The 144,179-nt window shown below is 40.2% G+C and overlaps 4 protein-coding genes across 4 annotated transcripts; all 4 read left to right on the top strand.

The window, feature by feature from the left end:
• Nucleotides 1-7,211: 7,211 nt before the first annotated feature.
• Nucleotides 7,212-18,578, top strand: LOC139166309 (interstitial collagenase-like). The gene is made up of 10 exons (XM_070749674.1): nt 7,212-7,417; nt 7,946-8,190; nt 8,895-9,043; nt 9,150-9,278; nt 10,075-10,236; nt 13,044-13,161; nt 13,323-13,456; nt 14,680-14,836; nt 16,842-16,945; nt 18,275-18,578. Exons 1-10 carry the CDS (start codon nt 7,238-7,240, stop codon nt 18,376-18,378), a joined length of 1,482 nt encoding a protein of 493 aa, XP_070605775.1. The 5' UTR covers nt 7,212-7,237; the 3' UTR covers nt 18,379-18,578.
• Nucleotides 18,579-31,077: 12,499 nt separating this feature from the next.
• LOC139166308 (matrix metalloproteinase-27-like) lies at nt 31,078-47,085 on the top strand. The gene is made up of 11 exons (XM_070749673.1): nt 31,078-31,244; nt 33,199-33,437; nt 34,995-35,143; nt 35,239-35,367; nt 36,492-36,608; nt 36,974-37,135; nt 38,534-38,654; nt 40,815-40,945; nt 44,265-44,424; nt 45,590-45,693; nt 46,725-47,085. The coding sequence occupies exons 1-11, from the start codon at nt 31,143-31,145 to the stop codon at nt 46,823-46,825; spliced, it is 1,515 nt and encodes a 504-aa protein (XP_070605774.1). The 5' UTR covers nt 31,078-31,142; the 3' UTR covers nt 46,826-47,085.
• A 13,217-nt stretch (nt 47,086-60,302) lies between these two features.
• On the top strand, nt 60,303-91,969 carry LOC139167222 (matrix metalloproteinase-20-like). Its single transcript, XM_070751663.1, has 10 exons — nt 60,303-60,428; nt 64,126-64,370; nt 72,174-72,322; nt 76,168-76,293; nt 77,590-77,751; nt 80,609-80,759; nt 85,475-85,611; nt 88,683-88,839; nt 90,353-90,456; nt 91,869-91,969. Exons 1-10 carry the CDS (start codon nt 60,303-60,305, stop codon nt 91,967-91,969), a joined length of 1,458 nt encoding a protein of 485 aa, XP_070607764.1.
• A 35,915-nt stretch (nt 91,970-127,884) lies between these two features.
• Nucleotides 127,885-135,231, top strand: LOC139167221 (macrophage metalloelastase-like). The gene is made up of 6 exons (XM_070751661.1): nt 127,885-128,058; nt 129,643-129,860; nt 130,733-130,878; nt 132,660-132,785; nt 133,380-133,541; nt 134,611-135,231. The coding sequence occupies exons 1-6, from the start codon at nt 127,945-127,947 to the stop codon at nt 134,622-134,624; spliced, it is 780 nt and encodes a 259-aa protein (XP_070607762.1). The 5' UTR covers nt 127,885-127,944; the 3' UTR covers nt 134,625-135,231.
• Nucleotides 135,232-144,179: the final 8,948 nt, after the last annotated feature.

Genomic DNA, 144,179 nt, shown 5'->3' with positions numbered 1-144,179 from the left:
AGGGGTCAAATAAGCAATAAAGAAACAATCAATATTAATAAAAATCTTAGGGTACAAGCAACAAGTTACAGTCATACAGTCCTAAGTGGGAGGAAAAGGATGAGAGGAATTGTTCTGTCGGGCTCTCTGGTAGACTTCTCCCAAAAATTCACAGATACAAATTTCAGACACACACACGTTTGAAAAGTCAAAACAATGTTCTTTATAATGAAAATTCACTTAAACCAAGCCCTCTTTTGGTATAGCAAAGAGCACTTGTCTCCAAACAAACTGGTAATTTGTACAAGTCCCTTATCAGCTCTGTGATACTTAGCTTGCAGCTGTGAGGCAATTCACAGTCCTTCTTCTTTCACAAAGTGAAACACACTTTGCTCTGGTTTAGTTTCAAAGCGGGGAAAAATCAGCACACAAAAGGTTAAAGTCAGTAAAGCAGTCACGAAACACAACAATCAGATAATCCTCCACAATGGCCAAACCCACAGGCTGCTATTTATAGCAGCCTCACTAATTACCACAGCCCCACCCAACCACAGGTGGCCTCATTTTCTTTGATAATAATCTCTCAGTTGTTGTTGCCTATGCATTGCTCTCCGCATGCGTGGCTGTATCATTGACTCTTGTTCTGAATCCAAGGAGGAGCTAGATAATTGATCTCCTTCTGAGCTGTCTGCCAAACTCTCCTCCTCCCTGTCACTCATGTCTTCTTGGTCAGAGGAGCCTTCATCATCAGATTCCACCGGAGGCAAAACAGGCCTGCAGCATGTGGATGTCTCCCCCACATCCACAGTCCTTGGGGCAGGAGCTGGGCCAGAGCTAACCACAACAGGAATGATGAGAAAAACCAGTAGAAATAGAAGTGCAGATTTAATAAAAAATATAAACTCTGATTTAATTTCATAAAAAATAAAAAATGCAAATCCACATGAATCATTGTAATACCAGGAGGAAATAAGTTTACCATACTTTGTTGTGAAGGAAGTAGAAGCCCCTTTCAGGAAGAGCCATAAAAATAATTACATAAGTCACATCCTCCACACCGGTCAATGGGTTCAATTACAGCTGCGATGGGTATACTATTGGCAGACCCGAGTTGAGGTAGATCATCCAAGAGAAAATCAATCCATGTGATCACTAAGAGCCAAAGGCAACTTGATGACACGTATGAATCATATCAATTTAATTTTTTTTAAATAGAAACATAGAAGACTGATGGCAGAAAAAGACCTCATGGCCCATCTAGTTTGCCCTTATACAATTTTCTGTATTTTATCTTAGGATGGATATATGTTTATCCCAGGCATGTTTCAATTCAGTTACTGTGGATGTACCAACCACGTCTGCTAGAAGTTTGTTCCAAGGATCTACTACTCTTTCAGTAAAATAATATTTTCTCACGTTGCTTTTGATCTTTCCCCCAACTAACTTCAGATTGTGTCCCCATAAACAAAATGTGAATGTAGTTTATGTAGATCTGCCTTGAGATCTGAATAAACTTTCCTGATTTGGAGTAAAATATAAAAGTTCCATACTTAATGGAAACTAAAGAACTAAAGTCATGGAGTCTCTGAGCTTGGGTGTTTTCCTGCAGACATTTCCTTACCATACTGGGTAACCAGTGAAGTGCTGCACCTACCTTTGTATGCTGGGACGCCTCCGGGTGGGCGGAGACGTGGGTGGGCGGGCTTGGGTTGGGCGCATGCAACCGGTGTGAAATTTGCTTCCTGCACATGTGCAGAAAGCAAAATCTCATACGAGGACATGCCCAACTTTGAGATTTCTGCATTTTTTGTCACTTTTTTGCTTCTGCGCATGTGCAGCAAAAAATGCCAAAATTTCACTGTCGTGCACACCCTTGCATGAGATTTTGTTTCCTGTGCATGCACAGGAAGAAAAGCTTGCTTATTTATTTATTTATTTATTTATTTATTTATTTATTTATTTATTCATTCATTCATTCATTCATTCATTCACTCATGCATTTATTTATTTATTTATTTATTTGTTTGTCAAACAAGTATAGTATTACAGTACATATTAACATAACATAACATAACATAACATAACATAACATAACATGCTGATCAGTTTCCGGTCACAATTCAAAGTGTTGGTTATGACCTTTAAAGGCCTACATGGCATTGGACCAGAATACCTCCGGAACCGCCTTCTACCGCACGAATCCCAGCAGCCGATAAGGTCCCACAGAGTTGGCCTTCTCCGGGTCCCGTCGACCAAACAATGTCGTTTGGCGGGCTACAGGGGAAGAGCCTTCTCTGTGGCGGCCCCGGCCCTCTGGAACCAACTCCCCCCAGAGATTAGAACGGCCCCCACCCTCCTTGTCTTTCGCATATTACTTAAGACCCACCTTTGTCATCAGGCATGGGGGAGTTAAGTTATCCTTTCCCCCTAGGCTGTTACAAGTTATGCATGGTATGTTTGTGTGTATGTTTGTTTTTTTTGTTTTTTTTAATAATAAGGGGTTTTTTAGTTGTTTTTATTAATTGGATTGTTCATGTTGTTTTACCACTGTTGTTAGCCGCCCCGAGTCTGTGGAGAGGGGTGGCATACAAATCCAGTAAATAATAATAATAATAATAATAATAATAATAATAATAATAATAATAATAACAACATAACATAACATAACATAAGTAGAACAAAGTAATAGAAAGGATAATAAGGCAGTAGGACAGAGACATTAGGCACATAAGTGCACTTATGCACGCCCCTTACAGACCTCTTAGAAAAGAGGAGAGGTCAATTGTAGATAATGTAAGGTTGAAGATCTTGGGGTTGGGGGAAGAAACAACAGAGTCAGGTAATGAGTTCCAGGTGTTGACCACTCTATTACTGAAATCGTATTTTCTGCAGTCAGGTTTGGAGCGATTTACATTCAGTTTGTATCTTTTACGTGCTCTTGTGTTGTTGTTGTTGTTAAAGGCGAAGTAGTCACTGACAGGGAGTACATTATGATGTATGATTTTATGAACAACATTTAAATCGGTTCGGAGACGACGTAGTTGTAAATTTTCTAGATTTAGTATTGCACCAGGCATGTGCGCCCAGCCACTGATCAGCTGAAGATGCACGTGCAGCTCCATTTGCACTATCCGGATGGTGCAGCTGCCCCCAATGCACTGCAATTGTCTGCAAGAAAACAATTAACCTTGGAGAGCACCAAGGACCTTGTTGTGTATCCCCGAGCTACAAATATTCTCTCCTAGCAGATCTGAAACTGTTGAGAGAATTTATCAGACAAATTATTCCGACAAAGCTTTCTTTACTCTGACAACATCATCATCAACCCAGAGTCACTGAGAGTCAGGTAGCATATACAGCGTTCCCTCGATTTTCGCAGGTTCAAACTTTGCGAATAGCCTATACCATGGTTTTTAAAAAAATATTAATTAAAAAATACTTCGTGGGTTTTTTCTTACACATGGCTTTCTCCGCCCGATGACGTCCTACGTCATCGCCAAACTAATAATTTTTGAGAATAAATAACCAAAAAAAATTGTTAATAAATAATTATGTTTATAAATATCAGAATCGCTAAGTGCCTTATTCAATGTTGAGTACCAGTAATAATGGTGAGTAAAGGGTTGTTAAGGGAATGGGAAATGGTAATTTAGGGATTTAAAGTGTTAAGGGATGGCTTATGATACTGTTCATAGCCAAAAATGTTATATTTACTTCCGCATCTCTACTTTGTGGAAATTCGACTTTCGCGGGCGGTCTCGGAATGCATCTCCCGCGAAAATCGAGGGAACACTGTATACTGAAATCAAATAGAGGTGCGGGCCAATTGCTTGGTCACTCCACTCCTCTTCTCCCAAGCATCTGTTGTAATGTCCTTGGTTCCCACAGGAAAACTTTTCGTTTTACTACAAACGCCCAACTATCTGTTTCCATCCTATGCTGGGTGGAGAATTCTGGAAGCTGAACTCCACAAGTCTTAAAGTTGTCAAGTTTGAAGACCTCTGGTCTGCAGTCTCTCTGGCTTCCCATGTGTCAGCTAAATACCAAGCAACTTCTTCCAGTAAATAAAAATATGAACCACTACAGAGAAAACAGAAGAGGGGAAAAAAGCTCAACTGTGCCACCTTGCAGAAATACTGGTCAAAAGCACCAAATGGTTATTAGTGGAAAAATTAAAGCATTCCACCAACGAGGTGCCAAAAGAAGGAAGGAAATTAAAAGGCAGATTTCAACATATTGTGTAAAAATATTTCCTTAAATATGATTTTGCCTTGTTCCTTGGAATACTAGATTTACATCTCTCCCCACAAAACAAAACAAAACAAAACAAAACAAGGAATCACACACTATATGTTTGTTTGTTTATTTATTTATTTATTAATCAGATTTGTATGCCGCCCCTCTCCGTAGACTCGGGGCGGCTAACAACAATAATAATACAATGTAAACAAATCTAATATTTAAGTTAATTTAAAAAAACCCAATTTAAGAAACCAATCATACATACTGACATACCATGCATAAATTTTATAAGCCTAGGGGGAAGGGAAAGTCGCAATTCCCCCTTGCCTGACAACAGAGGTGGGTTTTAAGGAGCTTACGAAAGGCAAGGAGGGTGGAGGCAACTCTGATATCTGGGGGGAGTTGGTTCCAAAGTGTCGGGGCTGCCACAGAGAAGGCTCTTCCCCTGGGTCCCGCCAAAGGACATTGTTTAGTTGACGGGACTGGAGAAGGCCAACTCTGTGAGACTTAACTGGTCGCTGGGATTCGTGCGGCAGAAGGCAGTCCCGGAGATATTCTGGTCCGGTGCCATGAAGGGCTTTTTAGGTCATAACCAACACTTTGAATTGTGACCGAAAACTGATCAGCAGCCAATGCAGACTGCGGAGAGTTGGTGTGACATGGGCATACCTAGGGAAGCCCATGATTGTTCTCGCAGCTGCATTTTGCACGATCTGTAGTTTCCAAACACTCTTCAAAGGTAGCCCATGTAGAGAGCGTTACAGTAGTCGAGCATCGAGGTGATGAGGGCATGAGTGACTGTGAGCAGTGACTCCTGGTCCAAATAGGGCCGCAACTGGTGCACCAGGCGAACCTGGGCAAACGCCCCCCTCGCCACAGCTGAAAGATGTTTCTCTAATGTGAGCTGTGGGTCGAGGAGGACGCCCAAGTTGCAGACCCTCTCTGAGGGGGTTAGTGATTCCCCCCCCAGGGTAATGGACAGACAGATGGAATTGTACTTGGGAGGCAAAACCCACAACCACTCCGTCTTATCAGGGTTGAGTTTGAGTCTGTTGACACCCATCCAGACCCCAACAGCCTCCAGGCACCGGCACATCACTTCCACTGCTTCACTGACTGGACAAGGGGTGGAGATGTAGAGTTGGGTATCATCTGCATACTGGTGATACCTCACCCCATGCCCTTGGATGATCTCACCCAGCGGTTTCATGTAGATATTAAATAGTAGGGGGGAGAGGACCGACCCCTGAGGCACCCCACAAGGGAGTAACCTAGAGGTGGACCTCTGACGCCCCACTAACACCGACTGTGACCGACCGGAGAGGTAGGAGGGGAACCACTGGAGAACAGTGCCTCCCACTCCCAACCCCTCCTGCCGGTGCAGAAGGATACCATGGTCGATGGTATCGAAAACCGCTGAGAGGTCAAGAAGCACCAGGACAGAGGATAAACCCCTGTCCCAGGCCCGCCAGAGATCATCCATCAGTGCAACCAAAGCAGTTTTCATGCTGTAGCCGGGCCTGAATCCTGACTGCTGAGGGCCTAGATAATCGACTTCTTCCAAGGACCGCTGGAGCTGAAGCGCCACCACTTTCTCAACAACCTTCCCCATAAAGAAAAGTCAGTCGTGACTCCAAACAAATGACCAGGCAAGTTCCTTCATGGTTGTTGTTGTTTTTTGACAAAGTTTTAGAAGTTGTTTGCTCTTGCCTTCTGTTTTATTTTATTAATTAAATGTATATGCCACCCATCTCACTCAGAAAAGCAGCTCTTCATAGGTTGGAGAGAGGAGCTCATCCAAACTGGCAGCTGGTAGCTAAGGTGGGACTACAATCCATGGTCTCCCAGTTTCAGGACCAATGCTTTAAAATCAGTGGTGGGTTTCTACTGGTTCGCCCTGGTTTGCTTGCTTGTTTGTTTGTTTGTTTGTTCGTTCATTCATTCATTCATTCCAAAACACAATAATACACAATGAATGTTATAGAGGATACACTCGAAGTAAAATTTATCAAAGAAAGAATAGAAGAGAAAATATAGGAATAAAATACGTCAATGAGAGAATAGAAGAAAAGATACAGTATAGGGATAAAAGAGAAGATACAAGAGAGACAATAAGACAGGGGATGGAAGGCACGCTAGTGCGCTTATGCACGCCCCTTACTGATCTCTTAGGAATCTGGAGAGGTCAACCGTGGATAGTCTAAGGGTAAAACATTGGGGGTTAGGGGATGACACTACAGAGTAATGAGTTCCATGCTTCGACAACTCGATTACTAAAGTGGTATTTTTAGAGTCAAGTTTGGAGCTGTTAATATTAAACTTGAATCTGTTGTGTGTTCTTGTGTTGTTGTGGTTGAAGCTGAAGTAGTCAGTTTGGGTGAACCAGTAGCAGTGGTGCACATGCTCCCATTCCCGAAGCGATAGCTGCAAAAAGAGGAATCTTCTTGGAAGATTTTTAAAAGTTCCTAACCTAAAGGATAGAATAATATTGCCCTGAAAAAAGTAGTAGATTCAAGCAAAGCTTAGTAAACCATCTGTCTCAAATATTTTAGATGTTTTGTATTGAGTGAAGGACTAGACTCTGTGGCCTCAATGACCTATTTCAACTCCAGGATTCTCTGATTAGTTATGAGGTCTTGTATGTATCTTCCTCCTGTTTAAACTCAACCTGACTATCAGTAAAATAAGTGTTTCCTGCGAGTGCATAGATAAAATATCTTTGAAAGACCAACAAACTAAATTATATGCAGGAATAGCCTTCTTTCTTGCAAATTCTCTCTTTATTTTGACTTTTAAACTTCAATGGTGAGATCTGTGTAAGGTGGAGATAATGCTAAGCATTACTATTTTAGTATGTTCTCATAACTGGGTTTGGGGAACTTTTCCTTTATTTTTTTCATTAGCCCAAGGAGTTGTGAAAATGTTATTGCTCATGGATGACTCTTCCTCTGATTGCCAATCGCAGCATAATGAGTCAGGACAGAGATAAGTGTTTCAAGTCCTATATAAACTGAGGATGGTTGAAAGTGAGACATTCAAAGGAGATAAAGATTTTGTAGGAAGGAAAGTGTCTGCAGTGATTTTAACCATGATAGGACTCTCAGTTTGGGTGTTCCTGCTTCTCACCTGCAACTTATCTGCTTTTGCCGCTCCGGCGAATTCACCAATCAATGATGGTGACATGGATTTAGTGAAGGTAAATATACTTTCAAAAATTGCTGAAATTTCAGCTGAACTCTAACTTTACCAAACTCTAATTTTACCTTTTCTCTCATGGAGTAGTTTTCCCCCTATTGATATCTGATTTACCTTTGTGTCTCGTGAGATGTGTCTCATCTTTTTACTATACTTCATAGTAAAAGTGTAGTTACTTAAAGTACTGGGTTAACTTCCATTTCTGGAAAACAGTCTGTCCCCCTTAAGCTTTCACCATCATTAAAAAAGCTAAAGCTCTTTAGGAGTTCATTTTGTTTAGAAAAATGGTAAACTCTATTTTTCAGAAACTTTGACTTTTGAATTAATGGGAAGAATCTTTTCCAAAGATATAGAATGACTTTTGGATATGCTGGATATTGTTTTATGTTATGTCACATGAATAACAAGGAAGGATCTGAGAATCACGGAATTCCATCCGCATTTCCCTTGCTTGGTTTCTTTTAGTTTTAATATACAGTATATATATTTTAAAAAACATCAGAGTAACTTTACTTTTGTTTCCTATCAGAAATACTTAAAGACCTTCTACCACACCAACGATGAGAGAAGCCCTAAGATCCGTATGGATGAAAATGAAATCTTGACTAAAGATCTCAAAAAAATGCAAAAGTTTTTTGGCCTGAATGTGACTGGAAAGCCTGATTTGAAAACTATGGCAGTGATGAAGAAGCCCAGATGTGGCGTACCTGACTTGGAGTCATTTATTCTTACAGATGGGAATCCTAAATGGGAGAAAACCAGTATTACCTACAGGTAAAAGTTTTTTTTTAACAGGTATCAGCTAAGCATACAGGTAGGGGTATTGGGGGGAGGGAGAGAAAAAGTCAAAATTGTAATCACATGATCGAATCCCCACTCCCTTCATGTGTATGTCACGTGATTGTGAATGCCATCTTATTTATTTATTTTATGTATTAATTAGATTTCTATGCCTCCCTTCTTGAAGTGACTTAGGGCGGCATACAACATTGTATGGTTGGTAAATCCACAGTAACTGAATTTAAACATGCCTGGGATAAACATATATCCATTGTAAGATAAAATACAGGAAATAGTATAAGGGCAGACTAGATGGACCATGAGGTCTTTTTCTGCTGTCAGTCTTCTATGTTTCTATGTAAATACAAACAATATATGTGAGAAATCTAATTATATGTGAGAAATCTAATTATTTTTCCTTTTTTGACTCTCCTTACAACAGAATCAAAAGGCATCCAAACAAAACATGAGCTTTGATTGGTCTTAACATCCAGTCCACTTAGTGACGATGAGTTTCTATTAATGTTTTCCTAACATTCTTATTTTATAGCATATTTTGCCTATTTAAGACTCAGGCAGAATTGAAATACGGTAACTCTGGATTCCTGGAAAGCTGCTGTGACTCAGCATCTCCAACACTGGTTTAGATAGACCATTCTTGCGGCTGCCTAATAATTTACTCATCTTTCATTTTATAGGATTGTAAGCTACACTTCAGATATGCCTGAATACGATACAGATGAAGCCATCAGAAAAGCCTTTGAAGTCTGGAGCAATGTGTCACCTCTAATTTTCACAAGAATCTATGAGGATGAAGCTGATATTATGATCTCTTTCGATACTAGAGGTAACCACATAGGTTTAGCCCTGTGCTTCAGGGATCACTGTTTAAGCAAAATAAAAATAAAATAAAATAATTGCCTAATTGAACTTCTTGCATCTTCTACATTTAGACCATGATGATAATTCTCCTTTTGATGGCCCCGATGGAATACTAGCACATGCTTTTCAACCAGGGCAAGGCATTGGTGGAGATGCCCATTTTGATGAAGATGAATTTTGGACCAAAGATGGCCCAAGAGGTATGTCTCAATCAATCTTGAACTGTAAATATACAGACTATGCAAGGATTTATCTACAGATACAGCCAGATGAGATGGTAGATCTGGAAATATCTGACAGTTTCCCCAATATAGGCTACAATCTCCAAGAACCTGGATGAACTTAACTAGGAATTTACTTTATTCACTTAAACTGTAAACCAGTAATTATCGCAAGTAGCTGGCAGTCACTAAGCAGGCTGAATGGTACAGAGATTAGACCCAATTCTATTTCAAATCCTGCATGGCTTCCTCTCCATAAAGTAAGGTTTTAGCCTTTCCTTTCCCAACTTTACAGATAAATGGAGTTGGAAGGGACCTTGCAGATCATCTACTCCAACTTCCTGCCTAAGCAGGAGACCCTACATCTGCTTTTACTTAGGATCAAATTCACAACCTCCTGATTGTAAGGCAAGAGCTCCATCTCTAGGCCACAGCAGCTGGACTAAGTCTTCAAGTCTTCAATAATAAGTCCCCAAGTCTACAGATTTATCTCCCAGCCCACACTGCCTTCTCCATTGCAGCAACTTTGTTCTGTTGCAAGCAATGGAAATGAAGTTTACAAACAAAAAGATTGAATTTACAGATGAATGAAACATGCTTTAATTACCTATACTCATGGGAGGGAACCAAGCCCTTCTCCTTCCCTGTCAACTATGATTACTAAACCTAGATGGGACTATTCCTTTTTCTTTCCATGCTAAATGCTGAATTTTGAGTTATGAATTTCTTACTGTTTTCTACAAAAAATGATTTTCTGGTTTCTTTTTCCCCCCAGGGCGCAATCTATTTCTTGTTGCTGCTCATGAGTTAGGCCATTCGTTGGGTCTGTCTCATTCCACAGATGTTGGGGCCTTGATGTTTCCTACCTACTCCTACACATCGCCAAAAGCATTTCATCTCCCGCAGGATGATATCAATGGCATTCAAGCCATCTATGGTAAGGCCAAGATAAAATCAAATCCTAAATTCAATGGGATGTTCTTAGACTAGAAAGCACACCTTGGTGAGCATCAGTGGTGCAGTAGTTATTATTATTATTATTATTATTATTATTATTATTATTATTATTATTTAGATTTGTATGCCGCCCCTCTCCGTAGACTCGGGACGGCTCACAACAATAACAAAGACAATATAAGAACAAATCTAATAATTTAAAAAACACTAAAAAACCCATTATTAAAAGCAAACAATTCAAAGTGTTGGTTATGACCTTTAAAGCCCTTCATGGCATCGGACCAGAATATCTCCGGGACCATCTTCTGCCGCACGAATCCCAGCGACCGGTTAGGTCCCACAGAGTTGGCCTTCTCCGGGTCCCGTCGACTAAACAATGTCGTCTTGCGGGAACCAGTGGAAGAGACTTCTCTGTGGTGGCCCCGACCCCCTGGAACCAACTCCCCCCAGATATTAGAGTTGCCCCCACCCTCCTTGCCTTTTGTAAGCTCCTTAAAACCCACCTCTGTCATCAGGCATGGGGGAATTGAGACTTTCCCTTCCCCCTAGGCTTATAAAATTTATGCATGGTATGTTTGTATGTATGATTGGTTTCTTAAATTGGGGTTTTTAAACTACTTTTAATATTAGATTTGTTTATATTGTTTTTTACTGTTGTTAGCCACCCCGAGTCTACGGAGAGGGGCAGCATACAAATCTAATTAATAATAATAATAATAATAATAATAATAATAATAAATTCAATGGGATGTTCTTAGACTAGAAAGCACGCCTTGGTGAGCATCAGTGGTGCAGTGATTATAATGCAGTATTGCAGTATTACAGTATTGAAGACTCGTTGCCAGGAGTATGATCATCACTAGATCAAGGTTAACTCAGCTTTCCATCCTTCTGAGGTCAAATGGAGACCCAGATGATTGGGGCTGACTGTAAACCGCTTAGAGAGGGCTGGAAGCACTGTGAAGCGGTATGTAAGTCTAAATGCTATTCCTAATTTGCAACTTGATTACCAAATGTAAATAAATATTTGCCAAGCAGTACAGCAGGCCTGTCAAATTGGCAGCCCGTGGGCCAAATGCGTTAGGTCAGGTTATGACCAATCGTAGGCTATGAGCCAGAACGCTAAATTGCGCTCGTAAGTTCTTGCGGGGCCAGCGCGATTTTGCTGCTGCACCTGTGAAGGTAGAAAAATCGTGCACGGAGTTGCAGGTGCACCCATGTTTCAGCGAGGTTTTATCTGCAGTTCTGTGCACAATTTTTCTATCTCCACAGGTGCAGCAGCAAAATCGTGCTGGCCCCGCAAACGAACTGCGGCGGCGGGTGCAATTTAGCGTTCCGGGTCGTAGCCCACTGCTGGTTACACCTACCCTGGCTCCACAAAGACAAAAAAAACCCCCAAGATACATCACATGACTTGATCGAGTTTGATATCTGTGCAGTACAAACATTACTAACTGCAAGCTCCTATTCATTTAATTAAGATTTCCAAAAGAAAAGAATTCTCATACTTTGCAACTAGCATGTTCCTGTCAGTTAAGGAAGTCAAGGTTGACTCAGCCTTCCATCCTTCCGAAGTGGGTAAAATGAAGACCCAGGTTGTTGGGGGCAATAAGCTGATTCTATAAACCACTTAGAAAGAGCTGTAAAGCACTGTGAAGCAGTATATAAGTCTAAATGTTAATGCTATTGCTATTATATCCCTTAAAATAGTGTCGTAATTCATTTCATTAAAGCTAGAATCCCCAACTACCAGCAAAGGCACATTGGAATTTGTACTGCTCCAAACACAAATCAAATCTTGACAGCAGTGAGAATTGTATTTGCACAGCACTGGAAGAATGAGGAAATTCCTACAGATGGAAAATATAATTAGAAAAATACTAGACTGTGCAGAAAAGAATAGGTTAACATTAATGATAAAGAACAAAAATGACACAGAATATTTTTTGACCTGGGAATTGTTTTATTGATGGATAGACAATAGAGGTAGAAATTAGAAGTTGGAAGATTATTACTAGGTACAAGTGACTATTATTATTATTATTATTATTATTGTTGTTGTTGTTGTTTTTGTTGTTGTTGTTGTTGTTGTTATTATTATTATATTACTACCATAGTTCCCTCTAAGCTGAGCAGTGAGCAATCGCTCACTTAAAAATCATCATCAACTCAGAGTTTTTCAAACCTGCCCAGAAGCCGAGAGGGAAAGAGTGAGAGGGAAGGAGAGAGAGAGGAAGAGAGGAAGAGAGAGAAACAGATAGAAAAAAGAGAGGAAGGAAAAGAGAAAGAAAAAGAATGGGAGTAAGGAAGAGAGAAAGAAAATCAAAATCTAGTTTGAAACTAGCTCAACTATTTAAGTGGCATTTTGATATTGATAGAGTTGCCCTATTATGAGCTCATTGTTATAGACACACAGTACAGTATTTTATTTTGAAATTCTCTGAGGCAAAACAGGGTGGGTTTTTTATTTGTTTGTTTGTTTGTTTGTTTGTTTGTTTGTTTATTTAATATTTCTGTGCCGCCCAGTCCCGAAGGGACTGCAGCTCAGACACTATACTTTTCCGCCCACCCCCCAAAAAAATTAGAGGGAACACTGATTACTACTACTATTATGTACAAGTAAACTGACCCAGACTTAATAAACTTTTTATTAAGCACTTGTGTATGTTAAAGAAAAATGTATAAATGAAATATTTTTAAAAACAAAAACAAAAAAAGCAAATCTTGATGACTACAATTGTTTTTAGTATCTATTTAATAGCTTCAATTTTTTAAATTATTATTTAGGGAAACCAGATACCTCAATACAACCAACAGGACCCACTACACCAGAAGGATGTTCTCCTAAGACTACTTTTGATGCTGTTGCCACCATGCGTGGAGAATATTTGTTCTTTAAGGACAGGTAAGTTGCATTTAAAAAAAATACTTATTATAGTTTGAGTAATATTTTCCCGATAAACAGGATATGACCCTTATATTATTATGATATGGAACTCCATTTAAATTTCCACTCTTTGAAAAGATGCCACATTTGGTAATGTGCCACTTCTGTTTTACTATTAGGCATTTCTGGCGTAAACACCCTCAGTTGTCCAATGTGGAACTGTATTTCATTTCTCTTTTCTGGCCAACTCTGCCTTCCAGTATCGATGCTGCTTATGAGAACGTTGAGCAAGATAAATTTTTAATCTTTAAAGGTAAGTAATGAAAACGCTTTGATTTCCTTATGTTCTGTCGGGCTCTCTGGTAGAATCCTCCCAAAAATTCACAGGTACAAATTTCAGACACACACACATTTGAAAAGTCAAAACAATATTCTTTATAATGAAAAGTCACTTAAACTAAGCCCCCTTTTGGTATAGCAAAGAGCACTGGTCTCCAAACAAACTGGTAATTTATACAAGTCCCTTATCAGTTCTGTGATACTTAGCTTGCAGCTGTGAGGCAATTCACAGTCCTTCTTCTTTCACAAAGTGAAACACACTTTGCCCTGGTTTAGTTTCAAAGCGGGGAAAAATCAGCACACAAAAGGTCAAAGTCAGTAAAGCAGTCACAAAACACCACAGTCAGATAATCCTCCACAATGGCCAAACCCACAGGCTGCTATTTATAGCAGCCTCACTAATTACCACAGCCCCACCCAACCACAGGTGGCCTCATTTTCTTTGATAATAATCTCTCAGTTGTTGTTGCCTATGCATCGCTCTGCGCATGCGTGGCTGTATCATTTACTCTTGTTCTGAATCCAAGGAGGAGCTAGATAATTGATCTCCTTCTGAGCTGTCTGCCACACTCTCCCGGGGTATCAAAAAATATAATTACCCAAGAGCAAGAAAATATTGGGGGGGGGGGGAATACACAGGAAAAAATGATAAAACAACGTATAGACCTGAAATCAGAGATATTTTTGTTGGGCATTCTGTTAGAAAAAATATGATAAAAAGACCACATATTTGATCCTGCATATACTAACTACAACAAGAATTGTATTTGTGCAACAATGGAATAGCTATGGGATCCTGGTTGAGGGTAATGTAATTTTAAAAATACTAGATGGTGCAGAAATTGATAAATTAACACTTGCTATTAAGGATAAAGAAGAAACTGAATATTTTTTGATATGGGACATGTTCTATCAATGGGTAGATACTATAAACAGAAGTTAGAAAGGAGGAGATATAAATGGAGGAAATGGTATAGAGGAGAGTTGTTAAAGAAGATGATGTTAAATGTTAAGTATTAACGTTATTATATTATTATGTTATTATATTATTAATATCATGGTGATGACCTATAAATGTGACTATTTAAACATAATTGTACCCAGGAGACATACTGTTTAATGAAAATTGAATGTTAAACTAATAAAACATGGTGGGCGGGGAAAAATATAATTTCATATTACTTCTTCTCTTAATAGGAAACCAATATTGGGTTCTAAATGGATATGATGTAATTGCCCAGGCTCAAAGTATTTACAGATTGGGATTACCAAGAAATGTGAAGAAAATTGATGCTGCATTCAGCCATCCAGAAACTGGGAAGACCTATTTTTTCAGTGGGAATAAGTATTGGAGGTATCGATTGGTGTTCTGCAATCTTAATACAATTTTCTTACAATGTTGTTAGTCTTAAACTGGTATTAATCCTTAATAAGCAATATATAACTGAAATGTACTATATAATAGTGTATCGGTAAGATGGTAATCAAAAGAGGTCAAAATCTTCAAGATGGTGGGTATGCATTGTGATCAGTAGTGGGTTCTAAAGCCCTTTGCAACTGGTTCGTGTGTGCGATTGCACACGTGCACGCAACACTTCTGTGCATGCACAGAAGACTCCAAGGCAGGTGGGTGGATCCTCCTGTCACCAACACTACCGGTTCTAACTGCTGATTGTGATCCAAACCCAAGGCTCATGAATAGAGCATGAAAGTATAACATAGATTTTCTTTGACTAGCTGTTCCTGGACGAACACAACCAAGGAGAACATGCTAGAGATTGTCATGTTTCAGTTCTGCTGACATTGATTGGATCATATAAAGCAAAGCATATTTCCCATAAGGATCTTTTAATGCCTGATATAAATATGTGAATATTCTGCTTGAATATTTGATTCAAAGGAAAAGTAGTTGAATTTAGTAAGGTTTTTTAAAAAAATAATAATAATACCCAAATAGAATAAAATCATGAGGTTTCAAATCATCTGAATAAAAAAATATACCAGATTGGAGTTAAGACTGTTAAATGAATTTATTTTCTACTGAGATCCACTGAAATCCACTGAGCTTTAAGCATGATTAACTTTTTCAATGGGAACTAAATCCAGTCATTTTTAAATGGTCCTGCTACATTTCTTTATGGCAGGCTGCCTTTTTTTTGGATTTGGCTTGTGGCTGTCCTCACAATTCAGAGATTGGGTTTCAGGAATCAGAAGCTGGCTGATTCTCTGTACCTCCTTTAAAAGTACAGTGATACCTCGTCTTACAAATGCCTCGTCATACAAACTTTTCGAGATACAAACCCGGGATTTAAGATTTTTTTGCCTCTTCTTACACACTATTTTCACCTTACAAACCCACCACCGCCGCTGGGATGCCCCGCCTCCGGACTTCCGTTGCCAGCGAAGCACCCGTTTTTGCACTGCTGGGATTTCCCTGAGGCTCCCCTCCATGGGAAACCCCACCTCTGGACTTCCATGTTTTTGTTATGATGCAGGGGAATCCCAGCAGCACAAAAACGAATGCTTCACTGGCAACACAAGTCTGGAGGTGGGGTTTCCCAGCAAGGGGAGCCTCAGTGAAATTGCAAAAACACAGAGGTCCAGAGGTGGTGTTTCGAGGACTTCGGTGTTTTTGCAATGCTGCGATTTCACTGATGCTCCCTTCGCTGGGAAACCCCACCTTCTGACTTCTGTTGCCAGCAAAGCGCTCATTTTTTCAATGCTGGGATTCCCCTGCTGGGATTCCCCTGCAGCATCACAAAAACGCGGAAGTATGGAGGTGGGGTTTCCTATGGAGGGGAACCTCAGGGGAATCCCAGCAGCACAAAAACGGTCGCTTCGGCTGGCAAAAGGGGTGAATTTTGGGCTTGCACGCATTAATCACTTTTCCATTGATTCTTATGGGAAACATTGTTTCATCTTACAAACTTTTCACCTTAAGAACCTCATCCCAGAACCAATTAAGTTTGTAAGACAAGGTACCACTGTACTACAAAAACAAAACATCCAAAATTTGCAAGTGATTTTTGAGAACACCTGAGTGAACCGATCCAGCATGGGAACTTTTCAGGGTGAGGTCTGCCTTTGAGATGCTCAGGCAATATCAGCACTAGTCTGTAAGATAAACTGCAGAGTTTAAAAAACAAAACAAAAACGAAAGATGGTAGTGGAAAATCTCCATGGATATCCCCATAAAATCATTTTCTCCTTAGAGAGAAAAGTATGTTGAGCAAATTTTCATTTTCTGTATTTGGCTTGGCTTCTTCAATTGATCATTATCAACTTGAATCCCTTTTTTCCTTTAATTAAAGGGTTTTCTGTAATGCATTTCAATAATGACATTTGTAATCTCCATTCAGATACAATGAACTGGAAAAAAGCATGGAAAAAGGATACCCTAGAAATATAGCCCAAGATTTTAAAGGAATTAAACCCAGAATTGATGCTGCTTTGTATGACAATGGTAAGTAAAGGACCCAGTTGCTATGGTAGAGAAGGAAAGTTTACCTAGGATCCCGCTTGACTTTAACTTTTACTTGTATTTATATTATCATCAGCATTATTAAATGCTTTCTTCCCAGGATAATAATGCATGGGTTAATACAAGATATCAAGCCACATAACACCCAACCATGTGAATCCATAAATATACACACCGGTAATGGGTTTACACACTGCACTGAGCACTATAACTTTTAAACCTTCTGCATTTAGGAGGCCCTTCATTTTAGACTGTGTTTTTTGTAACAGTCCTTTAGTCATTTTGAATTTTTTACTTTATCTTCATTTTTTTTAATCATCTGAGACTTATAGCACCCTAAAGACTAGAAAATGTTAAGTGTACAAAAGCGTCTATCCTCTATTAATTCAGCAAAAAAAATTAATTTGCTGTAACTATCTTCATGCATGTTGCTGAATCATAGTTTGTGAAATAAAATATGAACAGCCATAACCTAAGGACTAAATCACAATTGATTGGATTCATATGGTTGGTTGTCATGTGGCTTAATACCTTGTATTGAACCCAGGCACTAATACAGTGGTACCTCTATTTATGAACTTAATTATTTCTGTGATCAGGTTCTTAAGTAGAAAAGTTTATAGGAAGAAGCAATTTTTCCCATAGGAATCAATGTAAAAGCAAATAATATGTACAATTTGGGAAACCACAGGGAGGGTAGAGGCCCTGTTTCCTCCCAGGAGATTCCTAGAGAGGCCCCACGGAGGCTTTTCCCCACCTTTTCCAGCCCTGTTTCCTCCCAGGAGATTCCTAGAGAGGCCCCATGGAGGCTTCTCCCCGCCTTTTCTGGTTACAGTTTCGGAGGCTTGGGTTTGTAAGTGGAAAATGGTTCTTGAGAAGAGGGGGAAAAATCTTGAACACCAGGTTCTTATCTAGAAAAGTTCATAAGTAGAGACATTCTTAGGTAGTGGTACCACTTTATCTGTAAATCATGATGTAGGACTTATATGTTTGTGTGTTGTACAAGCCCAATCAATCTTTGTTTCATAAACTATGCTTAAACAAATTTTAGAAAATTTGTTATCCAAATCTCAAAAATAAACAAGATATATCTTTTTGATTTTTTTCCCTATTGAATTTTATTATTGGCTTAGTTACAGAATTTCAGCCTATCTTAAGAAAAAAGTATGTTCTGATTTATATTGTCAAGAATGTTCTTGCAGACCTAGCTCAAATTTTCTTAAATTGACATTAGGAATCTGTAAAGAGGAAGTTATCTTTAGGTCTGAAAGAAACCATATTTTTATTTATGTTTCTTTTTTCCCCTTCCAGGATATATCTATTTCTTCAGAGGAACAAAAGTGTTTCAGTTTGACCCTAAGAATCAAAGTATTGTTCGGCCCATTCGAAGAAGCAATTCATGGCTGAACTGTTAAAGCATTTAATCAAAGCTGTCTATTGGTTATAATTAATTCTGATTTACAGGCATCACAAAATTTAACAAGCTTGACTGAGAATGCATTAATAACCTGTGGCATTGTTTTTCATATAAATGCAAAGCAAGTTCAGTTATTTAACTACATTAAACTCTAATATGTAAAAATGCTGCTCATTGAATAAACTATTTATTGTGAAAGGTATGGTGATTGGTTCTTTTGTTTGAACACATGCAAATATTATTACAGTATTACACAAGAATTATATTGCTTCACTCTGGAGTAACTAATTTAAGAAATTGGTAAGGTGCTGGCTAAATTAGACAAAAACACACACAAAAAGAGAAATAATATTTAACCACATTAACTTCCACATATAAAATACTTCATTTACCGACTCTCTACTCCAGTGATGGTGAACCTTTTTTCCCTCGGGTGCCGAAAGAGCATGTGCCTGTGCTATCGCGCATGCCTGAGTGCCCACACCCGTAATTCAATGCCTGGGGACGGCGAAAACAGCTTTTCCCATCCCCCAGAGGCCCTCTGGAGGCTGGAAATGGCCTGTTTCCCAACTTTTGGTGGGCCCAATAGGTTCATGTTTCACCCTCCCCAGTCTCTAAAGGTTTCCCTGGAACTGGGGGTGGGTGGGTAAAAACGCCCTCTCCCATCCTCCCGAAGACTCTCTGGAAGCTAAAAACACCCTCCCAGAGCCTCTGTGCAAGCCAAAAATCAGCTGGTTGGCACACGCATGCACGTTGGAGTTGAGCTAGGGCAACAGCTAGTGTGCCAGCAGATATGGCTCTGTGTGCCACCTGTAGCACCATGCCATAGGTTCACCATCACTGCTCTACTCCATAGAAAATATGTAATATCTGACAAGCCTGATTTTCAATCTTAGGTTTATGTCGTGACTAAAGAGGACTTTTTTCATTTTGAAGAATGCTGTTTGAGCTTTCTCTATCCTTGATGCTGTTTGAGCTTTCTCTGATCCTGTCCCAACATTCATATAAATTAAAACCGACGTACATGATCCTTTCAACTTTTTCTAGTGGCATTCCTTCCGAATTTATGGGTGGTAAATTAATGGGTTGTTTGCTGACAACCATGATCTTGGTTTTCGAGGTGTTAAACTTCAAGCCATATTTTTCAGATATTTCTGTGACTCTGTTGGTGAAAAAGTGAAGGTCTTCGTGCTTACTAGCAAGCAGAATTGTATCATCAACATATCTTAAAACTGTTGATCCAAACAGTGTTTACTTTGAGCCTAGCATCTGTTTTCCAGTGCTTTCTTGAAAATTGACTCCTATAAACAGCTACAAAATAAAATTCCCATCCATTCAGGCAGGATTTCTAGTTTACATATAATCTCAGAGTTTCCTTGGTACCATATGAAAACAGTTTTCCAAAACTGATCACATTCTCTTGATATTTTCTGAATACTTTCTCCCCTTTGGGAAGGCCTTTCTGTTTTTCTACCTAATTCTCATTTGAGGGGACGGGGCATTTGAGAGCTTCATATTATGATGACTCCATGTTTAAACACCTTAATTGAAGCAATGTTCAGTATGGCTGAGCTTCACATATTACATCAAACCCAGAGGCTACAGCTGCCCCTAATTAAGAAAGCATAACCTATCAGCGCCAAAAGTTATTGTGTTTACCAATTTGTTTATAACTGCAGAGACAATTACATCGGCAGAACTGATAAGTGTTTGGCTTTCAGAATAAAAGAGCATCTTCCGAAATGAGTCCAGACAGTCTTGAGTAATCCAACAACAGCAGCAAATCATTACTGCGCCACAGGAACTCTCGTTTCCTGTGATTTGCTGAAGCGATTGCCATTAACCGTTCAAAGCCTTCTTTGTATGTGCAAAAACAGCTTTCTATATGCCTTCTTTACACCTTCCACGGATATAAAGCTTATAATTGGTTGCTTTCCCGCATACATTATGGGCTTAATTAATACTCTTGCTAGGTCTTTTTTATTTTTTATTGATTTTAAAATATATAACAGACACACAACATACAACAAGTGCTCTGTGAATAGTGCCCATCACCAGACAACATTCGTACACCTACACCAGAATGGGGGCATATTTTATATATATCATTTTAACTCAAGAGCAATATATCTATCTATCTATCTATCTATCTATCTATCTATCTATCTATCTATCTATCTATCTATCTATTTATTAGATTTGTATGCCGCCCCTCTCCGATTTGTATGCCGCCCCTCTCCGAAGACTTGGGGCGGCTAACAACGATAAAGAAAACAATGTAACAAATCTAATATTAAAAAATAATCTAAAAAACCCCAATTTAAGAAACCAATCATACAAACAAGCATACCATGTATAAATTCTATAAGCCTAGGGGGAAGGGAAAAATTTCAATTCCCCCATGCCTGATGACAGAGGTGGGTTTTAAGGAGCTTGTGAAAGGCAAGGAGGGTGGGGGCAACTCTGATATCTGGGGGGAGTTGGTTCCAGAGGGTTGGGGCCGCCACAGAGAAGGATCTTCTCCTGGGTCCCGCCAAATGACATTGTTTAGTTGACAGGACCTGGAGAAGGCCAACTCTGTGGGACCTAACTATTTACATATTATAAAGTGAGTCCAATTTATTCCTTGTAGCTTGGTCTCGAATTCTACTGACCATATATCCTCTTACCTTGTCCTATCATCCCATCAGTTCCCGCAAATCAGTTTCATTGGCCGAATTCATCCTCTTGTCCATAATTGCTTCTTTCCAAACCAAAACTATTACTGCCTGAGCACTTTCTATCACTACTTGCTAGATCTTATACTGTATTTTTCGGAGTATAAGACGCACTGGAGTATAAGTTTAGTATAACCTTAGTATAACCTTAGTTTTTTGGGAGGAAAATAATTCATCTGGCTAACATCCTTAGTCTAGTCAGCTTGAGCACATTATTTTATCCCCTGGTTAGGGCTTTAAAAAAAAACCTTATTCAGAGAGAGTAACAATGAAAGAGCTTGCAAGGGGGTAAGAGCTGGGAACATCGTTAGCACCTGGTTAGGGCTGGAAAGAATCATTTGAAGCAAGTTAGAGCAATGAAAAAAACCCTACAAAGACTTAAGGCTTGGAAAACATTATTCGCAAAGAGTAACAATGAAAGAACCTGCAAGGTAAGAGCTGGGAACATCGTTAGCACCTGGTTAGGGCTGGAAAGAAACATTTGAAGCAAGTTAGAGCAATGAAAAACACCCTACAAAAACTTAAGGCTTGGAAAACATTATTCGCAAAGAGTAACAATGAAAGAACCTGCAAGGTAAGAGCTGGGAACATCGTTAGCACCTGGTTAGGGCTGGAAAGAATCATTTGAAGCAAGTTAGAGCAATGAAAAACACCCTACAAAGACTTAAGGCTTGGAAAACATTATTCGCAAAGAGTAACAATGAAAGAACCTGCAAGGTAAGAGCTGGGAACATCGTTAGCACCTGGTTAGGGCTGGAAAGAAACATTTGAAGCAAGTTAGAGCAATGAAAAACACCCTACAAAGACTTAAGGCTTGGAAAACATTATTCGCAAAGAGTAACAATGAAAGAACCTGCAAGGTAAGAGCTGGGAACATCGTTAGCACCTGGTTAGGGCTGGAAAGAATCATTTGAAGCAAGTTAGAGCAATGAAAAAAACCCTACAAAGACTTAAGGCTTGGAAAACATTATTCGCAAAGAGTAACAATGAAAGAACCTGCAAGGTAAGAGCTGGGAACATCGTTAGCACCTGGTTAGGGCTGGAAAGAAACATTTGAAGCAAGTTAGAGCAATGAAAAAAACCCTACAAAGACTTAAGGCTTGGAAAACATTATTCGCAAAGAGTAACAATGAAAGAACCTGCAAGGTAAGAGCTGGGAAAATCGTTAGTACCTAGTTAGGTCTGGGGGGGAGGAGGCTTTAAAAAAACCTACATTCAGAGTATAAAACACACCTGAATTTTCAGCCTCTTTTAGGGAGGAAAAAGGTGCATCTCATACTCCAAAAAATACGGTATTACAGGCTGGTTTTAACTGTTATTGTAATGTAGGTACTAGTGAGTCAATATGAAATGCTTGCATCTATCTCTGCTTATCTTTTGATTGCATTCTTTATATTATGGTTATATGGAGAAAAAGGTTGTTGTTTGACCTTATATCAGTGATGGGCTCCTATGGGTATGGTCAGGTACGGAGAACTGGTAGAATAAATTAGCATTTTTTTTCTTTTTTCCCCTTCTGGGTTCTGGGTATGTTTTTCCTATCACAGTAAATGAGGTTGAATGTGTATAATTTTAGAAGAGCTGTGCGTGAGTGTGTGAGGGGTGTGTACATACAGTTTATATAGCAGATAATGTATATTTTTGTGTGCCTGTGTGTAATATGTATGTACACATAAGGCATATATACATAGAATTAAATAGTATATTTTGGATGTTCAGTAATAGTAAATAGATAGGGAAATTGTATCTTTGAGGCGAGGAAAGGCCAGGCATCCTAACCCTAACCAAAACCCTTGACGTGAGTGGCGTCAAGTTGACCACCTTTAAGCCAGTCACATGACTTTAAGCCACCCTGTCACATGATTGTCAAGCCATGCCCACCTGGTCACATGGCTGGCAAGCCACACCCACAAAATAAGCCACGCCCACAGTGTAGTAGTAAGAAAATGTGCAGCCCTTCACTGCCTTATATATCCATCAATCTGTAGCTTCCTGGACAATTCATATTTCCTGCCTTGAAAAAGTCCCATGACATGAGTTGCTTCATGTTGTCCTCCCTTTCTGTAGAACTAGTTCTCATACCAGTGAAGAAACATTGGACCAAATATGACTATTGCAAAAACCAGCAACAGAAACAAACAGGCCTATCCCATCAAAAGCAGGGTAGACAAGCCATTTGTCACACAGAACAGGAAGGAAAAGGAAATACAAGAAGTTAGGACTGCAAAAAACAAACTGAGGGCAGTACTTGAGTTGCAAGAGGGGCAGAAATTATTTTCGTTATGTTCTGTCCAGCCTCCTGGTGGAATCCTCCCAAAAATGCACAGATACAATTTCAGACACACACACGTTTGAAAATTCAAAACAATGTTCTTTGTACCGAAAAATGCAAATAAACGAAGCACTCTTTTTGTATAGCAAAGAGCACTTGTCTCCAAACAAATTGGTAATTTGTTACAAGTCCCTTATCAGTTCTGTGATACTTAGCTTGCAGCTGTGAGGCAATTCACAGTCCTTCTTCTTTTACAAAGTGAAACACACTTTGCTCTGGTTTAGTTTCAAAGCGGGGAAAAATCAGCACACAAAAGGTCAAAGTCAGCAAAGCAGTCATGAAATACAACAATCAGATAATCCTCCACCATGGCCAAACCCACAGGCTGCTATTTATAGCAGCCTCACTAATTACCACAGCCCCACCCAACCACAGGTGGCCTCATTTTCTTTGATAATAATCTCTCAGTTGTTGTTGCCTATGCATCGCTCTCCGCATGCATGGCTGTATCCTTAACTCTTGTTCTGAATCCAAGGAGGAGCTAGATAATTGATCTCCTTCTGAGCTGTCTGCCTCACTCTCCTCCTCCCTGTCACTCATGTCTTCTTGGTCAGAGGAGCCTTCATCAGCAGATTCCAGCAGGGGCAAAACAGGCCTGCAGCATGTGGATGTCTCCCCCACATCCACAGTCCTTGGGGCAGGAGCTGGGCCAGAGCTAACGACAACACTTCGGTTTTTCAAAAAATATTAATTAAAAAATACTTTGCGAGTTTTTTTCTACACCACATCATATGCCATCGCCAAATTATTGTTAATAAATAATTATGTTAATAAATATCAGGATCATTAAATATCTTCTTCAATGATAATAGCCAGTAATAATGGTGAGTAATAATCTAAAAGTTATTAGGGAAATGGGAAATTGTAATTTAGGGGTTTAAAGTGTTAGGGGATGTCCTGCGATACTGTTCATAGCCAAAAATAGTGTAATTACTTCTGCATCTCTACTTCGTGGAAATTTAACTTTTGCGGGCGGTCTTGGAACGCATCCCTCGCAAAAGTCAAGGGAACACTGTATATATATTTCTAAGTATTGATATAATAGAGTATTACAGTATATTCATTTGTCCTTGTAATCCTGATATTGATATTAATGCTAATGTTTACAGTAGTCCCTCACCTATCGCTGGTGTTACGTTCCAGACCTGGCCGCGATAGGTGAAATCCGCAATGGGGAATTTATCAACTGATAGTACTTATTTAAGTATTTATATTGTAATTGTTTGGTAAGTTTTCATTGTTTTAAGTGTTTATAAACCCTTCCCACACAGTATTTATTTTAGATACAGTATTTAAATACAGTATTTACAATTTTAGCTATTTTTTTTTTTTAAACCTGCCGATTGAGTTTGGCGGGCTGTTTAAATCTGCCGATCGACTTCCTCAGAAACCCGCAATGAAGTGAAGCCGCAGTAGGTGAAGCGCGGTATAGCGAGGGACTACTGTATAATATTATTTTATTTTCTTCTGTCAAGCCACTCATGCAACAAATACCATGTTTTATAATATTCCGAATCTTGTTATCTGCTACAATAATTATTATTTATTACTTCTGGCTATCTGGGCTCATACAAATAATTTACAAATGAAGGATTCCATCATCTTGAATATTCATTAGGTCAAACTCTATTCCTATTTCTTGGAGGGAGGATTAGTGATCCTGGAAGAGTGAATAAGTGCATTAATGTTAGGAAATAGACAGCTAGGATAGAAAGAGGGGTCAAGCGAGGGCCTAGCTTGGAGTCATTGCATAGCGGTGAGTGGAATAAAACTTTACCTCCCTCAAGAGACATGAAGCCTTATCTACTTGCTCCCAGGGGAAGGCTGGTGAAACTCTTGTAGCAAAAGTGGTAGGCATAAAGTTACTGATTTCAGCTATCCATGTGTGACACTAGCTGCTTGCAATCTGGCAATTAATTAATAAGGTTAAAGTATCTTTTTTCCCCTTCTATACACCCTCACCACATTTCCAAAATGCTAGAACACGTCTCAATTTTTTAGACTTATCACTTTGAGGAAGGTCTGCAGAATGGGAAATGTACATTGGCTATAGCTTCCAAGACATTTTTGGATTCTTACTGTAGGACATGCTTTAAAACCAAAACGACTGTGCTTATATCACATTCTTGGCAACAGTGTGATTTGTTGGGTTCTGCTGAGTGTGTGTTGTGTGAAACTTTGTGATCGTGGTTTATTCAGCACGCCAAAGTTAATTGAGAATGATCACAAATGGGAATCTCATTTTGAACAAAGGTATACAGGTTTCTACTACAAAGCACCATGCTTTCAATTATTTTGTCCCCAAGCTTTATTTATAAGCACTGGAAAACAAACAGTTGAAAGAAGACTTTCTTAGTAGTCAGACATACTTCTGTAAAAAAACAAAAAGTGTGTGAGTGTGGGGAAAACCAACAACAAAAATCTGTGGCTTAATTTAATCTCCAGATACTTTTTCACCAGCAAAGAAATACAATTTTATTTATGTAGGACTTGGCCCTAAACTAATTCTAAATATGTCATACTTGTATAGAAATTATGGTTTTATTGATTGACATTTTTCTCTTCTGGATTTTTTTTTATTTTGTACCCTTTGTTGTTCACATAACATGTTTTAATCAGGACATAATAAATTTTGCTAATGCTTAGCTTCTTTCAGTTTTTTAAAACCTAGTGTATGTTATGTAAATAAAACTGTTCTGTTAGTTGTAAACCTGCAAGTTAATCAACAGTTATTTTCTTTATTTGTTATTGCCATTGTATGCGGAGAGGGGCGGCATACAAATCTAATAAATAAATAAATAAATAAATAAATAAATAAATAAATAAATGAATGAATGAATGAATGAATGAATAAACAAACAAACAAACAAACAAACAAACAAACAAATATACCCAGTACACCCATACAACATCTTGGTCTTGCTAGGGATGGTCCAGTTATGGGGAAGGTTGCTGAGAAGGTGGTGTTGCTCCAGCTCTAATGGTCCTTGGATGAAGCCGATTATCTAGGCCCTCAACAGTCAGGATTCAGGCCTGGCTACAGCATGGAAACTGCTTTAGGCGTGCTGATGGATGATCTCTACCGGGCCCGGGATATGGGTTTATCCTCTTTCCTGGTGCTCCTTGGCCTCTCAGTGGCTTTCAATACCATCGACCATGGTATCCTTCTGCACTGACTAAAGGGGTTGGGAGTGAGAGGCACCGTTTTACGGTGGTTCTCCTCCTACCTCTCTGGTCGGTCGCAGTCGGTGTTAGCAGGGGGACAGAGGTCGACTCCAAGGTCCCTCCCTTTTGGAGTTCCTCAGGAGTTGGTCCTCTCCCCCCAGTGATCAGGTGGGAGTGGCTTGAACTATTAATTCCTTGACTTACAACCTTACCAGTGTCGCTCGCTGGGATGACAATTTAAATCACATTTCTCAGGCACTTCTTCCTGGGTCACTCCCCCTGCTTCAAGTTGGATACCTAGGCGAACGGGTGCAGCCAGAGGCATAAATGCTGCCAGCTCCGCTTCCACCCATGCCTTCTGCTTGCACCTCAGGTGGGAGGTGGCTGCGTGAGGCTAGAGGGGAGCCGGGCAGGAGAGAGGGAAGCTCGTCTGAGACCAGGAAGGAGGAAAGAGGAAAAAAGCAAGGAGAGCTGAGCCGAGACCATTAATCCAGGAAATGACAGCCACCAATCAGCTGGAGCTGCGCATATGTCTTCATTTCCACCGGTGGAACTGCGTTCCACCCCGTCCAGCCTGCTGCCCACTTCTGGGTGTACCAAGTTACACCCATGACAGCTCACATGGCTGCATTCTGGACTATCTGCAGTCTCCGAACATTCTTTGGAGTGTTGGTTTGCCTCAGGATATTTTTGTAGCAGCCATCTTATGACTGACTTACAACTCCTATTTCCAAAATGTCAAGGTCCTCTTCGAAAATGATAGACGATGATCATTTCCAAAAAGAAAGGATGCAGAACACAATATAATTTCTTATCCAAATGTTTTATCCATATTTGTGGAGTTTGGTTCTTCTATAGCCCAAAAACATTTTAAAAAATATACCGTATGCCTAATCAGAAAATGGCAAACTAATTTTTGAGTGCATTTACGGTAAGAACGAAGTATGGGCCCTGTTCTGGTTCTTTGGAGGTTCTAATGTGTTTACTAATCAGCATGGCATATTACGCCATTAACCAGATGCTGAGCTGTAGGGGTACGAGCTGTTGGTTAGGCAAGAATTCTACATAAAACAAAACAAATAGAAGTATTGCCTCAGTGTGATGAAACACAGGGAGACAGGAAAATTGGTAAACAGTGCAACCTTCTACATTTAGAAAGAAACAAATCCCATATGGTTTTGCTTTAGTCATGCCATTAGTTTAGCATTTTCCACACACATTTCAAATTTTTGAAGAATGTTATCATTTTGAAGACTTTCCTGGGACATGTGTCTTATTTGACCTTAGATACACAATATTTTTCTTTATATCATTCTCTGTTTTTTAAGGATATCTTTATGACGTTTTTTTGCTAAACTATAAGTTTACTACTGCTTAAAGAAGGCCAAAATACTATAAAAGGATATCATGGTTTCATCTAGGTAAAAAAACATCACCAACATAGCAAAACAATAATTAACAGGTCTGTCTCAACCATACAGATGGATTTGAAATTTGCACACTAGCTAAAATTTCCCTTCTATGTTATTTTCTAATCTTATGACCTTGGCTGATCTCAGATTTGGCTAATACTTGGACATAAGTCGATCAAAAAAATTGCTAAGGCTAAGTCAGAGTGAGAAATTGTGGAGGAAACCCTACAGAAAACTACTTCTGGATTATTGATTTAACCCTGCTGCCCTGTTTGATAAAACTCCCTAATGTTATGTTCCCGGGTCTATTTGACCCGGACCGCAAATTGTTCATTTTAGGTACTTATATTTGGTCTTTTTGAAAGCTTTTTTCACTTGGAAACAAGTTTGAACATTTCTGTACACATTGAAATGAAAATTGAAATGAAAAAAGTAATGCTTATTGGTTTATTTTGCTGATAAAATGCCCCCCCCCCATTTTTGTGAAATTGGGAGACCGCCGAGAATCGCCCCGGCTGTTTCTGAAGGTGACAGCTGGGTGGCGACGCTTCCCGGCGCTCTCCCAAATGCCAAACTTGGAAGTTTGGCAAAAGTTCAGGTTTGGGTTTGGGATCCGGAGAACGCCAGGAAACACCCACGCCCGGCAGTCACTTTCTGAAACACCTGGGGAGCTGTCGGCTGGTCGGGAGGCAAAAAAGGAGGTGGGGAATCCCACGAGGGGATTCCAGGGGTGGAGCTTTGACGTCACTGAGATGTCCTTCGTAGCTGGCTGAAACGGGGACTCCAGGAAGGACATTTCAGTGACATCAAAGCTCCACCCCTGGAATCCCCTTGTGGGATTCCCCACCTCCTTTTGCGCCTCCCCACCAACTGACAACTCCCCGGCTGTTCTGGGAAGTGCCACCGCCCAGTTGTCATCTTCAGAAACAGCTGGGGCACTTCTCGGTGGTCTCCCGAACGCCGAACTTGGAAGTTTGGCAAAAGTTCGGGTTTGGGAGAGCGCCGTGAACCACCCTGGCTGTTCTGGAAGGTGACAGCTGGGCGGCGGCACTTTCCAGTGCTTTCCCGAGCGCCAAACTCGAAAGTTCAGCAAAAGTTCATGTTCAGGTTTGGGTGCCGAACCCGAACTTCGTTGGGTTCACCCAACACTATTTGCAACCCTCTCTAAGAAGTTTACAGAGTCAGCACACTTCCCCCAACAATCTGGGTCCTCATTTTACTGACATCAGAAGGATGGAAGTCCGAGTCAACCTTGAGCTGCTCAGAGCTGAACTCCTGGAGTGAACAGTGAGTTAGACCTGCAGTGCTGCCTTCTAACCACAGCGCCAGCATGGCTCCATCACTTTAGATGGCTTCTGCCAAGTTTAGTATTACTAACTTGCCCAAAGCTGTTTCTGTATATGAATATATGATATTTCATTGGAAATTATACATGTTTGATTCACTATTATTCTCTTCCAAATCAGACAATAAGGCTTCTATTACTACATGAGGAATTCTGTCCTTTTTCCCATAAAAAAGCCCATTCAGGGTTTTCTTTCATTAACATCTTGCTATCTAAATGCTGAATCATCAGTACCACCCAATTAAAAATCAATTGTCATGCATTGTGTGAGTTTTGAAACATACCATGCTAAATTACTCAACAGAGGAAATACTACACTGTGAGTAACAGCTTCTGGGGAGCAAGATTAAAAGTGTTATTTCGCCATCATGTACCCAAGGATACATTTGAGTAGTGGAAGTTTATAGTATCAAAATATATAGAAAGACATTTTATTGCCTCTGTCTCATTCACTCTTTCCTTCCTTTGCTTGCTTATTGATTGATTGATTGATTGATTGATTGATTGATTGATTGATTGATTGGATTTGTATGCCGTCCCTCTCCAAGGACTCGGGGTGGCTCACAACATATCAAAAGAACATAGCAAATACATCTGAAAATCCAATTAATATGATTAAAAAGACTTTTAAAACTCCAATATAGTTTAAAAGCATTCATCATCATTCATTCAACAAAGTGCTAAGTGCTAAAGCCCACTGCAACAATATCGCCAAAAACGCTTCCAGAGTTGTTAACCTGATCCTATGTAGCTTCTGCTCTGGCAATCTCTCACTACTGACTAGAGCCTACAAAACCTATGCCAGACCCATTCTCGAATACAGCTCATCTGTCTGGAACCCACACCACATCTCAGACATCAACACTCTCGAAAATGTCCAAAGGTATTTCACCAGAAGAGCCCTTCACTCCTCCACTCGAAACAGAATACCTTGCGAAAATAGACGAACTATCCTGGATCTTGAAAGCTTAGAACTGCGGCGCCTAAAACACGATTTAAGTATTGCCCACAAGATCATATGCTGCAACGTCCTTCTGGTCAACGACTACTTCAGCTTCAACAGCAACAACACAAGAGCACGCAACAGATTCAAACTTAATATTAACCGCTCCAAACTTGACTGTAAAAAATATGACTTTAACAATCGAGTTGTCGAAGCGTGGAACTCATTGCCAGACTCAGTGGTGTCAGCCCCCAGCCCCAACATTTCTCCCTTAGACTCTCCACGATTGACCTCTCCAGGCCAGTAAGGGGCGTACATAAGTGCACTGATGTGCCTATCGCCCCCTGTCCAATTGTCTTTCCTTATCTCATATCTCATATATTTTCTCTCCTTTCCTTCTACTTCTCTTCTTTCTTACTTTCTATCTTCATATATATTACTTAATGTCTATTCTCTTTCATATGTATTGTATATTGGACAAAGAATAAATAAATAAATAAATAAATAAAATAAAATAAAACATACTAAAGCACTCGTTGGTCAGGCAGCATAAATAGATCTTTAAACTTTTACGGAAGGCTGGGTAGTGAAAGTTACGTGGTTTCCCTCACATAGATGAAGTTTCATGCTATGAAGTTTTATATAATCAAGATTTTAAATCTACTTGCATTATGACACCTTCTCCTGGTTTGTGTTCTTTTTGTTGCTAATCAGAACATGATGAAATGTTGAGTCAGTCCACAGCTGGCTTTATGAAACATAAAGCACAAAACTTTGAAAGCCAGATGAACGGCGATAGCAGAGACAGAAACTTTGCTTCTCTTTAAACAAGGCAGCCCAATTTTAAAATGAAGCCTATTTTGCTTTTATTTTGGTGTATTTCACTTTCCTATGGACTCCCCATCCTTTCAGAGAATAGAAGCGAAGAACAAAACCAACAGTTTGCACAGGTAATAATACCACTAGGCTCTGAGAAACTTGGAATCAATGATACCTTAGGTTGAAAGGTGGGGTTCTTAATATTTTTTGAGCTTGCTTTTTTCCTGCAGATGTTTACTTACCTGTCTATGTAACAACCTCAGTGCATAGGAGAAGGAAGTTTGCTGCTTTTTTATATATAGGAATTTGCCTTGCCAGTCTTGTTTGGGGTATGGGGTTTTTTTTGTTCCTTAATTAAAGTGTAGTTTTTCCCTAATTATTTATCCACTGCAGTGTTATCTGAATTCTGGTGCTGTGGCTCTGCTTAAGACATTTTAGAGTAATTTGTGTGCTACAAAAATTGTGGTGAGAAATTTGTGGTGTATGGGTGAGTTATCATTTTTCATAGATTGTAATGGTTATGTTATGCAACTCCAAAGATCCAGTAATCCTAAACTCACACAGACACAAAAACCCCATAGATCAGGGGTAGATTCCTCCTGGTTCAGATCAGATCGCCTGAATTGTTAGCAACCCGCTGGTAATGTAATTTTGGCATCACAGATCTGGTTCTGTCTGTTGTGAGTGGTCCAGCTCAGTTGGTCATGAATTTCAAGGATCAGGAGACACATGAGTACTGGCATTGCAGGCCAGTGTTCTTGCCATCTGAAAGTGAAGGGGAATTGGAGATTGAGGAACCACCAGAGACTATAGCATCCCCAGTTATGATATAGAGTGAGTCAGAGGATGATGAAGAATTAGAGCAGGAACACACTCTGTTAGATGCAAGAGTCAGGAGAATGGTATCTAGATAAGAGCATCTGAAAAGGAGGGGTTCTTGGCATTAATAGATCTATGGAACACTTGGCCACACCTTGCCAGTATATAAGGGACTTTCTAAGGGGAAGTGGGCGTGGTGAACAATGTTCTTTATCATAGCTGCTGGAAAATCGGAGCTTAGAGGACTTTCTGAGTTCCAATCTTTTCCCTTCATGCCTGTGCTAAGCTTTGCACCTTTTTATTGAACTGTAAGTTTTGTCCAAGCTGCCAGAGAAACTTCAAGGACTAATATTTACAGTGTTCCCTCGATTTTCGTGGGTTCGAACTTCGCGGAAAGTCTATACTATGGTTTTTCAAAAATATTAATTAAAAAATACTTCGCAGTTTTCCCCCTATACCATGGTTTTTCCCACCCAATGACATCATATGTCATTGCCAAACTTTCGTCTACCTTTAAAAAACATTTTTTAATAAACTTAAATAAACATGGTGAGTAATAATCTAAATGGTTGCTAAGGGAATGGGAAATTATAATTAAGGGGTTTAAAGTGTTAGGGGAAGGCTTGGGATACTGTTCATAGCCAAAAATAATGTATTTACTTCCGCATCTCTACTTTGCGGAAATTCGACTTTCGCGGGTGGTCTCGGAATGCATCCCCCATGAAAATCAAGGGAACACTGTATAGCCTTCTGGCTCGCAGCCTGGGTTTTCTTATCTACAGCTCATTAGAGAGAAGCTGCCAACATGAAATTTCTTAGAATTAACCACTGGATTGCATGATTTTGCCTTGAGAAGCCAAAAAATCACCAAAAACTCACACGTGTATGTCTCCTCACAAGATCTCGCTCAGATGCACATGTAGCCAAGGTTGCAGAGCTCTGCGGAAAGTGCATCAGTAGCGGCGGTAAGTCGCAACCTCCGCCTGCTTAACGGCCATGTGATTTGCTTAATGACCATGGCCAAAAATGTCATAAAATCAGGTGCAACTCACTGACCTACCAAATCTCTTAGTAGTGGAAGTTCTGTTCCCAATTGTGGTCGCAAGCCGAGGATTTACCTGTAACAATGTTCCTCTGAAAACGCAAAAATAAAAACACCTTTGCTATTCTACCAACCAAACATTTAATAGATTACAGCGTAGGGCAAATGAATGCGAAAATGATGTATTCGTTTTTAGACTTAAAGCACTTTTCTGTTTTTGTCAGGCATATATCAATCAGTTTTATGAGCAAAAGGCGGATCCAAGGCAGCGAGGATGGAAGATCAATAATTTATCCTTTGTCGATAAAATCAAACAAATGCAAGACTTTTTTCACTTGAATGTAACAGGAAAAGTTGATGCTGAAACCTTGGAAGTCATGGAGCAGCCACGATGTGGTCTCCCTGATATTGGACAATATGTCTTGGCTCTCCCTGGATGGAGAAAAACTAAGCTTACATACAGGTAAAAAAAAAATCATTTGATGATAGACCAAATGAATGAGTTGATATTAAGAAATTCTTTGTGACAGCGCCTAAATTTAAGTCAACATGCCTCAGATAAGGTATTATTTACAGGATAAGGTACTATTTACAGGACCGTCACTTGCTGCATATCTCCCAGAGACCTATAAGAGCACACAGAGCTGGCCTCCTCCAGGTCCTATCGACTAAACAATGAAGGTTGGAAGGGCTGTGGGGGAGGGCCTCCCTGTAAGGTGAATTAGGCCTGGTTCAGGGTCACCCAGCCAACTTTCATGCCTAAAATGCAACTAGAATTTACAATCTCCTGATAGAATGGAATGGAATTATTTATCTATTTATCTATTTATTTATCTATTTATCTATTTATTTATCTATTTATCTATTTATTTATCTATTTATTTATCTATTTATCTATTTATCTATCTATTTATCTATTTATCTATTTATCTATTTATCTATTTATCTATTTATCTATTTATCTATTTATCTATTATTTATCTATTTATCTATTTATCTATTTATCTATTTATCTATTTATCTATCTAGATTTTGATTTGATTTGATTTGATTTGATTTGATTTGATTTGATTTGATTTGATTCGATTTGTATGCCGCCCCTCTCCGTAGACTCGGGGCGGTTCACAGCAATAATAAAAACAATGTACAACAAATCTAAAAAACCCTTATTTAAAAAGCAAGACATACACACAAACATACCATGCATAAACTATATAGGCCTGGGGGAGATGTCTCAATTCCCCCATGCGTGATGGCAGAGGTGGGTTTTAAGGAGTTTACGAAAGGCAAGGAGGGTGGGGGCAATCCAGAGGGAGCTGGCTACAGAGGGTCGCGGACACCGAATAGAATAGAATAGAATAAAATAGAATAGAATGTTTTATATGTTTTAGCTTCAATTTCCTAATCAACTTTGTTGCTCTTCTCTGCACTCTTTCTAGAAACTCAACATCCTTTTTACATGGCCTTATCAAGGCATTATAAAGTGGTATTAACACTTCATGTGATCTTGAATCTATCCCTCTGGTTAATACAACCTAGAACTGTGTTGGCTTTTTTGGCAGCTGCTGCACAGTGCTGGCTCATATTTAAATGATTGTCCACTAGGACTCCAAGATCCCTCTCACAGTTCATTTCTTTCTTTTTAAATGTTTTTTATTAATTTTCCACTTTTAAAACAGAAAACACAATAGTAAATACAGAAAAAAAATCAAAGAAAATTAAATTAATAGTAGTATATACAGATATTAGCATTGTATTAGCATTAGTCACTATATTTATATTATATTACTTATACACCAGACTATAATTTGTCTCAAGTATATGAATTAGTACATGCTTTTTTTCCATTAACAAATTAATTTCATATATATTTCAATGATTTATTATGCAGACTATATTCCCCCCTCCAAATTGTAAAGTCTAGATTTTATTTATTTCACAGCTCATTTCTAGCCTGGTGCTTTAACAATATGAGCAAACTGTTTCAGTGAGAAAACATTCTGCATTTTAATTTTCTTAGAATTATGAATTACACCCCTGACATGAGAAGAGCCGATGTGGATGCCTCCATCAAGAAGGCGTTTGAAGTTTGGAGCAAAGTGACTCCTTTGACTTTCGTCCGGATTTCTAAAGGGAGAGCAGACATCAGGATTGAGTTTGCAACAAGAGGTAGCACCTAAAATCCTACAGCAGCTTTAAGTTTCTTTAAGCTCTTTTTTTTAATGTAGGAATCTACAGTAATCTCATATTATGTTGTCTTTCAGTGCATGGTCGCTGTCCACGGCAATTTGATGGACCTCTAGGTGTCCTTGGGCATGCTTTCCCTCCTGGTCATTACTTCGGTGGAAATGTCCATTTTGATGAGGATGAAACCTGGATAGGCAATTTGTATGGTAAGTAGTAATAAATCTTTCAGTTTTGAAGTGCAAGAGTTATTTTCATTGTAGCTGTAGACAATCCTCCAAAGAGGACAAGAACAAGGAAGGGAAATATTTATTTATTTATCTATCTATCTATCTGTCTGTCTGTCTGTCTGTCTGTCCGTCCGTCCGTCCGTCCGACTATTTATTTATTTATTTATTTATTTATTTATCTATCTATCTATCTATCTATCTATCTATCTATCTATCTATCTATCTATCCATTCATTCATTCATTTATTTATTTATTTATTTATCTGTCTGTTTGTTTGTTTATTTATTCATTTATTTATTCATTCATTCATTCATCTATCTATCTATTTATTCATTCATTCATTCATTCATTTATTTGTCTGTTTGTTTGTTTATTTATTTATTTATTCGTTCGTTCATTCATTCATTTATTTATTTATATATCTCTCTGTCTGTCTGTCTGTCTATTTAGTTAGTTAGTTAGTTAGTTAGTTAGTTAGTTAGTTAGTTAGTTAGTTAGTCCAATACACAATGAGGGTTTTTGTGGGTATATATCTATATACTCATAGTAAAATACATGATGAAGGTTATAGAGGAGATACTCATAGTAAAATATATCTAAGAAAGAATAGAAAAGAAGATATAGTAATAGAACATATCAAGGAAAGAATAGAAGAAGAGATATAGGAATAGAAGAAAGGTATAGGAGATATAGGAGAGCAATAGGACAGGGGACGGAAGGCACTCTAGTGCACTTGTACTCACCTCTTACTGACCTCTTAGGAATCTGGATAGGTCAACCGTAGATAATCTAAGGTTAAAGTGTTGGGGGTTTGGGGATGACACTATGGAGTCCAGTAATGAGTTCCACGCTTCGACAACTCGGTTACTGAAGTCATATTTTTTACAGTCAAGTTTGGAGCAGTTAATATTAAGTTTAAATCTGTTGTGTGCTCTTGTGTTGTTGTGGTTGAAGCTGAAGTAGTCGGCAACAGGCAGGACATTGCAGCATATGGTCTTGTGGGCAATATCACCTGTAATTATTCCAAGTATTTTCTGGCTTGCTTCTATCACTCAGAACTAAATTTACTCGAAAGTGTCATTATTTCTTCATTTATTTACAGAGCAAAGAAGATCTAGAAATTACCCTGTTGCTCCAGCAGAGGATGTCAGGACTCCTGTTTTGAAAAAAGCCCCAAAGTTGAAATCTTCCTCTGTTCCTCTTCCTTACTCCACCATTAGTAAGTTTAAAGACTCTCCACTTTAATCGTAGGAACTATTCCTTGTAGAAATGGGGGAATATAATGACATTTTATCCATAGTTACTATGGCAGTGGGAACAATCTAAATCAATGTCACTTATTTTTATATATAATTATACACCATCTACGGGAGGGAGGATCTTCTTGTCTTTAAAAAAATAAACACCTATGGAGTTTGTATGGAGTTCTTCAATATAAATAGATAGTAGATGTTTGGATAGGGCATTTTTTTTTCAGGTAAGCCTCAAATAAGGCAATCATATGTGCATAGCTTTGAGACTAAATCCCAGTGAACTCATGTATAACCATGTGTTCTGTTGACTTATTTTTTATTATTTCTTTAGAATTCAACTTGTTCCTTGTTGCTGCACATGAGATTGGGCATGTACTTGGCCTCGCACACTCTAATGATCCAAGAGCACTGATGTTCCCGAATTATAAACCCATTGACCCTGATGAGTCTCCACTTTCTGAAGATGATATTAATGGCATTCAGGCCATTTATGGTAATAAAGCATGACTGAAGAGTTCAATCAAGAAACCATGATTCAGTTTTTAATCTATCTTTCTTTAAGGAGTTTGAAAACATGTCCAATATTTTTCCAGGTCCTTTTGAATACAAGTAGTCAGAATAACAGATTAACAGAGTTGGAAGGGACCTTAGAGGTCTTCTAGTCCAACCCCCTGCTCAGGCAGGAAACCATATACACTTTCAGACAAATAGTTGTCCAATCTCTTCTTAAAAGCTTCTAGTGTTAGAGCACTCACAACTTCTAGAGGCAAGTTGTTCCACTGATTAATTGTTCTAACTCTCAGAAAATTTCTCCTTAATTTCTAAGTTACTTCTCTCCTTGTTTAGTTTCCACCCATTGCTTCTTGTCCTACCCTCAGGTGCATTGGAAAATATCCTGATAGAAACATAGAAACATAGAAGTCTGACGGCAGAGAAAGACCTCATGGTCCATCTAGTCTGCCCTTATACCTACTATTTTCTGTATTTTATCTTAAGATGGATATATGTTTATCCCAGGCATGTTTAAATTCAGTTACTGTGGATTTATCTACCATGTCTGCTGGAAGTTTGTTCCAAGGATCTACTACTCTTTCAGTGAAATAATATTTTCTCACGTTGCTTTTGATCTTTCCCCCAACTAACTTCAGATTGTGCCCCCTTGTTCTTGTGTTCACTTTCCTATTAAAAACAGTTCCTTCCTGAACCTTATTTAACCCTTTAACATATTTAAATGTTTTGATCATGTCTCCTGGTGCATCAGGAGAACCTGGGCAAAGTTATTGCAGTGTTTTCTGAGAACCCAGTGCAACAATTCCATTGTGTCATTTAAGTGTCATTTTCATAGCTACCACAACTGTTCAGTCGTGGGAATAATGATTCTGGATACCAACTCTTGAACACTGTTTGACAATCGACCCTTTTATAGGGAGGTGTCAGACACTTTAACTAATAGCATTTGAGCATTCTTCCTGCTCAAACGCTGGATCTCAGTGGAACCATTCTAACTGTTAGTACATAACAGCAACAAATTTGGAAGAGTTGCTTTGAAAGTAAAAGATTTAGGTTGCAGGTTATGCTCCAGGATCTCTTGAATCACTCCAAGATCTCTTGGATCACTCCATCATCACTTCTGCAACAGGCCAGACCTATTTTATTGCTTGCAAAATTTTATGGAAAAAATAAAACAAAAATTTTATGCAAAAAAACCCCTATTTTATACCTGCCTATTTTATTGCTTGCAAAAGCAACAGAAATATGTTTAATTCAAATTTCCCCTGCAAGATGCAATTGCACATATTGCATAGTTCACTTCATGTGTCCACAATCTTCAAGTAGATCCCTTTTCCACTCTAAGTGTTATGATTAATCATATTCCATCTTATTATTGTAGGACCATCACAAAATCCTTCAAATGAACCCGTGAAGCCAACGCTACCAAAAGTTTGTGATCCTAAGCTAAATTTTGATGCCATAACTACCTTCCGGAGAGAAGTGATATTTTTTAAGGGGAGGTAAGCAGGATTTGCTTGCTATAAAAGGAGAAAGACAGAACAGCTGCGTAGTACATACAGTATGTGGCATGTTTGGTAGCCTGACATTGAAAACAAAATACTGTATTTTCTACTCTCTACTGCCACCTTGTGTTCATTTCAAACTTGGCAACATAGTTGGCTGGAGAATTCTGGGAGTTGAAGTCCACAAGTCTTAAAGTTTATTTATTAGATTTATTATTTATTCATTAGATTTCTAGGCCGCCCTTCTCCTCAAGGAATCAGGGCAGCCATGTTCCCAAGTTTGGGGGGGCCTGATTTTTTTTCCCCATCGTTCTTCCAAAAGTGTTTTTCCTTTTTCTTCTGGGTTTTTCCTTGAAGACATTTGGCTTCCCATCTAAGAAGCTTCTTTAGTTCTGAAGTGAAGAAGCTTGGAAGAGAAGTAAAACATCTTCAAGGAAATTCTTTGTATTTGTAAGTCCAATTATATTTGGGAAAAGTACCTCTGGGACATCCAAACGACCTGGATTATTGAGAATCTCCATAGAAATATTGCCTCTTCCCACTTTTTCTGACCCCATTGCAGAAAGTTGGTAATTTTGATCCATTAAAACTTAACTGTAAGTATGTATACTTCACGATTCATTTGTTCACTCTAAACCTTAGAATAGCATCGGGGGTTATTTTTCTCCAAATTGCACAAGGATTGGAATCCAATCAAGGTAGGATTTGTGTCAAATAATACATGCCTGAACCACTAGATTGCAGAACTATAGGGTTCTAACTGAAAAGGATTCTTATTTAATAATAATAATAATAATAATAATAATAATAACAACAACAACAACAACAACAACAACAACAACAAAAGAGTTGGAAGGGACCTTGGAGGTCTTCTAGTCCAACCCCCTGCTTAGGCAGGAAACCGTACACTACTTCAGACAAATGGTTAAAAACTTCTCAAAAACTTCCAGTGTTAGAACATTCACAGCTTCTGGAGGCAAGCTGTTCCACCGATTAATTGTTCTGTCAGGAACTTTCTCCTTAGTTCTAAGTTACTTCTCTCCTTGTTTAGTTTCCACCCATTGCTTCTTGTTCTAATCTCAGGTGCTTTGGAGAATAGTTTGACTCCCTCTTGTTTCTGGCAATCCACAAATTTTCTTAAACCTTAAGCCGGAAATCTTACTCCAGAAACCATAGTGGATCTTACTTGTGAGTCAATATATAAGCCATTGTCCCAAAGGTACTTTTTCAAAAAGCAACTGGGCTTTCTGATTTTTCTTTGAAGACATTTCACTTCTCATCCCAAAAGCTTCTTCAACTCGGACTGAATGGTGCGGAATGGAAGGGTTTGTATTCTTTGCAAGGGGGTGCAATGTTAAAGACACTGAGCTTAATGACTGAAGAGTTGATAGCCCAGGTTTAATACCTGAGTGTCGCTCTGAATGAGTGGTGGAGAATGGAAAGACCTACCACCCAGTCAGAACTGAAGAAGCTTATTGGATGAGAAGCGAAATGTCTTCAAAGAAAAAACAGAAGGTCCAACTGCCTCTTGAAAAAGCACCTTTGGGATAACCATGACCTGGAGAACGGAGAATCTCCATAGACATATACAAACCATTGCACAAAAATGGTCTCATGTTCAGCTTTTACTCCTAATTATATTCTTTTGATTATACAGCAGTACCTCTAGATACAAGTTTAATTCGTTCCAGACCCAAGCTCGTAAGTCGATTAACTCGCATCTCGAACGAATGCCTTTAGACTTTGTTTTTCGCACCGAGATAACCAGAAGCAAGGATTCTTGCGCCACCTAGTGAAAGCTCGGCTCGTATCCCGAATTTGAGCTCGGGTGTCGAACAGAAATTTCGCTCGCGTCATGGCTCGTAACTTGGAATACTCGCATGTGGAGCAGCTCGTATCTAGAGGTACTACTGTATTACACTGATTTCTAAGCTTTCCTACCCACTTTCCCTCAAAATAAGACATCCCCTGATAATAAACCCAATTCGACTTTTGAGTGTATGGCAGTAAGGCCAAGTGTTTATTTCAGGGTTCAAAAAAACATAAACATAAGGGAAACATGGTAGTAAACTGATTTAAAATATAACCAGTTGTCTGTTTTAATTCACAAAATGATTGTTTTTAGTAACAGGAAATGTGCCATCACATTTATTGCAGGCACATCTGGAGAGTATATCCTACTGGCTCTGAAGTGGATATGGAACCAATTTCTACTTTGTCACCTCTCCTGCCATCTGGAATCCAGGCAGCTTATGAAAATATGAACGATCAGGTTTTTTTCTTTAAAGGTAAGATATTAGGCCTTGCGTTATTTGAATTAGAAGTTTAGGAATGGGTAACCTGCAGTTCTAGAGTGATATATATATATACACTGCTCAAAAAAATAAAGGGAACACTTATTCAACACAACATAACTCCAAATAAATCAAACTTCTGTGAAATCAAACTGTCCACTTAGGAAGCAACACTGATTGACAATCAATTTCACATGCTATTGTGCACGCTTAACTTTGTACAGAACAAAGTATTCAATGAGAATATTTCATTCATTTCAGATATAGGATGTGTTATTTGAGTGTTCCCTTTATTTTTTTGAGCAGTATTTATATCCTGGACTAATTTCAAAAGCTCTCTGCAAACATTCCATTTGGAGAATAGCAACTTCTCTGGCCATCATCTGTTGGGAAAGAGGAGACAAGATGTAAATAAGAAAAGAGAATGGGGAGAAGAGAAGTGGGGATTGGACAAAAGCAGAGATGGCACTGAATTTCCAAGGCTAATAACCAAGTTTGTGAGGAAGGAGCAAACTTCTGCATGATGATGGACATGGTGTCATGATGAAAGTCCTTGCTCCTCAGTGTCCATTATCTTGCCAAGTTTCATATACAATTTTCCTGCGGAAGCCTTACTAACAGCTCTTGAGGGGTCTGTGTTCTCTAGGAATTCGTCTCCTTTTTAAAGCCAGGTGATTAAGAACAGCAGCCAAATTCCACTGGCAAGAGAAAGAGAAGAGAGATTTTCAACCAGATTTGACATAGCCCCCCTAGCTAACAGCCTGCCTGGCTGTAGGAACTAAAGGGAGATTTAAGACAGGGAGATTCACATTGAAAGGATTACTGTAGAATAGAATAGAATAGAATTTTTTATTGGCCAAGTGTGATTGGACACACAAGGAATTTGTCTTGGTGCATATGCTCTCAGCATACATAAAATAAAATATACATTTGTCAAGAATCATGTGGTACAACACTTAATGATTGTCATAGGGGTCAAATAAGCAATGAAGAAGCAATATTAACAAAAATCTTAGGATATAAGCAACAAGTTACAGTCATACAGTCAACATGGGAGGAAATGGGTGATAGGAATGATGAGAAAAACTAGTAGAATAGAAGTGCAGATTTAGTAGAAAGTCTGACAGTGTTGAGGGAATTATTTGTTTAGTAGAGTGATGGCGTTCGGAAAGAAACTGTTCTTGTGTCTAGTTGTCTTGGTGTGCAGTGCTCTGTAGCGACGTTTTGAGGGTAGGAGTTGAAACAATTTGTGTCCGGATGTGAGGGGTCAGTAAATATTTTCCCCGGCCTCTTTTTGACTCGTGCAGTATACAGTGTATATTTCAGAGTATAAGATGTACCAGAGTATAAGACACACTTTTAGCTTTGGGGGAGGAAAACAAAGGGGGGGAAATTCTGCCTCTGCCTCCCAGCAATTTGCCTCCTTGCAGATTTAGTTTCATTCTCAGTTTTAGCAAGTAACCTGCCTTCAGCTTCAATCAGCTGAGGGTCGGGAAGCTGATAATCAGCTGCTTGGCTTAACAGGCTCTGTTCTGTTAGCTGTTAGGAGGTAAATTGCTGGGAGGCAGAGGCCAAAAGGTAGGGGTGTCTAGGCAGGGCCACATTCAGTGAATAAAACACAGCCAGGTCTTCACCCTCTTTAGGGGGTAAAAAGGTGTTTCTTATATTCTGGAAAATACAGTATGTAAATCAGGGGTGTCAAACTCAAGGCCCAAGGGTCAGATTCAATCCACAGAGTGCTTAGATCTGGCCCATCAGGCCACTATGGAAACAGCAAAGGACTGGCCCATGGTGCTTTTGCTAATGAAAATGGGGAAATTGATATACCCTTAGATGTTCCGGTTTATACATGGTGTGTTCGGGCTGTATGATTATTTTTTATAAGGGTTTTTAAAAATTGTTTTTAATATTGGATTTGTATACTATGTATTGCTTGTTGTGAGCCGCTCCAAGTCCCCGGGAGAGGGGCGGCATACAAATCTAATAAATTATTATTATTATAAATTATTATAGGCAGTGTAGGGCTACCAAAATTTTTACTACCACACTGTGGGCATGGTTTATGCAGGACACCCTGCATTTTCTTTCAACATCTTTCAGTGCAAATTGGGTGCTCTGGGGTGGAGCTCTATTTTTGTTACCCTATTGCATTCTCCCCTGTTTGGCCAGTAGGCCACCCCCTAGTATAGGAGGGCCTAACATGGCCCTCCCAAGCTCCATTTTCACTGGCAGAGGGTTGCAGGAAGCCGTCATAGCTGAAAACAGAGCTTAGGAGCCAGTTTTCGCTGGCAGATTACTTGGGCTAGCACAGGTGCCCCAACATGAGTGACATTGAGCTGGCCATGCCACCCTGGCCACGCCCAACATGACAACACTCACCCCGGCCCCCCAAAGTCAAAGACAGCCCTGATACGTCCCTCAATGAAATTGAGTTTGACATCCCTATTGCATTTGAAGAAGGCTTGCTTTCGATGAAAGACTTTATGTAGGACTCACATTGGGTTTTGTTTTAAGAAAAAGATTGGGAGCTGCCCAGAGTTGGTTAAAAGATGAATGGGTATATAAATGTTTTAAGTAAAATAAATGAAGTTGAAAAAATAAGGAGCCTTGTATTTCAGATGGATGGTCAGCATTCATTTAAACCAGTGTTTCTCAATTATTTTCTGTTATGCCCCCCCCCCGGAAGAACTAAACATTTTGTGCACCCCCAACCTCCCACTGGGACAATTGTTTGCAATATTCAGCACATTTTTGCTGAAAAATCTTAAGCAGCTTATCAGCATGAATGGGGTGCAATGTGTTTAAGTGACGCCTTAATTTATTTGGCTTCATGCTGTCTGCTACCAACATTTTTAGACCCAGTAAACATATCGGTCTTTCCTCATCTCCCACCATAATCACAATGAAGCTACATATGCTTTGTCATATTTCCTCATCTTAGCTTTTGGGAGACTTACATTTGTCTCACTATCTCCGTCTCTCTCCTCCTTTCTTTTTATCCCTGTTAAGTATTTTTCCATGGTGTCTCTTAAGTTTTGTTATATGCACTTCATATCTCCCCATATTCACTGCGGCAAAAAAAGCACATTCTCCAGTGTCACGCGCCCCCCCCCTGACATCGCCATGTGCCCCCCAGGGCCCCCACTCCACTATTTGAGAAACACTGATTAAAACTGATTAAATGTATGTATGTATGCATGCATGTAGGGATGGATGGATGGATGGATGGATGGATGGATGGATACATATTATGGGGATTATTTAATTACATTTGAAAATATTTGGCTCTCTTTCCTCCTATGTCTTTCAACAGGTAATAAATTCTGGATGCTTAGTAGACTTCAAATGCAGCCTGACTATCCCCAACCCATTGACAAGTTGGGATTCCCAACAAACATTGAGAAAATCGATGCTGCTCTTTTTGATAAAGAGACTAGAAAAACCTATTTCTTTGTTGGTAACCAATACTGGAGGTAAGGTCCCTTGAACCCCTTTTAAAAATAATAAGGATCATAGTGAACCTTAGGAGGAAAAGACAGAACAGGATTATTAAATGTTTTTTAAAAATATCTTTATTGAAAGTTTTAATAAAAATAGTAAAAGAAAATAAGTAAACTAGGAAAGAAGGGAAAGTAAAGTTAAGGTATTTAAAACACATTAGGTTTATCAAAAAAACCAACTTTATACTTCTTCCTTTTGCTTCTAACAATCTTAACTTTTAGATTCATGATCTTCTAATACCCAGCAGACACCACCAGACTTAAAGGCATTCTAACTGAATGCACCTGTACTAGAAAAGCCTTCCTAGGAGTAGATTTGACAAGAAAAACTACATTTAAAATTTTTTCATAGGTCTTAGCAAATTATGTGCTTCTATTGGCTATTGGCTTGTGCCTGTTACTATGTCCACATATATATCCCTATATGCATATGCGTACAAACACACAACTATTGTACATACATTAAACATATATTTATATTTATTTAGTTAGTTAGTTAGTTAATTAGTCCAATACACAATACACATTGAAGAGAATAGACAAGTAGTAATATATATAATGAAAAGGATAGAAGAAAAGATATAAAAATAGAGGAGAAGATATATGAAAGGAAGAAAAGATATATGAGATAAAGGAGAGACAATTGGACAGGGGACGGAAGGCACACTGTGTTTCAATAGTGGCTTGCTACCAGTACGTTAGGGGATGGCACACCGTCACTTTTTGCGAGTCACCACACTGGTAATGGCTGCCAAATTGTGCAATTTGCATGCCCGTCCTATGGGCGTCGCCATCTTTTTTTCATTTTTTTGTATTTTTGCTTTGTGCACATGTGCAGAAACAAATTCTTGCAACGGGATGCATGCAAGAAAGAGATTTCGGTGATTTTTTTGCTTCTGCGCAATCACGGAAGCAAACAAAAAATCACTGAAATCTCTCACTCATGTGCGTCCCCTCACAAGACTAACTGCATTGTATTGTCCGCCATTGGATTCTATTTGCTTGTATCTATTTCATCTTTCTCCACATCACATATTACACCAACTGCTATTCTCACTATCTTTCATTGGAACCATGGGCTGAATTCACACCAGGCGCATCTTGCATTGAATATGCTCTTTGAATTGAATTTTTTCAGGTATGATGAAAATACTCGGTCCATGGATGAGGATTATCCAAGGAATATAAGCAATGATTTTCCTGAAATTGACGAGAAGATCGATGCTGCCTTCCAGCTCAATGGTAAGGGGGGAAAATATATTTTCTAATGTGGATCTAAAATATGGATCAAGGACCTGCTCATAGACATAGGAATTTGTCTACTATCATTATTAATTTGTATGTCACTTTCCCATGGAAGTGGTACTTAAAAGCATTAGAAAAATTATACTGTATCACAAGATAATCCACTTATAATTAACTTTATGAAGAAAAATTGGTTAACAACAAACCTTAAACACTAATCTGAATAATAATATGACCTGAACACTAATCTGAATAATAATATGCATTATCCAGTGGTCTTCTGCTATCAATATTAAGAACTGAAAACCAAAATGCAAAAATATTAACTAGAAACAAATAAAAAGGCTTATTCATTCATTCATTCATTCATTCATTCATCCATCCATCCACCCTTCCACCCATCCACCCACCCACCTACCCATTCTGGACCAAATGTGTTTAGGCTTGATATCTTTGTTTGCTGATTATGACAAAGACAACTGGTAAGAAAGACTATGTACTTGGTGATATTTGGATTGTTATTCTGACTTATTATGTGCATGACTTTGATTATCTGAATATGTTATTTCTCAAAGTAAACTTTAATTCAAGTTAGTATATCTGTGTGTGCCTGAGTAGTTATTCACAACTAATCTCAAACTAAACTTTTCTTTGTGTGCAAAACCTTGGTAAACAAGGATTACTCTGCTTATACATTAACACCATCCATGTTTTTTGGTTTGTTTGTTTTAACTGATGGTACCATTTTGATATCATGTCTATCATTTGACATTTTTTAAAAAAATAAAAAACTAAATTGATGGACAAATATGCCAAACCCAGTCTGAACATCTCGCTGGCTGTGTGATTAATAATAATAATAATAATAATAATAATAATAATAATAATAATAATAATAAAAAATCAATTAAAAGGGAAACACAAACGCCAAAAGGGAAAGGAAAGACTTGATGGATATTTTTCTGCTATCAGTTTTCTATGTTTCTATCATTTTTCTATATACAGTAATACTTTGTTTTTCCTTTTAGGTTTCTTCTATTTTTTCCATGGGTCCAAGCAGTGGGAGTTCGATCCGAAGACTAAAAGGGTGATTCGTGTAATGAAGAGCAACAGCTGGCTTAATTGCTAGAAATTGTCTTAAAACAGGACTCCTGTGAGAGGAAAATAGTATACAGATGATTCTGTTAAAGCACTAAAACTATGAACTGTTATGTATCACAGAGAAAACATTTGGGAAGCAAAGATCCAGAGGACCACCAGATGGCAGTAAAGAAATATTGAAAATTAGCTTTTTGCAGTCCGCAGGATGGTTGCAAAAGAGTTAAAAAATGTTATCTTTTTAAATATCTGTATTTACTCAACACACATAAAGCTTTAACAAGAATTTTAGCTGCTTATTTATTTATTTATTTATTTATTTATTTTGTCCAATACACAATAATACACAATGAATGTTATAGAGGATATGGTAGAGAAGAAATACGAGATGTAGGAGAGACTATAGAACAGGGGACGTAAGGTACACTAGTGCGCTTATGTACGCCCCTTACTGACCTCTTAGGAATCTGGAGAGGTCAACCGTGGATAGTCTAAGGGTAAAATGTTGGGGGTTAGGGGATGATACTACGGAGTCCGGTAATGAGTTCCACGCTTCAACAACTCGATTAATAAAGTCATATTTTTTACAGTCAAGTTTGGAGCAGTTAATATTAAGCTTGAATCTCTTGTGTGCTCTTGTGTTGTTGTGGTTGAAGCTGAAGTAGTCTTTGATAGGCAGGACATTGCAGCATATGATCTTGTGGGCAATATTTAGATCATGTTTAAGGCGTCGTAGTTCTAAGCTTTCAAGACCCAGGATTGTAAGTCTAGTTTCATAGGGAATTCTGTTTCGGGTAGAGGAGTGAAAGGCTCTTCTGGTGAAGTATCTTTGGACATTTTCGAAAGTGTTAATGTCAGAAATGAGGTATGGGTTCAAAACAGATGAGCTGTATTCTAGGATGGGTCTGGAGAAAGTTTTGTAATCTCTGGTAAGTAGTGTGAGATTTCCAGAGCAGAAGCTACTTAGGATTAGATTAACAACTCTTGAAGCCTTCTTGGCGATGTTGTTACAGTGGGTTTTGGCACTTACATCTTTAGTTATTAGTATTCCAAGGTCCTTGACCGAGTGGGGATTATCTGTGATAATTTGTTTATTCAGTTTGTATTTGAAGTTCCGATTCTTTTTGCCGATGTGTAGGACAGAGCATTTGCTGGTTGAGATTTGGAGTTGCCATGTGTTGGACCAGTCAGAAACTGAGTCTAGGCCTTTTTGTAGAGTAGTTGTGTTTTCAGTGGTATTGAAGAGTTTTACATCATCTGCAAAAAGAACACAGTTGATTGTGATGAGATCGCAAAGGTCGTTGATGTAGAGAATGAAGAGTGTAGGTCCCAGTATGCTACCTTGGGGGACACCGCTTTTAACAGGGATGGGTGTGGATATGGAACTTCCTATTTTGACCACTTGTTGTCTGTTTGATAGGAATGCAGTAATCCAGCTTGTAAACAGTGTCTGCATTTTCACCTGTATCATGGGCACTAATAGTCTGCCTTCCTTTGAGGACCTGTATACATGAGTCAAAAAGCGGGCTGTGAAAATATTTACACTCACCTCACATCCTGGACACAAACATCAAAACAACTAGACACAAGGACAGTCTTTTTACGAATGCCCATTACTCTTCTTAACAACTAATATGTACTATCTCCATATGTGCACTGAAAACATGTACACCAAAGACAAATTCTTTGTATGTCAAATTACATTTGGCCAATAAAGAATTCTATTCTATTCTATTCTATTCTATTCTATTCTATGCTATGCTATGCTATGCTATGCTATGCTATCCTACCCTGCCCTATCCTATCTTATCTTGTGCCCATGCATCTGTATGCACAGCATTGTCAAATCAATGTGCATCACTTTACTTTTCTTTATGCTTCTTCATTTATCATTTTTATGGCCACTCAGGCATGTTTAGAAAAATCCTTTTGGAGCAGATCCCAAATCTCTTGAAGAATGAGGAAATCTCACCAGCTACTAATGTAAACGTTCTGTCATTCATTCATCGCTTCCTGTTTTGAACTTTGAACAAAACCACTCCTGCACGAATAGGGAACAGATGGTATTATGGAACTGATGCCCAGTGGAGCATTTTAATATGTAAAAGAATTAAAGCAACAGATTTATGTTCAGAAAGCACAGAGGTACAATATCTTGTTATTTTCCACAAGATGTGTCTTCAGATCTATGCCAATCCTCTTGTGCCATCTAGTGGATTTAAGGCAGGGGTGAAATTTAGCAGGTTCTGACAGGTTCTGGAGAACTGGTCGCGGAAATTTTGAGTAATTTGGAGAACTGGCAAATACAACCTCTGGTTGGCCCCATATTGAGGTGGGAATGGAGATTCTGCAATATCCTTCCGCACGAGTGGGGAGGGAATAGGGATTTTGCAGTATCGTTCCTCTGGAGTGAGGAGGGAATGGAGATTTTGTAATATTTATTTATGTTTGGATTGGATTGGATTGGATTGGATAGGATTGGATTGGATTGGATTGTCGCCCCTCTCCGAAGACTCGGGGCAACTCACAACAGCAATAAAAACAATCTAACATTAAAAAACATATAAAACCCTATCATTATTTAAAAAACCAAACAGCACATTCATACCAAACATAAAACAAAGTATATTTTAAAAAAAGCCTGGGGGAAAGGTGTCTCAACTCCCCCATGCCTGGCAGTATAAGTGAGTCTTGAGTATTTTCCAAAAATCAGGGAGGGTGGGGGCAGTTCTAATCTCTGGGGGGAGTTGGTTCCAGAGGGCCGGGGCCGCCACAGAGAAGGCTCTTCCCCTGGGGCCCGCCAAACGACATTGTTTAGTCGACAGGACCCAGAGAAGGCCAACTCTGTGGGACCTTATCGGTCGCTGGGATTTGTGCAGTAGCAGGCGGTTCCGGAGGTACTCTGGTCCAATACCATGTAGAGCATATCCTTCTCCTGCCACTCCCAATAAGCCACACCCACAGAACTGATAGGGAGAAATTTTGAATTTCAGCTCTGATTTAAGGCTTTCTTAAATTTCCACCCTATGGACCATTCCTGACATTCTGTGAAGAGTTAGAAAATCCACTTTTCTCATTCTTTCTTCAAAGTCTTCAGTTCCAAAAGGCTATGCTCAACTGATTTGAACCCACCCACCCAATATAGAATTTAGGAATACCCACACAGCATATCTTTAATTTTGTTAATATAACACATATGGAAATGCTGCAGTGATGATGATCAGATAGATAGATAGATAGATAGATAGATAGATAGATAGATAGATAGATAGATAGATAGATAGATAGATAGATGATAGATAGATAGATAGATAAAAAAAAAAAATCAGACCACCGAAATAAATTTCCAAAAGGGGCACCATACTAGTTTTGCTGCTGCTATGAACTATGGCACCTTGAGGACTAATAAGATTACTGTAAATAACCACATAACAACCACGTAACAATCACTTTAATAGATTTGCAAGTAATCCTTGACTTACAACCACAATTGAGCCCCGAATTTCCATTGCTAAGCAACTTAAGTGAGTTTGGCTCCACCATTCTTTCCACCGTTGTTAAATCAATCTCTACAGTGGTTAAGTTAGTAACACGGTTGTTAAGTCAATCTGGCTTCCCCGTTGACTTTGCTTGTCCGGAGATCACAAAAGATGATCCCACATGACCCCAAGACATTGCAACAGTCATAAATACATGCCAGTTTCTAAGCATCCAAATTTTGATCGTGGCCTGATTACAGATGGTAGGTAGATAGATAAAAGGTAACGGTAACAGTTCCACTTGCACATATGTGCTAGTTTTCTTTCCTTCCTTCCTTCCTTCCTTCCTTCCTTCCTTCCTTCCTTCCTTACTTACTTACTTACTTACTTACTTACTTACATAGAAACATAGAAGAGTGACGGCAGAAAAAGACCTCATGGTCCATCTAGTCTGCCCTTATACTATTTCCTGTATTTTATCTTACAATGGATATATGTTTATCCCAGGCATGTTTAAATTCAGTTACTGTGGATTTACCAACCACGTCTGCTGGAATTTGTTCCAAGGATCTACTACTCTTTCAGTAAAATAATATTTTCTCACATTGCTTTTGATCTTTCCCCCAACTAACTTCAGATGGAGTCCCCTTGTTCTTGTGTTCACTTTCCTATTAAAAACACTTCCCTCCTGAACCTTATTTAACCCTTTAACATATTTAAATGTTTTGATCATGTCCCCCCTTTTCCTTCTGTGCTCCAGACTATACAGATTGAGTTCATTAAGTCTTTTCTGATGCGTTTTATGCTTAAGACCTTCCACCATTCTTGTAGCCTTGTCACATAAGGATATCTGTTAAAATAAATATTAAAATAAAAATGCATTATTGGACATTTTGACTTTATGTTTGTGCTTATAGGAAGATAACACAGTCATGCTGGTTCAATTTCTGGTTCTATCACAGACATCCAATATAGGATATAATTGTTGTGCCTAAAATGGAGGCTAAAAGAGGCTGCATCCTGTTAATTCATTTGATTTTTTTTTTTAGCTGCATAATCTGAGATGCAAAAGTATACATGTACAAGATGCAGAATGACACCCGTTTTAGAATAGAATAGATTATATAAGTTTAAACATGATTTGAATATAGGAAATAGAATAGAATTCTTTATTGGCCAAGTGTGATTGGACACACAAGGAATTTGTCTTGGTGCATATGCTCTCAGTGTACAGAAAAGAAAAAGATACATTTGTCAAGAATCATGTGGTACAACACATAGATTGTCATAGGGGTCAAATAAGCAATGAAGAAACCATCAATATTAAATTAGATCTTTTGAACACAACTGTAATTTTTAAAAAGTGCCTTGGGTTTATTTGCTGAACATACCTCTTGACACCGATGATTCTTTCACCAAATTGCCTTGTCATAGAGAAATAGGGAAGAAAATTATTTCAAGAATGAAATCATGCTCTCTTTATCTCTAATGGAAGGTTTGTCACAGAGCAATGCTACAAGTCATGAGACAGATTGTTATGCTAGAGCAGTGCTCCTCAGTTATTTTCTGTTACAGCCCCCCCCCCAGAAGAAGTAAAGATTTCCCCCACCACCACCACTCTCTGCCTGGATGATTGTTTGCAATTTCCAGCATGTTTTTGCTGAAAAAACTACAGCAGCTGATCAGCATGATTGGGGTATAACGTGCTTAAGTGACGCCTTAATTTATTTGGCTTCATGCTGTCTTCTACCAACATTTTTAGACACAGTAAACATAGCAATCTTTCTTCGTCTCCCACCGTAGTCACAATGAAGCTAAGTGCTACATACACTTTGCCATATTTCCTCATCTTAGCTTTTGGGAGACTTAACATTTGTCTCATTATCTCCGTCTCTCTCCTCCTTTCTTTTCATCCCTGTTAAATATTTTTCCATTGTGTCTCTTAGGGGTTTGTTATCTGCACTTTGTATCTCCTGCTCTGTGCTGTGTGCTATTGTTCAGTGCAAAAAAACCTACTCCCTGCAGCAAAAAAACCATGTCTTCTGGGGTCACGCACCCCCCCTGCATTGCTCCACACATACCCAGGGGGCCCCGCCCCACTATTTGAGAAGCATTGTTCTAGAGAATCACTAAACAATGTCATCTGGCAGGACCCAGGGGAAGAGCCTTCTCTGTGGTGGCTCTGACCCTTTGGAACCAGCTCCCCCCCAGAGATTAGGATTGCCCCCACCCTCCTTGCCTTTCGGAAACTCCTTAAAACCCACCTCTGCCATCAGGCATGGGGGAATTGAAACATCTCCCCCTGCCCATGTAGTTTCTGTGTATGATTCGATTGTGTGCTTGTTTTTTATATAATGGGGTTTCTTTTGGATTTTTTAACCTAAAACTGTAATTTAGTTTGCTAAATATTAGATTTGTTACTATGTATTGTTTTTTACCATTGTTGTGAGCCGCCCCGAGTCTACGGAGAGGGGCGGCATGTAAATTCAATAAATCTAATTTAATCTAACCTAATGGCCAAAGGTATAATAGGTTAAAGAAATTTTTACCCTTGAGCCTCCTTCCAAAAATTGTGCTGACAAAATTCAATGGCACGTTTGTGAAATTTCAGGCCATGTAGGGAGGTTGAGATTGGTGTGGTCTGAGAGCTCTCTTACTCAGCAGAGCTCTTGTTGGTTAATGTTGGTGGTACCTTGCATCAAAGTTGAGGCACTCCAAATAAGGAAGAACTGTGTTGGGCAACACTGTGAAGTCAAGCTTCATTCGTTTGCAGATGAAACTTTCAATAGGATTCATGTTTGGAGTCTTGTGCTAATTATGGAAAACTTCTTCCGTAGAAGAACCGGTCCTTTTTGTCTTGAACTTCTTTGGAATTTGTGTGATGCCTCCTCTTACACTCCTTCCAAAACTTTACACCCCTTTACTACAAAATTGGCTAGACTTCCATCTAGGTTATATATACACATGCTGAAATTTACTTGTATTATAGTATATGGGACCAAGATGGGGTGAGAAAACTCAGAATGCTTCTGGGAGATGGTTTGGGACTCCAGCCTATTATTTTACAGGTTAGCAGCTTTAAGACACTGGGAAAACTAGATGAAGGCAAAGTTCATGTAGGAAAGAGCCATAGGAAGGAAACTTGACAAAGTTCCTTCAATGTAATTGCCATGTTAAAAATTTGGAAAGTTTTTACATGTTTCAAGATTGTGATGTTACACTGGCTAGCATTAAAACTGTCATTCTGAAATTTGTGTGGTTCTTGTTTCCCTATGATAACAAGACAACAAAGAGTTTAGTAGAAGATAATTGAAAAAAGATCTCCAAAAGTAGAATTAACACAGACTAATAGCAGATGACTCACAGGACGTTTATGTAATGTGTTTGCTAAGTGTTTAATGTATGAATAATGCGTTCAATAATGCAGTATTATTTCAGTAGTCCTATTCCAAGAAGCCAATTTTTCATGCTTACAATATAATATATTCTACTAAATGCCTATGAAAACATGTGCAACAGAAAGTCTCCAATTTCTCCAGGAATAGAAGAAAGGTTGGATTCCCAGACAATTGAAGCACAATACAAGTAGAGTACACTACACTATGACACAATTTTCTTCTTCATCTTGGAGTTGATGAAAGACGTATGATCTTTTGAACAATAGTTAAATCAGTTCGGAGGTGACGCAGTTGTAGATTGTCTAACCGTAGTATTTGAAGTCTGAAGGAGTACGGTAGTTTGTTTTGAGAGGAGGAATGTAGGACTCTTCTTGTGAAGTATTTATGGACTCTCTCAATTGTGTCAATGTGGGTTCCATACAGGCGAACTGTATTCAAGTATTGGTCTGACAAATGTTTTGTAGGCTCTGGTTAGTAGATCAGTGTTTCTGAAGAAGAAGCTACATAAGATTAGGTTTTTAACTCTTAGTGTTTTTTTAGCAATGTTGTTACAGTGAGCTCTGGCACTTAGGTCATTGGATATGAGGTCTTTGACAGGTTGACAGTTAGCTATGAGTTTGTTACTTCCAAGTATGTATTTAGTATTCTGATTCTTTTTACCAATGTGTAAGACAGAGCATTTGTTAGTTGATATTTCAAGTTGCCAGTTGTTAAACCATTCAGCTAAATGGTCAAAGTCCTTTTGAAGGGTAGCAGCATTGTCGGTAGTATTAAATAGTTTAACATCATCAGCAAAGAGAACACAGTTGCTTGTAATGTGGTCACAAATATTGTTTATGTAGAGTATTTATTTATTTATTTATTTTTATTTATTAGATTTGTATGCTGCCCCTCTCCGCAGACTCGGGGTGGCTAACAACAGTAAAAAAGACAATATAAACAAATCTAATATTAAAAGTAATTTAAAAAACCCCAATTTAAGAAAAACCAATCATACATACAGATATACCATGCATAAATTTTATACGCCTAGGGGAAAGGGAATATCTCAATTCCCCCATGCCTGACAACAGAGGTGGGTTTTGAGGAGCCTACGAAAGTATGAAGAGAGTTGGTCCTAAAACACTGCCGGGTAGAGTAGTATTGTGGTAGAGTACCACCACACTATGATACAACTTTCTTCTTCATCTTGGAGTTGATGAAGGAAGCAAGAATTGCCCCAAAACTTTAACAGCTGTAATAAACTTTTTCACTCCAACATGATACTTAAACATAGATGTGTTTCAGAAGGAGTCCATATTCATTTAGAAAAATGCTGATTTATATGTCAAAGTACCATGTAATTTAGTAAGCAGATACAGGGCAATAACACTGCAAGGCATCCAGAATAGGCTTTCATTGTGATTTTGCACATCATACACAAACTATGCTATAATTGTACTGGTTGTTCATAAACATCTTTCAAAATATAACCCAGAAAGCTTACACTTAGGATAATTAGATGTAATAGGGGTTTGTCAAACTATTCATATGTCTTTGAGAGTAAACACATTTCATATCTCTTTTTGCAGTACTTACTAAATAGGTGAAAGTAGATAAATTAGAAGACTCATCCAACAGACACATGAATCAGACAGAGAATGCACAATAAGCACAAAGGGAATCTTTTCTCTTCACAGCATTTGTATCTGCTGTGATTATGAAACTTCCTTCAGTCCATTATCTTGTGCATATGCTTGCACCACAGCAGATGGCTTCCTTGTGGTTGATGTCTTTCGATCATCCTGTTGAGGGAGTCTTACATACCCCCTTCTTCTATTGTCATGCATGCACAAATGATTCCATAAGGTCAACTATCTTAAGCAATCATTTCATGAAAGAGTGTAACAGGTTACAGTGGTACCTCTACTTAAGAACTTAATTCGTTCCGTGACCAGGTTCTTAAGTAGAAAAGTTTGCAAGTAGAAGCAATTTTTCCCATAGGAATCAATGTAAAAGCAAATAATGCATGCAAACCCATTAAGACAGAAATAAAATTTGGGTGGGAGGAGGAGGAGGAAGAAGAGGAGGAGGACAGTCGCTGCCGAAGGAAGAAGGTGAGGTGAGGGGAATCAAAAAAATCCTTAACTTCTGTTCTGTTCGGCTCTCTGGTAGACTCCTCCCGAAAATTCACAGGTACAAATTTCAGACACACACACGTTTGAAAATTCAAAACAATGTTCTTTATAATGAAAATTCACTTAAACTAAGCCCTCTTTTGGTATAGCAAAGAGCACTCGTCTCCACACAAACTGGTAATTTGTTCAAGTCCCTTATCAGTTCTGCAATACTTAACTTGCAGCTGTAAGGCAATTCACAGTCCCTTTTTCACAAAGTGAAATACACTTTGCTCTGGTTTAGTTTCAAAGCGGGGAAAAATCAGCACACAAAAGGTCAAAGTCAGTAAAGCAGTCACGAAACACAACGATCAGATTATCCTCCACAATGGCCAAACCCACAGGCTGCTATTTATAGCAGCCTCATTAATTACCACAGCCCCACCCAACCACAGGTGGCATCATTTTCTTTGATAATAATCTCTCAGTTGTTGTTGCCTATGCATCGCTCTCTGCATGCGTGGCTGTATCATTAACTCTTGTTCTGAATCCAAGGAGGAGCTAGATAATTGATCTCCTTCTGAGCTGTCTGCCCCACTCTCCTCCTCCCTGTCACTCATGTCTTCTTGGTCAGAGGAGCCTTCGTCATCAGATTCCATCGGGGGCAAAACAGGCCTGCAGCATGTGGATGTCTCCCCCACATCCACAGTCCTTGGGGCAGGAGCTGGGCCAGAGCTAACTACAGCAACTTCAAGGCTGTTTTTTAAAAAAAGAGGGACGCTGAGACGGCGAGGAGGAGCATGTGCCTCCCATGCACCCAGCACGAGGCTGCCTCCCACACACTGCGACAGAGAGAGAAACCCAGGGGGAATGGCAGAAAACTGGCTGGGCCTTTGTGCCGCTCTCAAATTTCCCGGGAAATTTTTCCAGGATCGGGTTCTTAAGTAGAAAATGGTTCTTAAGAAGAGGCCAAAAAATCTTGAACGCCCAGTTCTTATCTAGAAAAGCTCTTAAGTAGAGGGGTTCTTAGGTAGAGGTATCACTGTACATGCTTCCACTGATTGTTGTGTCTCTTCAAGCAATATACTTTTTTGTTGTGGTTAGCTCTGGCCCAGCTCCTGCCCCAAGGACTGTGGATGTGGGGGAGACATCCACATCCTGCAGGCCTGTTTTGCTCCCGATGGAATCTGCTGATGAAGGCTCCTCTGACCAAGAAGACATGAGTGACAGGGAGGAGGAGAGTGGGGCAGACAGCTCAGAAGGAGATCAATTATCTAGCTCCTCCTTGGATTCAGAACAAGAGTTAATGATACAGCCACGCATGCGGAGAGCGATGCATAGGCAGCAACAATTGAGAGATTATTATCAAAGAAAATGAGGCCACCTGTGGTTGGGTGGGGCTGTGGTAATTAGTGAGGCTGCTATAAATAGCAGCCTGTGGGTTTGGCCATTGTGGAGGATTATCTGATCGTTGTGTTTCGTGACTGCTTTGCTGACTTTGACCTTTTGTGTGCTGATTTTTCCCCGCTTTGAAACTAAACCAGGGCAAAGTGTGTTTCACTTTGTGAAAGAAGAAGGACTGTGAATTGCCTCACAGTTGCAAGCTAAGTATCACAGAACTGATAAGGGACTTGTACAAATTACCAGTTTGTTTGGAGACAAGTGCTCTTTGCTATACCAAAAGAGGGCTTGGTTTAAGTGAATTTTCATTATAAAGAACATTGTTTTGAATTTTCAAACGTGTGTGTGTCTGAAATTGTATCTGTGCATTTTTGGGAGGATTCTACCAGAGAGCTCGACAGAACACTTTTTCATTCACATTGTGCATACAGTAAAGGGGTGAAATGCTCCCCATTTGCTCATTCTTGTCAGTTGTCAGAGAGCCAATCATGAAAGGTGTGTGTGGGTCCGCCCACCTGCCTGGATGCCGCCATTTGAGTTCTTTTACCCTCTGTGCATGCACAAAGCATTCCATTCAAATGGCGGCATCCGGGCACATGGGCGGAGTCTCTCGCTCCCTTCGTGATCCTCTGACGACTGAGAGGCACAAGTAAACTGGGAGCATTTTACCCCTGATTCAGTGATGAAAAATGGCTATCCTTTGAAAAGATAAGCAAGAAGGGTGATCTTCCTGACTTATTTGATTTTACTATTCTTACTGACATTCTTAACTGCCTTCAGGCCAAAGACTATTGTTAAGTCCTTAGTGGAATGAAGGACTGCAGTCTTGAAGTAAGAACGATTCTTTATTAACAGTAGATAACTGTTTACAGAATAGAACAAGACAAAACATGGCCGTGCCTGGCAGCTATATACATGCCAGGCTGCCAGGCTGAGCCAACCAATCACCTTGCAGTATTTTCCCGCCCAAGGAATGTGGGGCAGGTACAAGGCCTAACTGTCCCCTGGACACAACAACTATGATAATCAGAACACCAAACACCAGCTGAATAAACAAGACCTTACAGACAACCCTCACTCCATAAAAAACCTTGGAATACTCATATCAAATGACCTAAGTGCCAAAGCCTACTGCAACAACATTGCCAAAAAGGCTTCAAGAGTTGTTAATCTTATTCTACGTAACTTCTGCTCCGGTAAGGAGAAGGACAGAATAAATAAATTGAAAAATAAAAAAAAATAAAAATAAAAAAAATAAAATAAAATAAAAAAAATAAAATAAAAAAAAATAAAAAAAATAAAAATAAAAAAAAATAAAATAAAATAAAAAAAAATAAAATAAAATAAAATAAAATAAAATAAAATAAAATAAAATAAAATAAAATAAAATAAAATAAAATAAAATAAAATAAAATAAAATAAAATAAAATAAAATAAAATAAAATAAAATAAAATAAAATAAAATAAAATAAAATAAAATAAAATAAAATAAAATAAAATAAAATAAAATAAAATAAAATAAAATAAAATAAAATAAAATAAAATAAAATAAAATAAAATAAAATAAAATAAAATAAAATAAAATAAAATAAAATAAAATAAAATAAAATAAAATAAAATAAAATAAAATAAAATAAAATAAAATAAAATAAAATAAAATAAAATAAAATAAAATAAACCAGTTGATCTATCCCTAAACTAGTAATAGCATTGTAAAGAGTTGAATGGATGGGTTCAATTGTACATTTATTTAGGATCCAGTTTATACGTGGTAGGTTTAAATCACCAAAAGATATAAGAGGATGTGGGTAGGAGGCTGCCCATGTTAGTATATAAGGTTAGCTTGTTCGCATGTGTGATGTTGTAATCAGGAGCTCTATAGTATAGTATAGTATAGTATAATCAGTTCACAGATGATAGTTTCTGGAAGATCAAGTTCATGTTTAACTTGCACCTTTTTTAGGTTCAGTGATTTCTTATAGAAGATTGCAAACTCCACCTCCTCTACAGGTTACACAGTCAGATCGGTAAACATGATAGTCTCTTACTGTGATAATGGAGTCGGGAAGGGCTGCGTTTAGCCATGTTTCGCCGATAAATATAATGTCTAATTTAGTAATTTTTAGTAAGAGAAGGAGTTCAGGTATTTTGTTGATGATGCTCCTTGAATTCATTAGTTTGCATTTAAGATTAACAGTGGTGGATATTGAGAAAGTAAGGGTTATTAGTCCATATGGAGTAAGTCTCCAAATATTCAGAAGTGGTTCTTAGAATGGGTGGTAGATGTAATTGCAATGTAGAGAAGCATAGTTCCCTCTAAGCTGAGCAGTGAGCAATCGCTCACTTAAAAATCATCATCAACTCAGAGTTTTCCAAACCTGCCCAGAAGCCGAGAGGGAACGAGTGAGAGGGAAGGAGAGAGAGAGGAAGAGAGGAAGAGAGAGAAACAGATAGAAAAAAGAGAGGAAGGAAAAGAGAAAGAAAAAGAATGGGAGTAAGGAAGAGAGAAAGAAAATCAAAATCTAGTTTGAAACTAGCTCAACTATTTAAGTGGCATTTTGATATTGATAGAGTTGCCCTATTATGAGCTCACTGTTATAGACACACAGTACAGTATTTTATTTTGAAATTCTCTGAGGCAAAACAGGGTGGGTTTTTTATTTCTTTGTTTGTTTGTTTGTTCATTCATTCATTCATTCATTCATTCATTCATTCATTCATTTATTTATTTATTTATTTATTTATTTACTATTTTTGTGCCGCCCAGTCCCAAAGGGACTGCCGCTCAGACACTATACTTCCCCCCCCCAAAAAAATAATAATTAGAGGGAACACTGTAGAGAAGCAATATGTAGAGTTATAAAATCGGCGTTCTGTTCTGGATCGAACACACTGAATTTCAGGAGCACTCTACAGCGTTTCTTTCTTGACAGTGTTTTTAATGAAGGAATCCAACTTTTCCTCTTCTTAAGTACCGGTGTGTTACCCCTTCATCAAACCTTTCAGCTGTATAATTACCTTCTGAGACATGAATCATCTTGGCTCTTGGCTTCCAAACTAGCTTCCCCTCTATAAAAGGAGAAGGGGATCTTTTTGCCCTCTCTTCTCAAGCCATTCTTTATATATAGGAAGAAATGGAGCTGTTTTGTGTCTTCTCCCCAGCTTTAATTTTGATAGTTCCTTTAAAATACTCGGTTGCAGCCCCGGCTCTTTTCGCATTGCCAAAAACATCCAACTGGAGTGATTTCTACATAGCCCAGGTTGGTAATGGTTTGCATGTTTTAACGATTTATGCTGCAATTCTAGGCGTAAGTTGGGAAGCCTAAGTCCTACTGAATTTTTTGATTGAACTGGACTTAACTGTTAACATAACTGAACAGAACAAACTAACAGAGTTGGATCTTGGAAGTCTCCTAGTTCAACCCCATGCAGGAGACCCTGCACCATTTCAGAAAAATGGTTGTCCAATTTCTTCTTTAAAACCTCCAGCCTTGGAGCACCCACAACTTCTGGAGGCAAGTTCTCTGCTGATTAATTGTCTAACTTTCAGGAAACTTCTTCTTAGAAACATAGAAACATAGAAGTCTGACGGCAGAAAAAGACCTCATGGTCCATCTAGTCTGCCCTTATACTATTTCCTGTATTTTATCTTAGGATGGATATATGTTTAACCCAGGCATGTTTAAATTCAGCTACTGTGGATTTATCTACCACATCTGCTGGAAGTTTGTTCCAAGGATCTACTACTCTTTCAGTAAAATAATATTTTCTCATGTTGCTTTTGATCTTTCCCCCAACTAACTTCAGATTGTGTCCCCTTGTTCTTGTGTTCACTTGTGTTCACTTTCCTATTAAAAACACTTCCCTCCTGGACCTTATTTAACCCTTTAATATATTTAAATGTTTCGATCATGTCCCCCCTTTCCCTTCTGTCCTCCAGACTATACAGATTGAGTTCATTAAGTCTTTCCTGATACGTTTTATGCTTAAGACCTTCCACCATTCTTGTAGCCCGTCTTTGGACCCCTTCAATTTTGTCAATATCTTTTTGTAGGTGAGGTCTCCAGAACTGAACACAGTACTCCAAATGTGGTCGCACCAGCGCTCTATATAGCGGGATCATAATCTCCCTCTTCCTGCTTGTTATACCTCTAGCTATGCAGCCAAGCATCCTACTTGCTTTCCCTACCGCCTGACTGCACTGTTCTCACATTTGGAGACTGTCAGAAATCACTACGCCTAAATCCTTTTCTTCTGAAGTATTTGCTAACACAGAACTGCCAATACAATACTCAGATTGAGGATTCCTTTTCCCCAAGTGCATTAATTTACTTAGTTCTAGGTTGCTTCTCTCTTCTATTAATCTCCATCCATTGCTTTTTGTTTTGCTTGCTGTGGAAAATAGGTTGACACCCTCTTCTTTCTGGAAGCTCTTTAGATATTGGAAGACTGCTTTATTGGCTTAGTGCGAGACAACTTACAGGACCCTCTTCTGCCGCATACCTCCCAGTGACGGATTAGGGCCCACAAGGTTGGCCTTCTATGGGTCCTGTCGACTAGACAGTGTCAGCTGGCAGGGCCACATGGGAGGGTCTTCTCTGTGGTAGCTCCATCTCTCTGGAACCAACTGCCCCTGGAGATCTAAACCGCCCCCACCCTCCTAGCCTTCCGAAAAGCTGTGAAAATCTGCAAACCTGGTGCTGTTGAGTAATACCATCTAGCCCCGGCCAAGAAAAAATTAATGGTTTTATTTTTAGGGCTTTAACTGTTTTTTTATTGTTTTTAATTGTTGTACGCCGTTCAGAGTCCAGAAGGAGTTGGGCGGCTTAAAAATCTAATAAATAAAATAACATTGGAAGACTGCTAATCCTTCTTTTCATTTAACTAGACATATCCTGCAACTGTTTTTAATATCTTTAACCTCAAGTTCCTTAATCATCCACCTAACATATACCTAAAATATGTTGTCCAGGTATCAACAGGACTTAATTTAAATGCAGCCGAGTTTTGTCCCAATGTTATAATAAACAAATTGTTTAGATTCTACTCTTAATAGTCCTATGAAGAAATTAAGAAAGCTATTTTAACCGTTTTGCATGACATGCCAATTTTTAAAAATCCTGCTATATAAATGAAATCTGCCTTTCTATCCCAAATGATGACACCATCATCACCGTTTAGAAAAAGACATGTAGTTTTGTTGTATCCTTTTCCCACACAATTGGGGGAAACATGCTTTAAAGGTCAGCAGGATCTAAAGTCTTAAGACTCAGACTGGAAATATAACAGAATCTTGCTTTAAATCTTAAGTATGCGCTCTATGCAGCTAAAGTATATGGATCAATAGAAATATCAAGCTATTGGAAAGTCAACCTGCAATTTCCATAACATTTTAATAACTTTAGGAAAGCAATTTTGGAAATTGCTAGCCTTCTTTGTGGGGGCTCCAGCCCTCTGGAATATTCTCCCCCCCCCAGAGATTTGTACTGCCCCCCCTCCTCACCTTTCGTAAGAGTCTGAAAACGCTCCTAAGCCGCCAGTCTTGGGGCTACTAGACTCTATCCTCCTGACCAATGAATGTTATGTGTGTTTATAGTCTGAGTAGGAATGCTTGGTTTTTTAATAATTGGGGACTTTAGATTAATTGGATTTAGTCATTGTATTATATTGTTTTCTTTTATATGCTGCAAGCCGCCCAAGTTTTTGGAGAGGGGTGGCATATAATCCAATTAATAAAATAAACTTAATAAAATAAATAAAATAAACAGACTTCCGAGGATAATCAGAATGGCAGAAAAAAACATTGCTGCCAACCCGCCTTCCATTGAGGACCTGTATACTGCACGAGTCAAAAAGAGGGCGATGAAAATATTTACTGACCCCTCACATCCTGGACACAAATTGTTTCAACTCCTACCCTCAAAACGTCGCTACAGAGCACTGCAGTGCACACCAAGACAACTAGACAGAAGAACAGTTTTTTCCCACACGCCATCACTCTACTAAACAAATAATTCCCTCAACACTGTCAAACTTTTTACTAAGTCCTTTTCCTCCCACTTAGGACTGTATGACTGTAACTTGTTGCTTGTATCCTAAGGTTTTTATTAATATTGATTGTTTCTTCGCTGCTTATTTGACCCCTATGACAATCATTAAGTGTTGTACCACATGATTCTTGACAAATGTATCTTTTTCTTTTATGTACACTGAGAGCATATGCTCCAAGACAAATTCCTTGTGTGTCCAATCACACTTGGCCAATAAAGAACTCTATTCTATTCATTCTAAATAATAAATAAATACTATAGCCGACATGGATCTATACAGTATTTAAATGAGGGCTTCCTAATTATATGCAAAGCTATACATTTAATAATAACAATAATAATAATAATAATAATAATAATAATAATAATAATAATAATTTATTAGATTTGTATGCCGCCCCTCTCCGGAGACTCGGGGTGGCTCACAACAATAATAAAAACAATATTATAGTAGAACAAATCTAATATTAAAAAACATATAAAACCCTATCATAAAACCAAACAACACATTCATACCAAACATAAAACAAAGAATAAAAAAGCTTGGGGGAAAGGTGTCCCAACTCCCCCATGCCTGGCAGTATAAGTGAGTCTTGAGTAGTTTACGAAAGGCAGGGAGGGTGGAGGCAATTCTAATCTTCGGGGGGAGTTGATTCCAGAGGGCTGGGGCCGCCACAGAAAAGGCTCTTCCCCTGGGGCCCGCCAAACGACATTGTTTAGTCGACGGGACCCGGAGAAGGCCAACTCTGTGGGACCTTATCGGTCGCTGGGATTCGTGCGGTAGCAGGTGGTTCCAGAGGTACTCTGGTCCAATGCCATTTGTTTGTGATCTCCTCTCCTCGCCTTTTGTGGAGAGAGTTGTTGATGTATAAGAGGACAACTTACTCCTTTAGTTCTCTGCCTTTAGGAATACCTGGAGAAATATTATACGCCAAAGGGAAGACACCAAGTTGGAGAAATGATCAGTGGCGGCAATTCCATGACCAAAAAGGTCCAGCAGATGCAAGCTTTCTTTGGCTTACAGGTCACTGGGAAATTGGACTACAGCACTATGGATATCATAAAGAAACCTCGGTGTGGAGTCCCTGATGTGGCAAACTATCGACTTTTCCCAGGGGAACCTAAGTGGAAGAAAAGGACACTGACCTACAGGTAATGAATTAATGGTCTTGAAAGATTTATACTGTTTGGTATTTGCTATTCTGCAATTCAGATGCCTTGTGTTCTGCCCAGTGAAGGGCTACCAAAATTTTTAATACCACACTGTGGGCATGGCTTATGCAGGATGCCCTGCATTTTCTTTCAACATCTTTCAATGCAAATTGGGTGCTCTGGGATGGAGCTCCATTTTTGCTACCCCACTGTGCCCTCCCCATCCAGGCAGCAGCCCACCCGTGGTTCTGCCAGTAGTTTATATGCTACAGATTATAGAGGTATGTCAACATTTGCCATTTTAGGGAGGTGGGCAGACTTCTCTTTCATGTTTTGTTTTGTTTTGGTTTGTTTTGGTGTTTTGTTTTGTTTTGTTTTGTTTTGTTTTGTTTTATTTTATTTTATTTTATTTTATTTTATTTTATTTTATTTTATTTTATTTTATTTTATTTTATTTTATTTTATTTTATTTTATTTTATTTTATTTTATTTTATTTTATTTTATTTTATTTTATTTTATTTTATTTTATTTTATTTTTTATTTTATTTTATTTTATTATTTTTTTATTTTTTTTTTATTTTTTTTTTATTATTTTATTTGACTTCTATGCTGCCCAATCTCAAAGGACTCAGGACAGCTTATTACAATATAAAAATACAAATGCATTAAAAAAGAAGTCAAATATGAAAAAAATTTAAAAACCATAACGCAATCAATGAAATGACACACATACATAACATTCAATATAATTTGGCCATGGCAGAAGACAGTTCATGTCCCCCAAGCCTGCCGGCAAAGCCAGGCCAGTAGGGTGGGAGCAGTACAGACATTGGGGGGGTGGAGTTGGTTCCATAGAGCCAGGGCAGCCAGAGAGAAGGCCCTCCCCTGTGGTCCTGCCAACTTGCATTGCTTAGTTGTTTTGTGGTTGGCTCTGGCCTAGCTCCTGCCCCAGGGAATGTGGAGGTGGAGGCAGGGGAAACATCAACATGTCCTAGGCATGTTTTATTGCCGGCAGAGTCAGGGAGTGCAGATTCCTCGAACGAAGAAGAAGGTGGGGGTGACTTGGAAGAGGGGGGCTTGGCACACAGCCCAGAAAGCCAATCACCATTATCTTCGGTCGATTCAGATGACGAAGTGTTAGACCCACGCAGGCGCAGATTTATGCATCGAAGAGACCAATTGAGGAAATATTACAGGAGATAAGAGAGGCCACCTGTGTTTGGGTGGGGCTCCAGTAATTAGAGCTGCTGCTATAAATAGCAGCATGCTAGTTTGGCCATTGTGGAAGATTATCTGATCGCAGTTCTTCAGGATCGTGCCTCACTGTGTCTGAACTTTGTGGATTTTTCACGCCTTTGACACCAAAGCAGAGTAAAGTGTGTGTGTGTTTCACTTCGTGGGAAGAAGGAGGGTTGTGACATTTCTTCACAGCTACTAGCTAAGTACTTGAGGACTGATTAAGGGACTTGTACAGCCTACAAGGTGGTTTTGGGGAAGAGTGCTCTTTGCAATACAAAAAGGGTGTTTTGTTTCTTTTGAATTTTGTGATAAAGGACATTGTTTTGAATTTTCAAACCTGTGTGTGTCTGAAATTTGTACCGGGAGGCTTCTACCAGAGAGCCTGGCAGAACAAGTTGATGGAACCTGGAGGAGGTCAACCCCGTATGATCTTATTGGTACTCAGGGAGGTATGTGGCTGGAGACGGTCCCGTAGATAGTCTGGTCTAAGCCATGTAGGGCTTTATTGGTTGCAGAAAGGATATATGTCAGTCCTTAGGCCATCTAGGATTTTTAATATTTCTCCTAAGACAGAGGACCCCAATTCCTGGGCTGCACAGCCAGCAAAATTCAAACCAACATCACCCCAATCTGTGGATAAATTATCTTCCATGAAACCAGTCATTGGTTCCAAAAAGGTTGGGGGCCACTGTCCTAAGAATCACAGCTTAAATTAGAGAAACATCTTTCAGCTGTGGCGAGGGGGGCGTTTGCCCAGGTTCGCCTGGTGCACCAGTTGCAGCCCTATTTGGACCAGGAGTCACTGCTCACAGTCACTCATGCCCTCATCACCTCGAGGCTCGACTACTGTAATGCTCTCTACATGGGGCTACCTTTGAAAAGTGTTCGGAAACTTCAGATCGTACAGAATGCAGCTGCGAGAGCAATCATGGGCTTTCCCAAATATGCCCATGTTACACCAACACTCCGCAGTCTGCATTGGTTGCCGATCAGTTTCCGATCACAATTCAAAGTGTTGGTTATGACCTATAAAGCCCTTCATGACACCGGACCAGATTATCTCAAGGACCGCCTTCTGCTGCACGAATCCCAGTGACCAGTTAGGTCCCACAGAGTGGGCCTTCTCTGGGTACCATCAACTAAACAATGTCATTTGGAGGGACCCAGGGGAAGAGCCTTCTCTGTGGTGGCCCCAGTCCTCTGGAACCAACTCCCCCCAGAGATTAGAATTGCCCCCACCCTCCTTGCCTTTCGTAAGCTGCTTAAAACCCACCTCTGCCGCCAGGCAGGGGGGAACTGAGATATTCTTTCCCCCTAGGCCTTTACAATTTTATGCATGGTATGTTTGTATGTATGTTTGGTTTTATAATAAGGGTTTTTTAATTGTTTTAGTATTGGATTGTTACATGCTGTTTTTATTACTATTGTTAGCCGCCCCGAGTCTGCAGAGAGGGGCGGCATACAAATCCATTAAATAAATAAATAAAAAGAAATATCCTGGCTCTATTAAAAGGTGCTATTGCTAACATGTTGTAAGCCACCCTGAGTCTAAGGAGAAGGGTGGCATAAAAATTCATGAGTTGGGGGTTGGACTAGAAGACCTCAAAAGTCCCCTCCCACCAGTGAAAGGCTACCAAAATTTTTACTACCACACTGTGGGCATGGCTTATGCAGGACGCCCTGCATTTTCTTTCAACGTTTTCTCTCACCAACCTCCTGAGAGTTCAGTAAGGGACGTATATAAGTGCACGAGAGTGCCTACCGTCCCCTGTCCTATATCTTTTTCTGCTCTTCTCTCAGATATTTCACTCCTTTATTTTCTCCTCTATTCCCTCTTTAATACATTCTACCTGATTATATCCTCTATAACCCTCATTGTGTATTATTGTGTATTGGACAAAACAAACAAACAAACAAATAAAAAATAAATCTTTCAGTGTAAACTGGGTGCTATGGGGGGGAAGCTCTGTTTTCACTACTCCACTGTGTTCCCCCCACCCAGGCAAGTAGCCCACCCCTGCCTCCAACCCTGTTATTCTGTTATTCATTCTTGAATGTGGAACATTGAGGTCTGAGTGTGATTCTAGTAGAATTTGAGTAGAAGCAAGCCAAATTTGTTAGATGTCCAGATTAAATGGCATTCAACATGCCAAATAAATAAATAAATAAAGCAGCAGTATCTGTATCTGGTAGAAGTTGAATTAAAAAATATAGACAAACATTGAAAAAGAAAAAATAACTGGTGGTTTTTTTCCCTGTTCATCAAGTTTTATTGACATTCCTATAGGTGGACTGTTTCTACAATTTATGATCTCTGCATGAGAGCATTTAACCTTTACTAACTCCATCCTGAATGGATTTGTTTCAGTTGAATGAGCATTACATTCAATTTTCTTCGGATTAATACTATCAGAATGACTAATTCAACAAATAACTCACAAATAACTGGAGCACCACCTACAGGTTGCTTGAAACTATCACTGCAAATTATCATAAACAATTAGTTGAAACTATCACTGCAATTGTTAAATTAGTACCACAGTTGTTAAGTAAATCTGGCTAACTTTGTTTGTCAGATGGTCGCAAAAGGTGAGCCTGGTCATAAAAAGGTCATAATTCATTTTTTTTCCAGTGCTGTTATAACGGTCACTAAGTGAACTGTTGTTAGCCGAGAACTACCTATAAATCCACGCCCACTGCAACAATAAAGCCAAGAAGGCTTCAAGAGTTGTAAACCTAATCCTACGTAGCTTCTGCTCTGGCAATCTCACACTACTTACCAGAGCTTACAAAACTTTTGCCAGACCCATCCTCGAATACAGAACATCTGTTTGGAACCCATATCGCATCTCAGACATTAACACCCTTGAAAATGTCCAAAGATACTTCACAAGAAGAGCTCTTCACTCCTCCACTCGAAATAGAATACCCTATGAGACTAGACTTTCAATCCTGGGCCTAGAAAGTTTAGAACTAAGACGCCTTAAACAAGATCTAAGTATTGCCCACAAGATCATATGCTGCAACATCCTGCCCGTCGGCGACTACTTCAGTTTCAACCACAACAACACAAGAGCACACAACAGATTTAAACTTAATATTAACCGCTCCAAACTTGACTGTAAAAAATATCACTTCAGTAACCAAGTTGTCGAAGTGTGGAACTCATTACCAGACTCCATAGTGTCATCCCCAAACCCCCAACACTTTACCCTTAGATTATCTATGGTTGACCTATCCAGATTCCTAAGAGGTCAGTAAGGGGCGAGTACAAGTGCACTAGAGTGCCTTCCGTCCCCTGTCCTATTGCTCTCCTATATCTCCTATTCCTTTCTTCTATTCCTATATCTTTTCTTCTATTCCTTCATTGATATGTTTTATTACTATATCTTCTCTTCTATTGTTTCTTAGATATATTTTACGATGAGTATCTCCTCTATAACCTTCATCATGTATTTTACCTTCATGTATTTTACTATGTGTATATAGATATACAGTGATCCCCCGATCATTGCGAGGGTTCCGTTCCAGGACCCCTAGCAATGATCGGGTTTTCGCGAAGTAGCGCTGCGGAAGTAAAAACACCATCTGCGCATGCGCAGATGGTGATTTTACTTCTGCCGCAGCAGCGAGGAGCCGAAGATTGGGGTTTCCCCGCCGCCCACGCAAACTCCTCGCTGCTGCCGCGCCTGCCGCTTGTCCGCCGCCTGCCTGCCCGCGCGCCCGCCCTTCGCCCGGCCACCCGCCGTTCGCTTGCTGCTCGCCCGGCCACCCGGGTTCGTTTGGCTTCGGGACATGCCGGCGGCGACGTTTTAAAACAGCCGTGCGGCTTCCCAACTGAGTCCCGAAGTCAAAGGCGAACTTCCGCGTTTGGCTTTGGGACTCAGTTGGGAAGCCGCACGGCTGTTTTAAAACGTCGCCGCCGGCATGTCCCGAAGCCAAACGAACCCGGGTGGCCGGGCGAGCAGCGAGTGAACGGCGGGTGGCCGGGCGAAGGGCGGGCGAGCGGCAAACAGTTGGCGAGCAGCGAGCGAACGGCGGGTGGCCGGGCGAAGGGCGGGCGAGCAGCAAATGGCGGGCGAGCAGCGAGCGAACGCGGGTGGCCGGGCGAAGGGCGGGCGAGCGGCGAACGGCGGGCGAGCAGCGACCGAACGGCGGGTGGCCGGGCAAAGGGCGGGCGAGCAGCAAGCGAACGGCGGGTGGCCAGGCAAAGGGCGGGCGAGCGGTGAACGGCGGGCGAGCAGCGAGCGAACGGCGGGTGGCCGGGCGAAGGGCGGGCGAGCGGCGAATGGTGGGCGAGCAGCGAGTGAACGGCAGGTGGCCGGGCGAAGGGCGGGCGAGCGGTGAACGGTGGGCGAGCAGCGAGCGAACGGCGGGTGGCCAGGCGAAGGGCGGGTGAGCAGCGAGCGAACGGCAGGTGGCCGGGCGAAGGGCGGGCGAGCGGCGGGCGAGCCGGGCGAACTGCGGGCGAGCGGGTGCTGGGGGGGCTTCTCGCCCTCCCGCCAGCAAGAGGAGACCCAGGGAAGCCGCCCAGCAGCTGATCTGCCCGGCGCCATCTACGCATGCGTGCCCATAGAAAAAAAGGGCGCGCATGCGCAGATGGTGTTTGTACTTCTGGGTTTAAAAATCGCCATATAGCCATTTCGCAATGATCAGGATCGCAATACCTGGGGGATCACTGTATACCCACTAAAACCCTCATTGTGTATTGGACAAAATAAATAAATAAATAAATAAAAATAAATAAAATAAGAGGATTTTTCTTTTATGCCCTTTCCTTTTGCTATTCATCATGCCTGATGACAAATTCTGAGAACCTCAAGAATTTGCACTTCTAAATAAAAAACATGATGGCCCCAACCCTCTGGAACAAACACCCTCCAGAGATACGTACTGCCCCTTCCTTCCTGGTCTTTCATAAAGCTCTTAAGATCTACCTCTGCCGGCGGGCGTGGGGGCCGTGAGTGATGAGATTGTCTCCAGATGATATTATGAATGATTGAATTGGATGAATGCGTATGACTGTATATGGGGTTTTTAAATACTTTTTACTAATTTGTATAATTCTTTTATAGTAATTTAGATTTCTTTACATATTGTTGCATTTATAATGTTGTACGATGCCCTGAGTCACCTCAAAAAGGGTGTTATAGAAATTTAATTAATTAATAAATAAATTAATTAATAGCTACAATAGCTTTATAACTGCTTCACATATTCCAGAACCCTTTTCCCTACCTGGCTACTAATGGTGGGTTTTTTTAACAGTTCCGTCCGATTCGGGCAAACATTGAAACAAAGAAGATTGACAGCAGAAAAAGACCTCATGGTCCATCTAGTCTGCCCTTATACTATTTCCTGGATATATTTAGGATGGATATATGTTTATCCCAGGCATGTTTAAATTCAGTTCCTGTGGATTTTCCAACTATGTCTACTGAAAGTTTGTTCCAAACATCTACTACGCTTTCAGTAAAGTAATATTTTCTCATGTTACCTCTGATCTTTCCCCCAACTAACCTCGGAGTGTGTCCCCTTGTTGTTGTGTTCACTTTCCTATTAAAAACACTTCCCTCCTGAACTTTATTTAACCCTTTATCATATTTAAATGTTTCGATCATATCCCCCCCGAACTATTATCATATGTACATCCAGAAGTGTGATGTTAAGGGCTGGAAATTAAGAGTTCAGGCCAACATCTCAGTCTCAGTCATCCAAATCTTCCCAAAAGAGGGAGCTGGACTTTCTTGTTTTTCTTTGAAGATGTTTTGATTCTGATCCAAGAAGCTTCTTCAATCCTCAAAGAAAAACAAGAAAATCTAGTTGCCTCTTGAAAAAGCACCTTTGGGACAAGAGTTCAGGCAATTTGAATGAATGTATAGGTTTATAGAAAGCTTAAGCACTTTACAAGAATCTGGACTATTAACGGTCAAAAAGAGAGCTGGGAAAATATTTACTGACCCCTCGCATCCTGGACATAAACTGTTTCAACTCCTATCCTCAAAACATCGCTACAGAGCACTGCACACCAAGACAACCAGACACAAGAACAGTTTTTTTCCCAAATGCCATCATTCTGCTAAACAAATAATTCCCTCAACACTGTCATACTATCTACTAAGTCTGCCCTACTATTACTACTAGTTTTTTCTCATCATTCCTCTCACTCATTTTTTCCCACTTAGGACTGTATGACTATAACTTGTTGCTTGTATCCTTAAGATTTTTATTAATATTGATTGTTTCTTCATTGCTTATTTGACGCCTATGACAATCATTAACTGTTGTACTTCATGATTCTTGACAAATGTATCATTTTCTTTTATGTACACTGAGAGCATATGCACCAAAACAAATTCCTTGTGTGTCCTATCACACTTGGTCAATAAAGAATTCTATTCAATTCAAAGTGAATTGGCAGGAGATAAGAGTAAATGGAATTCCAGGCGGGCTGGACTTAGATCTCTTGTGGGCGCAAAGGGACTCGAGACTGATGACATGTTTGACTCCTTCTTCGGGCTCAGACTAGTCATCTCCTACATGTGCAATCTTCTTCTCCACAGAATTAAAAAATACACCTCTAGCCTAACTCAGGCAGAAGTTGACAAGGCTGTGGAGATGGGCCTGAGAACATGGAGTGCTGCCGCCCCATTGAGCTTCATCAGGGCCAAGACAGGAGAAGCAGATATCGTGATATCGTTTGAAAATGGAGGTAACTGCTGTTAGCAATATCCATCAAACTGATTTATTTATTTATTCATTCATTCATTCATCATTCATTCTTTCTTTCATTCATTCATTCATTCATTCATTCATTCTTTCATTCTTTCATTCATTCATTCATTCATTCTTTCATTCTTTCATTCATTCATTCATTTATTTATTTATTCATTCATTCATTCATTCATTCTTTCATTCATTCATTCATTCATTCATTTATTTATTAGATTTGTATGCCGCCCCTCTCCGAAGACTCGGGGCGGCTCACAACAGCAATAAAAACAATATAGCAGTGGAACAAATCTAATATTAAAAACATATAAAACCCTATCATTATTTAAAAAACCAAACATCACATTCATACCAAACATAAAACAAAGTATAAAAAAAAGCCTGGGGGAAAGGTGTCTCAACTCCCCCATGCCTGGTGTTATAAGTGAGTCTTGAGTAGTTTACGAAGGACAGGAAGGGTGGGGGCAGTTCTAATCTCCGGGGGGAGTTGGTTCCAGAGGGCCGGGGCCGCCATAGAGAAGGCTCTTCCCTTGGGGCCCGCCAAACGACATTGTTTAGTCGACGGGACCCGGAGAAGGCCAACTCTGTGGGACCTTATCGGTCGTTGGGATTCATGCAGTAGCAGGCGGTTCCGGAGGTACTCTGGTCCCATTAACATGTTAGTAAGATCCGTTATACTGAAGTTTATACTGGGAAAGAGCTGGCCTGCTTTTCTGGCAGGCCTGGAATTAGGCTGATTGTAAGTATGTATTTTTTTTCTATATTATTGTTATTACTGATTTTTATTATTAGATCTTAACTGTTTTAATTGTTGTTGCACATACAGTATTCCGATTGTTAGCCGCTCAGAGTCCATTTGCAGTGAGCGGCATATAAATACAATAAATAAAAATAAATACATAATAAAATAATGCAACCATTAAATTTTGGGGTTGGAAGACCCCCCATTGTGAATATGGATGAAGTGAACATGGGGTATCTTTTAGGGAAAACTTTCATCTGATGCAGGGGTGGGTTCTAGCTTACCGTGGTTCTGGTTCGCTTCCTCCCACACTGCATGCACAGTGATGATTTTGCCAGAAACTCGGCTTCTGCCCAGGTGTGCCTGGTGTACCAGTTGCAGCCCTATTTGGACAGGGACTCACTGCTCACATTCACTCATGCCCTCATCACCTCGAGGTTCGATTACTGCAACACTCTCTACATGGAGCTACCTTTGAAAAGTGTTCGGAAACTTCAGATCGTGCAGAACGCAGCCGCTAGAGCCATTGTGGGGCTTCCAAGATTCGCCCATGTTTCTTCAACATTCCGTGGCCTGCACTGGTTGCCAATCAGTTTCCAGTCAGAATTCAAAGTATTGGTCATAACCTTTAAAGCCCTACATGGCATTGGACCAGATTACCTCTGGAACCGCCTGCTACCGCACAAATCCCAGCAACCGATAAGGTCCCACAGAGTTGGCCTTCTCTGGATCCCGTCGACTAAACAATGTCGTTTGGCAGGCCCCAGGGGAAGAGCCTTCTCTGTGGCGGCCCCGGCCTTCTGGAACCAACTCCCCCTGTGTTCTGTCTGGGTTTTCCCAGACCTCAACACCAACTGAAAAAACAGCCAGACACTCTGGTAAAAGCCAAAAGTATTTTATAGCTGGAAAAAATAAGCACAAAGGAAAACCTATCTTCACAACAGACAAGCTATAATACGTTACAGCAGGGTCCTGATGTCCAGTCAATACCATAAGCTTCTTGCTGGCACCCCCCCCCCAAGGTTTCAATAGTCCAAGGCACAAACCAGGATTGTAAGCCACCAAAGTTCACAGACAGGTCTCACGAATCTCCAAGATAAAACTCCACAAGCCAGGAAGGGTGGGTCCGCCTTTTATCCTTTCCCAAGAGCACCACACCCAAACCCAGCTGTGACCTCTAATGCTGGAAATACTTAGCCAATTGAGTCCGTCTCTGATTAGCTCTCCTTTGTCGCATATCTATGATGTCTTGAGCATTTTCCCCTAAGGAATCCAGGCTGCTTGCTGGGGAGAGCTCCCCCTGGTGGGACTCTGGCTGTCCTTCTTCTTCAGCCTGGGATTCCTCTTCCTCGTCAGTCTGCACCTCCTGTTCCTCAGCCTCTCCCTCTGAGCTGGAAACCGACAGAAGGTCAGCCATTCCCGGAGGGGTCCCAGACTGAACCACAACACCCTGGAGATTAGAATTGCCCCCACTCTCCCTGTCTTTCGTAAACTACTCAAGACTAATTTATACCGCCAGGCATGGGGGAGTTGAGATATTCCTTCTCCCTAGGCCATTACAAGTTATGCATGGTATGTTTGTGTGTATGTTTGGTTTTATAAATAAGGGTTTTTAGTTGTTTTATTATTGGATTGTCACATGTTGTTTTTATCATTGTTGTTAGCCGCCCCAAGTCTATGGAGAGGGGCGGCATACAAATCCAATAAATAATAATAATAATAATTATTATTATTATTATTATTATTATTATTAAATTATTATTATTCTGTGCATGCTCAGAAGAAAAAAAATTGAAAACAATTTAATTTAAAAAAAAAAATTAAAGGTGGTGGCACCCATGGACGACCACCAACCGAACCGAGTTGATGATGTCACCGTAATTTCACCTGCAGGTTGCTACCAATTCGGTTAAATTGGTTCAAATTAGGAGGAACCCACCCCTGATCTTATGCAATGAAATATGATGTGCTAGATTTAAAGAGTTTGGCAAAAGGAAAGGGAAAAGCCCTTGTTCTTCTTAGCCATAAGCTTAGGGGGTGTCACCCTTGATTTCATTGAGGACTGGATTAGGGTTGTGGGGGGAGGAGGCATGGAGGGCGTGGCTTGATGTCACTCCAACATCTGAATTTTGATCATGTGACAAGGCTGCAAAGGTCGTAAGTGTGAAAAACAGTCATAAGTCTGGAGACCTCACCTACAAAAAGATATTGACAAAATTGAATGGGTCCAAAGACGGGCTACAAGAATGGTGGAAGGTCTTAAGCATAAAACGTATCAGGAAAGACTTAATGAACTCAATCTGTATAGTCTGGAGGACAGAAGGAAAAGGGGGGACATGATCGAAACATTTAAATATGTTAAGGGGTTAAATAAGGTCCAGGAGGGAAGTGTTTTTAATAGGAAGGTGAACACAAGAACAAGGGGACACAATCTGAAGTTAGTTGGGGGAAAGATCAAACGCAACATGAGAAAATATTATTTTACTGAAAGAGTAGTAGATCCTTGGAACAAACTTCCAGCAGACGTGGTAGATAAATCCACAGTAACTGAATTTAAACATGCCTGGGATAAACATATATCCATCCTGAGATAAAATACAGAAAATAGTATAAGGGCAGACTAGATGGACCATGAGGTCTTTTTCTGCCGTCAGTCTTCTATGTTTCTATGTTTCTAAGTCATTTTTTTTCAGTGTCGTCTTAACTTTGGAAGGTCACTAAATGAACTGCTGTAAGTCGAGGAGCCAAATAAAGAATTTCAACACAACTGTATGTGTATTATGAGGAAGGGTGTAGGGTATTTCAGATGATACAGTGGAGCATCTGTTCTGATTCACTAAATGCTTACGGCAAAAATACAAAACCAAGTTAAAGGCAACTTCATCCTATCAAGGATTGCCTAAAAAGGAAATGGCTACTTGGTCTTTCTTCTGAGTCATTGGTTTATTTGAAAGCAATTCTACAGTCATTGCCAAGTTCCATGGAACCTCTTCCATTTATAGAATTGTAGCATCCTACGTATGGTAAGAATAGAAAAACATCATGCGGTATTCTAAGTTCCATTTTATTTTTATTTCTGATAGACCACGGGGACTCCTACCCATTTGATGGGCCACGAGGAACCTTAGCCCATGCGTTTGCACCTGGGGAAGGACTGGGTGGAGACACTCATTTTGACAATGCAGAGAAGTGGACGATGGGGATGAACGGTAGGCATAAAACTATACGCTAATCTGAAATTAATTAGAAAAGGTGATTTATTCAAAACCAATCGTCTGTATAAATAAATACACAAACAACCATAAAGGAACTGAAACAGGATTTATCTTGATCCGTGGTGGGCTGCTGGGGGGTTGCAGAGGTTCGAGAGAACCTCTAACTGAGATTCTGTGCAGTTTGGAGAATCTCCAAATTCCACTCCTGGCTGCCTTCTTCTCCCAGGAGTTCCCACATGGCCCATTTTGGATGCAGGTAAGTTCAGGGGGCACGCAGAGACTCGGGAGAGTGAAAATGGGGCTAACAGAAGTTCAGGAAGGCCAGAAATGTGTCCATTTCTGACCCTCCCAAACTTCTGTTAAGCCCACTATAGCAGGAGGGGAGAGATTTTTGTCCTTGCTGAGCTCCAGAGGCTTTCCTTGAGCCGCAGGAAGGGAAAAAAATGGCCTCCCCAGGCTCCAGAGGCCCTCTGGAGGCCAGAAATAGGTCCATAGGTTCTACAATTGATATAGTCCAACTTCAAAGGTATGTGTATATTGATATGTGGATGGAGTTTGTGGCGAAAAATAAAAAATCTTATAAATAAAATAAAAATAAATAAATATAAATAAATAAATAAATAAATAAATAAATAAAATAAAAAAGAATATTGTAGCTGGAAGCCATGTCACCAAACTATTATAGGACAATAATGTTATGACTTTGGGGCTTTACAACTTTATTTTATTTTATTTTATTTTATTTATTTTATATTATTTTATTTTATTATTTTATTTTATTTTATTTTATTTTAATTTATTTTATTTTAATTTATTTTATTTTATTTTATTTTATTTTATTTTATTCATTCATTCATTTGTCCAATATACAATACATATGGAAGAGAATAGACATGAAGTAATATATAGAAAGATAATATGTAAAAATAGAGGAGAAGATATATGAAAGGAAAAAAAAATATATATGATATATGAGATAAAGAAAGACAATTAGACAGGGGACGAAAGGCACACAAGTGCACTTATGTACGCCCCTTACTGGCCTCTTAGGAACCTGGAGAGGTCAATCGTGGATAGTCTAAGGGAGAAATGTTGGGGGTTAGGGGTTGACACTATTGAGTCCGGTAATGAGTTCCACGCTTCGACAACTCGATTGTTAAAGTCATATTTTTTACAGCCAAGTTTGGAGCACTTTACTCAAGTGATCCCTAGTTTTCACAATCAATAGCAAGGAATCCAACAAACCTATAGTTGATACTAATATCAACGTTATATTTTGTTATTATATAGGCTTCAACTTATTCACTGTTGCTGCTCATGAATTTGGTCACGCGTTGGGCCTTGCCCATTCTACAGATCCATCAGCTTTGATGTATCCAACCTACAAATACCAACATCCTTTTGGTTTCCGACTCCCCAAAGATGACGTGAAAGGGATTCAGGCATTATATGGTAATACCTGTCGCTTTTTCTTTTTACGTTTACCTCTTAACATTTTAAATTCTTTTGAATTAATTTATTTACTTCTTTACAACTAGTCGGGGGTTTTTTTTAAGTAACTCATGCAAAACATTTGCGTTCTTTATCTATGCAGTGCTTTCTCTGTTTTATAAAATGGGATGTATTAATATTGGTTGAGATAAATTCTCTAATCTGGCTATGGTTAATTAACACCTAGTCATCATTTCCTGATGTCATCATACTAAACTTTAGAAGATAATGTTTTTAATTCAAGGTTGAACTGTGGGGCCCTTGGGCTGTTGTTTGCTGTTAACTTGTTTGTCTGAGTGCCATAAACAACAGCCCAAGGAACTATCATGACCATTCCCATCAACACTAATAGGGCAAGCCAATAATATATAAAATGAGATCAAACCCCATTCCCCACTAGTACTGATGATGTTACCTAGCTTGGTAATGAAAACAACCAAGCTCTAGGAGCACCAATGACTCCATACTAAATTATAGCTATTCAGAAACCACAATTGGGTGCATTCAACCAACTTCCTAGCTCAAATTCAGCCACATATATTAACCACCTTATGCTAAACAGTCTTTCAACTTCTTCTCCAGCCCACCTTTTCTATTATTATTATTATGTCAATACAACACAGCAAACGAGATCATTATGCTGGATTTCGTATTTCATCACCAGTCGGCTGCTTCCCAAGCACCTAGGACTGCGTGATGTAGCGGCAAATTATGTTTGCCGATCCCAGTAAAGCGGCCTCTTGCAATTGACAGATGGAGATTTTGTCAATTCTGATGGTTTTCAAATGTCCACTGAGATCCTTTGGCACTGCGCCCAGCGTGCCAAGTACCACTGGGTCCACTTTCACTGGCTTATGCCAGAGTCGTTGCAGCTCGATTTTTAGACCTTCGTATTTCACTAATTTCTCTAGCTGCTTCTCCTCAATTCTGCTGTCCCCTGGGATTGCAATGTCGATGATCCATACTTTCTTTTTCTCCACAATCGGCAATCGGCACTGATGGGTACACCTTGTCGTGGTAGTGGGGCTTGCGTGCTTCAATGAAGCTGAGAGCTGTGCCGGTGGTAGTGTAAACTACTGGTAGGTCTAACCTTGCCGGAGTGGTCAAAGCAGAGGAGCCAGACTAAACGTACCTAAGCCATTTAAACTAATGGAGAGACAAAACAAAAATAAGTCCATACTGGCTCGGTCGTCGCCCAGGATAAAAAGGACCGCGGTGGCTGCTGTGGAACCTGGGCAGCCATCAACAAATGAGCTACAGGAACAAAACAAACAAAGCTTACAAATAAAAAAGCGGCAGAAATTCTTAATGTCAGAGAATCGCACAATCATGAAGTGTTATTACAACTCGGAGTCTGAAAAACGTGAATATCAAAGACAGATGTACCTATTATTATTATTATTATTATTCTAAAAATCCCACAGCGCACTCACTTAATATGTGCATGTTGCAATTGTTTATATATGACACGTTGTTTTGGAAGCAAGAGATTCCATTTGGCAACCTGAGACCCACAATGTGTGAAGTGGCTTGGGAAAAAGTACCAAACATTTACATCTCATTCTAATTTTTCCAAGAGTTTAGGGAAAGAGATCTATTAGAAACAGCCCCTTCATACATGCTTCTTATTTTAAAATGATGAGAAACTCTGCTCTTAAGATTTTCAGCAATTGTACCGAAGGGGACTCCATATATTACAAAGGTCCCCAGACACATTTGTAAGGTATGGTTAAGAGATAAAGATGGTGGCCACAATCACAGTGGTGTGATTGAAACCACCTGTGTTTTTTATGTGCACCGTGGGTAAACCTTTGATCATATCATCATGGCTGCCATCTTGACTTTCTTTTCAATAACTCCATGGACACTCAACCAGAGTTCTGGAGGTGCACATTACCTATAACTACTGCAGATGTCATGTTACACATATTGTTTATACATGTAAACATAATTTACACATAGAATCTAAGCATGTAAACACATGTTTAGTAATACTAAAGGATCAAATCAGACTAAAAAGGCATCCATCATAGAAGTACAGTTTTGCAACCTGAAAGTGGAGCATGCATTTATAGAAATATCCAAACATTTTCAGTGAAACTGTCTCCCAAATCGTAGGCACTGGTAATTTTTGGAGAGCAATTTAAGAAATGAAATTTTTGGAGAGCAATTTAAGAAATGAAATAAAATCTGAACTTCCAAAATCCAGGATATCAGGATTTCCGTAACATTCCCAAAAACTAAACCTGTGCAAAAATGCTTGAATTTTGTTTCAGATTTATGCTATTAAATGAGAAAAATGCTAAATCCATTTGGTAATGTCTTGACAATTCAAGAGAATTACTATTACCAAATGGATTTAGCATTTTAGCATTACCAAATGGATTTAATATTACCAAATGGGTTAGCATATACCATAGAATCAATATATTGATATATAATCTAATATAAATTCTACCTACCTACCTATGTCTGTCTGTCTGTCTGTCTATCAGTCTTTCTATCTATCTATCTATCTATCTATCTATCTATCTATCTATCTATCTATCCATCTGTCCATCCATCCATCCATCCATCTATCCATCTATCCATCTATCCATCTATCCATCTATCCATCTATCCATCTATCTATCTATCCATCTTTCTATCTTTCTATCTTTCCATCTATCTATTCATCGACCCATTCATCCATCTACCCATCCATCTAAGTTTGGAGGATCACAAATAGGAATGTGTGAGCAATACACGTATCAACTACATATTAATCTTACAATGAGTTTTTACCCATAATTCAAAGAGAATCTTTATCATCTTCTAGGGCCAAGGGAATTTGGATCCCGAAAGCCTCAGGTTTCACGCCAACCTTTGTCCAAACCACCAACCTCATATAATCCAGATCATTGCGACTCCAAATTTTCATTTGATGCTGTAACAATGCTGGGGAAAGAATTACTTTTCTTCAAAGACAGGTAAGTGTCTTTCTTTATCCAAGGTACCAATGACAGTAGAATTTTATCAGTTTCATTTCTAGAAGAGAAATATGGTCCTGGGTTTTTGGAAGAGTCAGTTTCTAGCTATATAAACCAAATATAGCCATTTAGGTTCAAAATCCTTTTTGAGGAATAAAAGCGACATACCTTTTGACAAGATTGTTTCACACACAACTCTTGGTTCTGAAAAAAAACCAACCCACCATCTAATAATCCCCTCTTTCTGATTCCTGCTCTGGAATGACTCAATGATTTTGCCATTGGGTGTGATTTCTATGGTACCCTATTTTTTGGAGTATAAGTATCGTTCAACAAACGGGCCAATCCTGGTTAGCAAATGGGTCAATACATTCTAGGCTGGGGGTGCCAAACTGGTTTTCTTTGAGGGATGGATCAGCACTGTAGTTCTCCTCCATGGGTCAGGAGGTGGGAAAACAGCCTGGATAGTTTCCTGCAGCACTTTGCTGGCCAAAACGAGGTGTGTGTGGGCCCTCTGTGGCCCATTTTGGCTGGCAGACTACCACAGGAGGCCATCCAGGCTGAAAACATGCCACTGATGGTGGTGGGGGCTATACATGTCCCTCATGCTCCATTTTGCTGTCAAAGGCACTGCAGGCAGGTCCTTTGCTATTTCCAGCCCGGCCCTATGGGTCAGATTTAGGCACCACGCAGGCTGGATTTGGGCCTTGAGTTTGATACCTCTGTTCTAGGCCTTCTGCAGTTTTGTGACATGTTCAAGCACAGCCCTACACAAGGTAAATTGTAGTTGTCTAAATAAGAGGGTACAAAAGTATGAATTATTGTCTTTGGTATCTCTAGTCCAGCAAAATATTCCGTTTCTACATGATACCGTGATCATTTTGTGTGTGTGTAGACCTGTGGATGGAGGAATACAGCATAATACTAGGAAAATAAAGAGAAAAAAATCCCAACCCAAAAATGGACCAAAAAAATCCAATATATGCATATATTGACAGCAACCAAAATTACACTAGCGCAAAATTGGTAACAAGCTGATAGTCCAGCGATCATTTAAAAAATACTTCAGTGCACTGAGACAGATATGTTGATAATGGAATTAAAGGAGAGAGATGAATCAGAGTATTATCAAGTCTGTAGTAGATGGTATACATGGTTAGAGAATAGAAAGATAACTACAGAATAAGAATTATATAATAATTCTTTGTATATATGTGCTTTGTATATATGTGTAAGTAGTAATATAATTATAATGAGTGTACAGTGGTACCTCTACTTATGAACTTAATTCATTCTGTGACCAAGTTCTCAAGTAGGAAAGTTTGTAAGAAGAAGCCATTCTTCCCATAGTAATCAATGTAAAAGCAAATAATGTGTGCAGTTGGGGAAACCACAGGGATGGTGGAGGCCCTGTTTCCTCCCAGGAGATTCCTAGAGAGGCCCCACAGGGGATTCTCCCCGCCTTTTCCGGCCCTATTTCCTCCCAGGAGATTCCTAGAGAGGCCCCACAGAGGCTTCTCCTTGCCTTTTCCAGGTACAGTGTTGGACGCTTAGTTTTATAAGTGGTAAATGGTTCTTGAGAAGAGGCAAAAAAATCTTGAACACCCAGTTCTTATCTAGAAAAGTTCGTAAGTTGAGGCGTTTGTAAGTAGAGGTACCACTGTATTATATAGTATAATGCATTATAGAAATAGAATCTATGTAAGTTATGGATACGAGAGATACTGATACGTATTCACTGTAATGTGAGAAAAAAAATTATTTGTGTGTTTTTTTGTTTTGTTTTTTATGTTGAAAATATTAAATAATTATTATTTTTTAAATAAAAATACAAGCAAATTAGAATTATTCCTTCTTTGTTTTCGTTGTTTTTGCTTGCTTTTATTTCATTTTATTTTGGGATCTGCTTTGCAACCAAAAATGTTGATCAGACTTATCTGCTAGTCGTGAATAGAAATCCTAACTTCCCAGTGTTAAAACTTCCTTCAAAATAAAAGGGAGGCAACATATTGCTTATGAACACCATATCCGCCTAGACACTTCCTTTCCAAACTTCTTATTTTTCCTCCATTTTAATAGATATGAGTGGTGGATATTGACCACATCCTCAGTAACATTTTTAGAAGGGTTTTGCCACTGCCTCCTTCTTCCTGGTGCTGACACAGAATGACTGGCCCAAATTGACTCAGCATAAAGCAGAAGTAGAATTCTAGTTTCAATGCCACACATACTGTATGTACAAAAAGGAGGGCATGGTTGCATCTATCACGTTGGTCTTTTAGGTTCTCTCTGGATGCCCCTAGTTTTCATGTTGGCTAGCTAGGTTTCAAATGTGTATTTCTGATTGATTAAGCTCAACATAGCACCTATTTTATGACTAAGTAAGCTTCCCATTGAGAAGGGGTGTCAAACTCAATTTCATTGAGGGATGTATCAAGATTGTGTTTAATCTTGGAGGGACCAGGGGGGGCATGGCCAGCTCGACGTCACTCATGTCAGGGGCTCCTGTTGTGGCCTGAGCGCTCTACCAACAAAAACAGGCTCCTGAATGTTCTATCGGGCTCTCTGGTAGACTCCTCCCAAAATTCACAGGTACAAATTTCAGACACACACACGTTTGAAAATTCAAAACAATGTTCTTTATAATGAAAATTCACTTAAACTAAGCCCTCTTTTGGTATAGCAAAGAGCACTCGTCTCCAAACAAACTGGTAATTTGTACAAGTCCCTTATCAGCTCTGTGATACTTAGCTTGCAGCTGTGAGGCAATTCACAGTCCTTCTTCTGTCACAAAGTGAAACACACTTTGCTCTGGTTTAGTTTCAAAGCGGGGAAAAATCAGCACATGAAAGGTCAAAGTCAGTAAAGCAGTCACGAAACACAACGATGAGATAATCCTCCACAATGACCAAACCCACAGGCTGCTATTTATAGCAGCCTCACTAATTACCACAGCCCCACCCAACCACAGGTGGCCTCATTTTCTTTCATAATAATCTCTCAGTTGTTGTTGCCTATGCATCGCTCTCCGCATGCGTGGCTGTATCATTAACTCTTGTTCTGAATCCAAGGAAGAGCTAGATAATTGATCTCCTTCTGAGCTGTCTGCCCCACTCTCCTCCTCCCTGTCACTCATGTCTTCTTGATCAGAGGAGCCTTCACCAGCAAATTCCACCAGAGGCAAAACAGGCCTGCAGCATGTGGATGTCTCCCCCACATCCACAGTCCTTGGGGCAGGAGCTGGGCCAGAGCTAACCACAACACTGAACTTCGTTTCCAACTGCGACAGCTTCCTGCAACCCTCTGCCAGTCAAAACACAGCTCACAAGGGCTGCACATGGCCCTCTCAAGCTCCATTTTCACTGGCAGAGGTACCATGGGCCAATTATTCGTTGTTTCCAAGGCAGCCCCATGGGCCAAATCTAAGCACCCGTGGGATGGACAGGTTTGGGTTTGACACCCCTGCCAGTTATTTTGCAAGGTCGTTACCATGTCCTCTCAAATGTCCCAGGGAATGTTTGATGTGCAATAAACATCCTCTTTTCTTCATCCTTATTTATTTTATTTATTTATTGTTAGAGTTGAAAGGGACCATGCAGGTCATCAAGTCCAACCCCCTGCCTGAGCAGGAATCCTGAAGTAGCCCAGCCAAGTGGCAGTCCAATCTCCTCTTGAAAATGTCCAGAGTTGGGGAGTTCACAACCTCCGCAGGCAGGTTGTTCCAATGGTTGATCGCTCTGACAGTCAGGAAGTTCTTCCTTACTTCTAGGTTAAATCTCTCTTTGGTCAGCTTCCAGCCGTTGTTCCTCGCCCAGCCCTATGGTGCTCTGTAGAATAGAGTGACCCCTCCTCTCTGTGGCAACCTCTCATATACCTATATACAGCTATCATGTCCCCTCTGGCCCTCTTTTTCTCTAGGCTATCCATGCCCAGTTCCCGCAATCTCTCTTCATAAGTCTTGGTTTCAAGTCCCCTAATCATTTTGGTTGCTCTTTTCTGTACCTTCTCCAGAGTTTCAATGTCTCTTTTGAAGTGTGGTGACCAGAACTGGATGCAGTACTCCAGATGTGGTCTGACCAGGGCGTAGTAGAATGGTATTAATACTTCCCTGGTATTGGGAGTGTATCCCCCTGTTGATGCAGCTTAGGATGGTGTTGGCTTTTTTGGCCGCTGCTGCACATTGCTGGCTCATGTTTAGTTGATTATCCACCAAGACTCCAAGATCTCTTTCGCAGTTACTGCTGCTAAATGGGGTTTCTCCCAGGCTGTATGTGTGTCTAGTTTTTTTTTTACCAAGGTGAAGGACTTTGCTCTTGTTGACGTTGAACATCATGTTGTTAGTGTGGGCCCATAGTGTTAATCTGTCTAGATCTTTCTGTATTTTGAGCCTGTCCTCTAAGGTGTTGGCTACCCCTGCCAGCTTGGTGTCGTCTGCGAATTTGATTAGTTCCCCTTCTACTCCCACGTCCAGGTCATTGATGAAAATATTGAAGAGTACAGGGCCCAGGACGGAACCCTGTGGTATCCCACTGCCTACTTTCTTCCATGTGGATTTGGAACCATTGAGGAAAACTCGTTGGGTACGGTTGGACAGCCAACTGTTTATCCATCTGCATGTGTTGTAACCTACCCCATTTTTTTCTAATTTGTGGATTAGGAGATTGTGGTCAACTTTATCTTATATTTCTTTAACTTATATTTCTCCTTCTCAACAGGCACTTCTGGAGAAGGCAGGCTCAACTCACAAGCCACATGCAGCCACTCAGCATTACCAGCTCTTTCCCTCAACTCATGTCCAATGTGGATGCAGCCTATGAAATAGCCGAGAGAGGCATTGCTTTCTTTTTCAAGGGTCAGTCAGTTTTGAAAACATTTGGAGTTGTTTTCTTAGGAAACTCGATCTGTGAATGCGTAGGCAGCATTTGTGTAATGGTAACCTTTAACCAAGGTTCTAGTTTACCTTAAAATCAGTCTAGGGTGAAAACTGCTATTAACTGTGCTTCTGCCCCCATATAATTACCAGGCCTGTACCAGCAGTACGGTGGATGCAGAGATAAAAGAAAACTTTTACTAGCAGTTGCTTTTTTTTTTCAATCACAAACAGGAGGCATTGCATTTCCTTGATGGATTATGTCCAATTTAGTCAATCTAATGTTCCATAATTTTGAAGGCGGTTCTGAAGAAAAAGTGTCAATAACAACGAAGACTGCTGTTTTGCAGAAATCAACGCCCAGATTAACCGCAAGATTAACACTAGGTCAGATGTGTCAAACTCAAGGCCTGTGGGCCGCATCTGCCCCATTGGGTGCTTAGATCCGGCCCACGCAGCTTTTTATTTATTTATTGTTAGAGTTGAAAGGGACCATGACGGCCATCGAGTTCAACCCCCTGCCCAAGCAGGGACCCTATAGTACACCAGTCAAGTGGCAGTTCAATCTTCTCTTAAAAATGTCCAGAGTATTGGAGTTCACAACGTCCGCTGGTAGGTTGTTCCATTGGTTGATCGCTCTGACCATCAGGAAGTTCCTCCTTATCTCCATGTTGAATCTGTCCTTGGTCAGCTTCCAGCCGTTGTTCCTTGTCCGGCCCTCTGGTGCCCTGAAGAATAAAGTGATCCCCTCCTCTCTGTGACATCCCCTCGTATACTTGTAGACTGCTATCATGTCCGCTCTGGCCCTCCTTTTCTCTAGGCTATCCATGCCCAGTTCCCTCAGTCTCTCTTCGTAAATCTTGGTTTTCAATCCCTTAATCATCTTGGTTGCTCTTTTTTGCACCTTCTCCAGAGTTTCAATGTCTCTTTTGAAGTGTGGTGACCAGAACTGAATACAGTACTCCAAGTGTGGTCGGACCAGGGCGTAGTAGAGTGGTATTAAGACTTCCCTGGTCTTGGAGTGTATTCCCCTGTTGATGCAGCTTAGGATTGTGTTGGCTTTTTAAGCTGCTGCTGCACATTGTTGGCTCATGTTTAGTTGATTGTCCACCAAGACTCTGAAGTCCTAAAAGCTTCCTTGGAAACAGCAAAGGACCAGTCCACAGTGCCTTTATCAGCGAAAATGGAACTCGGGAGGCAGCGTGTGGCACTCATGAGCTCCATTTTCAGCTGCAATGGCCTCCTGCAGCCTTTTGCCAGCAAAAACAGAGGTTGGGAGGGCCTTCAATGAAATGTATTAATAGAGGGATACAATCTATGACTAGGGAGGTACTTATACCACTCTATAAAGCCCTAGTTAGACCACACCTAGTGTACTGCATCCAATTTTGGTTACCACATTAAAAAAAAAGACATTGAAACTCTAGAGAAAGTACAGAGGAAAGAAACCAGGATGATTATTGGACTAGACACTATAACATAAGAAGAACGGTGGCAGGAACTGGGCATGGCCAGGCTGGTGAAAAGAAGGACCAGGGGTGACATGATAGCAGTCTCCCAATATTTGAGGGGCTTCTACACAGAGGAGGAGTTCTGACTGTTTTCCAAGGCACTGGAAGGCCAGACAAGGAATGGTGGATGGAAAATGATCCAGGCGACATTCAACCTGAAAATAAGGAGAAAGTTTCTGACAGTGAGAGCGATCAACCAGTGGAACAGCTTGCCTGCAGAGGTTGTGAGAGCTCCGACACTTAAGATTTTCAAAAGGAGATTGGATGGCCATTTGTCTGAAATGGTGTAGGGGGGACTAGATGACCTACAACATCCCTTCCAACTCTAGTAACCTATCTAAATCGAGTTTGACACCCCTGCATTAGTGTGTTAACTAGACTGTTAATCAAGCAATGAAGAATAGACCAATCAAGGAACTAGCAACTCAGACAAACAACTGAACAGCAAACAACAGCCTAATCAAGGAACTATGAAGAAGACAACAGTACCTCCACCAAGACTGACATAGAAAGCTACTTGAATTGATTCCAGGGCAGTGAAGAAGCTCTGTGTGGAAGTGTCCCAGGATATCCTACTAAATGTTAGAAATTCAAATCATTAGTGCAAGGTTATGCAGGGTCGTTGTTGTTGTTGTTGTTATTATTATTATTATTATTATTATTATTATTATTATTATTATTATTATTATTATTATTTCAATACAACACAGCAAACGAGCTCACTATGCTGGATTTCGTATTTCATCACCAGTCTGGCGCTTCCCAAGCACCTAGGACTGCATGATGTAGCGGCGAATTATGTTTGCCGATCCCAGTAAAGCAGCCTTTTGCAATTGACAGATGGAGATTTTGTCAATTCCGATGGTTTTCAAATGTCCGCTGAGATCCTTTGGCACTGCGTCCAGCGTGCCAAGGACCACTGGGACCACTTTCACTGGCTTATGCCAAAGTCATTGCAGCTCGATTTTCAGATGTTCATATTTCACTAATTTCTCTAGCTGCTTCTCCTGAATTCTGCTGTCTCCTATTATTATTATTATTATTATTATTATTATTATTATTATTGATAATCATCATCATCATCACAAAAACAGTAATACACAGCAAATGAGATTTATACGTTGGATTTCGTATCATAATATCACAAGTCGAACACTTCCCAAGCGTCTAGGACTGTGTGGTGTATTTTCGTATGATGCGCGCAGATCCAAGTACGGTGGCCTTTTGCAACAGACAGCTCGAGATTTTGTCAATGTTCATTATTTTCAATTGCTGGATGAGGTCTTTTGGCACAGCACCCAATGTGCCGATTATCACTGGGACCACCTGTATTGGTTTATGCCAGAGTCGTTGTAGTTCGATTTTAATATACTGATAGTGGCTAAGTTTTTCGTGTTGTTTTTCATCAATTTGGCTGTCATCTGGTATGGTATCATCGTCATCGTCATTGTTGTTGTTATTGTTATTGTTGTTGTTGTTGTTGTTGTTGTTATTATTATTATTATTATTATTATTATTATTATTATTATTATTATTATCCAGGTCCTCATTATTGGACGACCCATGGTTTCCACATGCAGGGCCCTCCTCGATCTATTGCAGATTTTGGATTTCCTAAAAATGTGCTACGCTTAGATGCAGCTGTCTACCTGAAAAATAAAAAGAAGACCCTCTTCTTCGTACAAGACGAATTTTACAGGTTTATTGTCTCCTAATAAAAATAGGTTTTAAATAGCTGTGAAATTTTGCTGAACAAAGGCCCAAGGAGAAAAAATATTTTCTTGTTCATATGCTGCTCAAAAAAATAAACAAAACACTCAAATAACACATCCTAGATCCGAATGAATGAAATATTCTCATTGAATACTTTGTTCTGTACAAAGTTGAATGTGCACAACAGCCTGTGAAATTGATTGTCAATTGCTTCCTAAGTGGACAGTTTTATTTCACGGAAGTTTGATTTACTTGGAGTTATATTGTGTTGTTTAAATGTCCCCTTTATTTTTTTGAGCAGTGTAGTAGTTGAATATTGCCTCAGCCAGTAAAAGGGATACCCTGCATCTATTGAGCCAACATATAGAAAGGTTACCCTTTCTATACCCTTGATTACATAACTTTTCCATTTCTCATTGTGATAGGATAGTTTCTTTCCTGACTTGCCTTGAAATTTCTTTTCTTTATCAGTTTACAAATGGGAAACATACATAAATGTCAAATACAGATTTCCTTACAGGAATCCGATTGAAACTGCATTGTTCCTGGATTAGTTACTTACAAACTAGGCAATCCGTTTTTTCCTGTTCTCGTGTCTAGTGTTGGGCGAACCAAACGAAGTTTGGCTGAAATGGGGACTCCAGGAAGGACGTCTCTGTGATGTCAAAGCTCCGCCTCTGGAATCCCCTATTGGGATTCCCCACCTCCGTTTGGGCCTCCCGACCGGCCAACAGCTCCCCAGCTCTTCTGGGAAGGTGACAGCCAGGCGGCGGCGCTTCTCAGCGTTCTCCCGAACCCAAACACGAACACGAACTTTTGCCGAACTTTCGGAAAAGTTCGGGTTCATGTTCGGTATACCGAACTTCGCAAAGTTTGGTACGAACCCGAACTTTGCGAGCCCGGTTCGCCCAACACTACTCGTGTCTTGCCAGGAAATATGTCAAGATAGCATAGGAACATGATTTTAATTGTTGAGATTTTCATTCAGTGGCATTTAAAAGCTTGGCCCTAATAAGTTAATATTGGTGTATATATTTAGTTCCTTTTGCAAATCATATATACAGTATCTTCCATTTTAAAGATGTTGTCCAAAGAAATGGACAGGCAATGCCACAAATAGACAAATACAGGGCACCACATATGTAAATGAGATTAGTGAAAATAGAATTAAGATCTATGTCACTCAGAACAGATAAAAGTAAATATTTCCTTCAAATATACATACATATTTGCTATAATTCTCTGCTTGAAAGTATGGTAATGATCATTACAGTAGATGCTATTGTCACAGGTTGTACAGCATTTGGATTCAAAATGTGTATATTTAGAATAAAGGCAAAGACATAGTTAGAAAAAAGACCTAATTAAAACCTGTGACATTACAAGAATCATAGATAAATTAATTTCCAAGTTTACCTCAACTCTTATGTAATACTTTTTTTTCAAAACACTACATCTATACATAGAACTTCTTCTTTGTAATGTTCCTTTTTTTCAAGCTATGATGAAACAAAACGGAAGATGGATAAAGACTTCCCAAAGACCATTGAGGATGAATTTTCAGGAGTTAATGGTCGAATAGATGCTGCTGTAGAAGTTAATGGTAAATATTTTCTCTACCGTGTGATTTGGTTCAAGCATGTTTTTCAAACATTCTTGTTAAAAAGCTCTTATCATTTAATTTTTCTGGATGTTTTTCATGACATTTTCATTTCTGATTTTCCAATCGTACTTTCTTAAGTTAGCACATTTACTCTAAACTCAAGGCCTGGGGACCAGATTCCACCCATGGAGTGCTTAGATCTGGCACACGGGGCTGCCCTAGAAACGGCAAAGGACCGGCCCATGGTGCCTCTGCCATCCAAAAATGGAGCTTGCAAGGGCTGCGTGTGGCCCTCCTCAAGCTCCATTTTCGCTGGCAGAGGTTTGCAGGAAGCTGTCACAGCCAAAAATGGAGCTTGGGAGCCCATTTTCACTGGCAGAATGCTCAGGCTTCTGCAAGCACACAAACACACACACACACAACACTGACATGCTGGCCATGATGGTCGTAAGGTACAAATAAGCAATCAGGAAATAATCAATATTAATATAAATCGTAAGGATACAGCATCCAGTTACAGTCATAAGTGGGAGGAGATGGGTGATGGGAACAATGAGAAGACTAATAATAATAGTAATGCAGCCTTAGTGAATAGTTTGGCAGTGGTGAGGGAATTATTTGTTTAGCAGAGTGGTGGCGTTTTTTTAAAAAAACTTGTCTTTTGTCTAGTTATCTTGGTTTGCAATGCTCTATAGTAGTGATGGTTTATGCAGTGCTCTATAGTAATGATGTTTATTTTTACGTGAAAGGACCTTTGCTTGCAGCGCCGCTGCGGTGTCCTTTTTCGTAAAAATAACAATGTTTATTTTTACGTGAAGACCTCCCTTTGAAGGAGCTGAAGAATCCCTCCCACAAAGAGATTCCGGGGGCCGAGCTTTGACGTCACCTGCAGGTTGCTAAGGATGCCAAGGTGATCACTTCCTGGATTTCCTGGATTTCCTGGATTTCCTGGATTCCCTGGATTCCCTGGATTCCCGTTCAGGTTCGAGTTCGGGTTTGGTTCGGATTCGGCCGAATTTTGCGTAAAGTTCGTCCGAATTTGCTGAACACGAACACTGTTGAGTTCGCCCATCACTACTCTATAGCGATGTTTTGAGGCTAGGAGTTGAAACAATTTATATCAGGGATGCGAGGGATCTGTAAATATTGTCACAACCCTCTTTTTTACTTGTGCAATATACAGGAATTGCTTTTTCTGCAGGCTGATGAATTAGCAAAAAATGTCTTTAATGTAATTAAATTATTTTGGTTTGTGGTTGTATATTCCTTTATACATTAAAAAGGACTAAATAGAGTTTCTACATAGAAATACCATGGGCTATATTGGCTATATTCAGATGCTAATAACAATAGGCATTTCTTTGAATCCTTCTCTTCACTTCCTTCCTTTTTTTCTTCTTCTTTTTTTTTAGGATTCATTTACTTCTTTTCAGGCCCCAAAGCCTATAAATATGACAGAGAAAAGGAAGATGTGGTTAACGTTGTGAAATCCAGCTCCTGGGTGGGCTGCTGACCCGAAGTGACCATAAAAAAGATGACAAATAAGCCAGCCGATGCAGAAACGAAGGCATGATCAACCAGAAGGAAAGAATTGCGGTCTCTCTGGTTTTATATTTGTTTTTAAAAAATGACTGCAGAGCACAGTGTTATCACTCAAATCCAGTGAAGAAAGTAAAGTAAAAGAAAAATAAGTCATTCAAGAAATCGACACAATAGAACATCAGTTACTTTGGTAATCCCCAATTCACAGATGTTATGAACCTACCCACATCACATGAATAAGTCATTAGAAAAATGTTAGAAATAACATCTGTGTTTTCTTATTAGATGCCATTCCATTGCTTCTATGCATCTTCTAAATAGCCCAGTAATGGGTTGCAGCCGGTACGGTGGGATGGGGTTCCGGTAGCAGAAATTGAGATGCGCATGCATCCCATGCACCCCCAATGCATGCACATGCACGCCCGCATGAGATTTGGCTTCTGCACATGTGCATAAGGTGACCAGGCAGTCCCACTTTTTACCAATTTGTCCCACGTCCTGCATGGTTTTTAAAAAGTCCCAGTTTTTTTACATACCAGCCGGTGGCTTGAACACCGGCTGGAGATTGTGTTGGAGCAGCTTCCCATGCTTGAAGGGATCATCGCTGAGCGGCCGATGCCATGCCCCCTTGCAGGGAGAGAGAGAGACAGGATGGGCGGGGCGGTTGCAAGTCACAGGTGGCTTCCCATAGAAGCCGAAGCAGCAGATTCGCCGTCCCGGCCCTCTTCTTTGTCAGGTGCTCCTGCTGCCTGGGGTTTCATCAGCAGCACACCGGGCACTCTCTGGATGTTTCCGTCTGGCAGCTGCATGGAGGAGCATGCTTACCAGGGGTGAGTGTTGTGGGAAGCGCTCCTGGCCAACACACTGTTCTGCCTGCCAACAGGCCTGGGCAAAAGGCTGGTAGGCGCCGTGGTCATGTAAAATTTCTACCGGTGGTTCCCCAGCAGGAAGATCCTCTTCCTGGCCCCTTCACTGAGAGCGAGAGAGCGAGCAAGAGAGAGAGAGAGAAAGAGAGAGAGAGAGCCAGAGAGAGAGAAAGAGCAAGGGAGAGAGAGAGAAAGAGCAAGAGAGAGAGAGAGAGAGCAAAAGAGAGAGAGCAAGAGAGAAAGAGCAAGAGAGAGAGAGAGAGAGCAAGAGAGAGAGAGAGAGAGAGCGCAAGAAAGATAGCCAGATAAAGAGAGATCAGAGGGTTAAGAAGAGACTGCACACCTGTCTGGCGTTCCAGAGATTTTTCAGTCATGCCCCCCTCCCCCATCAATGGAGTCTCGCTTTACTAAAATTACAATCTGGTCACTTTACATGTGCAGCAAGTGAAATCTTGCATGCGTGAGTGTCCGCATGCGAGTTATTGCTTGTTGTGCATGCACAGAAGCCAAATCTCACGCCGACCGGTGCATGTATGCCCACGACAATCCCAGAAAGCATACCGGTAGCAGCCAGTAAGTGCAACCCAGCCCTAAGTGATTATATTGATAATTCCTCATCAACAGCATGTATTATTTACACAATCCTTCAGATGATGTGATGGGGCCAGTGTGTGGAAGACCATTCAAGATTTGTGGCAGAAGTAAGGGACATTAGTAACAACAACCCTCTGACAGTGGGCAACAAAAAAAATAATGTCGACCAGTTTCCAAAGCCTCTTCTGTCTTCATTTTTCTCCTTTTCTTTCTTTTTTTCACTTTGAGTCGACTTTTGACTGTTGGCAATTGCTTGGAAAAAGTCCCTGCAGTTTTCTTGGCAAGATTTCAAAGTGGTTTGCCATTGCCTTTTTTTTAGGGCTGATACCAGTCGCGGGTTCCTACCGGAACGGTAGGGGACACCACACAGGTAGTAAAAGTTGAGCTGCCTGTCCAGCTTGGGTATCTGGCATGTGTGTGCCAGAGACCCAAGCAAGATTTTGTTTCTGCACATGTGCAGGAAGTACATGCTTGCGTGCGAGATTTCAGCGATTTTTTTGCTTCTGCGCATGCGCGGAAGCAAAAAAAACCCCACCAAAATCTTGCTCATGCGCCCGTCCCCTCGCAAAATTTTGCTTCCTGCACAGGCACAAGCTTGAGCCGATAGTGAGATTTGAACTGCTGAACTACAGCTGGCAGTTAGCTGAAGTAGCCTGCAGTGCTGCACTCTAACCATTGTGCCCCCCTGGCATTTCTAGTCATCTAGTCTTCTAATCCAATCCCCTGCTTGAGTAGGAGACCATTTCATGCCATTTCAGACAAACGATTTAAATGTTCTATTTTGTATTTTATATTGTTCCATTTGAAGAAAAGTATTTATATTTGAGGGTAATTTTAGAACTATTTATTGTAAATAGATAATAAACACTAGACAAAAATAACCAAACTGAATTACGCGAATAAACTATCTGCACAGTAAAAGCTATGGTGTAAATAAGATTTACTTTAATTGCATCAAGCATAAATTAAATATATAATAACTTTATGTTACTATATGGACATCAAAGGCCAAATCTCGTGTTTGCTTTTTAATTTGTTTTCGCTTGGTTTGAGGGTGGTAATTATGGGTTTGGTTCAGAGGTGGTATTTGTCCGTTTTCCAATGGTTTGCACAAACCAGTGGTGGAAATTTGGCCAAGGTCAACGAACTGGTAGAGATGGCTGGCTGGTCACCCCACCCCCCCAACTGGTCCCACAGTTTGTTGCTTGCTCACCTCACCCACCATGTTCATTGCTGCCATGTTCTTCATGCATATGCATCCCATTGTCTTACAAGTACTATTATTATTATTATTATTATTATTATTATTATTATTATTATTATTATTATTAATTGGATTTGTATGCCGCCCCTCTCCGTAGACTCGGGGCAGCTAACAGCAGTGGTAAAAAACAACATGCGACAATCCAATACTAAAACAGTTAAAAACCCTTATTTTAAAACCAATCATACGTACAAACATACCATACATAAATTGTAGAAGCCTAGGGGGAAAGAATATCTCAGTTCCCCCATGCCTGACGACAGAGGTGGGTTTTAAGAAGCTTACAAAAGGCAAGAAGGGTGGGGGCTATTCTAATCTCTGGGGGGAGTTGGTTCCAGAGGGCCGGGGCCACCACAGAGAAGGCTCTACCCCTGGGTCCCACCAAACGACATTGTTTAGTTGATGGGACCCGGAGAAGGCCCACTCTGTGGGACCTAACTGGTCGCTGGGATTCATGCGGCAGAAGGCGGTCCCGGAGATGAAGGGCTTTATAGGTCATAACCAACACTTTGAATTGTGCACGGAAACTGATCGGCAACCAATGCAGACTGCGAAGTGTTGGTGTAACATGGGCATACTTGGGAAAGCCCATGATTCCTCTCGCAGCTGCATTCTGCAGGATCTGAAGTTTACGAACACTCTTCAAAGGTAGCTCCATGTAGAGAGCATTACAGTAGTCGAGCCTCGAGGTGATGAGGGCATGAGTGACTGTGAGCAGTGACTCCCAATCCAAATAGGGCCGCAACTGGTGCACCAGGCGAACATGGGCAAACGCAACCTGGGATGCGCATGTGCAAAAACCATGGCAGCAACGGCACAGCAGCATCTTTTTCTGCAACCTCCGGTACTTTTCAACACCCTGCAATTAGCTGCCACAACCACAAAAAGGCTTCTTTGCCAACCAGTTGATGGATGGGGGCTGCTGAAAACTCTGGTTAGCTTGCCTTCGAGACTCTGGATCAGCTGCCATGGAAGGTAAGCAGCCCAAACAAAGAGGCAGTGGTGGGGGAAGAAGTGGGGCTAAGGCCGGGTCCTTAATGAGGCGACAGGCAAAGGGAAAACGGGGGGAGATAGTGGAAATTCCAATAATTTTTCTACCTTTACCTCTGGGCGTGGCTAGGTGGGGGAGGTCATGTGACTGAGTGGGCGTGGCCATGAGCGATGTCAAGTTGGCCATGCCCACTAAGTCACATGCACATCACCTAGCCACGCCCACAGTAGCAAAAATTATTGAAACCCACCACCGGTTTGCTTGTTTCTGAATATTAGCCTCTGGAAAATAATCCACTGGAAAATAATGACAGAGGTTAGATCTTTGAAGGGGGAGGGGGCAAGCATATGGCTTATGAACAAGTCTGTCAATCAAAGAGGGTTTTTTTTTGACAATTGTCATTTTGGGACTGTTCTTATATAGGGCCTGTTGTGGTTGGCTTGCATCCGGCTCCTTTGATCACGGCCTTTGAGGAGAATGAACCAGGTCTGGGTATCATAGGCCAGTGTGTTTATTAGAGGAATCAGAAAGTGAGAGTGAGAGTGAGTTAGGGCCTAGGGACCCACCAGAAGCTGCAGACCCATCAGCTGTGGTAATGTCAGAGTCAGATGAGGAAGGGATATTGTGGACTCAATATTAGATGCGAGAGTAAGAAGAATGTGAGGGAGACAAGAGTATCTCCAGCAACGTAGATCTAGGCGTTGAATACATCTATGCATAGCTTGTCATCACAGATAAATAATAATAATAATTTATTATATTTTCTATGCCGCCCCTCTCCAAAGACTCGGGGCAGCTCAGAACAATAATAAAACAATGTAACATTGAAACAAATCTAATATTGAAATAAAAAATATCTAAAATCCCCAGAAGTTAAAACCATACAACACATACATACCAAACATAAAATATAAAAGCCTGGGGGAGATGTCTCAGTTCCCCCATGCCTGGAGGCTGTTCTAATCTCTGGGGGGAGTTGATTCCAGAGGGCAGGGGCTGCCACAGAGAAGGCTCTTCCCCTGGGGCCCGCAAACGACATTGTTTGGTCAACAGGACCCGGAGAAGGCCAACTCTGTGGGACCTTATCGGCCACTGTGATTCGTGCAGTAGAAGGCGATTCCTGAGTATAGTATTAAAGGGGAGAAGGATGGGAATTTCAAGTGCAAACCTTCTATATGGAGAGAGAAAATTAACAGCCAGAGAGTCTCTTTCTTAAATCCTTCTGCAACCCAGCAATCTTAGTTTTGGAAGGCATTTGTGAGTAGCTGTCCACGCAGAGAATTAATGACTTGAACTTATGACTTTCTTTTGAACACTTGTTATCAGCTCTGCCGATAACGCTGGACTTTTGGCAGTTAACTGACATTCCTCTGATTTCACTGTTGTCTTCAACACCTATCTTGGTAAATAGACTATACATCGTGATTTGGCTTCAGAGTCTTCACTGGGGCTTAATTACTGCTAATTAACTGGACTGAACAGAACAGGGCCAGTGCCAAAAACTATTTTGGAAAGAAAACAATTTTGAACTACTGTACAATCCCATGAAAGCTGTGTTTTTTCTGTACAGTGATCCTTCGAGTTTCGCGATCTCGAGTATTGCGAAACGCTATATCGCGAGTTTTCAACCCGGAAGTAAACAACACCATCTGCGCATGCGTGCCTTTTTTCTATGGCCACGCATGCGTAGATGGTGGAGTTTCCTGCCGGGCAGATAAGCTGCTGGGCGGCTTCCCTGGGTCTTCCCCCTCTTGCCCCGGTAAGACCCCAGCGGCGGCTCGAGCAACGGCGTGGGCGGGCGGGCGGCACGCGCGGGGACACCCCAGCTCCGCTTCCCAGCTGGGAAGCGGCCCCAGCAACGGGGTGGGCGGGCGGGCGGTGCGCGCGCGCTTGGGGAAACCCCAGCTCCGCTTCCCAGCTGGGAAGCCGCCCCAGCAATGCGCGCGCGCTTGGGGACATCCCAGCTCCGCTTCCCAGCTGGAAAGCGGCCCCAGCAACGGGGTGGGCGGGCGGGCGGTGCGCGCGTGCTTGGGGAAACCCCAGCTCCGCTTCCCAGCTGGGAAGCCACCCCAGCAACGCGCGCGCGCTTGGGGACATCCCAGCTCCGCTTCCCAGCTGGGAAGCGGCCCCAGCAACGGCGTGGGCGGGCGGGCGGCACGTGCGCGTGGAAACCCCACAGATGGTGTTTTTACTTCCGCACCGCTACTTCGCGAAAAATCGATCATCGCGAGGGGTCCTGGAATGGAACCCTCGCGATGATCGAGGGACCACTGTATATAAAATATTGCTTTATAGATCATCATTTCCTGGACTAATACTGTTTGTTTTGGATATCTTTTTTCCCACTTTTCCTGTAAAGGAATTAGAACATTGGAATGGTTGCTCCCTCCTTTTCTTCCACAAAGAATTTGATAGATAATTAAACTATGTGATCGCCCCACCCAGTTAAAATAGTAACCTTTCTGAGAGAAAGTGGATTAGAATGCATTCGCACATTTTTTTCCCTCTTTCTATTAACATAGCTATTATCAACAAATTGTATGGGTACAATATACAGTGATACCTCATCTTACGAACCCCTCGTCATACAAACTTTTCAAGATACAAACCCGGGATTTAAGATTTTTTTACCTCTTCTTCCGAACTATTTTCACCTTACGAACCCAAGCTGCCGCCGCTGGGATACCCCGCCTCCAGACTTCCATTGCCAGCCAAAGGCTCCCCTCGCTGGGAAACCCCACCTCCGGACTTCCATTGCCAGCGAAGCGCCCATTTTTGCGCTGCTAGGATTCCCCTCAGGCTCCCCTCCATGGGAAACCCCAACTCCGGACTTCTGTGTTTTTGCTTTAGGGGAATCCCAGCAGGGGAATCCTAGCAGCGCAAAAACGGGTGTTCGCTGGCAACGAAAGTCCGGAGGTGGGGCTTCCTAGTGAGGGGAGCTTCAGCGAAATTGCAGCATTGCAAAAACACAGAAGTCCGGAGGTGGGGTTTCCCATGGAGGGGAGCCTCAGGGGAATCCCTGCAGTGCAAAAACGGGCACTTCAGCTGGCAAAAGGGGTGAGTTTTGGACTTGCACGCATTAATCGCTTTCCATTGATTCCTATGGGAAACATTGTTTCGTCTTATGAACTTTTCACCTTATGAACCTCGTCCTGGAACCAATTAAATTCGTAAGACAAGGTATCACTGTAATTTAAACTTCCCCCTTCTTCTTCCCCTTTTCCTTTCTTACCATAAATCACACTGCTTTACAGCCGTTCCAATATGACACAATCCAGGCTGCTTGCATTAAAATTCCCATTAACTTTACTAAGAATTACAGACATAATATTTGAACACATCTGGGTTTGGAAAAATTGAAACTTTCAAACAGGTAATTCTGAAACTTGCCCACAACCACTTCACAATTTTCTTCAGAGGCAATTAAAAAGTTTGCAATGGTAGCAACCTGATCCCTGCAATAAAAAACATTGCTCAAGGCAGTTTTTACATATTTGTTGTAATGTTATAATATTTGAAGGTATATGGAATTATGTATGGATTGGGAAAAAATAAAAAACTTTTACCAAAAAGAACCATTGCAGGAAAAGTAAACTGCAGATCAATGCCAAGCCCCTCATATGTTTGATAAGCTTATGAAATTTTGCTAATTTAGAATTTAACTAAATTTATAAGGATTATTTTACTTAGAGGCTATATCCGTTCAATAGAATAGAGTTCTATTGGACATTTTCTAGGGTGTTGATGTCCGAGATGTGGTATGGGTTCCAGACAGATGAACTGTATTCAAGGATTGGTCTGGCAAAAGTTTTGTAGGCTCTGGTGAGTAGTGTGAGATTGTTGGAGCAGAAGCTGCATAGGATTAGGTTAACAACTCTAGAAGCCTTTTTGGCGATATTGTTGCAGTGGGATTTAGCACTTAAGTCATTTGATATTAATATCGTACCATAAACATTTAAAGGAAATTGTTGTTCCATTCTTTCTATGAAGAATAAAGAAATTTTATTCAACTGGGCATTGGAAATTGGAAAGAGATCCAATCAATGATATATTCAAAATGATAGTAATTCTGTAACACTTTTGGCAGTACTTCAGAATATTCTGAGTGATTGTACTATTCTCTGCTACGTTGTTTTTCAAATGTAGATAAACCCATGCACTTCTGATCAACAACTTCAGAAGAAAAACAACAGCACCATAGAGGAAGTTTGTGAATTAGCTCAAGACTTCTTACTATTTTGAGAGTCTTGCAATAAAGTATCAGTCAACCATATATATATATAAGCAGCCTTACCACTTTTGGAAACTTATTCATGGTTCAGTAAGGTTCGTTCTTCAAAAGCCTTCAGTCATTTGACAATTATTGTTTCTTTTGAGGAAGAACGAGCCATGACAGAGCAGTTTAGAATGAAAAGTTGATTTCTGCTTAAAATTGAATACAGTGGTACCTCTACCTAAGAACGCCTCTACTTATGAACTTTTCTAGATAATAACCAGGTGTTCATGATTGTTTTGACTGAAAGAGCAGTAGATGCTTGGAACAAACTTCCAGCAGACGTGGTCGGTAAATCCACAGTAACTGAATTTAAACATGCCTGGGATAAACATATATCCATCCTAAGATAAAAGACAAGAGGGGCAGCATACAAACAAACAAATAAATAAATAAATAAATTTCATGTTGAATCAAAGAATTGAGGCCTTTGAACTATGGTGGTGGAGAGGACTCCTGTGAGTTCTTGGACTGCCAGGCAATCAAACCAGTCAGTCTTGGAGGAGATCAACCCTGACTGCTCTTTAGAAGGCCAGATCCTGAAGACGGAACTCAAGTACTTTGGCCACCTATAGCACTGTAGCAAAAAAACATAATTATAACTTATAATAGACCAGTGGTTCTCAACCTTTCTAATGCCACGACCATTTAAGCCTAGTGCTGGGAAAGATTCAGGGCAAAAGAAGAAAGGGACGATAGAGAATGAGGTGGCTCGGTGGAGTCACTGAAGCAGTCGGCGTGAGCTTAAATGGACTCCAGAGGACGGTAGAGGACAGGAAGACATGGAAGAATGTTGTCCATGGGGTTGCAATGGGTCAAACACAACTTCGTAACTAACAGCAACAACAACAACAACATTTCATCTTATTGAGGTTTCGACTTATAATTCACTTCCTACAAAAAAAAAAACCCTTGATATAATTCACTGTTATAATCTTGCCATTCCCATAATTTACAGCTGTTTATAAATGTATTGCAACATGTGTAAAAAGAAAAAAAGCACTTGACTCATTCTTGAGAAAAGCCCGACAGTTCCAATAAAGATGTGAGATACAACCGGGATGATAAATGGTCATTCGGGGATATTAGGATGTAGGATACATACATTGCTCCGTTTTGCAATTCTCTGGTTTTTATTGCGACTGTTGTGAAATTCCCAAACCAATTTTTGCAGAAGTAGGCAAAAGTCTACCGTCAGCTAAGTGATTTATCCGAAGGCTGTACCCAAAAAAATATAGCATTTTGTGACATCATTGAAAAATTATGTTATCGGTTTGAAGCAAAAAAAAATTTTTTAGCTCACCTGTTGGCAGGAATTATTTATTTATTTATTTATTTATCAGATTTGTATGCCGCTCCTCTCCATAGACTCGGGGCGGCTAACAACAATAATAATACAATGTAAACAAATCTAATATTTAAGTTAATTTTAAAAACCCCAATTTAAGAAATCAATCATACATACTGACATACCATGCATAAATTTTATAAGCCTAGGGGGAAGGGAAAGTCTCAATTCCCCCATGCCTGATGACAGAGGTGGGTTTTAAGGAGCTTACGAAAGGCAAGGAGGGTGGTGGCAACTCTGATATCTGGGGGGAGTTGGTTCCAAAGGGTCGGGGCCGCCACAGAGAAGGCTCTTCCCCTGGGTCCCGCCAAACGACATTGTTTAGTTGACGGGACCCGGAGAAGGCCCACTCTGTGGGACCTAACTGGTCGCTGGGATTCGTGCGGCAGTAGGCGGTCCCGGAGATATTCTGGTCCGGTGCCATGAAGGGTGGCCAAATGTTACTTCCTTCTCATTTGGTGGCCAAATGTTACTCATTTGGTGGCCAAATGTTACTTTGGCCACCAAATGAGAAGGAAGGACTTACTGAAGAAGAGCCTGATGCTGGGAAAGATTGAGGGCAAAAGTAGAAGGAGATGACAGAGAATGAAGTGGCTGGATGGAGACATTGAAGCAGTAGGTGTGAGCTTAAATGGACTCCAGAGGATGGTAGAGGAACATTGTCCACGGGGTCACGATGGATCGGATACAACTTCATAACTAACAAAACGAAGTTAATTAAATTAATACAACCAAGCTGCTAAATCCTATTTCATTTTATTCCTTACTTAGAACAGGGCAAACTTGTGGTTACCAGAAATCTCATTTAGCATTTGGGAGATGTCCTTAATTTTGCAAAATGAACTAAGGCTACCTCACCCCTAAATACACATACGTTTGAGGCCAGATTTTAAGGTTTTTTGTTTTGCTAATATGCTTATTTTCCTGATTTCAGGTATTTTCCTTATCAAAATAGCTAGTTATTTTCAGTAGTCAATGAAAGAGTGGTCTCAGAAGGTCATATAATGGGGATTGAGGAGTAAACACCAATTCTGAACTTTAAAAAAAAACACCAAATTATTAAATGGGAAGGAATAAAGGAAGGACAGTAGTTCAATGGTAGAATTTGCTTTAAGTACTATATAAAGAAGAGTCCAAATGTCCAGGTTTCATGGAGGTAGTACAGTAGTGCAGCATCCCAGTATGAAATGATCATCAAAGGCAGAGGATGGACCCTGTTGGAAGGATTGTCATATCTAGGGGAGACATGACAGCAGCATTCCAATATTTGAAGGGCTCTTAAAAGCTGGAAGGCTCAAGCTATTTTTCAAAGCACCAATAGCAAAACAAGAAACAATGGTGGAAACTAACCAAGAGAAACAACCTAGAACTAAGGAGAATTTCCCTAACAGGAGAGCAAAAAAACCAATGGAATAGCTGTTCTGTCTAGACGAGCCACCAACCAGAATTAAAAGTCAAACACACTCACAGGATTATGGAAAAAATGTATATTGTTTACAAAAAGTTCAGGGGGGAAATGGTTAATAATTCAACCTCTAAATTAGTCCATTCTGGCAGTATTTCCCAGCTCTAATGTCTCTGAAATAAGGACAAGTCCAGTCCGGAAGCCAAAACTCATTATGGAAATTCCTTTGAAGTGAATCTATCAATCAACAAGGCTTACAGTTCTCCGTGGTTCTTCAGACAATGTAGATTACATGAGTTAGAGTGATCTGAGAGCATAAGTGCTCCTTGAATTCCAGAGCTCACACATAGCCATGATGTTGAGAACATTGTTCACCACACCCACATCTCCCAAGACTGTTGCTTATATAGTGACAAGGCATGGCCAAGTGCTCCATAGAGCTACTAACGCCAAGACCCTTTCTTTCTCAGACACTCTTGCCTGGACATAGGTCTCCTCACCCTTGCATCAAACATGGACTCGTCCTTATCCTCTAATTCCTCATCGTCCTCTAACTCAATACCATAACTGGGGGTGCTACAGTCTCTGGTGTGTCCTCAGTCTCTAACTCCTCCTCATTCTCACTCTCAGACTCAGGTGTCAAGAACACTGGCCTACGATACCAATATGCATCCGTCTCTCAGTCCTCAAAATCTGTGACCAGCTGAACCAAACATGGCCAGTCACAACAATAGCTTGCCTCCAGAAGTTGTGATCACTGCCTTTCAAAAAAAAAAAAGACTGGACAGCCATTTGTCTGAAGTGATTGAGCAGGAGGTTGGACTAGAAGACCTCCTAGGTCCCATACAGGAGTGAGCTGCTGCCTGGATGAGGGGCAACACAGTGGGGTAGCAAAAATGGAGCTCCATCCCAGAGCACCCAATTTGCACTGAAATATGTTGAAAGAAAATGCAGGGTGTCCTGCATAAGCCACGCCCACAGTGTGGTACTAAACAATTTGATAACCCTTCACTGGTCCCATCCAATTGTGTTAGTCTATGATTCTATGAGTGGAGGGGACAAACTCAAACACAACCCAGACAAGACGGAGTGGCTGTGGATCTTGCCTCCCAAAGACAATTCCATCTGTCCATCCATTACCCTGGGGGTGGAATTACTGACCCCCTCAGAGAGGGTATGCAACCTGGGTGTCCTCCTCGATCCACAGCTGACATTGGAACATCATCTTTCGGCTGTAGCGAGGAGGGCATTTGCCCAGGTTCACCTGGTGCACCAGTTGCTGCCCTATTTGGACAGGGAGTCATTGCTCACAGTCACTCATGCCCTCATCACCTCGAGGTTCGATTACTGCAACGCTTTCTACATGGGGCTACCTTTGAAAAGTGTTCGGAAACTTCAGATCGTGCAGAACACAGCTGCGAGAGCCATTGTGGGGCTTCCTAGATTTGCCCACGTTTCTACAACACTCCGTGGCCTGCATTGGCTGCCGATCAGTTTCCGGTCACAATTCAAAGTGTTGGTTATGACCTTTAAAGCCCTACATGGCATTGGACCAGATTACCTCCAGAACCGCCTGCTACTGCACGAATCCCAGCGACCGATAAGGTCCCACAGAGTTGGCCTTCTCTGGGTCCTGTTGACTAAACAATGTCATCTGGCGGGCTCCAGGGGAAGAGCTTTCTCTCTGGCAGCCCCAGCCCTTGGGAATCAACTGCCCCCGGAGATTAGAATTGCTCCCACGCTCCTTGTCTTTCGTAAACTACTCAAGACCCACCTTTACTGCCAGGCATGGGGGATTTGAGACACCTTTCCCCCAGGCTCTTTATATTTTATGTTTGGTATGTATGTGTTGTCTGGTTTTTAATATGATAGGGTTTTATATATTTCTTTTTAATATTAGATTTTTTTGCACTATAATATTGTTTTTATCATTGTTGTGAGCCGCCCCGAGTCTTCGGAGAGGGGCGGCATACAAATCTAATAAATTGAATTGAATTGAATTGAATAAGTATCTGCCAGGGCACATACCAGAAGAGTAGAATGGAGGCATTTGCATGAGACAGGATGAAACTGAGCAAGCAAACCAAAGACTCCTGCTTATACACGTGAAAAGGGGGAAAATATTCCTTTTCAAGTGGAACTGAAAAGCTTGGGCGGTAATTACTCTCCCAGTCAACTAGGAGTCAATTGAGGATGACATCATTCATTTCTGCTCTCCCACAATGGTAAGAAGCTAGTCCTCATGCTGGCATCAGCAGAAGGAAGTATGGATCAGCTCTTAGTCATTGGTGATCAGCAATGTTATACAAATGGAATGGCCAGCCACAAAACCTTCAGCAGCCATGTCCCAAAGGAGCTTTTTTCAAGAGGCAACTGGATTTTATGGTTTTTCTTTGAAAATGTTGCACTTCTCATCCAAGAAGCTTCTTCAGCTCCGATTGGATGGTTGGAAATGGAAGGTTTTCTACTCCTTGCAGGCAGTTGGACATTGGCATTCTTTGTTTTTAGTAATGGTTCAGTCATCCAAACCAGATACATTAACATGTATAAAAAAGTATTTACTTTAGCAAATATCACAGTCAAGTTAAACAGTCCTGTCATGCACAGTCAAATCAGTCGATAACTCTCAATACATTAACAATACTACATGCCTTACTTATAAAACTTACAAATACATAAACCAACATTGAACACACAGTTCTTACTATAGCAAGCAGCAATACCAAACAGAGAAATAACAAAGACACACAGAGAGAATCACGCTTCTGGCTCCCTCTTATGCCAATGTCCGGCACTAACCCATTCATTGTTAGCTTGTTTATATACAGTGGTACCTCTACTTACAAACTTAATTTGTTCCATTACCAGGTTCTTAAGTAGAAAAGCTTGTAAGAAGAAGCGATTTTTCCCATAAGAAACCTCAGGGAGGGTGTAGGCCCTGTTTCCTCCCAGAATATTCCTAGAGAGACCCCACGGAGGCTTCTCCCTGCCTTTTCTGGTCCTGTTTCCTCCCAGGAGATTCCTAGAGAGGACCCACGGAGGCTTCTCTCTGCCTTTTCCAGTTACAGTTTTGGAGGCTCGGGTTTGTAAGGGGGAAATGGTTCTTGAGAAGAGGCAAAACAGTCTTGAACACCCAGTTCTTATCTAGAAAAGTTTGTAAGTAGAGGTGTTCTTAGGTAGAGGTACCACTGTATTGCCAAACCCAACCAGTTATGTACAAAGTACTAACAGTCATTAAGGTCACTTAGAGGTTTATCTATGTCATCAGGATCATCTGAGAGGTATAAATAGGTGTGGAGCCTTCTGGGAACTGTTGAAAGGACTGTGTTGTAGATTGAAGATAGATGATGTTGTAGCCCTCCCCCTCTGTTGACAGACAGCTGTTCAATTTTATCATAGGTGGCCTCTTTAACCCCTCCATGAGAGAGAATATCTACAGACCTTCGGTAGCCATGAAAATAAGAGAGACTGGAAACTGACACCAACATGTGCACATGGTTTTATATACAGTAGTGTCTTGATTAACTGACATAAACAGGCAGGCTGATAGTCAGATAGCCCGAAAATATCAGATAATCCGGAGGTCTAAGAAAAGCCTTGAAATCACTTTCTGCTTTCACGACGATTGCCGTTTCTTCGCAGCTAAGTCTCGCCATCTTTGCAGCCTCATATTGTCCACCCCCGTAGCTTCTTCTTGTTGCTTAATGTTGCGATTTCTAGAGCTCTAACCAATGCCATAGTCATCTGCTACCCTCTGCAACATCTCTCCATTGTCCAGTCTCTTGATTGCCTCAGGTTTCTGCTCCATTGATACAAAGACCTTCTTCCTTTTCATTACAATGTTTGGGGTCCTGGCTCTGCAAGTCACTTTTCCTGTCGCAGTTGCCTTGTCTGGGGGCCACAGAAATGCCTACAACCACTCTCACAAGCAACCACAATGTTGGACAATGTTGGATAATCTGGAATGTTGGATAACAGTCCTCCACTCGAAACAGAATATCCTACGAAAATAGACTAACAATCCTGGGCCTAGAAAGCCTAGAACTACGGTGCCTAAAACACGATTTGAGTATTGCCCACAAGATCAAATGCTGCAACGTCCTACCGGTCAATGACTACTTCAGCTTCAACCGCAACAACACAAGAGCACGCAACAGATTCAAACTTAATATGAACCGCTCCAAACTTGTGATCCCCTTATATAGAGCGCTGGTGAGACCACATTTGGAATACTGTGTTCAGTTCTGGAGACCTCACCTACAAAAAGATATTGACAAAATTGAACGGGTCCAAAGATGGGCTACAAGAATGGTGGAAGGTCTTAAGCATAAAACATATCAGGAAAGACTTCATGAACTCAATCTGTATAGTCTGGAGGACAGAAGGAAAAGGGGGGACATGATCGAAACATTTAAATATATTAAAGGGTTAAATAAGGTCCAGGAGGGAAGTGTTTTTAATAGGAAAGTGAACACAAGAACAAGGGGACACAATCTGAAGTTAGTTGGGGGAAAGATCAAAAGCAACATCAGAAAATATTATTTTACTGAAAGAGTAGTAGACCCTAGGAACAAACTTCCAGCAGACGTGGTTGGTAAATCCACAGTAACTGAATTTAAACATGCCTGGGATAAACATATATCCATCCTAAGATAAAATACAGGAAATAGTATAAGGACAGACTAGATGGACCATGAGGTCTTTTTCTGCCGTCAGTCTTCTATGTTTCTATGTTTCTAACTTGACTGTAAAAAATATGATTTCAACAATCGAGTTATCGAAGCGTGGAACTCATTACTGGACTCAATTGTGTCAACCCCTAACCCCCAACATTTCTCCCTTAGACTCTCCACGATTGACCTCTCCAGGTTCCTAAGAGGCCAGTAAGGGGCGTACATAAATGCACTGGTGTGCCTTTCGTCCCCTGTCCAATTGTCTTTCCTTTCTCTCACTTATCATATATATTTTCTTTCTTTCATATATCCTCTCCTCTAAGTTCACTTTACCCTTATATATATTACTACATGTCTATTTTTCTTCCTATGTGTTTGTGTATTGGACAAATGAATAAATAAAAATAAATAATGGAAGGACGGATCATTGAGAGTCTACTGTATATACATATTCCCATTTGCTAGAAAATCGCTGATCCTTTTCAGATTTCTTTGACTAGATTTGCTTGGAGATTACATCAATTATCTCTTCTCTTACCCAAATCACTAGGAAGGGAGAGACTTGAGTTTCCACCATGTCCCTAGAATAAAGTTTCTCGTCAATCTCAGTAATTAAGACATGAGCACTTCAATTCTTTTTTATTATTTTTTTAAAATATATTTTTAAATAGGTACACCCATAACAAAGACAGACGTACGACAAACATTTGGGGTATTTATAACCCGATTTCTGACAAAAATGAGTACACTTCAGTCTCAGAATTCCCCAGCCAGAATGAAATCCAGATATCTTAAAGTTGCTGAGGCTCATGAGAAACAGTGCCCAAGTAACAGAATCATTGAGGAAGTGAAATTGTTCCCTAGATGTATTCAATTGCTTGTGGTGTGGGAAAAGCCAATGTTGTCCCCTGGCACAAATGACAACGGTATTTCTGAATGACACTCTTTCTTCCTCTCCTTCTTGCTAGCATTTTGACTTCCTGCTTATTTGGAAAGGCCTAGAACTAGATCTAGAATAAAAAGTGTAAAAGAATGCTTTCTTTCACTGAGCATCCAAGAACCAAGTAAGGGTCTACATTTAGGCACGAAAAACAAAATGCACAGGTATAGTTTCCAAACTTGACTGTAAAAAATATGACTTTAGTAACCGAGTTGTCGAAGCGTGGAACTCATTACCGGACTCCATAGTATCATCCTCAAACCCCCAACACTTTACCCTTAGATTATCTACGGTTGACCTATCCAGATTCCTAAGAGGTCAGTAAGGGGCGAGTACAAGTGCACTAGAGTGCCTTCCGTCCCCTGTCCTATTGCTCTCCTATATCTCCTATTCCTTTCTTCTATTCCTATATCTCTTCTTCTATTCTTTCATTGATATGTTCTATTACTATATCTTCTTTTCTATTCTTTCATAGATATATTTTACTATGAGTATGTCCTCTATAGCCTTCATCATGTATTTTACTATGTGTGTATATATATATATATATATACCCACTAAAACTCTCATTGTGTATTGGATAAAATAAATAAATAAATAAAAATAAATAAATAAAGTATAGGTCAGCGAACATATGGCATGGGTGCCACAGGTGGCACGCAGAGCCATATCCGCTGGCATGCAAGCCGTTACCCTAATTCAGCTCCAATGTACATGTGTGCACCAGCCAGCTTATTTTCAGCTCGCTCGGAAACTCTGGGAAGGCATTTTTGGCTTCCAGAGAGTCTCAAGGGGATGGGGAGGGTATTTTTGCCCACCCCGGGCTTCATAGAAGCTTCTAGAGCAGTGATGGCAAACCTATGGCACGAGTGTCACAGGTGGCACGCAGAGCCATATCTGCTGGTATGTGAGCCATTGCCCTAGCTCAGCTCCAAAGTGCATGTGTGTGCCAGCCAGCTAATTTTTGATTTGCATAGAGGCTCTGACAGGGTGTTTTACGCTTCCAGAGAGCCTTCTGGGGCTTGGGGGAGGGCTTTTTTACCCTCCCCCAGCTCCAGGGAAGCCTTTAGAGCATGGGAAGGGTGAAACATGAGCCTACTGGACCCACCAGAATTTGGGAAAATGGCCATTTCCAGCCTCCAGAGGGCCTCCTGAGGGACAGGGGGAGCTGTTTTCACCCTCCCCAGGCATTGAATTATGGGTGTGGGCACTCGTGGAAAAAAAGGTTCACCATCACTGCTCTAGAACCTGGGGAGGGTGAAAAATGGGTTCAGGAAAGCTTCAGGAGTAGTGATGGGCGAACCCAATGGTGTTCGGGTTCGGCAAGTTCGGACGAACATTACCCAAAATTCGGCCGAACCCGAACTGAACCTAAACTTGAACCCGAACGGGGAATCCCTCCCATGAAGAGATTCCGGGGGCGGAGCTTTGACGTCACCGGCAGGTTGCTAAGGACGCCAAGGTGATCACTTCCTGGATTCCATGGAATTCAGGAAGTGATCTCCTTGGCGTCCTTAGCAACCTGCCGGTGACATCAAAGCTCCGAACGCCGAACACGACCCCGATCTTTGCCCAAAGTTTGAAAAAATTTCGTGTTCGTGTTCAGCATACCGAACACCGCAAAATTCGGTACAGACCTGAATTGTGCGGGTTCAGTTTGCCCATCACTATTCAGGAGGCTTTCCTGAACCCTGGGGATGGTGAAAATGGCTGAAAATCAGTTGGCCAGCACTCACATGCATGATGGAGCTGACATAGGGCAACACCTTTTGTGCCTTCAGATCAAGGGTGGGCTGCTGCCTGGACGGGGGATAACTCAGTGAGGTGGCAAAAATGGAGGTCCACCCCAGATTTTGAAAGAAAATTCAGGGCACCATGCATAATCCACGCCCACAGTGTGGTAGTAAAAATTTTGGGGAGCCCTTCACTGCTTCAGATATAGTTGTGTGTGCCACCTGTGGTACCCGAGCCATAGGTTCGTCATCACTGACTTAAGATATCCTGTGTTAGGAATGCAAAAGTTCAGAAAGTTTCAAACCCCAAGGCTAAGTATTAAAACATACTTTATGAAAAGTTTCCTCTCAATTAAACCTTTCAACCCAAGCATTAAAAGATCCCTCCATGAATGTTTACATTCAACAAAACTCCTATCTTGGACGCGTCCCCTAGCAGGAATTATCTGGTTATCCATAACATCTTCCCAAAGTAGACAGACAAACAGTATTTAAGTAAGTTGAACCTTAGGAAAATGCCTGCTGACATTTGTTTTTCACACTCCCTGAGGTATCAGACAAGACTCAGCAGGATTCTTTTCTTTTTACTGCCAAGGAAACTGAACAGTCTCTTGAGCTCTTTTAGAAATACGACAGCTGCATAAAAATCCAAATGGACACCCACCAAAGTTGTGCTACGGATTTATCCAGTGACAGGATGCAATTTTTTTTACTATACAATGTGGCCATGGCTTATTTTGTGAGAGTGGGTCTTCAGCATTTTACGGGAGGCGAGGAGGGTGGGGGCTATTCGAATCTCTGGAGGGAGTTGATTCCAGAGGGCCAGGGGCTGCCACAGAGAAGGCTCTTCTCCAGAGCCTCCATGCAAGCCAAAAATCAGCTAGCCGGTGCACACATGCATTCTGGAGCTGAGCTAGAGCAGTGGCTCACATGCTAGCAGATATGGCTCTGCATGCCACCTGTGGCATCACTGCTATAGAATCATCACCTAACCCCAAGAAATTTACCTTTAGACTATCTACTGTTCACCTCACCTGATTCCTAATTGGGCAGTAAGGGGTGTGCATAAGTGCAATGCATGCCTACCATCCCATTATTAGTACCAATATCATATATATAAACATTGTTATATCTGTTTTCGTAGATTTTCATGGGTACAGGTATGACGGTCTTTGTATATTCGGGTTTCTTTGCCTTGTAGGATTCAGAAATTTCTGGTGATATTTCGACGAGGTCTGAAGATGAGAAGTGGGACCTTGTTGAAACGTCGCCAGAAATTTCTGAATCCTACACGTGAAGAAACCCAAATATACCAAGACCGTCATACCTGTACCCGTGAAAATCTACGAAAACAAATATCTTACCTCTATGGGGATGATACCTTCTTGCTGACCAGGACCTACGAGAAACTCGAAGTCCAAAGAGCTACCTTCCTATGTGACCTCAAATTCCTACGCAACTGCCGAGACAGAAACTTGATCCCCAAATGCTGCCCCAGCCTGAAGATGATGAGTGGGACCTCGTTGAAACGTCGCCAAAAATTTCTGAATCGTACACGCAAAGAAACCCAAATATACCAACACCGTCATTGTTATATAGAAACATAGAAACATAGAAACATAGAAGACTGACGGCAGAAAAAGACCTCATGGTCCATCTAGTCTGCCCTTATACTATTTCCTGTATTTTATCTTACAATGGATATATGTTTATCCCAGGCATGTTTAAATTCAGTTACTGTGGATTTACCAACCACGTCTGCTGGAATTTTGTTCCAAGGATCTACTACTCTTTCAGTAAAATAATATTTTCTCATGTTGCCTTTGATCTTTCCCCCAACTAACTTCAGATTGTGTCCCCTTGTTCTTGTGTTCACTTTCCTATTAAAAACACTTCCCTCCTGAACCTTATTTAACCCTTTAACATATTTAAATGTTTCGATCATGTTCCCCCTTTTCCTTCTGTCCTCCAGACTATACAGATTGAGTTCATTAAGTCTTTCCTGATACGTTTTATGCTTAAGACCTTCCACCATTCTTGTAGCCCGTCTTTGGACCCGTTCAATTTTGTCAATATCTTTTTGTAGGTGAGGTCTCTAGAACTGAACACAGCACTCCAAATGTGGTCTCACCAGCGCTCTATATAAGGGGATCACAATCTCCCTCTTCCTGCTAGCTATGCAGCCAAGCATCCTACTTGCTTTTCCTACCGCCCGATCACACTGCTCACCCATTTTGAGACTGTCAGAAATCACTACCCCTAAATCCTTCTCTTCTGAAGTTTTTGCCAGCACAGAACTGCCAATGCAATACTCAGATTGAGGATTCCTTTTACCCAAGTGCATTATTTTATATTTGGAAACATTAAACTGCAATTTCCATTGCTTTGACCATTTATCTAGTAAAGCTAAATCATTTACCATATTACAGACCCCTCCAGGAATATCAACCCTATTGCACACTTTAGAGTCATCGGCAAATGGGCAAACCTTCCCTCCATCTGTTCCCTACATCTATATCTTTGTATACTATCAATAAGTACTTCACTAAATAAATAAATGAATGAATGAATAGATAGATAAAGATGCTTCTGTCCTCTGTTGAACCTTCTTTCCAAGCCACTTCCATGAATCCAGTGTCTTTTTCCCCACTTGGAACTGAACCTAGAAGAATATTCCTTACAACTACCTCTACATAATAAATCAGCAAAACATTCACTGTGTGCTAGTACAAACACGATGCGGGGAGGGGGGGGAATGACATTTTCTTAATTTTGGTTTATTGCGCAAGTAGAAACATTTCAGATAATTTTTCTCAAGACCGCTGAGTCATAGCACAATTCATAGAACAGAAGAGATATTCGACTGTAAGGAAGAAACACTTTCTGACGCATAAGTTCCTTCTAGGTGTTGCAGTTGTAGGCAGCGTTGCGTTGTTTATCGTTTGGTTCTTATATAACTCTAATTCTTTCATACACTATCCTATTACACAATTCTGTATTCTTGGAATGTTGATTTCTGTTGTTACTTTCCCACGTCTACTTCTTTCACCTGAGTTTATTAGTAAGCTTTTAAAAAAATCAGCTTTTTACAGATGAGATGTTTTTTCCTGGCATGAAACCAAGGAGTAGACAATTGAAGCAACAGTGGAGAAACCAGATTCCTGAGGCTGTAAAGAAATTGATACTGCAGATATTGATTCATTTGTTTGTTTGCTTGTTTGGTCAAGTTTGTATAAACAAAGATATAATAATATTTATATACATGATACTAATTATTATTATTATTATTATTATTATTATTATTATTATTATTATTATTTATTGGATTTGTATGCCACCCCTCTCCGCAGACTCGGGGTGGCTAACAACAGCAGTAAAACAGTACAACAAAATCCAATACTAAAAAACAGTTAAAACCCCATTATATAAAAAACCAATCATACATACAAACATACCATACATAAATTGTGAAGGCCTAGGGGGAAAGTGTATCTTAGTTCCCCCATGCCTGGTGGCAGAGGTGGGTTTTAAGCAACTTACGAAACTTAATAAAAGAGAAACATTAGGACAGGGGACAGAAGGCACTTAAGTTATGAGGTCCTTACTGACCTCTTAGGAATCAGGAGAGGTCAACAGAGGATAGTCTAAGGGTAAAGTTTTTGGGGTTAGGTGATGATACTACAGAGTCTGATAGTGAGTTCCATGCATTAACTATTGGGTTTTTAGTCATAGTTCCTGCAGTCGAATTTGGAGTGGTTTACTTTAAGTTTGTATCTGTTGTGCGCTCGTGTGTTCTTGTGGTTGAAGCTGAAGTAGTCGTTGACAGGAAGGACATTGTAGCAGATGATTTTATAGGCTATGCTTAGGTCGTGTTTGAGACGAAGTAGTTCTAAGCTTTCTGAACCTAGGATTGTAACTCTACTTGCTTGGGGTATTCTGTTGCGAGTGGAGGATTGGAGCGCTCTTCTAGTAAAGTATCAATGAATGTTTTCTAGAGTGTTTATGTCCGAAATTCAGTGGGAGTTCCAGACAGATGAGCTGTATTCAAGGATTGGTCTGGCAAAAGTTTTGTATGCTCTGGTTAGTAGTGTGAGATTACTGGAGTGGAAGCTACATAGGATTAGGTTAACAACTCTTGAAGCCGTTTTGGCGATGTTGTTGCAGTGGGCTTTAGCACTTAGGATATTTGATATGAGTATTCCAAGGCCTTTTACGGAATTAATCTCTGTGGAATTCAACTCCCAAAATTCCCCAGCCAGCATGCTGGCTAGAAAATTCTCGGAGTTGAGGTCCAAACAGCTTAAAGTTGCTGAATTTGAGAAATACTGGCTGTAGATATTTCTTGTTTCTATCATTACCTGACAGAACTGACACACCTAAGTTGCCTTTTCATTTTCAGTTTAGGAGGAAGCACAAAGAAATTTTGAGTCCTATGGGATTGGGCAGCATAGAAATCGAACAAATTAAATTAAAGTTTTGTATGTTCTGGTTAGTAGTGTGAGATTACTGGAGCACAAGCTACATAGGATTAGGGTAACAACTCCTGAAGCCTTTCTACTGTGGTCTTTCCTCCCTCCAACTTAACTTCCAAAGTAGCAGAGTCTTCGAAGTCTTCATCTGTACATTAAATTCCAGCAGTAAAACCCTAGTTATGGGCATGGGGGAGGGGAATCTGTTGTTGGTTGGAAATGTGCGGCAAGCTTGGTTTGTAGCGTGGACCAAGCAACGGTTTCCAAGGTATCTGGGTCGACCAGAGTGGAGGCTAAGCTATAAATTGCTGGTCCGCAATAACTTAAAAATATAGCTCGTTTCCTGTCGTCTTCAGCGTCTTGCAGGTTACTGGCTTGTAAGAAAATTCGGAATTTGGACATTTAAGATGTCCAGGATTCTGTATCTTGATTGAAGAAGGGCGGTGGTGGAGCCATGTCCAAGCTCATGGTTGCTTAAGCGGGAGTTCGACCTCCTCGTCACCAGTTAAATCACTGCACCAGAGACTTATCTTCATTCAAATAGTATTTATTAATTGAGTAAAACAAGTAACAGCTCCTAACACGAACAACTCCCAACAAGGGCAACGGCTAATCTGTTGCCCTATTTATACCTTTTTTATGTGCGGGCTTTTTCCTGAAAACCATTTGTTTTGGGCGGCAATCTAAACTTAGCCGCGTCTTGACCAATCAGTGATTTTCTGCTTTTTCTTTTAAACGAACACAATAGAATCAACCAACTCCAGCAAAATAACTTTGTAAATCCCAGCCTCACCTGTAGCAGTACCTAGAGGGGAGTACAAAGGAGAATCAGAGTGATGCAGCAAGTAGCAATATGGCATTGCAACACAAGGCTCCCCCTTTCTAAGAAGCCTTGCAACATTGCCCACAAAACCCAATGGAGGTGGCTTCATAATACCTCTTCCTCATTTTGATGAAAACAAGCCTCAGCATGATGCCCACAGAGATGATACTGCTCAGAGGTGGGTTCCTACCAGTTCTAACCGAGTTTTTTTAGAACTATTAGTAAACTGGTGGCGATTTCACAGAATCTGTTTTGTGGGTGCCGCCATCTTGTTTTGGTTTCCGCACATGTGCAGAAGCTGAGTTTTCAGCACTGTTCATGCGCATGCCCTTGCAGCATGGCTACGTGGTGCGCGGTGCTCAAAATGTATTATTACAAATAAAAACAAATAAACAAATAAGCAATAACAAAACAAATAAAAACACTCAGTAAATACACAATGAAAAGTTGTAGGATAAAATGATTTTAAAAAACATAAAATCCATAATGAAATCCACTCTATCATTTATGCATTGTCAATACTGCTAAATTTACAATCTATAAGCTATGAAGTCTATATTCAATTTGATACTATTTGTTCTGCCTGACTGGCTCAGGCAGTGCGTAACAGTCCAACGAAAAGAAATCAAACACACACGTGCTCTGCTAATCAGCAAACTTGTATTAAATTTTTTAAAAGGGTTACTCAAAACAGTTCGTAGTGTCCGAAAACAATGCAAGGCTTACTTCAGCCACATACAAAAACACAGGAAAAAACAAACAAAGACAACCTGGAATGAGCAAAGACGTTTCAGGAGTCCTTTTGAATCTTTGGAGCAAACAGCAAGTCCCAGAGTTTTCACCTCCCACTTGTCTGAAAAAGCTGGGTTGAAAACTCCAACGGCACGGAACAGAAACTTCAGAGCAGGAACCACAAAATAACACAGATAAACAGCCACAGTTTGCCTTGGGCTGTTGTTCCCTTTTATAACTTTAGCCCTCATTAAGGGAACCACACCCAGCCCTCAGTATAAGAACCACACCAAGCCCAGGTGCTCCTATAATGACTTGTAATACTCCTTAAAGCGATCCCTTCTTTGCATAGCTCTTCGGCTACGCAGATCAATATATTGATCTGCAGAAGAACCCAGGGATGAAAGACTGTCTGAGGGACTGCATGCCAAATCCCCTGGGCTGTCTGCTGAATCCTGCGTCCCAGTGGCCTCGTCCTCCTGGCTGTCTGCCACGTCCTCCTGGCTGTCTGCCACGTCTTCCTGGCTGTCTGCCACATCTTCCTGGCTGTCAGACAGGCTTTCACATTCACTTTGTGCTGCGTCTCTCCCATCTGTGGGAGCAACGGCTGGCCCAGGCCCAAACACAACACTATTAGGGAAAGGAATAAACAAGGTTGCCACATTTGTTGTATCAATTAGCTAAGGTGTATTAGGCACTTAAAAGCTGGCCACATATACATACATACATACATACATACATACATGCATGCATGCATGCATGCATGCATGCATGCACACACACACACACACACATAGTGGCTGATTAGGTCCCACAGAGTTGGCCTTCTCCAGGTCCTGTTGACTAAACAATGTCATCTGGCGGGACCCAGGGGGAGAGCCTTCTCTGTGGCAGCCCCAGCCCTCTGGAATCAACTCCCCCCAGAGATTCACACTGCCCCCACTCTCCTCGCCTTCTGAAAGGCATTGAAAACACACTTAGCGAATTGTTAAAAATGCAAATGTCCAGCTGCCTGCAAGGAGTACACATCCTACCATTCCCAGTAGTCAGAGCTGAAGAAGCTTCTTGGATGAGAAGCGAAATATCTTCAAAGAAAAAACAGAAAGTTCAGTTACCTCTTGAAGAAGCACCTTTGGGAGAACCATGATCAGGATGACTGAGAGTCTCCATGGACTTCATATTTACTCATTTGTTTAATTTTATTTATTTATTTGTCAAATATGTACAGAAAAGTAGTCTGTATAAATCTAACATGTAAAAAGTAATGATAAAAGAGGACAGTAGGACAATAGGACAGGATGGTAGGCACAATGGTGCGCTTATGCACGCCTCTTATAGACGTCTTAGAAACGGAGAGAGGTCAACCGTAGACAATCTAAGGTTAAAGATTTTGAGGTTTCTTTGTTCATGTTTATATGGCTTCCTCTCTTGTTAAACAGACTTAACAAGTGGTGAACAGAATCCAGGATTATAATAACAATGTAAATATTAGTAAAAACTAAATAGATAATCAAGAAAGCTTAAAAGTTTTTTTTAAAATGCCAAATCAAATAGACCTCACAAACTACCCAACTCCCTGTCTGGGCAAACAGCCAGGTCTTAAGTGCTTTCCATAAAATCATCAGAATGGGAGCCAATGTAATCTCAGGTAATCAAATAATCCAGAGCGCACCGCAAAGTTCCTGGGATCTGCTAGTCCAGAGCCATATCTGAGGGTACACAAGGTGTTGCTCTATGTCAGCTCCAGCATACATATGTGACCTGGCCAGCTGGTTTTTGGGCTTCTTTTCAACCATTTTTGTCCTCCCCAGGGTTCAGGAAAGCCTTCTGGAGCCTGGGGATGGTGAAAAACAGCTTCATGGGCCAACCAGGAGTTCACCAAAATTCCATTTGGCTGTTTTCAACATTCCTAGGTTTCAGGAGGCTTTCCTGAACCCCGGTGAGGGTGAAAAATGGTCCAACAGCCCGAAGACTTCAGAGAGACCTGTGCATGGGGAGGTCAGTGCAGGCAGTTGCATACATGTGGCTGGGAATCATGGAGGTTGTGAGCATGTATGTGGGGAGGAGGGCACTGCATTATGGATGTGGGTATGCCACCAAAGTCAAAAAAAAATTGCCCTCATTGTGCTAGATGGTGCTCTTTAATTTATGGACCCAAAAGCATTATTTAATTACTTTTAAATAATTACATTATCACAAGTCTGCTGCTTATCAAAGAAGGTTTATAATCGTTATTAACAGTTTTGTAGGAAATGAATGGTTTGTTAACAGAAATTCTTTTCAGGTATTATTGACGCTATCAATTTGCAATTCACAGAGATGCCAATGACCACATGAGTGATGTCAAGTTGGCCACCTTTAAGCCAGTCACATGACTTTTAAGCCACCCACCAGTCACATGATCATCAAGCCACTCCCACTTGGTCACATGGCTGGCAAGCCACACCCACAAAATAAGTCATGCTCACAGTGTGGTAGCAAAATATTTTACAGCCCTTCACTGGTTTTAGCCATTGCCTATCCACTGCAGAATGAGGTATTTTCCGCATGTTTCCAACCAATATGGTCCTGAGCTTTTTTCTGCCAATTAGGTCTATAATACTTGCTAATGTCATTGATCCATCTTGTTTTAGGTCTCCTTTGTAGATGTTTTTTTTATCAAGTGAACAAGAGGCTATAGCAAATAAATCACTTGGTTGAGTTGGGCAATTACATAAACTGAATAAGTAAATTTAAAAAACCCAGACTCCTAGTAGAATAACTACAATAGATCAGAATAATATATATTTTGGAGTCCACCGCATTGGTTCTAAGCCAGCTTCTGAACAGGGGTGAAATCCATCAGGTTCTGACAGGTTCTGGAGAACTAGTAGCAAAAAGTTGGAATAGTTTGGAGAACCAGTAGTGGAAATTTTGAGTAGTTCAGGGAACTGACAAATACCACCTCTGGCTGGCCCCAGGGTAGGGTGGGAATAGAGATTTTTGCAATATCCTTCCTCTGGAGTGGGGTGGGAATGGAGATTTTGCAGTATCCTTCTGCCATGCCCACCAAACTATAGAACTGGTAGTAAAAAAAAATGTATTTTACCACTGTCCTGGACCTTATGGAAAATTCTGTATCAGATACATCAATCAATGCCTTACTAGAATTGAATCTTCCCAACCAGTTGGGTCATAGAAGGGGCCTATTATTGGGTCATATCTCCCAGACTTGAAAGACGGCGTTTAAGATGGACTTGATTGAAGTGTATAAAATCAAGCATGGGATAGAAAAGGTGGATAGAGAAAAAATTATCTATCACACAATACTAGGACAAGGGGGCACTCCCTAAAGCTCATAGGTAAGAAAGTGAGGACAAATCAAGGAAATATTTCTTCACTCAGAGGGTCGTTGGTTTATGGAATTCACTTCCAGAAGAGATCGTGACAGCTGTCAGCCTTGATAGCTTCAAGGCAGGATTAGACAGATTCATGGATGCCAAGTGTATCGGTGGTTATTGAAATGGATGTCCATGTGCCGCCTCTATGTTGGTTGAGACAGGCAGGATTCCCTTGAGTACCATTTGTTGGGGGTCAGGGGAAAGGGAGGGACTTGCCTGTCTTTCTGCTCAAGATCCCCAAGGACAATTGGTGGGCTACTGTGTGACATAGAATGCTGGACTCAATGGTCTTTGGCCTGATTCAGCATGGCTCTTCTTATGTTCTTAGGTTCTTTCTTATGACATACATGGACTATGTAACACATTTCTCAGTAGTGGCCCACAATATTATGCAGTACTTCCCCCTGGAAATATAGATCCTATCTCCATGACATTTCACAAACTAAGTAAAGCAGTTGGCCCTTGATTTACTTAGCAGGGTATCCATGAAGGTTTTTTTTATCATTTGTTGAAAATTTGAAGGAAGTGTATTGCTGTTTTTTGCTTTAAACTTTCTTGAACAATATTAAGGTTCTGCTGGTATTAGAGCAAGCTACAAATAATCTAACAAATGAATAAAGAATAAGTACAGCAAATGTAAATTATACATTTTATTGTAATTATATTTTCCTTAACCATCGAACATTTCAAATTTAAACAACTATGTTCAATGAAAAGTTTGTTTTGTCACAAAGCAATTGTGGTTTTGTTTGTTTGCTTGCTTGTTTGTTTTCTACTTAATTTTTTCACCTTCAAACTTTGATCTTGGCGTCAAGATGTGATTCTTCTCCAACTAACCTTTTTTGCTTGCATCTTACTGATTTTACTTGAAATGTTAACTGAAATAAAATGGATTAGTAACAACTCGGGCCTATCTGGGTTAAAGAGAATTGAGTTGTATTTCCTTATATGGTATAATAATTCATCTCCTCGTTCAAAGTGGGCATTACCAGAAGTTCCTTGGATTTTAACTTCAAAAGAACAGGGAATGAGGTAAGTACATGCACCATTATAAATATGCTGTACTCACTTTCACTGGTTGTTTGTAAGAAAAATATTGTCAGGCATCCTACTACATCCTTGACTTCATACATTCTAAAATAGTATTCTAACTACTTCCGTCCAACTGATCTTGACTCAACCCAACTCAGAATGCCAATAAACTACAAAGAATGTCTTTCTTGGCAGCTTTCTGAAAATAGTTGATCATCACTTGTTTTGAGCACCCCTTGATTCTTTCAAGTCTATCCACCATTTTCCAAACGGTCTCTTTTCCAAGGACTAAATAAGATTGACCCTGTAGCATCCAAGATTAAACAAAATTGACTAGTTATTTCCCCCTCAAATATCTCCAGACCCAGATTATTCTAGGATTTCCACTATAGGTCATAAAGATAACTTCTTCTGCCATCTCTCCTCTCCAGTTCTAAAAGGATAACTTGAAGTCATTCTAAGACAATACTGGTTCTTATATCATTCTAATTATTTCAGACACTATTTTACCATACAATTCAATATTCCTGGAATGTTTATTTTCCACATCTGCTTTCTTCACCTGAGTTTATTAGTAAGCTTTAAAAAAAATCAGCTTCTTAGAGTTGAGATGTTTCTTCCTGGCAGCAAAACAAGTAGTAGATGATTGAAGTAACAGTGGCCAAACCAGGTGCCTCAGGCTGTAAACAACTGGATATTGCATAATTCTACTGTGGTCATTCCCCTCAACTTCTTCTTTGGAAATGGTTTCATTGGGTTTTGGTTTTTCCTAGAGCCCTTGATTTGAATTATGTCTAAACAGGTTGTGCAAAACTTCAAAGGAAGGTTTTGCTTTTATTTTATTTATTTTATTTATTCATTTATTTTTAGTTTATTTAGTTTAGTTTATTTATTTTCACAGATTCCCAGTGAAAATTGCCGGGTTTTTGCTTCCGAGCATGCGCAGAACCAAAAATCCCAGTGAAAATAGCCAAAATCTCATGAGATTTGGGTTGCTGTGCATGCACGATAGCCACCAAGGACCATACGGTTAGCATGGTAAGTGGCTGCCCAATACTGGGTGGGACCAATCAGAGGTGGCATTTACTGGTTCTCCGAACTACTCAAAATTTCCACAACTGCTTCTCCAGAATTGATCAGAATCTATTGAAACCTCAGAATCCCTCTTTTTTAAAAAAAAAACCTTAAAGTTTTGGATTTTTTAAATTCCCCTCACCTCACCTTCTTCCTTCAGCAGCGACTGTCCTCCTCCGCTTCTTCCTCCTTCTCCTCCCACCCAAATTCCAAGTTTTTATTTCTTTCCTAATGGGTTTGCACGCATTATTTGCTTTTACATTGATTCCTATGGGAAAAATTGCTTCTACTTGCAAACTTTTCTACTTAAGAACCTGGTCATGAAACAAATTAAGTTCTTAAGTAGAGAAAATATATATATATATATATATATATATATATATATATATATATATATATATATATATATATATATATATATATATATATTCTAAGAGGTTTTTTTCTTGATTAAAGGACCCAAATCAGCATGGCTTTACTGGAGGCAAATCATGTCAGACTAATCTCATTGATTTCTTTGACTATGTCACAAAGGTGTTGGATGAAGGTGGTGCTGTGGATATTGCCTACCTGGACTTCAGCAAAGCCTTTGATACGGTTCCACATAAAGAGCTGATAGATAAATTAGTGAAGATTGGACTTAATCCCTGGATAGTTCAATGGATTTGCAGCTGGCTGAAGCGTAGACATCAGAGAGTTATTGTTAACGGCGAGTATTCTGAGCAGAGTCAGGTTACAAGCGGTGTGCCACAAGGGTCTGTTCTGGGTCCTATTCTTTTTAATATGTTTGTGAGTGCCATAGGGGAAGGTTTGGTAGGGAAGGTTTGCCTATTTGCCGATGACTCTAAAGTGTCCAATAGGGTTGATATTCCTGGAGGCGTCTGTAATATGGTAAATGATTTAGCTTTACTAGATAAATGGTCAAAGCAACGGAAACTGCAGTTTAATGTTTCCAAATGTAAAATAATGCACTTGGGGAAAAGGAATCCTCAATCTGAGTATTGTATTGGCAGTTCTGTGTTAGCAAATACTTCAGAAGAAAAGGATTTAGGGGTAGTGATTTCTGACAGTCTCAAAATGGGTGAACAGTGCAGTCAGGCAGTAGGGAAAGCAAGTAGGATGCTTGGCTGCATAGCTAGAGGTATAACAAGCAGGAAGAAGGAGATTATGATCCCGCAATATAGAATGCTGGTGAGACCACATTTGGAATACTGTGTTCAGTTCTGGAGACCTCACCTACAAAAAGATATTGACAAAATTGAACGGGTCCAAAGACGGGCTACAAGAATGGTGGAAGGTCTTAAGCATAAAAGGTATCAGGAAAGACTTAATGAACTCAATCTGTATAGTCTGGAGGACAGAAGGAAAAGGGGGGACATGATCGAAACATTTAAATATATTAAAGGGTTAAATAAGGTCCAGGAGGGAAGTGTTTTTAATAGGAAAGTGAACACAAGAACAAGGGGACACAATCTGAAGTTAGTTGGGGGAAAGATCAAAAGCAACATGAGAAAATATTATTTTACTGAAAGAGTAGTAGATCCTTGGAACAAACTTCCAGCAGACGTGATAGATAAATCCAAAGTAACTGAATTTAAACATGCCTGGGATAAACATAGATCCATCCTAAGATAAAATACAGATAATAGTATAAGGGCAGACTAGATGGACCATGAGGTCTTTTTCTGCCATCAGACTTCTATGTTTCTATGTTTCTAAAGAAATTAAGAAATAAAATCAAAATAGAAAAAAATTAACATTAAATATTAAATTCATTAATTCAAGAAGAATGGTTTCATTTTCCCCCAGTCATTTGTGGCAAACATGGGAAACATAACATGAACATTTAGAAATTGGCGTCCTTAACCACAGTTTCCTCATCCTGATTTCTTGAAATGACAACTTCTGCTTCCTCCAGTCTTTCACAATCAATATACGTGAAACAGTGATACTTTGACAAGTATTATGATCCCCGTAGAGTCCACCTATTTCAGATTCCATCTTCGGTATTTAATATTAGCCAATCCATCCTTGTGAGTGCCAGTTCTGATCATTTCCGACGCACAGATTTTGTCCAGATCTGCTTTTTCATGGAACTGCAATGCTAGAAAGCCTACTTCAGCATATGACCTCATTTGATTTCATGCATGAGATAAGTGTTCAAAAAGGAAATTGCTTAAGAAAGTGGTCGGATACTGTTAGTGTTAGATTTTAGTAGAGATTACACAAACATTTGTTTAATTCACAGTTAAAGGTTAATTTATAAAGATTACTTTATATTTTTCAAACCGCTACACCAACCGAAAGTATAGTGATACCTTGTCTTAGAAACTTAATTGGTTCCGGGACGAGGTTCTTAAGGTGAAAAGTTTGTAAGACGAAACAATGTTTCCCATAGGAATCAATGGAAAAGCGATTAATGCGTGCAAGCCCAAAAGTCACCCCTTTTGCCAGCTGAAGTGCCTGCTTTTGTGCTGCTGGGACTCCCCTGAGGCTCCCCTCCATGGGAAAGCCCACCTCTGGACTTCTGTGTTTTTGCGATGCTGCAGGGGAATCCCAGCAGTGCAAAAATGGGCGCTTCACTGGCAACAGAAGTCCGGAGGTGGGGTTTCCCAGCGAGGGGAGCCTCAGTGAAATCGCAGCATCGCAAAAACACAGAGGTCTGGAGGTGGGGTTTCCCATGGAGGGGAACCTCAGAGGAATCCCAGCAGCGCAAAAACGGGTGCTTCACTGGCAACAGAAGTTCGGAGGCGGGGCATCCCAGCGGCAGTGGTTGGTTTGTAAGGTGAAAATAGTTTGTAAGACGAGGCAAAAAAAATCTTAAACCCCGGGTTTGTATCTCGAAAAGTTTGTATGACGAGGCGTTTGTAAGACGAGGTATCACTGTAATAAGCATTTTATTAGTTGTCCTTAGAAATAACATCAATAGCGTCATCAAGAAAGCACAACGAAGAATATTCTTTCTGCGCCAATTCAGGAAGCTCAAACTGCCCAAGGAGCTGCTAATACAGTTCTATAGAGGAATCATTGATTGTGTCATCTGCACCTCTATAACTGTCCAGTTTGGTTCTGCAACCTAACAGGACCGGCACAGACTTCAGAGGATAGTCAGAGCTGCAGAAAAAACAATTGCTGCCAACCTGCCTTCCATTGAGGACCTGTACAATGCACAAGTCAAAAAGAAGGTTTTGAAAATATTTACTGACCCCTCGCATCATGGACATAAACTATTTCAACTCCTACCCTCAAAATGTCACTACAGAGCACTGCACGCCAAGACAACTAGACACAAAGGCAGTTTTTTCTTTTTTGTTCTGTTGCAATCAGATAAAAATTTCTGTATGCTTGGAACAGCTTTAATCCAGAAGGCCAGTGAAGAATGGCAAAAAATAATTTGATTTGTTTTTATTTTATTCAATTAAAGGATTATTGTTTGTTTGTTTGTTTGTTTTGATTCATTTAGTCACTACAGTCACTGCACACCAAAACAACTAGACAAAAGAACAGTTTTTCCCTGAATGCCATCACTCTGCTAAACAAATAATTCCCTCAACACTGTCAAACTATTTACTAAATCTGCACTACTATTACCACTATTTTCTCATCATCCCTATCACCCATTTCTTCCCACTTACGATCGTATGATTTTTATTAAGATTTTTATTAATATTATTTCCTCATTGCTTATTTGACCCCTATGACAATCACTAATTGTTGCACCTCATGATTCTTGACAAATACAAATGTATCTTTATGTACACTGAGAGCATATACACCAAGACAAATTCCTTGTGTGTCCAATCACACTTGGCCAATAAAGAATTCTATTCTGTTCTATCTAAATAACAAATATAAATAAATAAAATAAATAAATAAGAAAAAATAAGTAAAAATGGATATTTGGTGACTGTGGACATCTCTATGTAGCATTCTTGGCCACTACGTGAAAATCATTAGCTATTACTCCTCTCAAGTCTTAGCTATCAGTGCATCTATCCAGATATTGGGGGTCCCCCACAGGCAACATGGTGTCATCAGTTAATCATTTATACAGAGCCTCAGTGGTGTAGTGGTTAGAGTGCAATACTGCAAGCTACTCCTGCTGCTCACCAGCTGCCAACAGTTTGGCAGATTTAATCTCAGTAGGCTCAAGGTTGACTCAGCCTTCCATCCTTTCAAGGTTGGTAAAATGAGGACCCAGATTGTTGGAGGCAATATGCTTACCCACTGTAAACCTCTTAGAGAGGGCTGTGAAGCACTGTGAAGTGGTATAAATGCTAACGCTATTACAACTCAGAAACATCTCAGTGCCTCCAACACAATTGCAGTACAATTCAATCCAGATATTAACTCAGTTGAGTAGCCTTCCAAATTCTCCCAAAGCCAACTGTGTATTACCTTCAGCTTAGAAAGAAATTGCAACATTGCAAACAAAAATAAACCTGGAGAAATGGGCATAACACAATGTGCATAAAAAATTTACACTGAATATTTTTTTTAAAAAAAAATCAAATTCAACCACCTGAATTTGAAATATTCACAAAAAAGCGAAGCTAAAAAAATTGCCTGTTCTAACTCTTACTTTCTTCAAAATCTCAAAATTGTACCAAAAATTAAAGATACGGTAGCTAACAAGCATATTTGAATGTCATTATGTATTCAAGGAATAAAAAAATATACTGTCAATTATAATTTATTTTATTTGTCTGTCAACATTATGTTTGATTTTAATATTCTCTTAAAAAATTAGAGTGACATAATTCCGAAGATCCTCTAAGCAATTCTTAATTAGCATTATTAAATTAACCATAGCTTAATATGATATTGTAAGCAATCCAAGGCATATGGCTACGTTCATGATTCTGAAGATTTCTAACACTTAATTTTCTAACGTGATCATGTAAAACAATACATATAAAACATCATAATGGGCCGCATCTTGTCTTCTATTGTCCTTCTTTGTCAATTTCCCTAAGGTCATTAGCTGTTCTGCTGCAATTAGATAAAAATTTCTGTATGCTTGGAACAGCTTTAATCCAGAAGACCAGTGAAGAATGGCAAAAAATCATTTGCTTTGTTTTTATTTTATTCAATTAAAGGATTCTTGTTTGTTTGTGTGTTTGTTTGTTTTGATTCATTTAGTTACTACGGTCACTGCACACCAAAAACAACTAGATACAAGAACAGTTTTTTCCCAAACGCCATCACTCTGCTAAACAAATTATTCCCTCAACACTGTCAAACTATTTACTAAGTCTGCACTATTATTACTATTTTCTCATCATCCCTATCACCCATTTCTTCCCACTTATGACTATATGACTGTAACTTGCTGCTTGTATCCTTAAGATTTTTTATTAATATTGATTGTTTTCTCATTGCTTATTTGACCCCTATGACAATCATTAAATGTTGTACCTTATGATTCTTGACAAATGTATATGTTGTTTTATGTACACTGAGAGCATATTCACCAAAGACAAATTCCTTGGGTGTCCAATCACACTTGGCCAATAAAGAATTATGTAAAGAATTCTATTTTCCATCAGTTTTAAGCTGTTTAACAATGAAATAATACCTCAGGAGTAAAATTGACATTTTTTTTAAAAAAAATTGAATGTGAGAAAAAGTGAAATTGAATAATCCTATTAAATTACTTATATCACCTTTACAATATTTGCTTATTGTTTATAGATAGGTGTAAAGTTAAAAAAAACAGTGTAAACCAACTTACAAGAACCTGGTTCTATACCTATTTCTTTATCTTGCACGAACTTGGGTCCTACTGTAAGAAATATTTTTACCTATGACTATCAAAATTTAATCTTTATGAGTGCCATCTTGTGATTGTTCAAATTGTTGCAGCCCAGCTCTGTTTATGATTCCAGAGCCTTCCTTTCTTGGCAATGTTTCTTGAACGTTTTTGTCTTTTTTTCCACCACAACAATTATCTTGTGGAGACTGTTGGGCTGAGATAGCTCAATACATTTTTATTTTGAGTAAATTTGAGTAAATTTCATCCATTCTTCCAAATAAAGAAATATCTCTAGCTCAATTTAAGGAAGTCACTTTTTTGGAGAGTAACCCAAGAATGATGTAGATGGCTTCCTGTGTAGGACTGTCGTTAGTGAGGGAAGTTTTCACCTATTGTGGAATTGTTTAAAATATTACATAAACTATTCAAAATATTACATAAATTTACAAAACCACAGACAACACAACAGAATGAGTCACTAAGGAACTAGCAGCAAAACCCATGGGTCCTCTATAAATACAGTATGTGGTCCTTGGGTGACAAGCATCATAGGTCCAAAGTCTTCTTGCAAGTCTCCTTGCAATTAGGATCATCATGAAGTACATCCTGATCTGTGCCACAATTTTTCTGCCTTCTTTATTTGCTATCCCAATAGATCTGGACGGTTCTGCAGATGGACCAAGTGAGGAAGACACAAAACTTCTTCATGTAAGTTCCATCAAAGCTTCATATCACGTATGGTTTTGATTGATTCTGCTGCTATCCTACTTCTTATTATTTTTAAATTAATTATTTGCTTAAGGGATATAAATCTGTATTGTTATTTCTGCATGCATAACTTTGCCTTTTTCCCCTCATCATGCTACTCAAGTTGATATCTGTTGGCCTCTATAGTGGTATTCCATCCACATGCTGACTTATCTCTTGCTTTCCTAATGAAGTATCTGTTGTTGTATTGTTTAACTTCTTTCCATTATTGTTTAGGAAGTCCATAATACCTTATGTATACAAAATCTATGATAGACATTTCAACTTAACATAAGCCTTTCCAAAAACACTGACAGATATACTGTATATATAAAGAGAAGTTATTTTTATGATGTCACAAGTCTTTTTCTTTCTATTGACCATCGCTTATGGTGTCAAAAGTAAAATAAATAAATACATCTGTGATTTAAAAAATTGACAAATCTAGCAGGAATAAGGAACAACAGTTGCATTCAATTAAAAATAGAACAATCTTCTTCTCCTTTAGTTCTCATGATAACAGACCACATAATCAGAATTTTAAACCAGTAAAAATTCTCAAAGATTGAGAGATTTACCCACTAGTTGCTGAAAGAATTCTATAGCAGCTTCCATTTTTTTAAATTTATTTGTTAAATTTATATGGTCACTCAACTCACATAAGTCTAGTTTATAAGTCTATTAATTACCCAGCTGACATCCTTATTGGATGACTATATTGTCTCTTCTCTGAGGATATCTATTAAAGTTTACAGGATAGTCACCAGAGTAAATGAAAACTAACTGGCTGTGTTTGGTGGGAAAGGATGAAAAATGGTGGCTAGTCACCAATTACTCTACAATATAATGTACAGAGTAAATAAATACAGCACCATTTATTGGCATCAAGCCTGTAGCAGGATAGAAATACATAAATAATGCCAGTTGCCAAGCAATGGGTTTTTGATCACATGACCAATGAGGTTGCTCCAATGGTCGTAAGTGTGAAAAATGGTCCTGTCACTTTTTTCAATGCTGTTGTAACATTGAACACTAAATTAATTGCTATAAGTCAAAGCTATTGTCAACTCACATAGCACCTCTGGCCTGCTCTCGAGTTGCCATAGGAAAGGAGGGGTGGGAAACTGATGAAGCAGCATGGCAGCTAAAAACAGATGCACATTCCAAATGCATCTCTCTCAAAATTGTCTCCCAGGGTTACCCACGGAGGGGAGTGATCTCCACAAACCCCAAAATTGCTCTATTGGTGAATGTGATTGATGACACACTTTGAGGGAAGGGGGAAAATGGGGTCATGATGGGGTATAAATTACATGGGGTCAAAGTTTGCTCCACCTGGAATGTGCTAACATGATGCTCCTAATAAACAACTGGATTTCTTTTGAAACTTGGCTTAAGGCTCGTGATTTAATTAGGGCATCCGTCGGAACCCTGACAGCTGCCTGTACACCTTAGAGATTAAATGTTCCTTTCTCTGCATTCAGAAAATTAGCATGGTACAAAAGATGTATGAAACATTTATGATTTTCCTTTTTCATAATCCAGGCTTATCTTGACAAATTCTTCCCAACATATTATAAAGATGGCCGCAGCATGCACGAACGGCTGAGAGAAATGCAGAAATTCTTCCATTTAGCTGTCAGTGGGAAAATGGATAAAGACACATTAAATGTAATGAAACAGCCTCGGTGTGGCGTCTCAGATGTCACTGAAGGACAAAAAGCTCCAGTAAGAATCTGGACTAAAAGAGTCCTCACATACAGGTTAATTTTTATTTTATTATTTATTTTTATTTATTTATTTAGTGCAATACATAATACACATTGAAGAGAATAGATATGTAGTAATATAGCTAAAGAAATGAATAGAAGAAAAGATATAAAAGTATAGGTGAACATATTTGAAAGGAAGAAAAGATAAATGAGATAAGGAGAGACAATTGGACAGGGGACGGAAGGCACACTGGGGCACTTATGTACGCCCCTTACTGGCCTCTAAGGAACCTGGAGAGGTCAATCGTGGATAGTCTAAGGGAAAAATGTTGGGGGTTAGGGGTTGACACTATTGAGTCAGGTAATGAGGTTGTTTTTTTAATATATAAAAAGAATGTACAGTGGTACCTCTACTTACGAACTTTATTTGTTCTGTGACCAGGTTCTTAAGTAGATAAGTTTGTAAGAGGAAGCAATTTTTCCCATAGGAATCAATGTAAAAGCAAATAATGCATGTCATTGGGAAACCCACAGGGAGGGTGGAGGGAGGCTCTGTTTCCTCCCAGGAGATTCCTAGAGAGGCCCCATGAAGGCTTCTCTCTGACTTTTCTGGCCCTGTTTCTCCCAGGAGATTTCTAGAGAGGCCCCACGGAGGCTTCTCTTTGCCTTTTCCAGCCCTGTTTCCTCCCAGGAGATTCCTAGAGAGGCCCCACGGAGGCTTCTCCCTGCCTTTTTCGGTTACAGTTTCGGAGGCTTGGGTTTGTAAGTGGAAAATGGTTCTTGAGAAGAGGCAAAAAAATCTTGAACACCCAGTTCTTATCTAGAAATGTTTGTAAGTAGAGGTGTTCCTAGGCAGAAGTATCACTGTATTGTTACATGATTTCTTGCATAGTAATATTTTGTCATTCTTTCATTACTTACAGGATTAAGAATTACACTCCAGATTTGAAAAGAGGTCCAGTAGATGCAGCCATAGCAAAGGCATTCCGTGTTTGGAGTGATGTGACTCCGCTGAAGTTCCACAAGGTTTCCAGACCTGCTGACATTGAAATAGCTTTTGAACATGGTGGTAAGGCTGCCTGTTTTTAACCTAGCTCTCAAATATGCATTTTTCACACAATTCCCATCCCTTTCTGAAGCATCATTCAATTTCTTTCTGCTTTCACCGATCACATTCAAGGTTAACTATGGCAGGGGTCTCCAACCTTCGCAATTTTAAGACTTGTGGATTTCAATTCACAGAGTTCTGGAAGTTGAAGTCCACATGTCTCAAAGTTGCCAAGGCTGGAGACACCTGGACTAGAGTATAATCCAGAGGGTGTCTTCCCCCCTAGAAGGCCTGATGTTTATATTGACATCGTGCATGGGAAATAGTAGTTCTACTTTCATCTGAATGGGTCAGACTCCATCTCAAATGGTCATCCAATTGTAAGCTCCATTTTTAAAAAAAGGTTCAGATAATTGAAGGCGGCCCCGGCCCTCTGGAATCAACTCCCCCCAGAGATTCGAACTGCCCCTACTCTTCCCACCTTCCGCAAGATGTTGAAGACCTATCTATGTTGCCAGGCATGGTGGCACAATGGTTAGAATGCATCATTGAGGGCAAACTCTGCCCACAGCCTGGAGTTTGATCCTGACAGGGCTCAAGGTTGATTCAGCCTTCCATCCTTCCGAGGTTGGTAAAATGTGGACCAAGATTGTTGGGAGCAATATGCAAATAATGCTTACATTTTAAATCACCCAGAGTGTGCTATAAAACACTATGGAGTGGTATATAAGACTAAATGTTATTGCTATTGCCAACTGGAATGGGCAGTAGCCCACCCCTGATTATATGGATAGTGAAAGTCAAGAAAAAGGAAATAGGTTTACTTAAAGGTGTTGAAAATGGCAGCATAATGCTCCTAACCAAGGATGGGTTCTAACTTACCTCGCTGCTGGTTCGATTCCTCCCGTGTTGTGCGGACACGGCCTGCACTGGTTGCCGATCAGTCACAATTCAAAGCGCTGGTAATGACCTATAAAGCCCTACATGGCATCAGACCAGAATACCTCCGGGACCGCCTTCTGCCGCACGAATCCCAGCGGCCAATCAGGTCCCACAGAGTTGGCCTTCTCCGGGTCCCATCGACTAAACAATGTTGTTTGGCGGGACCCAGGGGAAGAGCCTTCTCTGTGGCGGCCCTGGCCCTCTGGAATCAACTCCCCCCAGAGATTCGAACTGCCCCTACTCTTCCCACCTTCCGCAAGATGTTGAAGACCTATCTATGTTGCCAGGCATGGTGGGAATAACTATCTTGTCCCCCCCAGCACCACCTTTTTCTCACTGTAATATATGAGAATGGTATGATTGTGTACTAATGATCGTTTTATAATATTTAGGGGTTTTAAATTGCTTTTAACTTATATTGGATTTGTACTTTGTATATTGTACTGCTGTTGCTGTGAGCCGCCCCTAGTCTTCGGAGAGGGGCGGCATACAAATCTAATAAAACTAAACTAAACTAAACAAAGTGTGTACATACATGCACAGTACAAAGATAGCCCCGCCCCAAAAGCCAAAAAAGTATGGTGATGCATGTGCAGTGTCAGAAACCCAGATTCTGTGCATTCGCAAGGGGAAACAAGCTAGGGAAAAATTCCCTCCCCAAAAAATTCAGAAAAAAAAATCCATTTTTTTTAAAAGATGGCAGCAGCCACGGACTGATCCAGTTTCATGATGTCATTGTGACATCACCAGAAGTTTGCAACTGGTTCAGGCAAACCAGTCCAAAGCAGGAGGAACCCAACTCTGCTTCTAACCTACCATCTTATTTATTGATGGCTTATTATGTTATATTTCAATTTTAGAACATGGTGATTATAACCCTTTTGATCGCCGAGGAGGAGTTTTGGCTCATGCTTTCTTTCCTGGATCAGGAATTGGGGGAGATACACATTTCGATGAAGCAGAGAAATGGTCAGAGTATAACAGAGGTAAGTCACTCCTGAACTGTTTGAGATTATTGCTCATCTACTTTATAATGAAAATTACTGCCAAGACCATTAACCTCATAAATAAAGAGTAATTGATCGCAACCTAACAACTAGGTGATGATACCTGAAAACCTCTGAAATATTTAACCCTGAATTGTAATATTTCTAAAACTGGGAATATAAATTATATTTTATATTATACTTAGATTAAATCCAGTTCTATTTTTGCCCTGACCCCTGTCATGAGAGCCAATTGGACTTCTATCCCTAAAAAGCTGACTGTAGATTTATAGGTCAGCGGTTCAAATCTCATCACCCGCTCAAGGTTGACTCAGCCTTCCATCCTTCCCAGGTGGGTAAAATGAGGACTCGGATTGTGGGGGCAATATGCTGGCTCTGTTAAAAAGTGCTATTGCTAACATGTTGTAAGCCGTCCTGAGTCTAAACAGAAGGGCGGCATAAAAATCTAATAAATAAATAAGTAAATAAAAAGGTATTAATTATAGTCCTGGGACATAGGAGGCCATATATGGGTTTCTGGTAATTGACACATTTTTCTTTCTTTCTTTCTTTCTTTCTTTCTTTCTTTTTTAGAGGTCAACCTGTTCCTTGTTGCTGCACATGAATTTGGTCATGCTTTAGGACTTTCCCATTCTAATGTCGTTGGCTCTTTGATGTACCCAACATATTCTTACAACAACCCAAGCTCCTTCCGTCTCCCAATTAACGACAGACAAAGAATTCAGAGATTGTACGGTAAGTACAACCAATTCAGGCGGGAGTTCCTACTTACCGCCATTTCTGCTGTGTTCTGTATGCAGCTCTGGGTGATCAACGGGTGTGCACATGCATCCAAGTGAGATTTTGCTTCTGTGCATGTGCAGGAAGCAAAATCTCATGAGGGGATGCATGCAAGAGAGAGATTTCAGCCATTTTGTTGCTTGGACATGCATGCTCGTACTGGTAACAACCCGCTACTGAACCAATTAAATATGAGCCAGCAGTGTGCAGCATCAGACAAAAAAGCCAATGCAATTCTAAGTTGCATTAACAGAGGAATGCAATCAAGATCAAGTGAGGTACTAAAGCTACTCCATAAAGCCTTAGTTAGACCAGTTAGAATACTGCATCCAGCTTTGGTAGCCACATTATAAAAAAGGTGTTGAGACTCTAGAAAAGTGCAAAGAAGAGAAACCAAGATAATTAGGGGACTGGAGGCTAAAACTGCCTAAAGGCATACTGATGACAACTCGCCCCATGCCATCGGATATATATATATATATGAGCAAAAATATGTCACACAAACACATGCACACATATATCCCTAATGTTCTTCTTATTTTTTATTGATGTATATTACTTTGATTTATCCTCTCAAACCTACAAAATAAATAAATATTCTACAAAACATTATACATACACACATATATATATACATGTATGTATGTATGTAACACATTTTTGTTGAACTGAAAATGAAGGTATAGATCTATTTCGAGGTTGTTTTCTTTCATCACCTAGCCATACCTCACTTGGATTTGAACATGTAGCTTAACCTCTAGGCCACAGGATCTCATCCTTTCAGCTTTGTATATATATTGTATTGGCACCCTGCTCTGGTCGTAGGTAAAATTGTGACGGAATGAATGATGGATGATTGTTTTTTAATAACTGGGGTTTTAGATTAGATTTAGAAGAGGTTTTTTTAACACTTGGCGTTCTGACATGCTCTACTCGATGGAGAAGGGTGGGGGGCTAGAAATCCAAATAATAAATAAATAAATAAAAACTCTCTTTAACAAGCCCCTTCTTTTTTCTTTCTTAGGGGCAAGGAAATGAAACCATTGAAGAACCCATTGTATATAAATGGCATGGAAGAATTTGTATTTTGCACAGATCAAAAGCATTATTTCAACTAAGTTTTTAACATAGTAAAAGCAGCAAAAAGTTTGGTTGCCTGTTATATAACGGGGAAATACTAGTGGACTGTATTTTGTTAAGGAATTAGGGCATCTTTCGTAAACTTAATAGATACGTTGGTTGTTGATTAACTTCCTGGTCCAATTCAAAATGCAGAATTCAGGGGTGGGATTCTACTGTTTTGGACCAATAATCCAACGATCAGCTGGGAGTAAACCGTTTGTAAAACTGGTACAATCCCATCATGGATTGCAAGGTGCATGTTCTATAGATGCCTTTACTTTCACCAACATCAAACCAACACCAATCTTCTGGCTCTGTAGAGAAACCACCATGATCTGGCTGTACCAGGAAGTCTTTGGGGATTGATATATATCAGATTCCGTCTCTCGTTATTAGTTTGGGGATCTAGTTGTTTTATTTTCCTTGTAATAATTCCTTGTTGTTGTTTTTTGTAAGTGACTGGAAATGTTTTGGGAAATGTTCTTGTACCTAAGAAAAATAGCTAATAAAGAATCCAATCCTCTGGATGGCTCTCTTGTTTTTCCAATACTTCCTTTGCTTTTTAATGAGGAAATTAACAAACAACTGCTATGCCTGTGACACATCTTAACAGGAGAGAAAAAATACTATTTTATTTATTTATTCATTTCCTCAATACACAAATACATAGGAAGAAAAATAGACATGTAGTAATATATATAAGGGTAAAGTGAACTTAGAGGAGAGGATATATGAAAGAAAGAAAATATACATGATAAGTGAGAGAAAGGAAAGAAAATTGGACAGGGGACGAAAGGCACCCCAGTGCACTTATGTACGCCCCTTACTGGCCTCTTAGGAACCTGGAGAGGTCAATCGTGGACAGTCTAAGGGAGAAATGTTGGGGGTTAGGGGTTGACACAATTGAGTCTGGCAATGAGTTCCACGCTTCGATAACTCGATTGTTGAAATCATATTTTTTACAGTCAAGTTTGGAGCGGTTCGTATTAAGTTTGAATCTGTTGCGTGCTCTTGTGTTGTTGCGGTTGAAGCTGAAGTAGTCATTGACCGGTAGGATGTTGCAGCATATGATCTTGTGAGCAATACTCAAATCGTGTTTTAGGCGCCGTAGTTCTAGGCTTTCTAGGCCCAGGATTGAAAGCCTAGTCTCGTAGGGTATTCTGTTTCGAGTGGAGGAGTGAAGGGCTCTTCTGGTGAAATATCTTTGGACGTTTTCAAGGGTGTTGATGTCTGAGATGTGGTATGGGTTCCAGACAGATGAGCAGTAGTCTAGGATGGGTCTGGCAAAAGTTTTGTAGGCTCTTGTGAGTAGTGTGAGATTGCCTGAGCTCAAGAGATTTTTTGAGATTACCCAAACTCAAGAGATTTGCTCATAGATGCCTACTGCTCACTGCAATCACATGAACATTGCCAGGCATGCCTTGTGGTGTTATGAAACAAACACTGCCAATTTTCAGCAATGTTGAAGATGCATGGACTTCAATTCTCATGGCTGACTGAGGAACTCTGGGAGTTGAAGTCCACCCATGTTCAAACGGCTGAGGTTGAGAAACACTGCATAGCCTATGCAATTGCAGACCAATATGAAAGGCACGTAGAAAAGTCATAGGATTAATGACTAGACACATTTCTTTTTTCATCTCACAGTGATCTCAGTGTTTGTCTCACAAATTTCAGGAGTAAGCTATTCAAGATCCCATGAGACTTATGAAGTTTTGCCATGTATCAGTATAAGATATTGGTCCATTTGACCATCCTTGCTGTTTGAGAAACCAGGTGTATTTTGATTTAGCATGATCTGTGAAAGGGGATGCACCTGTTCAAAATACACTCTGAATTTAGCTGAAGAATCATCCATACAAGTTTATTTTTATTTTATTTTTCTTAAATCCATTTCCTGGTTGCTTTAACTGGTTGGTTTGGATGTGATTAGCATACTCTTAACATGGAAGCAAAAAGAAATCCATAAAGGTAAAAAAAAATAATCTGAAATTAAGGGAAGCAAAGCACAGAAATAACACAAATATTGCTTTCCAACAAGACATGCTTCACCAAGAATAACATTACAGGGATTTGCTCAAAAGATGGTCAATGTCTTTTCCTAATTATTATTTGTAGACCAGAAATGCACGTCATATTTCAGACGTTTGTTTTACATTTATATCTGTCTCCATGAATGCATGAATACATTTTACTGCAAATTTTATTTATTTATTTATTTATTTTAATTGGATTTGTATGCCGCCCCTCTCCGAGGACTCGGGGCGGCTCACAGCATATATAAAAAAGTACAGTAATATAATCCAATTAGTACTACAATATTAAAAACAATTAGAAAGAGAAGATTAAGCTAAAAAATTAACTCAGTAACCAAACATTCAGCAATCATACTTAAGGCATTTAGTGGTCAAGGGAAGATCTAAGAGTCTCAAGCCTGGTGGCAAAGATGAGTTTTTAAGCTCTTTCGGAAGGCAAGGAGGAAGGGGGCAGTGCAAATCTCTGGGGGGAATTGATTCCAGAGGGCCGGGGCTCCCACAGAGAAGGCTCTTCCCCTAGGTGGAAGATGGTTTATACAGGAAAAGTTACCAATTATGCTTCGATCGCCTAACACAGTGATGATGAACCTATGGCATGGGTGCCACAGGTGGCACGGGAAGCCATATCTACTGGCACATGAGCTGTTGCCCTAGCTCATTGCCCACACATGCATTTGTGTGCTGGCCACCCGATTTTTGGCTTGCACAAAGGATCTGGGAGGGCATTTTTGGCTTCTAGAGACCCTCCGGGGCATTTTTGCCCTCCCTCGGCTCCATGGAAACCTTTGGAGCCTGGGGAGGGTGAAACACAAGCTACGAGGCACACCAGAAGTTGGGAAACAGGCCATTTCTGGCCTCCATAGGGCCTCCAGGGGGGTGGGGAAGCAGTTTTTGCCCTCCCCAGGCATTAAATTATGGGTGTAGGCACTTGTGCATGCGCGATAGCACACATGCAAGCTCTTTCGGCACCCAAGGGAAAAAAGGTTCGCCATCACTGGCCTAACATATACATCAGGTCCAAAAGAACTATCACCAAAAAAAAGAAATGCAAACTTGGAAGAATTAATATTCCCCAAGTGAGAATTCAAAAGGTGCTAGGCCAGTTTTGGGAGACTGTTTTTCAGGGTGGAAAAGGACTCTGTGGAGAGTCAAAAGAATCAAGGTATCTGGCCTCAAAAATCGCATCACTTTTTAATACCATTGCATGTATCATATAGCAACAGCACTTAGACTTATATAGCGCTTCACAGTGCTTTACACCCCTCTCTAAGCGGTTTCCAGAGTCAGCACATTGCCCCCAATAAGCAGAGTCAGTTTCCAGAGTCAGCACATTGCCCCCTCTTCACTTCATCAACCTCGGAAAGCTGAAAGGCTGAGTCAATGCCTATTGCAACGCTCTCTACATGGGTCTACCTTTGAAAAGTGTTCGGAAACTTCAGATCGTGCAGAATGTGGCCGCGAGAGCTATTGTGGGGTTACCTAGGTTCGCCCACGTCTCTCCAACACTCCGTGGCTTGCATCGGCTGCCGATCAGTTTCCGGTCACAATTCAAAGTGTTGGTAATGACTATAAAGCCCTACATGGCATCGGACCAGAGTACCTCTGGGACCGTCTTCTGCTTCACAAATCCCAGTGGCCGATATGGTCCCACAGAGTTGGCAATCTCTGGGTCCCATCAACTAAACAATGTCATCTGGCAGGACCCAGGGGAATAGCCTTCTCTGTGGCGGCCCCAACCCTCTGGAATCAACTCCCCCCAGAGATCAGAACTTCCTCCACCCTCCTTGTCTTTCGTAAATTGCTTAAGACCCACCTATATCACCAGGCATGGGGGAATTGAGACATCTCCACCAGGCTTATATAGTTTTATGTATGTATGTTTGTGTTGTATGGTTTTTAATAATGGGGTTTTAGATGCCTTCTTTTAAATATTAGATTTGTTACATTATCACATTATTATTATTGTTGTGAGCCGCCCCGAGTCTGCGGAGAGGGGTGGCATACAAATCTAATAAATAATAATAATAATAATAATGATGATGATGATGATGATGATGATGGAGATTTTGTCAATTCCAATGGTTTTCAAATGTCCACTGAGATCCTTTGGTACTGCGCCCAGCGTGCCAAGTACCACTGGGACCACCTTCAATGGCTTATGCCAGAGTCGTTGCAGCTTGATTTTTAGATCTTCGTATTTCACTAATTTCTCTAGCTGCTTCTCCTCAATTCTGCTGTCTCCTGGGATTGCGATGTCGATGATCCATACTTTCTTTTTCTCCACAATAAGGATGTCTGGTGTGTTATGCTTCAGAATTCGGTCATTCTGAAGTCGGAAGTCCCACAGTAGTTTTCCTTGCTCATTTTCGAGCACTTTTTCGGGTTTATGATCCCACCAGTTCTTTGCCACTGGTAAATGGTAGTTCCGGCACAAGTTCCAGTGGATCATCTGTGCCACAGCATCATGTCTATGCTTGTAGTCAGTCTGTGCGATCTTTTTGCAGCAGCTGAGTATGTGATCGATTGTTTCATCTGTTTCTTTACAGAGTCTGCACTTTGGATCATCTGTTGATTTTTCAATTCTGGCTTTGACAGCATTTGTTCTAATGGCCTGTTCTTGTGCCGCCAGTATTAGTCCTTCTGTCTCCTTTTTGAGTGTTCCACTTGTAAGCCATGACCATTATTATTATTATTATTATTATTATTATTATTATTATTATTATTATTATTATTATTGAGCCGGTCAGGATCGAACTGCTGACAGTGAGCAGAGTTAGCCACAACATTGCATTCTAGCCACTGCACCACTGTGGATCTTTCATATGCATGAAAAAAAGTGATAAGGCTTCTATCATGGCCACTAACGACTTTTTTTTTTTAAAAAAAAATCCTTCTGGTGCCAAATAAGATCCGGCACAGAAGCAACGGATTCGGACAGCAACAAAAAAGAAGGAAATAGACATTGATATGTCTGCCTCATATCATCGTAAGAAGACCACAAAAGGACCCAGTTCCTGATTGCTCATGAGTTGCGAGAAGTGTGCTTCAATCCTGAGTTGCTCACTTACAACATTAAAATAGAACTGAGTCACTGGGCGTGGAAGGTGCACCAGCTCACGCACACAAAATAAGACACAATTACCTTGTGTAGAGTATTATAGATATATAGACATAACCCATCTGGCCCAGGTCAACTTCCTGGATCAACTAACTCCTTTCGTGACATATGATACTTCAGAGTTAGTCAATTCTGCTTACTCCTTAGCACGAAATCACGTCTCAGAGATGTCTCAGTGTTTGTTTCTTCAGTAATTTTTCAGTCACCCCAAAACTGCATTAAGCAGGGGGGACAAAAAAAGGGGGGAAGTCCCCTATTTAATCCAACGGTGTACAGTGATCCCTTGTTTATGAGGTGTGTTGAGGCTGGTGTTTCTATCCATCAGAACAAGCCACCTGCCTGAGTTGCCAGATTGGATAAAACTTTCTTCTTAGCATTTTGTCTGAATCAGAAGTTAACAAAAACTTTTAAAAATCCCGTGGCACCAGAGGATCCCAGAGCATGATTCTACTTGAAGCCCTTTGAGCAAAAAGAGCCTGCACAGTGGTACCTCTACCTAATGTTCTGTCGGGCTCTCTGGTAGAATCCTCCCGAAAATGCACAGATACAATTTCAGACACACACATGTTTGAAAATTCAAAACAATGTTCTTTATACCGAAAATGCAAATAAACTAAGCCTTCTTTTTGTATAGCAAAGAGCACTTGTCTCCAAACAAACTGGTAATTTGTACAAGTCCCTTATCAGTTCTGAGATACTTAGCTTGCAGCTGTGAGGCAATTCACAGTCCTTCTTCTTTCACAAAGTGAAACACACTTTGCTCTGGTTTAGTTTCCAAGCGGGGGAAAATCAGCACACAAAAAGTCAAAGTCAGTAAAGCAGGCACGAAACACAACAATCAGATAATCCTCCACAATGACCAAACCCACAGGCTGCTATTTATAGCAGCTTCACTAATTACCACAGCCCCACCCAACCACAGGTGGCCTCATTTTCTTTGATAATAATCTCTCAGTTGTTGCTGCCTATGCATCGCTCTCCACAGGCGTGGCTGTATCATTAACTTTTGTTCGGAATCCAAGGAGGAGCTAGATAATTGATCTCCTTCTGAGCTGTCTGCCACACTCTCCTCCCCCCTGCCACTCATGTCTTCTTGGTCAGAGGAGCCTTCATCATCAGATTCCACCGGGAGCAAAACAGGCCTGCAGCATGTGGATGTCACCCCACATCCAAAGTCCTTGGGGCAGGAGCTGGGCCAGAGCTAACCACAACACCTAAGAATGCCTCTACTTAATAACTTTTCAAGATAAGGACCAGGCGTTCAAGATTTTTTTGCCTCTTCTCAAGAACCATTTTCCACTTACAAACCTGAGCTTCTAAACTTTAACCAGAAAAGGCAGGGAGAAGCCTCCGTGGGGCCTCTCTAGGGATCTCCTGGGAGGAAACAAGGCCAGAAAAGGTGGTGAGAAGCCTCCATGGGGCCTCTCTAGGAATTTCCTGGGAGGAAACAGGGCCGGAAAAGGCGGGGAGAAGCCTCCGTGGGGCCTCTCTAGGAATTTCCTGGGAGGAAACAAGGCCAAAAAAGGCAGGGAGAAGCCTCCATGGGAACGCTCTGGGAATTTCCTGGGAGGAAACAAGGCCGGAAAAGGCGGGGAGAAGCCTCCATGGGAACTCTCTAGGAATCTCCTGGGAGGAAACAGGGCTGAAAAAGATGGGGAGAAGCCTCTGTGGGGCCTCTATAGGAATTTCCTGGGAGGAAACAGGGTCGGAAAAGGTGGGGAGAAGCCTCCGTGGGGCCTCTCTAGGAATCTCCTGGCAGGAAACAGGGCCTCCACCCTCCCTGTGGTTTCCCCAATCGTATGCATTATTTGCTTTTACCTTGATTCCTATGGGGAAAATTGCTTCTCCTTACAAACTTTTTTACTTAAAAACCTGGTCATGGAACGAATTAAGTTCGTAAGTAGAGGGACCACTGTATTTCACTGAAAAGAGCCCTATATCAGTAGTGGGCTTCACTTATCTTTGCTACTGGTTCGGGAATGGGAGCACCTGGGTGCATGCGCTTTGTGTGCATGTAACATTTCTGTGCATGCACAGAATGTTTTTGATAACCTCCGGGCCGGGTGGGTGGAGCATCCATTCGTGGATAGAGGCAACACACCACTGCCTCTATCCATGAAACAATAAATTTTAAGGGGAAATATGTTCAGTTCTGGAGACTTCACCTAGAAAAAGATATTAATATAATTGAACGGGTCCAAAGACGGGCTACTAAAATGGTGGAAGATCTTAAGCATAAAACTTATCAGGAAAGACTTAATGAACTCAATCTGTATAGTCTGGAGGACAGAAGGGAAAGGGGGGTCATGATTGAAACCTTTAAATATGTTAAAGGGTTAAATAAGGTTCAGGAGGGAAGTGTTTTTAATGGGAAAGTGAACACAAGAACAAGGGGGCACAATCTGAGGTTAGTTGGGGGAAAGATAAGAAGCAACGTGAGAAAATATTATTTTAATAATATTTATAATATTATTTTACTGAAAGAGTAGTAGATGCTTGGAACAAACTTCCAGCAGATGTGGTTGGTAAATCCGCAGCAACTGAATTTAAACATGCCTGGGATAAACATATATCCATCCTAAGATAAAATACAGAAAATAGTATAAGGGCAGACTAGATGGACCATGAGGTCTTTTTCTGCCATCAGACTTCTATGTTTCTATGTTTCTAATATGAACTTGGCAACCATATTGTATTGAAAGGAACATGATTAGAATTCATCACTGTGGAATTTTAATGATCACTATGATGAAATGTTAATGGCTTTGTACAACACTTCAAAGGATATGGGTCAATTCATGAAACAGTTTAGTAATCAATTAATGGTTATCTGTTTGCCTTTCACTTTCAAAAAGAGACATCGCAGAATGGTGCAAAATTACTTCCCCTTCTTAAGTTATAGAAAGAGAATTTCCCAAGCTCAAATGAGTTTGCGGTTAGACACTGTTTAGTCTATTGTCTACGCCAGTGTTTCCCAACCATGGCAACTTGAAGATATTTGGACTTCAACTCCCAGAATTCCCCAGCCAGCAAATGCTGGCTGGGGAATTCTGGGAGTTGAAGTCCAAATATCTTCAAGTTGCCAAGGTTGGGAAACACTGGTCTAAGCTATATAAACAATACATTTTGGGGATTTACCATATCTTTCGGAGTATAAGCACCTTATTCCTCCCTAAAAGAGGCTGAAAATTTGGGTGCATCTTATACTCTGAAAGTAGCTTTTTTGAAGCTTTTTCGCCCCAGGCCTAAAGAGGTGCTAATTTTTTTATTTTTTTGTTTGTTTGTTTGTTTGTTTGTTTGTTTGTTTGTTTGTTTATTTATTTATTTATTTATTTATTTATTTATTTATTTATTATTTATTTATTTATTTATTTATTTATTTATTTATTTATTTATTTATTTATTTATTTATTTATTTATTTATTTATTTATTTATTTATTTATTTATTTATTTATTTATTTATTTATTTATTTATTTATTTATTTATTTATTTATTTATTTATTTATTTATTTATTTATTTGGAGTTATATGCCACCCCTCTCCAGAGCGGCTTACAACATTTTAGTGAAAAATCCAATAATAAAACATTCTAGGCCAATTAATAGACGTAACGACTTTTAAAAACTTTGCTTAAAAACTAAACCTTTAAAATCAAAGAATCACACACATACTATCTTACCAAATATATTCATTGGGCAGAGACTGGAGTCTAATGACCCCAGGCCTGGTGACATCAATGTGTTTTCAAATTCAAATGATCTTCTCGACTTCCTACTCCCTCCAAAGTTTTTTTTCCATCCCTAAGTCTTTACAGGGTTGTTTTCATTCCCACTTCCTCTGAAAAAGCTTTTTTCAGCCCTAACAAGGTGCTAACAATCTTCCCATCTTACAGCATTTTTTAATTCCTACCCCCTTTAAAATAGTTTTTTTTCCCCAGCCCTAAGTCTTTGCAAGCTTATTTTCATTCCAACTCCCTTCGAATATTTTTTTCCCCAGCCCTAACCAGGGGATAAAATAATATTTTGAAGCTGAACAGACTAAGGACACTAGCCAGATTAATACAGTGGTACCTCTACCTAAGAATGCCTCTACTTACAAACTTTTCTATATATGAACCGGGTGTTCAAGATTTTTTTTTGCCTCTTCTCACGAACCATTTTCCACTTACGAACCTGAGCCTCCGAAACTGTAACCAGAAAAGACAGGGAGAAGCCTCTGTGGGGCCTCTCTGGGAATCTCCTGGGAGGAAACAGGGCCAGAAAAGGCACGGAGAAGCCACCGTGGGGCCTCTCTGGGAATCTCCTGGGAGGGAGGG

Source organism: Erythrolamprus reginae, chromosome 4, assembly GCF_031021105.1.
Source record: "Erythrolamprus reginae isolate rEryReg1 chromosome 4, rEryReg1.hap1, whole genome shotgun sequence".
In the NCBI taxonomy this organism is placed as follows: domain Eukaryota; kingdom Metazoa; phylum Chordata; class Lepidosauria; order Squamata; family Dipsadidae; genus Erythrolamprus; species Erythrolamprus reginae.
This window is presented reverse-complemented; position numbering and strand designations above follow the sequence as displayed.

Bases quoted from the DNA above. Each gene is read 5' to 3' on its own strand.
- LOC139166309 (XM_070749674.1), top strand. From the start codon at position 7,238: ATGGTTGAAAGTGAGACATTCAAAGGAGATAAAGATTTTGTAGGAAGG. The intron at 13,162-13,322 runs GTAAGTTGCATT...TTTTACTATTAG, and splicing joins TATTTGTTCTTTAAGGACAG to GCATTTCTGGCGTAAACACC. The intron at 14,837-16,841 runs GTATCGATTGGT...ATCTCCATTCAG, and splicing joins AGTGGGAATAAGTATTGGAG to ATACAATGAACTGGAAAAAA.
- LOC139166308 (XM_070749673.1), top strand. From the start codon at position 31,143: ATGAAGCCTATTTTGCTTTTATTTTGGTGTATTTCACTTTCCTATGGA. The intron at 35,368-36,491 runs GTAAGTAGTAAT...ATTTATTTACAG, and splicing joins CTGGATAGGCAATTTGTATG to AGCAAAGAAGATCTAGAAAT. The intron at 38,655-40,814 runs GTAAGCAGGATT...CATTTATTGCAG, and splicing joins GTGATATTTTTTAAGGGGAG to GCACATCTGGAGAGTATATC.
- LOC139167222 (XM_070751663.1), top strand. From the start codon at position 60,303: ATGGAGCTGTTTTGTGTCTTCTCCCCAGCTTTAATTTTGATAGTTCCT. The intron at 60,429-64,125 runs GTTGGTAATGGT...CTCTGCCTTTAG, and splicing joins GTGATTTCTACATAGCCCAG to GAATACCTGGAGAAATATTA. The intron at 64,371-72,173 runs GTAATGAATTAA...TCTTCTCCACAG, and splicing joins AAAAGGACACTGACCTACAG to AATTAAAAAATACACCTCTA.
- LOC139167221 (XM_070751661.1), top strand. From the start codon at position 127,945: ATGAAGTACATCCTGATCTGTGCCACAATTTTTCTGCCTTCTTTATTT. The intron at 129,861-130,732 runs GTTAATTTTTAT...CATTACTTACAG, and splicing joins AAAAGAGTCCTCACATACAG to GATTAAGAATTACACTCCAG. The intron at 132,786-133,379 runs GTAAGTCACTCC...TTTCTTTTTTAG, and splicing joins ATGGTCAGAGTATAACAGAG to AGGTCAACCTGTTCCTTGTT.